The sequence below is a fragment of the Mesoplodon mirus genome (genome assembly GCF_964341445.2).
Source record: "Mesoplodon mirus genome assembly, chromosome: 12".
In the NCBI taxonomy this organism is placed as follows: domain Eukaryota; kingdom Metazoa; phylum Chordata; class Mammalia; order Artiodactyla; family Ziphiidae; genus Mesoplodon; species Mesoplodon mirus.
In genome coordinates this window covers 77,356,202-77,477,356 of record NC_138988.1, presented here as the reverse complement: position 1 = coordinate 77,477,356, position 121,155 = coordinate 77,356,202, and the positions used below count along the sequence as shown (strand labels likewise).

The following is a 121,155-nucleotide window of genomic DNA, read 5'->3' as shown; positions in this document are numbered from 1 at the left end:
ATCGGTGGAGTACGGAGGATGTTTAGGGCAGTGAGACGACTCTGTAAGATACTGCAATGGTGGATGCATGTCATCATACACTGGTAAAACCAATGGAATATATAACCCCAGGAGTGCACCCTAGTGTCAGCGTGGGCTTTGAGTGATAACGACGGTCAGCGTAGCATCTCTGATTGTAACAAATGCACCGATCTGGTGCAGGAGGCTGATCGTGGGGAAGCTGTGCAAGGGTGGGGACAGGGGGTTCACGGAAACTCTGTACTTACTGCTCAATTTTTTAGTAAACCTAGAGACAGACAGAGAGAGAGAGAATGGATGCTGTATGCCTTTCAGGCCCCTACAGCTTACTAGAGGAGAGAGGAACATAAACAGATCTTCAGACATCGATAAACGGGAGTAAGTCCTGCACGCATACAGTGCAAGCAAGCGCCTTCCTTTTTTGTTGTTCTGATATTTTGTCTTCATTTGTGACAGGTGCATGCAGAGGGTCAGTACTATTTATCATTCAGAGAGGACCCCCTTCAGCCTTATTTACTGCAGGACGAGCAGCTTCAAAATGCCTGTGGCCTTCCAAGACAGGGGTGAGGGGTGCTGAGTGGAGAACGTCCACTAGGCTGGGTGCACAGCAGCCCTACAGCCAGAGGGAAGGAACAGAAGAGTTGGCCTTGACTGATGAACTCAGCCAGACCACTTTGGCGTGGCTGTTTTGCATCCCTCTGCCCTTTAATTTGATGACTTCCCGTGGGGAGCCGGGTGTGGAGAGGAAGGCAGAGCTTAGGTCAGCGTTTGTCTCTTTGGGCCTTAAACATTGGGAGGCTCCATTAAGGGCATTAAGTCTGGTGTCTAGTGATGCAATTACCCTGTGCTATGTGGACGGAAGATCAGTGACTGAGTCCATATTCAGCTCTATTCATTTGGGGGCTTAACTTTATGACTGAGGAAAAGTGACAACGGTTGGGTTTACAAGATTCCAAAAGAGCAAGGTAAAAAAGAATTAGTTCCACTGTAATTGAATGAGTTTCAATCCATTTTTAAAACATAAAGTCACTTAGATAAAATATCAGCCTTTGGAAGTGGGTTTACCATCCCACCAACCCCCTCCCCCGTCGATATCCTAGCCTGGTCTAGATGCAGCCAGTGAACCAAACCAAGTGAGAGAGATCTTGAGGTGAAAAACAGATATTGCAAAGGAGTCTTAGACTAATGTCTACCTTTTGTATGGGGGTGCATTGCAAACTTTTCCAAAGTGTATTTAACTGAGGAAATTACGCATCATTACAGAGCAATACAGAAAGTGTATTGGCTGCAAACTCAATATACATTCAGTGGAGCTGTCATTATTTCTTCAGGCTGGAACTTTTTCATTGAATGAAAACCTCCAGGCAGATTTTCTCCAACAATTCCAATAATGTATTGAAATTACAAAGGTGGTATAACGTAACGAAATAAGAAAAGGTGAAAATGTGACCCTGCAAAGTCACATAGGGATATCATGGAAGATTTCAAGCTAGACTTTCAGTTCTTCAACGTAAAATGCTTTGTTCTATCTACCTCAGGGGCCCTCACTCATGCTGTTCCTTTCTCTCTTCCCTTCAGTCTTCAAGTGACCGGCCCCTTTTTATCATTCAGATCTGGGCTTCAATGTCACCTCCCCTGAGAGGTCTTCCTCAGGAACACCCTATGAAGGAGGTTCCCTCATTCCTCACTGTGACTCTTTAGCATTGTAACCCAGATTCCCAGATAATATTGAGCAATTTTATAACTATACATCTATTTATTTGTTTACATGTTTGTTCTATCTCCTACAATGAATTGCAAGACCCACCAGGCAAGGGCCATGCACAATGGGTTTTTTTCCCCAAGGTACATCCAGTGTTTCCAAGAGTATTTGGTATATAATAGGTACTCAGTAGATAAAGGAATGTGAAAGTAACACTGGCCATGGAAGTCTCAGTGGAAGAGGACTCATTCATGAGGCAGCTGGTATAGTTTCAAGTGCTATCTGGTTACAAAAATGTAGGTAATGAGCATCTTTTCTCAATACTATCAGATCTATTTTGATTCTGTGTTCCTAAAAACACATTGTATCTACTCAACTAGAAGGGCTGAGGAATGGGAGCACCCCCCCTACCACACACACACACACACACACACACATACACACACTTGTTTCAGGCACTGTGAGTTCCTTGGGACAGTGGCTGGATCTTATTCATAAATTTATCCCTAGCATTGAGCATAGTGCCTGGCACAGAACAGCTGACCATGTTTGCTGAATTTAACCAAAGTGAGATATTTGAAGTGCTTTCTGCCTTCTCCCTGGAAGAAGAAAACTGAAGCAATTCAAGGTAATATTCTCTGATTTTTCTGTCCAAGCTTTGTGGGAGTAGGGTTAATCTTCCTGGCAGCTTGTAAAAGATTGCACAGTTGGTGAAAATATATGACAAAAATAGAATCAAATCTTCCTCCCTGAATATAGATTAAAGAGAACCACTTATTACTGTGCTGAAGAAATAAATTTCTTCTGTATCTGCCTGGCTATGACCAGGTAATAATGCACAGAAATGTAATGTTCTATTTCTCTGGGTTCCTAAAGTAGAGAGAGAGAGAGATACAAGGAAATATATGGAAAGGAAGAAAGACTCAAATACAGATATGTTCCTAGAATTCTAAGAGAGGAACAGACTTATACTGCTGCTCCCACTTTTAGGATAGATTATTTAAAAAATAATAATAACAATTCAGTTAGATCAATTCTGCCCATTTCCAAGAAGGAACTTGTAATTTTCTAAATAATATACTATGCCTGTCAGGAAATAATTCCTTATGTAGCTTAAAGAGCTGATACGATGGCAGGCAGACAGTCAGATAAAGATAAAGGATGAAGGCCATCAAGCATGGTCAGGGTAATTACAGGGTACAAATTCCACTCTTCACCTGGGAGCATTGCTTTTTGAATGTTCCAGTAGCTGATCTTCAGCTTTCACTTCCAAACTGGGTGTTTACTTCCTTTATCTCTCTCTGTCTCTCTCTTTCTCTCACTTTTCTACGAATTTAAATATAATAATAAAATAATATTAAATAGTGCTTATTTATTGAGGTCATTAAAAGTAGACACTAGGGAGTCAAACAGACCCGATTCAAACCCCAGCTCTAGAGCTCTGTGGTTAGCTATGCTTACTGACTAATTTGTGTGTGTCAGTTTCCTCATCTGCGAAATAGAGTATTGTTAGTAGCTACCTTGTGTGTAGGGTTGAAGTGAGGGATTAAGTGAGAAACTGCCTGTGAAATGCAATGCTGCCTTATATACATTTTGGGGAAAAGAGCTCTTTTGTCTTTTGTTTACGGGTCAGTGAGTATGTTGGCTGCTTTATGTATATTCATAAATAGAATTATTTAAACTTTACATAAACTTGAGGCAAGGTACAGTTATCCCCATTTTACAGATAAAGAAACTGAGACTTAGAGGGGTTGGATGACCAGGTTACAGGGCTAGAAAACGGCAGGAGCCAAGTCTTCAATTTGGAGCTTCAGGATCTAAGCCCGGTGTTCTTTTCACTGTATTGTAAGACATTCAAAAAAAATCAATTCCTGGAGACATTGTTTTATGAATTTGTTATTTTATTCTGTAGCTATCTATGATCACCTTCAATCTACACATAGGACTTTTCTCTGTAACTTTGTCAATTTCTGAACATATTTTTATTTTCATTTTATATCTTAGCTTATGAGCCTGAGAAGACTACATAGTGTTTTTATGAGGACTAGACCTTTAAAAATAATACTTTTTATTCATCTCAGGATGTGGCCTCTTTTTTAAAGTGCATCATTCTGTTGCTGAGATCTTATTTCTGTCATATGGACCATCTCTTGCCCATGACCCTCTTTAGTCTATGCAGGTTCTAACTGCTATGGATATAAATCTCTAGTTGTAAACATCAGAAAACCCAACTGAAGATGGTCTGAGCCAAAAAGAGATTTTACTGACCATCAGGACAGGAAATTCTAGGCACAAAGAGGTCCAGTCCCTCACAGAACATGGTCTTCCTCTCTCCAACTCTTGGCCCTTGTTTTCTCTCTGTTGGCTTTACTCTCAGTGAGACTCCATCTTAGCTGTGACAAGATAGTGCAAGCAGCCAGGATCATATCCTAGTTTCTCCGTAAGTCCAGCAGAAGGAAAAATTGTCTCAAAAAATTATCTCTTTTCTGACAAAATTCCCAGAATTGGATCTCATTGGATCCAAGTTGATCATGTGCCCATTTTGAACCAATCACTGTGCTCAGAGGGATTCAGAGGCTCCCACTGGCCAACACGAGTCACCTACCCTCCCCTGAAACTCCACTTGAAGCTAACAGGCTGTGAATGGAGGAGGTGTAGAATCTTAAGGAAAATTAGGGGCCCCTTTAATGAAAAGAATGGATTCTAGTTGTCAATCATTATAACAACACTTAACTTTTCCTTTCAGAACTGTAATCTGTTTGGTAATGGACATTTGCCCACTTCCCTCAAAACATTCTATATTCTGCTCCCACTTGTATAGATGCTGACTTTCCATCCCCAATGTCCCCCACCTTGCTTCTTCTCCAACCCTCACTCTCTTTATCAGCACACCCTTTTTTGAGTTATTAAAGGCTGTCTCTGGTCAATTGGCAAAATGAACCTGTTGGCCAAAATAAAATCAGATGTGTGGGTAAGAGTAATATGGGTCAACAGTTGTTTTGGAATTTTGTTACATGTATTTACCTTGGACCAAGGTTTTTAAAGTGCATTTGTGTAATAGTTGTGTTTTTATGTGATCTTGCTGTGACTGAGGTATGAGCTTTGCCATTAAGTGAGGACAATCACCAGAGTAGTAAACCCTGTCAAAAATGCATGGTGATGCATTAGAACATGACCTGAGATCACTTTTCTCTTGCCTTTTGACTCCTGGGGTTTTCCTTTCTCTAGGGGCTGGGTATTTTTTATTTTTTATTTTTTTAAATTTTATTTATTTATTTATTTATTTATTGCGGTACGTGGGCCTCTCACTGTTGTGGCCTCTCCCGTTGCGGAGCACAGGCTCCGGACGCGCAGGCTCAGCGGCCGTGGCTCACGGGCCCAGCCCCTCTGCGGCATGTGGGATCTTCCCGGACCGGGGCACGAACCCGTGTCCCCTGCATAGGCAGGTGGACTCTCAACCACTGCGCCACCAGGGAAGCCCATTTTTTATTTTTGATGTGCTACTTCTTGGTCCCGATTTCTTTTTTCAGCTTATCTCTGGGTGTCTCTTAGGGTTCCAGAGTCCCCAAATCCTGTCACTCCTTATCTAAGACCAGCCATTCACTGATCCTACCAATTCAATAAGCAATTTCTAAATCTCTATCAGCATCTCAACCTCGTCCAGCCACATCCTACTTCACATACACAGTAAATCTTGGTGGTTATGAAAATAGGCTTTAATGATGGAGAGACTTGGGTCAGAATACCAGCTGTGTTATTTATACTTATCTATGTGACCTTGGGCAAGTTACTTAACCTCTTTAAGTCTTAGCTTCCTCATTTGCAAAATGAGACTAATGGCACCTGCCTTGGGTTATTATGAAGATGAAGCAAGCTAATAAGAGATTCAGAGTTCCCACACATGGTGGCCTCTTAGTAAATATTAACTATTATTTTTGTTACAGAATGCTTTCCTATGTTTCAGTTCAAAGCTAGAATACTTATAAAGACTTCACACTGTAATGTCCATTTCACTAATATCAGCCTTTGAGAGATATGAGTACAGAAGTCCAAGAGGAAGAAGAGGCTGTGAATAAAATAGGTGCCAGTTATCTATTTATTAACTGATTCCATCAACCATTATTTAATGAGCATGTACACTGTACTGGGAATATTATCAGTTTGTTTGCAAGTTTATAGCCAGGGGCCATTACATTCTGTGGGTTGTGCCAAAGAGACATAAAACTAGATTCCTCTCCTCAAGGAGCTTTCACTCTTGTGAGAAAGACATGACTCAATCCATGAAGGAATTCCATGAAGAAATAATGCAGGAGCTAAATCTGCTCATTGTCAGGAAGTGATATGCACACTGCATATTCTCAGAGGGTTCTAGAAAGAGCATGGCATGCCCAAAACTCTAGTGGAGTAATGAGTGAATCAGTGGGATGAGTGACATTTGTTGACAAGGACTCTTGGCTTCAGTCCAGGCTACTCCCTGGCCTCTCCCTTTGCTGAGCACAAGTAGGCAGATTGCTGCGAGGACAAAGATCACTGGCGATGTTGAGGACGTCCAAGAGCACATTAGTTTATGAAGGAATAGAATTAGCAACCCACCCCATGCTCCTCAGGGCCCGACCTGTGACCTCGTGCAGGTGGAAGCACTCATCTCTCTGTGTCTACCCTCACTTGATCCTCCTACAGAGACACAATATGACTGCTGCTTCTGCAGCTGTCATCAAAATCTGCCAGTCTCCTCAGCTTGAACCTGAAACCCTTGAGCTTCTCCAAGAGATCCTCTGCAGAGAATGTAAGGGTTGAACAACCTGATTCCTATATAAATAGCTCCCTTGGGCAGAATGAGCGGATTCAACTAAATGCCATTAGGTACATAAAAGTTAGAGCCTATAACTAAATGATATACTCTGGTACTGTGTAAGGGGAACATTTTTGGAAAATTTCCTTATAAGGATCATCATTGTTTCATGATAATATATTCTTTTTCTCTTGTAAATATAGCTAGAAGTTTATTAACTTTATTGATGCTTTACAAGAACCAGTTTCTGCTTTCATTGATTTTCTCCATTGTTTTATCTTTCTTTCAATTTCATTAATTTCTGTGCTTATATTTATTATTTTACTCCTTCTTCTTGCTTTGTGTTTAGCTGGCTATTCTTTCTCTAATTTTTTTAAGGTGGAAGCTCAGATTATTGATTTGAGACGTTTATTCTTTTCTAAAAAGAACACTTTACGTATAAACTTCTTCCTAGGTGCTGCATTAGCTGCATCTCACAAATTTCGGTATGTTCTATGTTCATTTGTATTTAGTTCAAAATACTTTCTAATTATCGTTGAGGCCTCTTTGTTAGCAAGTGAATTTCTTAAACTGTATTGCTTAATTGCCAAACATTTAGGGGTTTTCCATATATCTTTATTATTGGTCTAATTGATTCTGTTATGGTCAGAGAATATATGTTATATGATTTCATTCTTTTAAAATAATAAGGTTTATTGTGTAACCCAGAATATGGTCTATTTTGGTCTATTTTGGTGAATGTTCCGTGTGTCTATTTTGGTGAATGTTCTGTGTGTACTTGCAAATAGTGTGTATTCTGTTGTTTGGGTGGGATAGTGTATAAATGTTTATTAGATCACATTGTTTGATAGTATTACTTATGTCTTCTATACTCTTGCTGATTTGTCTACTTGTGCTATTAATTTCTAACAAAGGAGTACTGTAGTCTCCAAATGTAATTGCATATTTGTCTTTTTCTTCTTTCAGTTCTATCACTTTTGCTTCATGTATGTTGTAGCTCTGTTATTAGGTACATACACATTTAGGGTTGTTATAGCTTCTTGATGAGTTGACTCTTTTATCATTATGTAATACCCGTCCCTTTATTCATGATGATTTCCTTTTTCTGGAGTCTATTTTGTTTGGTGTTAATATGGTGACTAGCTTTCTTTTGATTAGCATTTGCATGGCATTTCCCCCCATCTTTTTACTTTATCTATATCATTATGTTTGAAGTGAGATTCTGTAATGTGCCATTTTATTATTAGTTTTCTGTTTGCTCTCTTTTTCCCCCTTTTAGATTATTTGAATATTTCTTGTCATTACATTTTAATTTACATATTGGGTTTTTTAAACTATATCTCTTTGTGTAACTTTTATAGCTGTTGTTTAGGAGTGGTTACCATATACATACCTAACTTTTCTCAATCTGCTTAGAGTTCATAGGTCACCACTTCAAGTAAAGTATAGAAACATTACAGCTATATAAATTCCCTTGCCTTCACCCTTTAAGTCATATCATTAAATCTGAATATATTGAAAATCCAATCACATATGTTATAATTTCTTATTTCAACGATCATACAAAAATATGGGTGTTGCACAGATGTACATGTCATCCTTTCATTGGGGCAATTCTAATCTTTGCCGTATTGTTCTAATTTTAGTATATGTGCTGCTAAAGTGAGCATTGAATATGTTTTTGAAGTGCTTTCCTAATAAGGATTTATCCAAAACTTGCAACAAGTTTGTGAAACTATGATTATTAGAAGTACAGTCTATATGATCAGGGAAGTGTTTTTCTCTGAAGAAAGCTAGAATTGCTTAACGAATTATGCTTTGACATGAAAGGGTACAAAATGAGGTCTTTTTAATCATGAACTAAAATAGAATGTGGAATTAAAAACTAGAAATATACACAGAAATATTTTATAACCAAAGAAGAAATTTTTTTTTTGCAAAATGAAAGTTTATAAGATCAAAACTATCAGTTATCTGCAGAGATGTCCAAACGGGAGGTATTATCTAGAAATTAAAAGGGAACTGTTCTTTTTTTCAGTAAGTGGTAGATCTTTGGAGAAGATGAAATAAAAGCTAACTCTGCTAGGTTTGGGATTAGGGAAAGTAGAGGTCATACCACACATTGTTTAGCTCATAGCCAAGAAAATAATCACATGTGTAAAGCATCTTTCATTCAAAAAAAAAAAAAAACCCCTCAAAGGCACTTTAGCATATAATTTTATTTACCTCTTTCACATTGCTATTGTGAATATTGTCCACTGTCCCGAGCAGGAAAGTGATGAGTCTGTGTGGCATGCAGGGAACGTAGCAGTCTCTCTCTGTAACCTTGTCCTTCCCAGAGCATGCGGTCATTGGCTTGGAATGTACAGCTATGAAGGTGACTGCTTCTCTAAAGGCTTTGGTGATGTAAGCCCGAAACCAAGGAGGAGGCGAGCAATTAAGCCTCACCTTGATGAAGCTATAGTGTACCATGAGGGCTGCACGTTAGGCTTGGTGACTGTTTTCTTCAGTGAATAGGAGACATTTGCACTTGGAGTTTATGGGGAAACAGCCTGCCATAAAGGGCGGTCAGGATACCTTGCCATTTTCTCTGCCTATCAGATGCCTGACTATTCAGGAAGGTTCAGCTGTAGTGCCTTCTGCTCTATGAGGTCTTTCTTTCTGGCCACTCCAACTGTGATGAATAACCTCTCTACATGCTGACTTACGTAGCCCCTCCATCTGCCATGTGTGGCAGCCTTAGTCTTCTTCTCATGGGACAATTCTCCTGAAATAGATTTTAATCTACATTAAGACCAGGGCAGTGCCTTTGTTTCCCCAAAGTGCCTTACCCAGTGTGCCTGAAGTTTGAGAGAGGCAGTTAGTAGAGTGGTTAAAAGCATGGGCTTAGGGCTTCCCTGATGGCGCAGTGGTTGAGAGTCTGCCTGCTGATGCAGGGGACACGGGTTCGTGCCCCGGTCCGGGAAGATCCCACATGTGGCGGAGCGGCTGGGCCTGTGAGCCATGGCTGCTGAGCCTGCGCGTCTGGAGCCTGTGCTCTGCAACGGGAGAGGCCACAACAGTGAGAGGCCCGCGTACCGCAAAAAAAAAAAAAAAAAAAAAAGCATGGGCTTAGTCTGTCTGAGTTCAAATCCTGATTCCACCATTTCCTAGCTGAATGACTAGGGGCAAGTTACTTAAATAACTCTATGCCTCACTTTCCCCACTTGTAAAATTGGGATACTAACACTATCTGTAAAGATTAAATAAGTTAAGACATGTAGAGTGCTTAGCATTTTTTTGCCTGGTACCTAATAAGTACTGTTACTTATTCTTATTAAGTGATTAATTCTTTTTCTTAGAAAGCTGTGGAACAAATATATATTTGTAAGGCAAGAAAGACCACAGACAAGAGCAGCTAAAGAGAAGGCAAAGAACACAAATTGAAGTTGACCAGATTCCAGATGCAAAAGACTTAGCACCTGTTTTTAAAAGAAATGGAGGGTGGGAATGTAAATTGGTACAGCCACTTTGGAAAACTATCTGGCAATGTTTTTTTTTCTTTGTGATACGCGGGCCTCTCACTGTTTTGACCCCTCCCATTGCGGAGCACAAGCTCCGGACGCGGACGCGCAGGCCCAGCGGCCATGGCTCACGGGCCTAGCTGCTCCGTGGCATGTGGGATCTTCCCGGACTGGGGCACGAACCCGTGTCCCCTGCATCGGCAGGCGGACTCTCAACCACTGAGCCACCAGGGAAGCCCCATGGCAATGTTTATTCAAGAACATTCTAATACTCTAGAACCAAGCAATTCCATTCCTGAGTATATAGCCAACAGAGAAGTGTCCACGTATCGTGAAAGGATTTTTATAGAATATTCATAGCAGCCCCATGGTAGTCGTTAACTGGAAACTATGCAAATGTCCATCAACAAAAGAATGGATAAATAAATTACGGCAATAAAAATGGGTGGTTTGCAACTACACACAGCAGAATGGATGAATCTCACCAACGTACTGGTGAGCAAAGGAAGCCAGACACGGAGGAGTATATACTACGTTTATTATAAGATTCCAGGCAAAACTACCCTGTGCTGTTACAAGTCTCACCCCAGGTGGGTGAGAGCCATGGAGAGGGAGGAGAGCTAGAGAGATCAGAATGAGCTTCTGGGCAGCTAGCTAACATTTTACATCGTCATCTGGTGCTGGTTTCATGGATGGGTTCAGCTTGTGAAAACTTATCTAACTGTCCACTTACAATATATGCATTTTTCCCCATGCGTGTATTATCCTTTACTAAACAAACAAACAAACAAACAAAAAACAAACCAAAAAAAAAAGAGGGAGAGAGAAAAGAAGTAAAATAAGAATAGAAAAGAAAGAAAAAAGAAGGGAATGCAAAAGACAAAATGAAAGAAAGAGGAAGAAAACAAGCCCAGAAGGTTAAAGGACAGGATCTTGGATCTGGCTGCACCTGACTGGTCTAGCACACCTCTCTCTCTACCTTACACATCACCCCCTGCCCATCCCTGCCTCCCCCTGCCCCCAACCCTACTCTATTGATCCAGCACGAGGATGGTGAATGCATGGTTTTCAGGGTCCTTCCGTTCTCTTCCGCGCTACCCGCAGCCCCTCCCCACTCTGAGCATCCCTAAGGCAAGAAGGGGCTTTCCTCGTGGGTATCGCTGCTAGGAGAGTAACTTGGAGGAGCTGATGCTTCGTTAATGAACGTAAAGCTTAAAGCCATCTTCCCTTTCTCTCTCTTCTCTTCTCTTCTCTCATCCTCTCCACCCCCCCCCCACTCCCATCCCCTTTTACCTTTCCCAGGGCATCCTCCTACCTGGGTGGCGGTGCCGCCCGGCCGGTCTGCGCGCGCCCCGCAAGGCCTGGGGTGCGGGCGGGGGCCGCGCTCGCGGGGAGCCCCTCCCGCCCGCCCGGGCTGACCCCGCCCCGCGGCGCCGGCTATTTTGGGCGCGGGCGGCGACCGCGGGATCGCTGCCGGGCGCGGATCCGGTGACACCTCTCAGCGCGCGGCACTTGTTGCTCTCAGGACCTGCCGGCCATCCCTGAGTCCACCTTTCTCCCTCGCCGCCCCCTGTCCCCTCCTGGCTTCTCTCCTTTCCGTGCGATCGCCCGGGACACCGATCTCTCAGGCACCGCTGTCACCGGCTGGAGAAATAGATTAAAGGAAATAAACTCTCTCCGCAGGGGGCCCAGCCGGGCAGCAGCAGCGGCAGGGGCTGGAGCGCTGGCCCGGGCGCCGCAGAGGTGGCGCCTCCCCGGCCCGGGACGCTGGCCCCGGGCGCCGACGGCATGACGGACGCGGCGACAGCTAACGGGGACGACAGGGACCCCGAGATCGAACTCTTCGTGAAGGTAGGTCGGCGTCCCGCCGCCGCAGCACCTGCCGCGCCTCCAGCCAGGCTCGCGGCTCACGTGCCCGGGCGCCGAGCGCTCTGGGACGCGGACCTTCCCCAGGGAGCACAGCCCAGCCCTGACGGTCCCTTGGGTGGCCTTTCTGTTGCTTCGGGGCTCCCGGGAGGGATGGAGTCAGGTGCAGTCTGGCAGGTGGCTGTCTTCTCGGAGAGTCTGCCAGGCAGTTTGTCAAACCCGCCGCAGGACCAGCCGTCACCCTACCCAGGCGCGATTTTGGCCTGTCCTGAAGGGCATCTCCAGGTGCAGGGAGATGGCAGGAACCTGGCTGGACCCCTGAAGCTTTCTTCTAAAATTGGGGGGTGAGGGGAAGGAAGAGGGAGAAAAGAAAGCATTACTAGTAATATGACCTTTGGCAAAGCAAAAATAACATTTCTTAAAATCCCCCTTTTCTCTTTTACTCAGAGCTATTAAAAGAACAGCAAAAGGAAACAAAGACGTTTTCTTGCTCTGTGACCCGCAAAGCAGAAACCAAACACTCCACTCGCCCACATTATTGTAATTGTCATAATTATGCTTCTGCGGGGTTGTAGCAGAAAAGGCTAAGGGTAACCTGGGGCGGACTGGGAGGAAGGGGCATAGGGGAAAAAATTAAATTAAGTTGCCTTGCTCCCTGGGCAGAAACGGGCTAACATCCAAACCTGCTGCACTTCCTTTGCAACCTGGAGGGGGGAAGGATGGAGGCCGAGGCAGCGTCTCCTGGTCCTCGAGCGTAATAAGAAAGAAACATTTGATAGGTCTTCGTGCAGCAGAAGCCGGGAAACCTGAGGCGCAGGGAAGTTGCCTCCGGGGCGGTGCAGAGTCGCCAGAACTTGGGGGAGGGGGCGTCGGCTGGCTGCCTGAGCGCTGAGACCTTTCACAAAAGGGAAAAAACCCTCAGAATGCAGTTTCCCTAGGCATATACATGTAACTGAGAAGGGAAGAGAACTTGGTGCCTGTCAGGGGCCTCCTGGCTGAATTTAAAAGGCATATATATTCCCCAAGGATGGGGCATATACACGTCTTTTAAATTTGTTTTGGCCAAAGGATCTTTATCTAATACAAACTAATTAAACAAATAGAGTTTCACAGAAAGTATAAGATCTATATGACCTTTTGGTTTTTGGTACCTTTTGACACCTAAAAAATAATAAACCAGTTGTGGAATTTACACTTGGAAATTGCTCAGCCTCAGTTGGCCCAGCCTACCACGAAGCTTTGTTGGATTTTTTCATTTTGGAGAGTTATTTTTCAAAATTATCCATAGATATTACATTTGTTTTTTAGTGAGACTTACTTTCCTCAACCTGTTTCTCTCCCCCAAAATGAGGCTTCTGTCTCCCTCATTTGGTTTCTGGGACCCCTCTGGGAGGATTTCCAGGCTCTCTGGCAGACCAGGTAATGAAAGAGGTCATGTCCTCCCAGGCTGGGCAGTGTTGGACCCAGGGCCCGGCAGGTCTGCCCTGACCCCCAGCGTCCAAGGCTGCGGTCTAGGGAGTGAATACGGAGAGCTTTTACAGAGCAAGGAGTCTTGCTGTTCTTCTTGAGGAAAGCTATTCTAGGACTTTCTCAGATTCCTTGGGAGCAGGTAGTTTCACGGTGTCAAGTTCCTGAAAGATATTTGAAACACAAATTGACTCTTTTAGAGCCAAAGGAGCCCTTTGCCCCCTCCTAGGTGAGAAGACCATTCTACCTGCGCCTTCTGAATTTCATGTTGGCAGCTTGGAGGGTTTCTCCATTTGTATAGAAAGCTCACTTCGCTGCCCCCAGTGCCTGCAAGAATTCTAAAGTACCTGTGTTGTCATTTGCTTTTTTTTCCCTAAAGGAAAGGAACCCATGAGAGCCAGGCAGACCTTCTTGGTCAGCGCAGAAACCAGATTGATGAGGGAACAAAAAAATCAGATAGGAAAGCTCTTTTGATTCCCCCACCCCCCTTTTGAGCTTCTGGTTAGTAGTTATCATTTACAGGGACAAGTAAAGGCTGAAAAAAATTGTGAAAATAAAGACACTGCCCAGGCTTTGAACGGTTTTGTGTTAGAGAAGCAATGTCCTGATTTATAGAATCAGGCATTTCCACAGTTTGCCGTGTCTCTTAGCTGTATGATTCCCATCAGAAGAAAGTCCTTCTCGTTGACGGGGTCAGGTATCTGAGGTAATTTCTGCAGGCCCAGCGGGTTGGTTTCTAGGAAGCCTCCCAGGCAGGCTTGCCTCACCCAGTAAGACTTGTGATGTCATCTTCAACCCTTCCATGAAGGGACCCTTGCCCCCAAACCTGGCCTGTCTCCTGGGTGTGTCATTCACAACCTCCATAATCCAGAGTTTCAAGGACATACGATTCTGTGCCACATCAATTGATAATCATCTGTTACTACTGCTGCTGCTAATAATAATACTAAATGGTAGCGTTTTAGGACTTAGGGAGCGCATTCAAATACCTTATCTCATCAGATCCCCAGCTTCCTTGTTCGGGAGCCTTGGTTCACTCAGGAAAAGTGATGTAAACAAATAAATGTGGCTCCCAGGGACCTCTTGAGACACGATGCTGTCAGAGCACTTGGCAAGTGGCCGTTTGCTCTCCCTGTAACAACCTCAGGAACTGAGGAGGATGATTTGTCCCGTTTTATGGTTGAATAACTCAGGTGCTCAGGGAGCGTATGAGAAATGCCCAGAAGTAGATGGCAGTAAATAGCATTCAGACCCAGTCCTCAGCTAGCAGTTGAGACTCTACACATTTCTTACTCTTTTCCAAACACCCATATGTCAGGTCTTGCACCTTCTTTTGCCAAGTCAGGCTTTCAAGTGTTTCCAAGATGATCCTTCCTGGCAACTTACTAGTCCATTCTAACGTGGGCATAAAACGCTGTCAAAGCTCCTGCCCAGCCCTGCTCTGTACTCCAAGTCTCTCCCGTCCAGGGAACATTCTAACGGGGATGTTTAAGAGATCACAGAGGTTTGAGGAGGTCAGCTCTGATTCTCATTTCCCAACTGATGTGGATCGAGAAGAGGAGCCAGAGACCTGGATTCAGATCTTGTCTCTGCCTCTCGTTTGTCGAGTGACTCTGAGCAAGTTCAGAGTGTATGAACAAGTGTATGAGTCTCAATACACCTCTCTTAAAACAAGAGGGTGGTTACAAATAAGGTGCCCGTATCTTGAATTGTCCAAACCAAGACACTTCTGAGAGAGAAAGGAGGTGCTACCAATGGTTAGGCTGGGACAACAGGTGTCACCGATGTTGTGCAGGACGTGTGGCCACCCTGGTTATGAAAATACCTCCCCCACAGACGGGCTGTGAGGATGCCACAGGCACAAATAGAGGAAAGCATTTTGTAAATTGGAAATTGCCATGAACACATTGACTTCGATAAGGATATGAGTTCCGTGGCAGATAGAACCTTTCTTGATCTGCAGGTCCCTGATTTGCCTTAGAGAACAATGGCCTGGCTGATTCCTCACTCGCAGGGCTATTTTGAGAATAAATGAGATCATACACAGCTGGGACTTTGATCACAAAGGGAGGACAACAGGTTAGAGTTGATAGTGGCAGTGAGTGTGGTTTATTGAAAGAAAAAGGAGCTCGGAAATAAAAGCAAAACAGAAAGTGATTTGGGAAGACAAACGCAGGATGTGCTGCATAGTTAGATCTCCATCTGTATCGACTCCCTCACCCCCAGTCCCTAGACCCCCGAGGTAGAAAGCCACCCAAGTGAAGTGATGATGGTGCACCAGTTGGCAACAAGTGTCTCTTGGGGCCAAGGCTGTGAGTTTCAACAGAAACCAGTGGTTCTCAACTTTGGCTACATATTCAAATCATTTGGGGGAGATTTTAAAACTCCTGATGCCAGGCTGCTCCCCAGGTCAATTACAGAAGAGTTTCTGTGGGTGGGACCCAGAAGTGGTATTTTTACCACACCCCCAGGTGACTTCGGCGTGCAGCTCTGGTGGAGAGCCACTGAGTCCTCATCAGAGGCGGGTCCCGAGGCAGTCAGCTTTGCCACAGTTGAACTAGGCGGCCTTGCTAGTGCAGATGAATGTCTAGAACTTCTAACAGCCTCTGGGCATCGTGATCATCCCGATCAGGAGCATTGTTGATAGAGAGCTTGCAGCCAACCGGTGCTCCGGGAACAGATGCTGACGGACTATAAAGCCCTATCTGCAGGACTCCAGAACAATCCGTGCATGGGGTCGGTCTAGTAAATAATCATCAATTCAGCCTGGGGGAAACAGAACGGAGTCCTGCTGTTTGTCTGATGGAAATGACTAGTCTTTTCATTTACTGAGTGATCCGAACGTCTCTGACAGTGGTGCAGGGCACAAGTCAAGACGTGGTGACCCATGGTGTGGTCATCTGACTTCCAGAACAGACAAGATCAAATCTTTTTGTGTTGCCTCTCAGACCCCAGCTGCCCACTGGCTGCCTGGTCACCTGCCCAAGCATGGGTTTATCAGGTTTTGAAGTTCCTTTGATCACATTATGCCACTGTGTTTCTTTCCCACTACCTCCTGGTTTTGATCTTTGGTCAATAATCCAATACACCAATTCATCTGCCCTGCTGTGTCAGCGAGTGCATCCTTACCTGGTAACACATTCATGGCAGTGCTAATGTCAAAGGGTGACTCATATACGTCCCAGGTTCCCTGGCAGGTGGTGGGAGTGAGGACTGAGGGTCTCAAGATGCTAAAGCCCACAGCCAGTGGTGTCAGGTCCTGCCTCCCTGCCGACTTGCGCTGTTTCTCTGGGTGTTTGGTGGCTCTGTCCACCCAGGGCAAAGAGCCCATCAATTTAGACGGTCAGGTCAAAAGCTTTCCATTCTTGGTTCCTTTTGAGATTCCAGATGCTGGGCCCATGTGAGTGGTGACAGGAGGTGTAGTAGAAAAGTGCAGTTTTTGGTATCAGACTGAGGGTCATCTGCTGTGTGAGCTAGGACAGGCTGCTTGACCTCTCTGGGCCACAGTTTTCTTACCAGTGCAGTACTGATAATGGCAATACCTATTTCCTGGGGTGGGTGTGAGCACTGAGTGAGCTGTGCAGAATCTGGGGTCTAAGTAAAGCCTCCTCTGCAGGCCCAGTATAGCCCAAAAAGTGAGAAGCCAAGCCTTTGCCTGTCCCTTCCTTGATGTGTCCCAGAAGTCAGACATTCAGTCCTATGTTCTGCTGCCTTGTTGCTGGAGCCGGGACAAAGGCCGCTGGGAGTCCGAGCACAGGGCAGCTGTCTCTGGATCTGATCGCCTCCCACAGGGCTGCTGCTTCAGAAGCTGGAATCCCCCACAGGCCACTGTTTGAAGTAATGTAACCACAGGGACAGTGTAGATCTCTGACCAATGGGTGGATTCTTCCAACTCAAGGGATGTTGATTCCTCCTGTAGTTGCTCCCACATAGCTCGAGGGGCTGGACCAGGATGCATCAAACCACTGGGGGTGCCCCTCCCCTTTCAGCTCCATGGGGATGATACTTCCGGGGTTTTATCCCCTTCTTGTCACTGGATTCCAGGTGGGGCCTCCCAGGCTCATCTGTAGGTGCTACAACTTTGACCCTTCAATAAGGAGAAGGCTCTGGAGTCCACGTCCTTTAGTTCCAAGAGGACCCCTGGGATCTCTATGCAGATTTTCTCACTTGCTTGCAAACTTCAAGCTCTGCCTAGCCATGGTTACTCTCCTAGAAAACACACACACACACATTTACATGTATTATCTATCTGGACTATAGGAAAAACATAATAGACTCTCAATCTCTGGTACCTTTAAAAACTGTTACCCGGGAGACATTCTCAGTTGTCTTTTTCATCGAAGCTGGAAGATCAGAAATAGTGAAGATGCGAAGTGTTTAAAGCATGGGCTTCCTGAAAGTGTGTCTCCACCCCGGGGCATCTTAGATCTGATGCTGCTTGTGAGGGGTGAGCTCCAACTACCAAGGAAGTGTCTCTGCCAGCTCCCTGAGTGAGAATCTACTTTGCACACTCATATATTTATTCAAGGAGTATCTTAGTTCTGAGATGTGAAGGGCTTTAAGGATAAATAAGATAGATAATCTGCTGTCAGAACTAAAATGAATTCTTTCTGGTAAAGAGAAATGGAGTTTTTAACCTCTAAAACAAAGTCCCCTCTAGCTCTGTTAGCACGGGAAGTTTCTTTGAGTTATGTTTATTGCAGCACTCATGGTGAACAATGGCTAGGCCACTGGCGCACAACCTTTGGGGCATGAAAAAGTCACTGCAAAGCTTTTTCATATGGACTTGCCCAGCCCTGTCCCCAGAGATTCGCATTCAGGAGGTGAGGGTGAGTTCCAGGTATCTACCCCTGGGTGATCCTGGGATTCATCAAACATTGAGAACCACTGGCCTAGATCATGGGTAAATAGGGTTGAACCTACCCAGTGGAGGATCCAAAGGGCAAGAGAAAGTCGACTCCCCACTGGAAGCGTGCATTTCTTGGGATGGAGGAGGCTGAGGCAAATATGCTTATTAGCATGAATCACCCCAGATTGACCCTAAATAAACCAGAAAAGGGAGGAAAGGAATGCTTTTGACCTTTCTTTTACACTTGCTTTTCTTCCTTTGTAATTTTTTTATGATATAGGAATGACAAGTAATTTAAAAAGCTGGGCATGAAGGAAATAGTAGTCAGATAAGAAATGTAGGGCGTTAAGAGATTAAAAACAATCCATCAATCAGTTAACCAATTAACAAACATGTTTATGGAGCCACCTACTCTTGTGCCAGGCTCAGTGAAAGCTGAAATCAGGGAGGGGAGATCAAAGAAGATGGGGTCTCAGCAGCCCATGAACTTGCAGCTGAGGAGTAAAAATGCCAACATCATGCCCCGTGAGTGGTAGGAAGTGAAATGAGGGGAGCCGATGAAGGGACCCATGTGGCTCAGATGAGGTCTCCAGGTCTAGTCTGCGGGGAGGTGGGGCCTGATTTGTGCTCTGAAGAGTGATGAGAGTCACTAGGAGTGGGCAACCATGTCAGGTCCAGAAACAGTATGGAGACGAGGATGTGTGGGGCCCAGTGGGTCTACAAGGTTGGCTGAAGGGAGTGGTATATGGAGGGCCACAGTTGGAAATAAGATAGAAACACAGCAGTGGGAAGGGGTTTTGAATGGCAGGTAAGTGGGTTTTGCCCCCTGGTAAGTAATAGGGAGTTACCAGAGGGTTCTACCCAGGGTGGGAGCTTGATCTGGTCCCTGCTTCATTAGAATGGTTCCTATGCTATTTTGCACGATGTGGTGGGAAGATTAATGAATGACAAGTAAGAAAACCTGGATTCCAGGTCTGGCTCTGCTACATATTGGTGGTGGGGCTTTCTTTAAGGCCAAGCTTCCTCTTCTGTAAGATGGGCTCCACAATCATAAAATCATAGAATTTCTGATTGGGAAAAGCCTCTTAGAAGTCATCTGGTCTGACCCCCTCTTGTCAGATAAATTCACAGTCTAACATTTCCGGTTACCTGCTCTATGGGTTTGAGGAAGAGAAGCGAGATGACATGTGAGCTGCTGCTGTTTTTGTCTTTCCTCTTATGGCTGTGTTCACGGGGATTATGAAGAAGGAGAGCCTTGCAGCAGAGGCCGGGGAGGAGGCTCCTCCAGTGTTTGCTGCGGGGAGGCCACCGTGAGCCCAAGCTGGGGCTGAAAGGAGGGGCCTGCTGGGGAGGAGTGATGTGGGTACAGAACGAGCACAGGCCTTGGAAGAAGCCTCTGCAAACACAGGAAGGAGGCCCAAGTCTAGATTCATGGTCAGTTCACCTCTGGAGAGACTGGTTTCCAGGTCTGGAATGGTGATGCTATTGATGGGCTTGACCACTATTGTCCAAGCTGTTGTAAACGGATTGAGTCTAGATGAATGAATTGAGCTTCAGCTTTATGCTTCCTTTTTAACCTGGAAACCCTACGGATCTAGGATAGAAATAGAGCCGCGAGGAAGGGAGTTGTTGGTCATGAGACTAATCTTCTGGTTTTAGAACTGTTCTGTTTGAGGTGATGGCAGACCAGTTGAGGGCAGATGGCCATTGGAGTGCTGGAAAACCAGAGCTAACAATGAGATAAAAGTCAGGCTAGGGGTGTGGATTTGAACTCGTGTTTCCTTCCTACCACCGTTGAAGACATGGGTTCGGACGAGGGAGCTTGGAGAAGGGGTAAAGAGGTAAGGACTGTGCTTTAGGAAATGTCCATTTCCTAAATGAGGAATGAGGCCCAGGAGGATTTAGCAAAGGTGATGAAGAAGCAGAGCGGTAGGAAACAAACATGATGTCCCAGACAGAGGAAACCATTGTATGGACGATGGCTTGTAGAGGCAAGAAGTGTCCGGAAGCGTCTAGAAGAACTAAGCATTCTACTGTTCTTTGGCAAAGCGTGTGAAGGGATGTGGGGAAGGCAGACAGATATATAAGTTTGGGTCAGATCGTGAGGCAAACTGAGCAATTTGGGCTTTTATTTAAAATGCAGAAGATCCCATGTGTTACCTCCTGCTTGTGGGGCAATTATATTTTAAAAGCGAGGAAGGTACTTAATAATCTGAACGTGGTGTGCCTGGCCCCTTTGTATCTAAGGAGAGGTATTCTGAAGTGGAGTTCATCACACTGTGTCTTGGGTGACCCCCAGGCTGTGGTGTGTAGAAGTTTGGTGCTGGTTACCCTATACCCTATACCAACCTCTACGGAGCTCAGGGTGATGTTTTCCACTTCAGTTTATCATTATTCTAGGGTAAGCAGGGAAGACTCAAGTATCAGACTGGAGATAACACAAAAGGTGAAGGAGGGGAGGGTTTGTAGTGAATGGACGCCAACTGCAAACCCATTACCTAGAACGCAGAGGAAGTGAAAACTACGTCCCAGTTACTGTTGCTTATAAACTCAGTTTGGGAGGTTGGCATGACAGCAGATAAAGACTTCTTGACTCAGCCCAAGGCTCTTCTCCCCTCACTGCCCACCTGTGTTTGACAGGGAGCAGAGACCCAGGAAACACAGCAGGTAGGTGGTTGCAGGGAGGGGCAATCTCACCTGCCTTTTATTCATTTTCACATTTGGCTTCTGTAGCGTTTTGTAGTTATATCGTAAAATCTAGCATCCACTCTGTCTTTGTTTTCATGCCTTGGAAACCAAAGGAGCCATATGTCTGTGGTCCTTTATCACAAATGCCTCAGATTTTTCCTGTGGAGATAAAGGGTTCTGAGCAGGGCTGGACCACAGGGCTTTCGGGAGAGAAGGATGCCACGTGGGGAAGGTTACATGACCTGTTCTCCTTGGAGTACTTTAGGAGCACGTCAGAGGTGTTATCTGTCTGGTGGGATTATTATAAGGGTCAAATAAAATCAGAAACATAAACTCCTTTCATAAATTAGAGTTTTCATTGTTTAAGTGTAGGGCATTGTATTGGTCAGTATGCACCCATCACCTTGTTCCCACAATAGCTCAGCGGAGGGTTTGGTGAACGATCTTCCTTCTTCTGGCTTCTTCTGCTCTGTGGTCCTGCCACTCCCTAAGGCTGCCAACTCCTCTGCTGGACTGTGCATTCGACCAGCACAGGGGGAAGGATGGAGCATCATGGGGAAGAGGTGAAGGACCACATGGAAAGTGTGCATGGTCCCTGCCTGGAGGCGGCCAAGTCACTTCCAGCCTCTTTCCATAGTCCAGAACTCAAGTGTCATTGAGCTGTGTTTTCAGGAATAGCGGAAGCAGGTTTGACAAACAACAAACCAGTCTCTACCGTAGAAATGATTTATTTCCTTGTTTCCTACCGCTGTGTCATCTCATCACTCCCTAGGACGGCATCCTGCCGACAGCCTCTCTCTTCTTCTGTCTGCCATGTTTGATACCATGAGCTTAATCTTCCTGGAATACTCGCTTTGTCGTAGCCACTCCTCTACCTGCTAGATCAAGTTCCCCTGCTTCTACCTGACATTGAGGACACTCTAACCAGGCCTGCATTCCCTTTCCCAGCCGGATTTCCTATACTCCCTTAAAACGGTTCCTTATGTGTCCGTACAGTTTCGGAAGCATTTTCGAGTCTCATCTGATTTTATCCTCACACAGTCCCTTGGAGGAAGGAAGAGGTTTAATCCTCAGGACAGACAAGATGACTTTCTGGGGCCTGTTCTCTGGTTTCTTCTGCACAAGCTGAGGGAGAAACCTGGAGATCCTGACCCCAGACCTGAGTGATCTCAACCAGCACAGGGTGTCCCAGCCTCGCATGATCACACGATCTACCTGGGATGCTTTACAAATGCCGGCACACACTTATGAGTCAGAGTCTTGTGGTGAGGAGGTCCCAGGCATCTGTAATTAACTAGTGCCCCAGGGATTCTGATGCACAGTCCATTATGGGAACACTGCCCATGACTTAACAAGGGCCCATGTGGATACCCTGAACCCAGAGAAGTGAGTCTAACAGTGGGAATGTGAAGGACCGTGACATGCACTGGAGAGAAATCTGAGGGGCAGCGGGTCTTCCAGCTGCTCCCAGGTCACCTCAATGTACATTATATTCCAATCCTCTTAAATATTGACCCTTGACTTTAGAACCTGCTCCATGGCCTTTGGAGTTAAAAAACAGTCATGGGCTTGTGTTTTCTGCACAGCTATTCACCCCTATCCCCAGAATATAATGTGCTTGAAGTGGAAAATGTCGGGAATTGATGGGTGGGGGGGATGTCAGGGGAAATAAGGTGAGATAAACAGAGGGCAGCTGACTTGACTTATGAAGTAGAAAAATCAACCCTCATTCCCCAGTCCTCTTTGGTCCCATGAGTGTCTCTGCACTTTCAGAAGTCAGAGAATACGTTTGGAAACTGAATAATAATAACCATGGCTCTGTGCTGTTCTGAATGCCTTGCTTATTTAGCTCCTTGAATTCTATGGGTGGGTCCTATTATTACTCCCAAGTTACAGATGAGGAAAGTGAAGCTCAGAGAGACCAAGTCTACTGTCCAAGGCCACAGAGCTAGGACACGGTAGAGCTAGGCTTTGGCCCCCATCCCCAGGCAATGGGATCTGTGCTCTCTGCTTTCTCATTGCACCCAGACCCTCCCAGCTGCGTGAAGAGAAAGTTGTCGTGCTGAGTCAAGAGACATTTTTTTTAATGGCCAGCTAGAGGGGGGTGCCCAAGGCTTCGCCTTTCCTTAGTTCTCCATAGGTGACAACAAATAGTCCAAGGCCAAGTCAGATCGCTACACTTAGGCAGACCAGGCGATGACCAGACATGGAAGGTAGAGCCACCTAGAGACCCACCTGTTCTCAAGTCTTCTTCCTATTTCTCTACGACTGTCAATCAATTCCCACACTTTGATGTCAATCAGTTCCCACCCTTTGCTCAACCTCTTTGCTTTAAGGCCTGTCCCCCAGAGGTCCTTTTTAAAACGTGAGTGTTACCCAGGATGGGCTATACCTGGACACTGCAGCCCCTGCTGCCACGTTCGTTGGCTGGGATTGCTTTATCAGGTCAGGATGCAGGAGGAAGAGGATCCGAAGGAGGGGCAGAGAGAGACGAGGAGAACAGCTTGTGTACTGAGCTTGCCATCTTTCAGGCCAGGAGTAGAGGTCATGTTTGCTGTGCGATCTGGGGGTAGTAGCTACCCAGAGCAGACCCCATCCCCTTGCCAAGAGATGGCCATTGGCCAAGGTGCCTCAGGATTCTAGGGTAAGCTTTGAAACTCATCTTTGCAAGGATGGAACCCTTGGCTTGAAGGAAACCTGTGTGTATTCCAGTTACACTGCCCCTCTCCATTACTAAGAACTAGACTCATTTAAAGAGGTACGGTAGAGTCCTACAATAAAAATAATTACAGACAATTTGCCAGGGCCCTCTAAAGGTGAAAAATAATACATCAAAATAAATTTAAGTGTTACTTCTGGAATTCAGTGGATTCCATTGAGTCCTCACGGGATTCCAGCAGCTTCTGAGGAGCCTGATGGTGCTTTTGTTAAGAGGACGTTGAGGCCCAGAGAAGGTAGGCTATTATATTGCCACACAGCAGACTGAAGTCAGCAGGGAGAATAGAGCTATTGGCTGTGGTTCACTCTATGGGGGCCCAGCCTCACAGATGCTAGGCCCTTTCTGAATCATTCTGAGACACATGACATAGTCAAAGGTAGCAAAGCGGTGGGAGGCTTTTATAATAAATTCAATTTTTTGAGCATCTCCTATGCCCTAGGCGTTGTGCTCGCCACTCCATTTCATTCAGTACCCCTGAGGCAGACATGCCATGGGGTGGGTACCTTGTGACTGATTTACAGATGGGAAATCTAGGGCTTGGAAAAGTTAGAGCTTAACTTGGGGTCCCATGGAAAGTAGTAGAGTTAGGATTCAAACCTAGGTCTGACTGACTACAAAACCACATCTTGTAACATATGTTAGTGATGAAAAATAACAAAATTAAAGTCAAACGTGCTTGCAATGCACTCTTCCACGTGGCAGCTGTTGCCTGAGGTCGACCAGGTGTCCAGCCCCTGGTCTGGAAGGGAATAAGGTACACAAGGCAGACACAGTCGGGCCCAGGCAGAATTTGCAGTCTGAGGTGGAGGGGTGGGCAGGGCAGCCACTGGATATGCAGGAGGGTTGGGACCCAAGGGCACATACAAGGCTGTGGGAGCTGGAAGCAAGGGGACCTGGTATTAGGAAGGCACTGAGCTGAGTTTTGTGGCATGGGCAGATAAGGGTTTGGGGTTCAGTTCAGGGGCAGGGAGTGAGGGGATACTCCCAGCTAAGCTGGGGCAAAGAAGGGGGATGAGGCCATCCACCTCTCCCTGCAACAGACCTGATGCCAGGGCAGGACATGGAGGAGCAGGTGGTGAAGGGCCTCCTGTTCTCCACCCCATCAGGACCCCGGGCGCTGCTCTTGACCAGGAGATCAAGGGCACCCCTGGAGGAAGCCCAAGGCCTATCCCTCTGGCCCCGCTCCCAGTTTAGGTCATCGTAAAGGGCAATTGGAGCCTATCTCGGCCTGATGCTCTTCAGAAAACATTTTTTGACTTGTGTGCCAAGAACTACATTATCAAGGGTGTTTCATTCCAGAGTGGAGATAAAGGGTCCTTGGAGGGAAGGTCTGGTGGGTTAACACTTTGGGGTGAAGGCGTACCTCCTGATGTGTGATCAGACATCAGCCAAGGAGGGCAAAGGAGCGGTTATCAGATGCCCCTCGATGATGAAGGACTTGTAATGTGGGGGGAGGATGGTCTACAAGGATCTGGGAAAAGAGGCCAGGGATGGAAGACAGCTGTCACTCGGGCCATGGTTGTGCCCCCTGGGCTCGTGCTGATTTCCTTTTGTTGGGTTCAAACAAGGAGGACAGTATCCAACTGACATGGTTACTTTGAAGTCACAGATCAGATGGAGCCTTTCCTCATGGCTGGCTGTTTCCTACAAGGGAACATGTGCACCATCATTTTATTATTGCTTTATACACACACACACATGCATACATATATGATCATATTTATATTATACATCATATATAATACACATATAAACTTTTTATGTGTACACTCTTCTCCCAAGGTTTGAGGTGCAAGACTAAAATGCCTATATTCATATGGTGTTTGGTATATACCATATGCTCAACTAATGATATTGCTATATACATCCATATGTATCTTTGCATTTATTCCTGATTTAATGAATATTTACTGGGGAACATAGCAATACAATGGAATTCAGGAAAGTTGCTGTTTGCTATTGCTTCCTGCCACTCTAGGATTTTGGACTGGTCGTTTGAGTTTCTTCATCTCTAAAATAAGAGGGTTGGATGAAATGATATCTGAGGTCCCTTTCAGCTCACAAGTTGATTCTTGGATGGGTTCGACTGTGTACTGAGCATTGTGGGAGGCCTGGTGGGAGAGTCCAAAAGGACCTTCTCAAGCAGTTTACCATCTACTTGGTGAGGAGTCTTCGTGCTCCCATAACCTAGATTGAGGTCAGCAAACTTTTTCTATAAAGGGTCACATAATAAATATTTTCGGCCTTGAAGTCCACACAGTCTCTGTCACAGCTACCAAACTCTGTTGCTGTAGCAAGAAAGCAGCCATAGACAATACATAGATGATGGGCATGCTTGTGTTCTAATAAAACTTTATTTACAAAAACAGGTGTTGGGCTGACCCCTGACCAAGGGGCCCAGCTGACACGGAAATGAACTGACCGTGGTGTGTTACCCAGAGCAAAGGTCTTAGCCTTTGCTGTCATGTGCTGAGGTTGGAGGGGCTGCCTTCTGTGGAGGTGCCTGTACTCACCTGTCACTGTCCTTGCCACTAAGCACTGAGGTCTGGCCACCCCAGAGTGGAGCTGTAAGATGAAGCATTCTGAATTTCTTAGAGAATGTTCCTGGGTGAATCCAAATTAGTAATATTCCTATTCTGCATGGGATGAAATATTCACGGAAACTGAGGCTCTAGACTTTGTTACCAGACCCAGGAAAAGGTTTCTGTGGCTGTGGACTCAGGTCCTTGTGTGGGAGAGCAGTGTGTGAACAGAACTCATTCCCCGCTCCTGCCAGCATGATTTTTCTCTCATGCCCTGCACTTGGGGTGTTGTTCTGTCAAATGATCCCCTTGACGTTTTCTGCTTGGCCTGCCTTCCACGAAGCCCAGTGCTGCTGACACATGCTGCTTCTCTGGGCAGTGCCCTGACACCTGTGTGCTGGGACACAGCCACCTGGCGATGGAGAGTCGCCTCGGGGTCTGTCCAAGAACATCACTGGGTAAAAATACAATAATGACTGCATTTCTCAACCAGTTTTGCACCCACATGAGATAGGTAAGCGATTCAAACAGGCAAGCCAATCTGTGAGGCCTCATACATCTGCTGCAAGAGGTAGATTTTCTGAGAAAGGAGAATGTTGTCTTACAAGGCAAACATTCCTAACAGTAAGCACTTGGAGTGGTTTATGTCCTTGACTCCCCTGGGCCCTTGACCAAGACACTTGGCCTCTCTGGGGAATTCTTCAACTATGAAATAGATGGAACTACATTCCTGGGTCTGTTAGATCCTGGCCTCAATTCAAATTATATAAATTCATGGAATCCACTTATGGTCTCTGGCTACTGTTGACTTATTTTGATTAACTTTTGCATTGGCCAGTTTCATTATGTGTGTTTGTGTGTGTGTGTCTGTGTATGTCTCTGTGTGTATCTGTATGTGTCTGAATGTGTGTCTGCATGTGTCTGTGTGTGTGTGTCTGTGCATCTGTGTGTGTCTGTGTGTATGTCTGTGTATGCCTTTTTTTCCTCAAATTCAAGGTCTTTTCTTTTCAGCAGTCTCAGATACAATGATCTGGCAGGAAATTGGTTCTTTTGAATGCCAACAAAGTAATAATAAAGGGTACTTTTGCTCACTATTCATATGTTTATATTTTGGAGAGTATTTTCAACTGATTTCAATAGTGACACGTATAGGGGACATTTGTCCAACTTTGTTGTGACCCAGCACCATTTGAACATTCTTCTTTTAGGCCCTGCTTCTTCAAGGCAGAAGCCAGAAATTGACTTTCTAGCCCATTTCCTTTTCTGCTTAAATGAGCTAGAGTGAATCCTGTGGTTTGCTACCTTATCAGTATTTCCTTAGAAAAAATTGTACAACAGAATCTTCTTTTAAGTCTTACTGATCCTACGATATTAATTATACCTAGTTTGAGTGCTTAGACTGTCCTATTAGGATATTTAACACCAAATATTTCTTTTATAACTTCAGTAAATTCTTTGGGGTGATTTTATTGGAGACTGACAGAAATGTAGACCCAGGATCCCATGTAGTTCTTGCTATGAATGTGGAGCGTCTGACTCACTGGGGGAAAGACTGCGGTCCAGCAAATCACACTGTGAGTTTTTTCTCCTCCCTCCTCACCCCCTTTAGTACCACCAAAGTAAAGCCTTTTCACTGGGTGGGAACAGGTTACAATAATTCCCGAGAGCCTCCTTACCCCTCAGATATTATACCTGGCTTAAGTTACAACAAAATTGGGCTGTAAGACATTTGAAGACATTGACCTTTACTTCCACACCGCCTGCAAGTCTTTGCACAGAACTAAACATTTGACAGATAATGAGTTTTTCAGAGATTGACTGGTTGACTGTGCAATAAAATCTTGCCTACCCTGATGACCAGATCTATAAAATGATAAATATGCTGATGGTTCTTTTTGTCCAAAATGTGTTTTGTTTGCTTACTTTAAAATAGGCATTTGAACGTAGCGGTTTGCAAGGGCAATGCAAAAATTAGAACTTTGGTATTTTCTTTTTATAAACAATTAAATGTCTTCTGCTTGTGTGGCCTATAAAATCTCTCCCAACTCTGAAGATCCGGAAACCAGGTCATGCCCAGTGAGCTTCAGAACTGGCTAGAGTTCCCCGGTTTTCTAATTGCTGGTGTCTGTTTCCTACAAGAACCACTGGACCAGGGCTGCTCTCTGGTTTGGCTGTGATAAGTGGGGAGCCTCCCCTCTAAGAGCTCAACATGCTTTGCAGGTCTCTCTCCCAGGAGCCCGCTAGCTAGCTGGCTAGTGGTGTGCATGTGTGTGTGTGTGTTTGCACGTGTGCACAGATGAACGTATAGGCCACACATTCTCAACGGGGGCAGTATCTCCCCAAGGGGGATAAAATTGGTTCTTGAGGGGTGAACCATCTTACTCTGCTTTTATATAAGGCACAAATACACACACAGCACATAAACAGATAGACAGTATATCTGTGGTATTAAATTTTCATGGGGAGTTAATGAGGGAAAAAATGTCTAAAAAGTCTCCTTAGAAGAGGTGATAATGAAAAAAAGAGTTGAGAAACACTGATATAGAGCAGATGGACTGACACATAAATACGCATGGATGTGGGCATCCATATGTATACCATGCATACATGTGTGCCTATCAGGGATAACACATGCTATAACAGATTCACCTAGAAATTTGAATTGGTGGCAGGGGCAGGACTGAATTCTGTGTTCTTTCTGACACTTTCTGCAACTAAGGATTTGCATTCACTTTCATGATTTTTCATGAACTGCCATTCTCCTTTTAAATTGCAAACACTTCAGTTAACACGGCATACAGTCTCCAAACGCAGATAATCCATATTCCTGTCATTCTCTGGGAAGGTTGCCTGTTAAAAATGAGCTGGGTCAACAATTCATTTCACCAGTCACCTGCCAAGCACCTCCTCAGTGGGTGGAGTTGCAGTGTCTCCCATGGGACGTGAAAAGATGGAGGACAAGGGCCCTGGGTCCGGGACCCAAGGCAGGGTGAGGGTGAGGGATGGAACTTACAGGTGTGAGCACCCCAGATGCTGCTGAAGGATGGCTGATGACTTGAATAGCCCGAGACAGGGGAAGGGGCTTACCTCACATCCTCTGGAGCTCTGGATGCAATTTTCTCTTCCATCACTACCCTTTATCCACCTTATTCTGAGGCCTCTTGTTAAGTATTTTTTGCTATGATCATACCTTTTTGGAAATAGGTGGTATATGCAAAATCCATAAAAGTCAAAATTTTAAAGATCTTATTAAAAACAGCTTCAATTAATACTCGTATTTGACCAGGCTGTCAAGTGTCCATGCTGAATTCCTCACACTCTATCTCATTAAGCTCCTTTGCCATTATCCTGACCCTCTGTTCATACTCATCCCTGCCTGTTACCTTGATGCTGTATTCCCAACCCTCCTTAGAAAGCACCTGGGAGGCCTCAACAAATGCCAGTGCCTGGCCCCACTCTGGACCAATTAAATCAGAATCTCTGCGGCTGGGGCTCAAGCTTCAGCATTTCTTACAAGCTCTCCGGAGGGTTCCAAATGCAACCAGAGTTGGGCATCCCTGGTTTATTCCGTTAACTCCTCAAATGACTGCACATCGGAACCTTTTCAGGGAGCTTCTGAAAAATACAAGCCCCTGTGCTCCACCCAGGAACTCCGGTATGGGAACAAATCTGTATTTACTGTTGCCTTAATGCCAGACTTTCGCATGACAGCCTCGGCCCCCGATGCACCCTGTTCTTTGCTTAAAATGCTCTTCTCCTTCTTCTCTCCCCTTTACCTTCTTAGAAACCGGCTCAGGATTGGGTTGCTTTAAAGAAACCCCCTTCTGATTCACACAGACTCTCCTGCATCCCTCTGGCTCCTGCACCCTCTTTCTTGGTTCATAGAATATGGATTTGCGGTACTAGCTTTACGTATGATTAAAATAAGTGTGATTTCAGGGACACAAAGAAAAACTCCTGCATTTTCCCAAATGGTGCCACCTCCCCCTGGAGACTTCAAAGGCTATCGTACTTTAGTGTGAGTGAAGCATCCGAAGTCAGATGTGGGGTACGGGTGGGGGAGGTGCATCACGACACAGGACCCTGAAGCGGGGGTGGGAAGGGAGGCACCCAGGATGGTGGAAGGGAACATGCCTGCCTTTGGCTGGTGAGCCGCCGCTCTGTGTCGAGACAGGGCAGGAGATGAAGGGCACGGTCCCTGCCCACAGTGAGCTCGCTGCCTGTGAGGTGTGCAGCAGATGGTCCACAATTTCAGGACCTCCTTCACAGGGCTGTTGGGAGGATTACGTGAGTTCAAGTATGCCAAGTGCTTCGGACAGTGCCTGGCCCTTAGTAAGTGCTCAGTAGAGCTGAACTGTCCTTAGTCTTTGGCTTTGTCCACGACCCTGTGCTGCTCTCCTGTCTACAAAGCTCCATGGCATTTCTTATTGAAAGCTTTCTGGCCTTTACTCCTTCAATAGACACTTATCTCGGCATTTCATCTTATGTCAACAAAGTTTCACTGAGTGCTTTCAGCATCCCAGGGGGTCACCACGCTGGGCTTAGCAATGACAAAATGAATCAGGGTGTCTGTTCTTGATCAGACTGGAGGGGGAGACCACTTCCACACCTGCCTGACGCTGGGAGATGGAAGGAGCCAGAGCCAGGTGGAAGGCCAATGGAGACGGTTGTAGAGTTCAGAGCAGGGAGCTGCCACTTCAGGCTGAGGGGCTGGAGGAAGGCTGCATGGATGCCTGCATTAGAGGAGAAGCCTTGGGAAGAGTAGGGCTGGTGATACGAACAGGCCAGGCTCTACCTCTTTGCACCTAGAACTGTGCTCAGGCATCACCTGCACTGTAGGTCCTCTTAGAAGTCCCACTTTATGGATGGGGACACTGAGGCTTAGAGAGGTGGCTGCCAGCACTCGGTATCTCAGAGCCATACTCCTATATATATTCCTATATATATGCAGAGAGCAGTGGCGTGTGGAGAAGACTTGATTCCAGGCAGAGAGCAGTGGGGAGTAGAGAAGACATTCCACGCAGAGGTAGCAGCTGAAATATGACAGAGCATGAGAGTGTAGGGCACGGGGTGGGTGTGGGAGCCTCCAGTGAGAAACCCATTTGGTTATGCCCAGGGGATGAGTAAGAGCTACACTTAGACAGCTTGGTTGTCTAGATAATAGATGCTCTAACGTTTAACATCAGTTACAGCGCTAGGGCAAGGTCTGGGTTGCCCCATGCCATGTCTGCCATTAATCCATTTGTGCTGGATGCTGGGGAATCAGGGGGTTCCTGAATGGGGTGGGGGGGGGGTGGGGAGGTGCTGTACAACAGTGGCTGACCAACCAGTGCAGATACTTCACTTCTTGAACAACTGGCCTGAATATCTGCTCTGTTTGTGACCAAGTCATGATGGTTCCTGAATATAAGGAAGAGGAGTTTGGAATTATTATTTTTGTTAATTATTTTTGTTATGATCATAGCTTGTTTTGATTTTGAGTGCCCTCAAAACTTTTGGGGGGAGTTGGTGGAATATATAAAATCAATAACATGAAATTAAAGACTAATTTTTAAAAATTTCCTGAACAATTTACAGCTACTATCTATCTCTACTTAGCTTTGAGTTACTGAGACCTCAGAGCTATTGACCCTGACTCTCCCCTGTGGGTGAGAGCAGTGACTGTTTCCAGGTTCCATTAGAAGCCCGCCCTTTAAGGGGCCAGAGATTGCCCGCCCCCCCTCTTCAGAAGAATGATTGCTGCCACTCTTTTTTATTTTAATTTTACAAAATCTATTTCCACAGTGATTACTTTATGTTATCCTTACAACATCCTTCTGAACTGAGCAAAATTCATATAATTATACCCATTTTGCAGATGTGGAAACTAAGACACCCCCCCACACACACAGCTGAGAATAAGAGACTAACCCAACTTTATAGGGCAGGTCAGCAAACCAGAGCCAGGTGGCCACTGGGCAGCCTCATGGAGACCTGGGCATGACTGGGGTGGCAAGGCCCTGGTGAGGTTCCAGAGTGCTGAAGTCTTCCCAGTGGTCACACCAGGCACAGTCCTTGAAAAAGGGACCGATGTGTCTGGGGAAGCTTCCTTTCCTTTCCTTCATCCCTATACCCAACAATTCTGTAGATGGATAAAAGTAAAACCCTGTGCTCCTTCCATCCAAGCCTGTCTCTACAAGTGATTTCCAGAAGCAATGGTGTATTCGTTTTCTATTGCCGGGTAACAAGTTACCACAAACGTAGTGATTTAAACCAATACATTTCTTTTTTTTTTGAATTTTATTTTATTTTTTTATACAGCAGGTTCTTATTAGTTACCTATTTTATACATATTATGTATATATGTCAATCCCAATCTCCCAATTCATCCCACCCTCCTTCCCTGCTTTTCCCCCTTGGCATCCATACGTTTGTTCTCTACATCTGTGTCTCTATTTCTGCCATGCAGACTGGTTCATCTGTACCATTTTTCTAGATTCCACGTATATGCGATATTTGTTTTTCTCTTTCTGACTTACTTCACTCTGTATGACAGTCTCTAGGTCCATCCACGTCTCTACAGATTACTATCCTTTTTATGGCTGAATAATATTCCATTGAATATATGTACCACATCTTCTTTAAACCAATGCATTTCTTATATCAGAGTTCCTGTGGACCAGGAGTCTGACTGCTTTGCTGGGTCCTCTTCTCTGCATCTCACGTGGAGCTCAGAGTCCTTCCCAAGCCTTTATGGGGGTTGACAGAAATAGGACTGAAACCCCCAACCCCTTGAGGCTCCTCAGATTTCCCTACCACATGGCCTCCATGTGGGCGGTTCACATCACAGCAGCCTGCTTCTCCAAGGCCAGCAGGAGAGCCTCTCTTTCATGAGCTTTCTCCTGATTAAGTGAGGTCTGCTTAGGAGTCTCTTTTGATTAACTTATGTTTGACGAATTTGGAGCCTTGATTACACCTGCAAAATCCCTTCACCTTTAGTGTATTCTGTTGGCTAGAAACACGTCCTAGATCCCATCCACACTCAAGGGAGGGGATTATACAAGAGCATAGATGCCAGGAGGCAGGGGTCATGGGGCTGTCACCTTAGGGTCTGTCACAAGTAGGTTGAGCTTACTTTCCTCTACAAATAATAATATAGCCCAGCACTTCATATACACCATCTTCTCATATCGTCACAGCTGCATGAGGAAGGAATTGATATGGGCCCATTTCATAGGAAAGGAAACTGAGGTTTAGAGATCCAGTCCCTTTCCCAAAGTCATACAGCTCTAAGGGGCAGAACCTGTCTTGAATTTAGGTGTGTCATACATCAAGCCAACCACCCAAAAACTTATGGGCCTCTTAAGGGAGTTGACAGTCTCACATACTCAGAGGACACTATTGCATTGGAAACTCGGGTTTTACTTTGACCTTGCTAGATGCTCACCAACTTTATTTATATTTCTTCCCAAGCTTAGATGAGCTCACATCTAAGACCTTGGAGTTGGCATGAATCTGTTTTCTGAGAGAGGAAGGAAACCTTTACTATGTGACAGGATTTTTTTTTTTTGCATATATTCTCTTATAAACATTCTGCAGTGTAAATGTTGTTATCCAAATTTTCTCTACCAGGAAACCCCTCCGCAGGCTCAGGGAGGTTCTGTGACCTTCCACGTACAGTTGTTGGGAGTGAGATGTTAAACCCACCATCTGTCTATCACAGTTCATTCCATCGGACACTTATGGGTCAGCTCAAATGGAAACAAAAGTCAAGATGGAGGTTTCTTTTTGTCTGCTTTAGACAGTTATATTTTTAGCCAACTCTGTAACTCACTGACCCATTTGCTGGAATGGAAACTGGTAACTTAAGCATGAATGGAAACCACTTTAAAAAATAATGGTCCAACACTGGTCAACACTGGTCTCTATCACTGCCACCTGCAATGGCAGAAAAGGTGAGGTTTTTACAGGAGTGCAAAGAATCTACCTGGTCTCGCTTATCTTCATCATCCCTTTTGTTTGTAAAACAGACTGCAGCCTATAAAGAATACTTGCATAATTATATCATGGAATTGTCCTAACAGCTCTGTTTCCATGTTCCTAATTTCCAGATGGGGGAAGGTTTCAGGGAGAGGCTCTGTGTCTTGGCCAAGGTCACACAGTGCGTACGAGGAAGAGCTGGGTCTCCTGCCTAGGCATTTACTGCCAAGTTCCCCATCCACTCCCCTCTCATGAGCACAGATGGATATATGGGGGGAGATGTCATTGAAGAAAGCTTACGGATGTGAAATAAATCCCATCCTGGACCCACAGAAACACCCAAGAGTTGACCCCAGAATTCAGCCATCATCCTATTGGTGAAAATCCTCAAAACACTAGACCAGGTCTGGTACTTTGCTAATGGTTCCCATCCTGGAGGCCAGTGTGACTTGCCCTGGGGGATCCTTGGGGGATTTGGGTACCTTTAATGGGATGCCTAGCTTGCTCAAGCTATTTTTTTGTGTATTTTAATATCCCTCATTTACAAAACAGAGCCAAAGCTGAGAATCCTTGTAGAGAGAAAGATGGGCCTTTCTCATTTTCCCATTCAGGTTATACTATGTACCTGATTTACATGTTTATTGACTTTGTGAATGTGATGTTGTGAAGGCAGCACCCGAGATACTGGTCCAGCAGTGATGTTAGGCACAGAAAAGGGGTGACTCTAGAAAACTACTTCCATTGATCTACATCTTAATTGGGGTATTTTCCGTAATACTTTTTTCCAAAATTTCAAAGTAGCCCTGACTTTTGTCAGCCAAAATTATTCCTTCTTTACAGAGGTAGTATTGGGAATTAGGATATTTACAGAACAATACAGCTTTAGCAGGATGATGGGGGCTACGTGTAAGAGAACCTGGAAGGGGGTCTCTGAGGTCTTATGATGACAGGAGTGGGGACACAGTTCATGTAAAATGCCACCTGGAAAACATCCGTGGGGGCAGGGAGAGTATTCAGAGTTAAAGCCAATCATAATTATATACCCTCTTCCTCCCGACATTTTGACGGAATGAAACAAATTCAAATGGATGTCAAGTGCAGCCTAGGAAGGCAGACCAAGTCCCCCATGCGCATCAGCACCTCCAGACTGCAAAGCAGTTCTCCCCAGGTGGGTAGGAGGTTCATGCTGCTACCTCTGAACTCACAGCCAGGGCCCTATGGACTGAGACTGGCCTTTAAGGTTTCTCCCCAAGTCATCGCAGGTCAGACAGCCTCCAACCAGAGCTGCTGTGGTAAAATCGCCCTGCAGAGCCTTGGGAGGGAGGCTTCCCAGAGCCGTGGGGGCAAGACTGCGGCCCCAGTGGGTTTGAAAAGCAGGACATCAAGCTAAAGAGGTTTATTCTTGACATGAGATCTAGCTGAATTTGCTTTGCTAGATTTGAGACTTGCTTGGGACCCATCATCCTTTCTTCTTTTGTATTTCTCCCTTTTTGGAATGGGAATGTCTATCCTATGCCTGTCCCACGATTGTGTTTTGAAAGCACATAACTTGTTTGGTTTCACAGATTCACAGCTGAAGAGAAATTTTGCCTTAGGATGAATCATACCTGGAGTCTCGCCAATATCTGATTTAGATAATATTTAGATGAGACTTTGGACTTTAGACTTCAGAGTTGATGTTGCAAAGAGTTAAGACTTTTGGAGCCATTGGGGTGGAATGAATATATTTCGCATGTGAGAAGAACATGTATTTCGGGGGGCTAGGAGTGGAATGCTGTGAACTGAATTGTGCCCCCCCTCAATTCATATGTTGAAGCCCTAACCCCACAACATGACTGTATTTGGAGATAGGGCTGTTAGGAGGTAATTATGGTGAATGAGGTCATAAGGGTGGGTCCCAGGTCCCATAGGACTAGTGGCCTTACAAAATGAGAAAGAGAAAGGTCTCTCCACTGTGTAAGGACACAGTCAGAAGACGGCCATCTACAAGCCAGGAAAAGAGCCCTCACCAGGAACCATATGAGCTGGCATCTTAATCTTGGGCTTCTCAACCTCCAGAACTATGAGAAACAAGTTTCTATTGTTTAAGCCACTCAGTCTATGGTCTTTTGTATAGCAGCCCAAGAAGAATAAGAAACCCCTTTAAAACCTTAGTGTTGTGATTATCAAAAAACAAAAAAAATGCATTCCGTAAGTCCCTCTCTGACCAACTTTTACCATCAGCTAAAATCAATAAACAATAAACACTGCAGAGAATATAGAGATGTATACATCATGTTCCTTTCTCCAATGGAGACTGCAGTTCAGCAGAAGAGGTAAATGTGGATACGGACACCCACAGGTATCTAACTTCAAAGGGCAGCAGAAGATCGTGCTAAATGTTGAATTGAGAAGGATATGTGTGGCAGGGGCATTATCATGACAGGTTTTGTAGAGTGAGAAACGATGTTAGTAAATGTCTTTAGGAAGCAAACTTTTTGCAGAGCTTCCCACATACCAGCTAGGTTAATGGGGTCAAATGCTTGGGTGAAGTCCACAGTACCACTCATGTTGCTATTCTCAGCATCTTCCACTGGCTGCCAGTGGAAGAGTATCAGGTCTCCAGTTTCATGGCATCACTGGAGCTACACTGACTTTCAAGTAAGACACAACTGCCACTGATACGTATGAGTAGTTCATGGAAAATGACTCACGTTAATGCTGTTCTGAAATTGTGCACAAACAATATGGCTCCAGGTCGTCTGTCCCTGCACAAGCCTCCTTATGTTGGGCAAGGTCACAGTTACTGTCTCTTTGTAATCTAAGCAGTCAAGTGATGCCATCCATGCTTGAGCTACTGGCCACAATACCTGTGGATTGTAGAGGAGGCTGCATCCTTATGAGGTTCTCTACCCAATGAATGAGCAGAGGGGAAATCTCAGCTCTAAAAATCAGAAAGGACCTCACAGCTTCAAGTATTTTTCAAGTATTTCCTGGTGGCAAGGAATTCTTTTTTGGATTCCACTTTTTTGGAGTTCACTAAATCATAGATGGAACCTCATATATAAAAAAGATAAAAGGAGGGGAGCTCTGACTCCCCTCCCCCCCAACCCCAAGGGGCCCTGAGGCACCTCCACAGAACACTGGAACTCCAGAGACGACATGGTCCAAAACCTTCAATTCATGCCTACCCTTTCCAATTGCAGATACCACTGCCCTATAAGGCAACAAAGTCCTTTCATCAAAATTGATGCTGAGCAGGATTTGTACTTGCCTGAGGTCACACAGCTACTCATGGGCCAAGATGAGACTGGAAGCTGGGTTTCCTGACTCCCAGCCAGTGCTCTTCATCCTTTGGGTGGCTTTGTCCAATGGTACCAAAGACTGAATGTTCTGTCTGCCCTTGAGGCAGTCGTGGGGTCAAGGATGGTGATTATTAACCTTATTGCCCTTGTATTAGGACAGTGCCTGACCCAGAGCTGCTCAGTGAGTGTTTGCAGACGGAAAGGATTTCCTGCATCCTGGTCTTCTCACCCTTGAAAACAAAGTATCATGGGAAACTCAATGAATTCGTCATGAGTGGTTTTGAGCGATGGCTGTAAACAAAGGCACTCAGCTCCTCATGATTTTTTTCCCTTAAAAGTCCACGAGAACCCCATTTTGTGAGTAACCAGCGCTAGCAAAGGCCTCTGCCTGCAGTGAGTCCCAGGGGAAGGCATCTTGGTGACAGTCAAATTGTGATTGTCTACATGTGATGTCACAGTTTATGGAGCACAGGCACTACATTATCTAATGTGTCCTTCAAAACAAAACTGTTGGGGGCTTCCCTGGTGGTGCAGTGGTTGAGAGTCCACCTGCCGATGCAGGGGACGTGGGTCCGTGCCCCGGTCCGGGAAGATCCCACATGCCACGGAGAGGCTGGGCCCGTGAGCCATGGCCGCTGAGCCTGCGCATCCGGAGCCTGTGCTCTGCAACGGGAGAGGCCACAACAGTGAGAGGCCTGTGTACCGCAAAAAAACAAAAAACAAAAAAAAAACTGTTGGGGGGGGCACTTAGTCCAAATGTCATCATCCCCATTTTATTGATAGAGGCCTTCTGATTTCTGCCAGTGTCCTTTCCGCTCGAGCACAGTGGGTCTAAGGATGGCCTGGGCCACGTGAAGGAGTGCTGGCATCATCTAGATGAAGACAGTAGAATCACAGACCAGGAGGCCTAGAAAGTACTGCAGACTTAATTCTGCTCAACCCTTTCATCTCAAACACAAGGAACCTATGCATTGATGATTCCTCTGATGTTTTGTTTTTTGATGCCAAGTACCTTTTTAAATTTGGAGAGAGTGGTGGAATTCAGTTTCTGTGCTGGTTTTCCCTTTCGTTTTCTGCCTCACTACATGCTTTTCCACACTCTCTTAGAATCTCTTCTCGAAGGGCCAAGGTCTGTTCATCTCTGTGAGTCATTCCTTCAAAAAGCAGTTTTTTGAGGGCCTGCTATGTGCCTGGCACTGTTCTAGGTGCCAGAGTACAGCAGTGAGCAAAGTAGACAGGGTCCTGGCCTTCATGAGGCTTATATTCTAGTGGATGAGACAGGACATAAAGAAATAAAAAGTTATTTTCCATTTATAGTTATTGTAAAATATTTGCTATATTGCCCTTGTTGTACAAAATATCCTTGTAGCTTATTTTATACCTAATAGTTTGTACCTCTTAATCCCCCACCCTCATATTTCCCTCTCCCCTCGTCCTCCTGTAAATAGAGTACAACCTTTAAAATTGTGCATCACTATATTGTACACCTGTAATTTACATGATGTTATATACATCAGCTGTACTTCAATAAAAAATTTTTTTAAATATATATATAAGGCGCTATGAAGGGAATAAGTAGGGGCTAATTTAGAAGGGGGAGGAAGGTACAGAGCTATCTGGGAAAGACTATATTTTAGCCCCGAACTCAGGGCTTAGCCCTTATCAGGGGCTGAGGAAATGTTTGGTGAATGAATGCATGTATGCATAAATTAAAATGAATGAATGAGTGAATGAATGGTTATTTGTATTCTCTTTCAAATCAGACGTGCCCTCAACCCACCTTGACCTACTTGTTGCCTTTTTGTCCCAGCTGGTCCATACCTAACTCTTCCATGTGGCTCTTCACCCTCCCTCCGCCCTGTAATCCCATAATTCCCTGTGGAGAGCTGAGTAGGGGAGCAGTGTGACCCCAGCTGGGCTCTGGGGGATGCCACTGTCACCTGCCCAGCAGGCTGTGATGAAAGCAACAGGACCACGTGCTGTGCAAGAACGTTTCCTGTCTTGACTTCATGCACCAGCCCAACCCCCGCTCAGGAGGGTAGGAGGGACATTACTCTTTCAGTGACACTTTGGTGGCTCGGTGCATGACTGCACACACCCCTTCCCGAAGGTCTGGCTTTTTACAGCTTCCCAGTAAGAATGCCGGTAAAGCCTTACCCAGTGATTCCCTTTGATCCTCCCTTTCTGCGCTGCTGCAGGAACTTTCCATCAGGTGAGGTCAGGCTGTGAGAGAGACCCTGGGTAGAGGTCTGAGGATTTAGCAGATTTATTGAGAATTATGGGCTGTCACCGAATATATGCCATAAGGATGCTCAGCTCCTCTCTTTTATTGCTTTTCCATGCTCCTCCCTGTCCTAGGACGTGCAGGCTTTTCCCTGGACAGCCCATAAAATTAGGCAACCAGCCTCAGTTATTCACCTTATCCTCGAATTATTTCTCATCTTTTACCAAGGCTACTCCGTTTCTGGATATATCATTATTCTTTTCAGTTCTTCCCAACTCCAATGGCTTGTCATTTAGACTGAGATAAATGAGAGAGAAAAATGCCAGTCAGCACTGAAAGCTAATCATTACCTTCTTAAATGTCTCTTATTAAAACCACTCATCTACGCAGCCAGGCAATCTGAGACAAACAGAGTGGATCCAAGTCTGCATCTCCACGTGCGCAGTCTCTTGTGAGCTTATATGGATATAATGTCATAGACTCATCCACCAAAAGAACCGGAAAAGCCTTAGAGATGAACTAGTTCAACTCATAAGGAAGCTGAATCCCAGGCAGGGGCAGGAGGGACTTCTCCCAAGCCACCCAAATGGATAGGGTGGGGCTGGCACAAGAACAAGAGCCCCTACTGGGTTTGTGGTCTGGTGTTTGTTCATTGTTCCAAACTGCTTGTTGTGCAGCCACCTCATCTCCCATCTGAACTTTCCCCCAAAGCCAGGGTCCCTCATGTTGGCTTTGCCATCCCCCAGGTTCCTAGAGCAAAGTCTCAGGGTCACCCTTGACTGCCCTCTCTGTTCCATCAGACAGCAGGTCTTCCTTCAGAGTGGTCCTCTTGGCTGACGCCATCAAAACTGAACAGCCATAGCGAGGTGCAGCCCCGCAGAGACCATGGTCAGAGGAGCCCTCATTGTACCCCATCCGAGTATCACCCGCATACAGAAGATGGATGTTATACACTTTGTGGCCTCTGACAATCAAAAACATTGACTCAGATTTGCCCACTGCTTCAAATTCTCCCTGGTTGTAAACATAAGCCTTTAAGGAACAGGTGTTGAGAAGCTGCATTATTTAACTTGTTGAATTAAATGTTTCGCTTGATGTGGCTCCCTATGGCATTTTTTTCTACTCCAGAGTGTTTCGAAATTTCAGAAATTATATAGGACAAGAAGGTTCTACTTGTCTAATAAGTAAAAGCTTATAGTAGGAAATTGCAAGAAAATAGAAAATGAAAATAAGGACGCTAAGAACCTACGATCAAAGCGAGCATAGCTATTGAGAGTGTGTTTCAAATATGATTTTGAGCTTCTTGGAAGGCAAGGGGGGAAAGAAAGCAAAATCAGTTATAGAATTCTCTTTTTGAGAGTGGAAGAAGCCATCTAAATAAAATTCCCTACCACTGCATTACCTCGAAAAATAGTTTAATTTTTTTCTATTTATAAAAGTAATTCATGCTCTTTGAAGAAAATTGGGAACAGATAAATATATAGACCATCTCTCACAATCTACCACCCAAAGATAATTTCTAATAGCATTTTCGTTTCTTTCTTTCAATCTTTTTTTTTTAATATTGGGATCGTATAGCTTATACATTTAGCAGGATGCTTTATTCACAGCATTATATCACTTGCATTTCCCCTGAACATTAAGTGTCTTTTTATATGTGGCACTGGGTCTTAAGGTCATTTCTCAAATGGTGTTTTATGTGTTGTGTGTGGGGAAACACTGAAGAGTTTAATAATGTCATCAACTTTTTAAAAACAATAAATGCAGTAGAAAGCTTTGTATGATGATTTCTTCTAGTGACCGCTGGCGAAGGCTGAGGCCATGACATTAAAATGTAATTTAGTGAGAGTGATTTTCACAGGTGCTAATCTTGGTATAAGTGTTTAACTATTGGCAGTGCAAGGTGATTCCAGACGAGGCAGAAGGCGGGAGGGGTAGACGGATCGCTTGTAGCCCTGGGCGCACCTTCCCTAAATGTCCCTTTCCAGAGGGGCTCTTGATTCAAAGCTGCTTCAGGGTTTTGAGTCCCTGGGGAATCTATTCAGGGAGTTGGGTCTTTAAGATACTAAATAATACTTCAGTGAACTGGGAAAGAATGCAACCTGCTTAGAGGGTATCTCTTCCACTCAAGGGGTCATTTTGGACTGGGAAAGGGGGAAGATATGGCCCCTCAAAATATTGGCTATATTTCCCATGTTGTACAGTAAGTACATCCTTGTAGCCTATCTTATACCCAGTAGTTTGTACCTCCCACTGCCCCACCCCTACGTTGCCCCTCCCCCTTTCCCTCTCCACACTGGTAACCATTAGTTTGTCTTGTATATCTTTGAGTCTGCTTCTTTTTTGTTATGTTCACTAGTTTGTTGTATTTTTTAGATTCCACATATAAGGGATGTCATACAGTATTTGTCTTTCTCTCTCTGACCTATTTCACTTAGCATAATGCCCTCCAAGTCCATCCATGTTTTTGCAAATGGCAAAATTTCATTCTTTTTTATACCTGAGTAGTATTCCATTGTATATATATACCACATCTTCTTTAGCCATTCATCTTTTTTTTTTTAAATTTATTTATTTATTTAATTTTGGCTGTGTTGGGTCTTCGTTTTTGTGCGAGGGCTTTCTCCAGTTGTGGCAAGCGGGGGCCACTCTTCATCGCGGTGCGCGGACCTCTCACTGTCACGGCCTCTCGTTGTGGAGCACAAGCTCCAGACGCGCAGGCTCAGTAGTTGTGGCCATTCATCTTTTGACGGACACTTAGGTTGCTTCCTTATCTTGGTGATTGTAAGTAATGCTGCTATGAACATTGAGGTGCATATATCTTTTCGAATTAGTGTTTTTATTTTTTCCCAGGAATGGGGTTGCTGGATCACATGGTAATTCTATTTTTAGTTTTTTTTTTTTTTTTTTGTGGTACGCGGGCCTCTCACTGTTGCGGCCTCTCCTGTTGCGGAGCACAGGCTCCGGACGCGCAGGCCCAGCGGCCATGGCACACGGGCCCAGCCACTCTGCAGCATGTGGGATCTTCCCAGACCAGGGCACAAACCCATGTCCCCTGCATCGGCAGGCGGACTCTCAACCACTGCGCCACCAGGGAAGCCCAATTTTTAGTTTTTTGAGGAAACTCCATACTGTTTTCCACAATGGCTGCACCAATTTACATTCCCACCAACAGTGTACAAGGCTTCCCTTTTCTCCACATCCTCACCAACATGTGTTATTTGTGTTTCCTATGACTCTTAAGTTGATCTCCAGTCCGTATATATAATACTTTACATTTGTCCCGGGTCCTAATAGCACTGTGAGGTATAAAGGGAATATTCTTATCCTAACTCTACGAATAAGGAAACCAAGGCTCAAAGGAGGTAAATGACTCGTCCAAGGTCATATTCCAATGAAGGATGGAACCAGAGCTAGACTTTGGGTTGTCTGAGTCCAGGGTTCGTCCCAGTCTGCTGTGCGTTTTCCTCAGACCTTGGCTGGTGACTTTTTCAGAAGGCTGAATTGTTTTCTCTCTCTGGCACCAGCACAGAGGTTCTCAAAGTGTGAATCTTATACCAGGAAGCGTGCCCTGGGCATTTGTTAGAAATGCAAATTCTTGGGCTCCACCCCAAACCTATTGTGTTTTAACAAGCCTTCCAGATAACTCTGAGGTATGCTAAAGTTTGAGGACCACTGTTCTAAAAGTTTTCAATAAATACTGTTGAATAAATACTTTCTAGAATTCCTTTCATTAACATGTTTAAGTAATAGTCTTTCATTAACATGTTTAAAATATTTAAGAAATCCCATTTATATTTTTATTTGAAAACTTCCAATGACCCCTTATTAACCAATCCCCAGTGAGAGAGAGGAGTATTTTATCATACAGTAAAGACAAGGCCCAGCCCTGTTTCTCTGTGTGAAAGGTACAGAGAGAAAAGAAGGCATCACAGACACAGACGATATGGATGGGCGAATCAGACCAGCTAGAAGAACGTAATGTAAATAACGTTTATTGAGCTCTTAGTTTGTACCACAAACTATCCCTAAATGCTTACATGAACTATCTCATTGAATCCTCACCACAACTTTATGAGGTGTGTACCACATTGCATTCCCACTTTACAGATGAACAAACCAAGGCCAGGAAACTTGCCCAAGATTACAAAATTAGTAAGTGGCAAAGCCCAGTAAGATTCCAAAGCTCAGGAGCTTACATACTGTTGTATTTTGCCTTCTCATGTTCTGCATCTTCCAGAGAACATCAGTGCTGTAGCAAGTCATAGGGAGAGATGCTGAGTGGAGACTTACTGGGTATCCCTTGTCCCTAGAACAGTACACAGTACATTGTTGATGCCTAATATGTGTCTAGTGAATGAATGAAATGAACTGTTCACAAAATAATTCTATTAAGAGTGGGCATAAAAAGCTTTCCAGGGATGGTCGGATCGGGGTTGGTATTTGAAAATGGAAACGTAGGGAAAATGCAATCCAGAAGAGAGAAAGGGTACAGATAACAGTATAACTATAGCAAATCAAGTTCCAACAGAGGTGGTGGGCAAGCGGTTTGCCTGGAGGAGTGAGGAGGTAAGGGAAGGGGTCCTGAAAGGGGACTATTGCTAAAACTGGGAAGAGAGAGTGGGACCCCCTGAGAGGCAGCCTACAGAGCTGGACTTTATCCTGTTATCAGTGAAAGATCATCGGAGGGTTCTGAATATGGGCTCCAAAGGGCCAAGGAAACAACTTAGAACATTCTAGTATATATGTCTGTTATTTTTAATTTTACAGATGACAGGAAATTCAGCTGGACTACAGATCTGGGAGAGTTTGCTGGCATGACAGCAAAAAGATAATCTCTCCAAAAGAGTCACATAGTCATTTTGATTCATTATAGTTTGCATGGAGTGATAACAATTACAATATGCCTGTCTGTAAAGCTTGCAGTGGCATTTGATAAAAATGAGGTTTTTCTGAAGTCTGAAGGGCTGTCATAGAAAAGAGGGATGCAAAATCCAAAAGGCCACAGTGTGAAAAATGAAGAATGGAGACGTTGCTATAATCCCTGTTATTCAAGGGTAGAATAAAAGCAATTACCCAATCTATTTATTTAAAATAAATATTTATTACAAATATGTATTATCAATCATCACATAGCTTAAACACAGCCTCCTTGCAAAGCAGAAAGCTCTGAAAGGAAGTAACTTCCTCTTTTGATATGTGGGCAGATCTGTTTGAACTACACTGCCCATTCAGTCAAAAGTCAAGCGAATACGGCTATACAATATGCACCTCACATACACATGGCGCACTCAAAAAATCCACCTCTCGAGAGAATCAACAATACCCATCTGTTATTGCTGTTTTCCTGACTAGCTGTCTTTTATCTCTTCTAGTTATTTTAGGAAAACTCATAGGTCTGAGCCACTACAATGTCCATCACCCACTTAAACAAAGTTTGGAATGATTTTTTTTTAATCTTTTACTTTTTTATTTTTATTTTATATTGGAGTATAGTTGATTAACAATGTTGTGTTAGTTTCAGGTGTTCAGCAAAGTGATTCACTTATACATATACATGTATCTATTCTTTTTCAAGTTCTTTTTCCATTTAGCTTGCTAGAATATTGAGCAGAGTTCCCTATGCTATACAGTAGGTCCTTGTTGTTTATCTATTTTAAATATAGCAGTGTGTACGTGTCAATCCCAAACTCCCAATCTTAATACTGAGAATCACTAGATTCGATCCTATGAAGGATAAAATTGCAGGATGATGGGCCAAAAGTGCTAAGAAAGGATTATTTGAAATTTCTAAGCTGCTTTGAAGTGAATGAACTCTGTCTACACGTAGGCTTTGTATGAATGAGTTTCTTAAATTGAGCATCTATGTTTAAATGTCCCTTTAAATCCTATTTTGAAAGTAGAAATGTGCCTATATAGTGTTAGCAACTCATTCCAGTTTGCCAGGGACTTTCCCAGTTTTAAACCCTGAAGGCTCTGAAATCCCCTGTGTCTCAGGCAAGCTGGGATGGCTGGACATCCTACGCATTTAACAAGCAAGCAGACAAAAAAATAAATCCGTAGGAGATGGTGAAAATGAAAGGACACTTTCCTAATCTCCCACCCAGAAGTAAACACTGCTCCCCTGGATACGTAGAACACATTGGTGGGACTGTATTTACCATTTATTCCATTCTGCCTTATATATAACTTTATTATTATTACTATTATATTCATCTTTTTATAGGTATCTGGAAGCTGGAACCACTTCCAGTGATCAGAGCCCTTCCCATTTGCATGGTCTCATTTGACCTTTGTTGTCACTCTGAAAGATGGACAGGGCAGGTGTCAGAGATCCAGGTATGAAAGCAGCTCCCGGTTTTAGGGGAGCATCTCGGCCACACCTAGGATCTCTGATTCCTGGTCCAGTGATTTCACCACCACTGATCATTTATATTCCCTTTGGGACATTCTGGCCCTGATCCTTCACCTCCATAATGTAGAGAAATAGGTCATTTATAACTTACAACATGTATTAATCCAAAGGCTTTTAAACACCTTTCAATTTTACTGATTACCTTCCAGGTGAGCGTGGTGAATGGTACTAACCCCCATTTCACAGTAAGAGAAACAAAGGCTCCAACTGCCCTGGCTTAGGTTATCCAGGACTTACAGCTTGGAGACTGACAGTTAAAATACTGTCTTGGGGCTTCCCTGGTGGCGCAGTGGTTGAGAGTCCGCCTGCCGATGCAGGGGACACGGGTTTGTGCCCTGGTCCGGGAAGATCCCACATGCCGCGGAGCGGCTGGGCCCACGAGCCATGGCCGCTGAGCCTGCGTGTCCGGAGCCTGTGCTCTGCAACGGGAGAGGCCACAACAGTGAGAGGCCCGCGTACCGCAAAAAAAAAAAATACTGTCTTGTTCTTTGTGATTTGGCATAATTAGACACTTGGCACCTTTAAAGATATTTTAAAGATCAACAGCATAACTATTTATATTTTTAAAAGAAATGTCTAGATTGATGGAGACCCACAAAAAGCAAAAGCCTACCTGCCCCAGTGAGAATCTGAGACCATCACTGAACAAGTTGATGGTGCACCGGGGCTGCCATGGATACGTATGCTGGCTTCCCCCTGTTGACCTCACACAATGTGCATTTTAACTTTGACACAGATGCTTTGGTTTCAGTTGCACATTGAATAACAGGAACCACATCTTAGTAGCTGGTTACTCCCTAGCACCTAAGTTACTTTTTCTGTTTTGTTAAAACTATTTCTTTCATCTTCTTTTGTGTTCTCCTGTATCTGCTACACAGCAGTCCAGAGGGCTTGAATTTGCTAATGTCTCAAATGCACAAACCCACTCTCTGCATGTGTTTCACCAAACCTGCGTCCACGGGATCACTCTCAAGTTCTAAGTCAGAGCCCTTTGGAGGCACAAGTGCAAGTACCCAAGGGTACATCAAAGGGGGTTCCCCTTTATTTTTCCTTTCTCTTTTGTCCCTTACCTTTTATTTTATTCTATTGGTTTAAATTACAAATACACGATCAGTGTGGCAAATCAGACCCTAAAGAGATAGATGGATCCAGAATCCTGAAATTCAAAAAGCCCTGACACCTGAAAGTTCTTTTGTAAATTTGTGGCTAATTCATTTGAAGGCAAAACTGACCTAAATTTTTGGAGGCTATTTGTTGCCTCTATGTGTCCCACTTTGTGCTGCAGAAATGTGAATGGACTTGATTACAGGGTGGTGCCCAGAGCCTGCTGAGGATGGGATGAGGTTACATGCATCTTGTTACCTTTCTACATACCAAAATATTTAAAATTTTGAAACATATCCGGCTCAAGGGTTTCAGATATTTCCTTATCTGAAACCACATAAACCACATAAAGAAAATATGAAGACTTTCCCTTCCCCACCCCTCAAATGCCTCCTACTGGAGAAAAGCTGATGTTATTGGTGTTAAGTACTGCCCTCCACTCCCCTCCATCTATTGTCTCTCTCTCTCTCTCTCTCTCTCACACACACACACATACACACACACACACACACCACATACATACACACACGTTTTTAACTTAAAAATGAAGCCCTGTGTGTGTGTTCACGTGTAACACAGCATTTTGTTTTTAAATAAAAAGGGATCATACTACTCACATCACTTTGTGACTTGTGTTTTTCCCCCCACCATGATATCCCAGGATAAGACTTAAGACTCCAACTCATTCCTTTTACTAGCCATATGCTATTGCATTAAACACGGCTGGATCGTCCTGTAATCAACCATTCTGCTATCAACGGACATGTTGTTAACAGTATTTTGTTTTTGGGGATCGAATATTCGTGATTATAAAAGGACAAGTTATCGACAGAGGTTAATTTGTTTTATAAACATTGGCACGTTGGTTAGCCAAGAAACCTTTTCTCTCCATTGTATAAGTAGAAACCCTGAGGCAGAGAATGTTTCTCTGGTTTTGTTTTATTTTTTATTTTATTTTATTTTTTTAAGAGTATGTTGCAACGTACTGGCTTTCTTGTTTTTCTGCCTCTCTCTGTGTAAGCTTTCTATGCCCCAGGGGTTGCAGGCAGGCAGGAAGCCTGCACTGCACAAGCAATGGGCACTGATGTGACACCTTCAGAAAGCCCAGGTCACAAACCACGACTTGTCAGGTTTCCATAACTTAACCTCTCAGGAGAGGGTCCAACATCTGACTGGTCCCCACAGGCAAAGAGGCAGGGGGCTTCACAGGGATCAGGCCTGCACGGGATGGATAGGCTCAGTGACTCTAGGCTCTGTTGGCTTGTGATGGACAAGCCACATCATGGAATTTCAATAAATAATTTAGCCCTGGCTCCAGTTTCAGCTGCAGTGTTCGCTTTCAGCGCCAGGCTGCCATTGCTATTTGCATTCAGGCTCCCCTGCTCTGCACAAGGTATGGAAATTTGGCTGAGATTCACTCACATTTCTAGAACCCAGTAGGGCCAGATTCCTAGGTACAAGAGTAGAGATTTTTTTTGTTTTCCCCCTAAACAGGAGTGATGTCAAATCCAGATGTGCAAAAATGTACCTTTTAAGATCAAACAGAAAAGCTGGACATCACTGACCTAGTGCACAGATTGTGAACGTCTTTGCATTGTTGCTCTATGAGGCCTTTGTCATCCAAAGGTTCTGAAGACCAGGCTTCCCCAATGCTAACAGGCATAAATCACCTAGAGATCTTGTTGAAAATGCAGACTCGTGTTCAGTTGGTCTGGGGTAGGGCCTGAGAATCTACATACCTACCCAGCTCCTAGAGGAGGCTGTTGCTGCTGGTCCGTGGACCTAACTTTGAGTAGCACGGCTGTAGACAGCCTAGAATTCCCTCCTTTGAAGACAGTTGTTCCCTTCAGGGCCATTGCTGGGAATTCTGTGGGAGAGACCGGACATTCTTACTGGGACTCGGTGGAGGGCTGGGTGCATGTTCATTCCCCTACTGTTGAGCTGTTGGGCATCATAGTCTAGCTGTAATTGCTGATGAAGGACCAGATGTGGGGTCGTAGCGTTATTCTTGTGCCCCTGCCTTGCAGGGCACTTGCATGTACATCATCTCATTTGAACTTCACAGAGAACTTGAAGCAGGCGGGCAGCTGTTTTTTTCCCCAGTGACAGATGAGGGAGAGAGCTCTGAGGCCAGTTCAAGCCATCTTTTATGCCCCTTTGGGAGAAACAATTGAGAGAAGAAATGCCATGCTCAAAGCTAGTTCCAGAACTGCAAATATGACAGAGCAAAAGTCCTATACTCTACTCACGTTCTATTGTTCCTAAGGTCTCTTCAGCCCTACCGTATGTCTCCAAGACTGTGGTCTTTGCATGTAAGCTCTATGTTGAACAGCTAGAGTGTTATATCTGGCCCTTAACTCTATCACGGGACTGAAAAGAGAAAAATAAAACAGGGTCTGTTTTATGACTTAGCAGAAAGAAATTCCGTTCAAGCAAGATGTGATAAGAGCCAAATGGGAGAACACAGAGGAAAATGCTGCTGCTTCTTTTGGCTTTGCCCTGTTTCTTCTCCCTCTTCAAATGTACATGTGGAAGTGTCTGCAGAATTCCATCTAACGTTAGCATGATCAATAAAGCACGTGATCACCAAATGATACTGACATTCTTGCCCACTGATCCTAGCTGAGACCTCAGAATTTTCTTCATCATGCTTCCAGCAACCTCTTCCAATAGTTGGGAGATGAAGCAAAGTTGAAAAGTCTTTGTCGTTTCTGAGCTTCCATCAAAAGATCATTGGGAGGGGTTGATCCTAAACATTAGGTAAAAGATCTAGAAGACTATTTGCTATTAATCCCTGCAGGCCATTGCTTAGCATCTTCTAGACTAAACATAGCCCAACAATAGCAGGCTTCCTTCCTTAGATAGGTTTTGCGAGTAAAGGGAAGCTGTTGTGACTTTGGTTTGTCCTGGCTTATAAGGGTGGATTCTGTTTGATGGGGGTTGGGGTGTGGAGGACATGGCATTAGTACAATTGTTAACACACAGGTGCAACAATTCTTCTCAGTACCTTCATACTAAATGGAAATACAAATGATATGCTTTGATGACTATCTACAGTGACATACACTTCCATGGGTGATCTCTGTTAGAGGTGGAAACGTGTCTTCACATCTACCAAATGGCTGATCGGAGGGATTCTCTCTGTGAATCCCAGTATTAGGGTACAGAAGCCAAAACAAGGGGTTTTGTGGTACTTGTGAACTTGAGGTACCCAGAAGCAGCACACCAAATTCTGAGATGTACAGAAAAGATCCAGTAGAGGAGAAGAAAACTTCTGCAAAAAAGGAAAGGAAAGGAAAGGAAAGGAATGGAATGGAAAAGAAAGGAAAGAAGAGAAAACTTCTGTACCTCACTTACTCTGGAGTTATTTGGGGCAGTTTTCTATCTTTATGATGGCCACTTTCAGTGTTTTCTCCTAGGCATGAAGTGGGGAATTTGCATTATAGTTCTTCACAAGCAAGGGTTATTTCTAACTTCTTGGTGCCCAATTAATAATGCTGAACAAGTGAGCATGGAGAGAAGCAGAGAATTCAGAGCTAGACATTGTCCAGTCATCCTTTCATCTTATAGGCGAGGATGCACAAGCCCACACTGAGGCAGTGACTTTCTCAAAGGTATATTTACCTTGCAGAACATGTGGGACCAGCCCGAAAATTCTTCTGACTCCCACTGGCCAGGCAGAAAGCAGAGTGGGCAATCTGTCTCTTGTAACTGTAGAACTTGTGAAACATAAATAAATATGGTAGGTCTTGGAATGATTCCCTTTTTGGAGAGAAACGCAGACTCCATCTCAGGTTGTGGCTTCCTGGGTGATGACCTGGACTATTGTGTGTGTGGCATAATTACTAGGGTCGGTTTTTTTTTTTTTTTTTAATGGGAGTACAATAAATAGAACATTTCCTGCCTTAGACTGCCATTTGGGAAAGCTTTTCATTTTCCCTTTGGGCCTAGGGAATTACAAAAGACAGACTTCTTTTCAATTATAGCTTGGCTTGAGCTTGAATATATAACTCAGCCAGGAGCGAGCTCAGACTGAAGTTTTTAAAGGCAGAGAAAATGAAAGGAGGTCTCCTTGATGCAAAACCTGGCTCAGTTTCTGCGTCTGTAGCTGGGATGCTGTTTGTAAAAAGCCCCCCTCTGAAGCAGGAAATAGAATCATCCAGAATGACACTTTACAGTAAGCTCTGCAGGAGCTTGAAAGAAATGAGTAGGGTGGGCTCATGGGACAGAAGGCACTTGGTTAGTAGAATATTTCTGTCTTGCATGGTGGCAGAGAAGACCCTCCAGGCCCATGACCTTTAGTGACCTGGGGGTGTGAGAAGGAGGAAGGAGAGGTGGTCCAGAAAGCAGAGTGACGATGATGACAGCTGATGTATTGAGTGCTTGCTCTCTTGCAGCCCCTGCCCTCGCGTTTTACTTGTGTTATCTCCTTAACCTCCCCCATCACCTCTGGGGAGGAAGGACTCTGGAGAGGAGGGATTTAGCTACCCAGCTGTTCTCCTATCTGCCCCCTGGGGGATCAGGAACTTCAGTGTGAGACTGGCTTCTGGTCTTTACCCTGAGGGAATCCTCCACATTAAAGCAGAATAAACCTTGATGAGAATCTGTGGCCTACAGTAATCAGAACTTCTCTTTTCATGTCTTCAACATTTTGCTCTTAAGAGAATCAAAGGGCAGGTAAGCGAGGACTGGCAGGAACGTCTGTAAGATGACGTTTGAAAGGATTCAGTTCTCACGGCTTTGGTGGTTAAGGCTGAATTACTTACATTAATGACTTCGACTGAGATTTCAACCATCTCCATTCTACTGCAAACTCCACCCCCACTGATTGTCGGTGTCTTGGACGGTCATCTAAAGTCTTTGGACCTCCAGCTGGCTGGGTCCGAAACATAAGAGGGCTGGATGAAGCTTGAGGGATCAGGGTGGGTGTGGGGAGCCTTCCCAGAGGGATGCTTCTTTAATTGCTGTTGAAGGTGATGTACTGAGGATACGATGGAGAGATGTTAGAGGCAAGCTGTGAGAAGGCAGAGCCTTGAAGGAGCCTCTGAAGGTGGTCACAGAGGCTTCTTGCTTTATGTCTTCATTTGCCCTCCAACCTACAGTGCTGGGCGCTACCCCGCAGGTCCATTGTAGTTGATTTACAATGTTGTGTTAATTTCACATGTATACCACCAGAATTCTTAAATGCAAATAAACGATTCAGTGATATTCACCTTCTCCCAGTCACACTTTAGAAATATTTCAGAGTATCTTTCAACATCATCTCTTCTAATTCATCCACTTTGTAAATAACAAAACTAAGGCCCAAGGAGGGGGAAATTACTTGCCCAAGATCACACAGTTCTTTGTGCCAAAACTAGGTCTAGAACACAGGACTCTGGATCCTCTGCTTTTCATTATACGCTCTTTTGCTTAAAGGGCTACCTAAGGCATTCAGTTCACCCAACCATCCTGCTTCTCCAAAAATTCTGACTAAGGCCTTATTGCACAGCCTATAGGAAAACAAACTATCCCAAATTCACAGTGCTCATATTAAAGGCAACACTTAATATGCCTATAGTTTCCCACTTCCAAATTAATTAGAAAGGAATGTGTTATTTTTAAGTCTTACCCTTCCAACCAGCCCTGAAGTGATTTTAAATAGAGAATTCTGAATGGAAATGAAAGCAGCTTTGCAATAAGAAGTGCTGCCCTTTGGCCTGGGCACCCATTATAGACGCTTGTCCTTGTACGTTGCAGAGGTAAGAACTGACTGGATCTCACATAAGATGTGATAAGGGGCTTCCCTGGTGGCGCAGTGGTTGAGAGTCCACCTGCCAATGCAGGGGACACGGGTTCATGCCCCGGTCCGGGAAGATCCCACATGCCACGGAGTGGCTGGGCCCATGAGCCATGGCCACTGAGCCTGCGCGTCCGGAGCCTGTGCTGCGCAATAGGAGAGGCCACAGCAGTGAGAGGCCCGCGTACCGCAAAAAAAAAAAAGAAAAAAAAAAAAGATGTGATAGGTGAGAGCCCATGTGTCTTGTTTCAAGACTCCAGGAAGCTCCTGCAGTCCTTCTTCGTCCTTTCCCGGTTCCTCACTCCCCTGCCAGAGGCCTGAAAACCTACCACTGGAGCTTTATCCCCTCTGCTTACATCTGGTCCATGATCAACGTTGAGATGTTGTCCAGAATTCACACTTCAGTGGGAATACTTTCAGAGTTGACTTTGAGAAAGGAAAGCGGGAAAGATGCCATGTCGGCCAAGGGTGGCTGGCGGGGTTAGAGATTAGTGAGGGTAGGAATAGCAGACCCACGGTACAGGTGGTTCCCAGAAGATAGGCTTTTGACTGCTTTGTGGCTTGGCATGTGGTTGAGCTGGCATCCTCAAGCTGGAGGAAGAAAGGGACCTGGAGAATTCCTGTGTGGGCTTTCCTGATACAGCACGAAGAACAGGAGCACCTGCTCATGGTTCCCAACACACCTCACATCATGTAATCAAGCCTCCAGACCCATTCTTACTTGGTCGCTTTTGCTCTGATGTCCTTCCCCACCACTTTGCTTGAACAAATCCTCTTACCCTTCAAGTCTCCTATCAAGGCAAGCTGTGAGAAGGTAGAGCCTTGAAGGAGCCTCTGCTGCCCCAAAACCTTCCCTGAGGTCTCAGGGGGTCTCCTTCCTGCTCCCACCCCACCCAGGCTCTATCACTCCACTTATGACCAGGTCTCATTCAGCACCACCCTCCTGGGCTCTGCACCAAGGAGGCCGTTAGTGAAGATGTTTGTCCCCCTCACTGCGAGGACCCACCTTGCCCACACGGCTGGGTGATTACACATCATTGAGGGTGGAGCTAAAGACTCCTAAGTGCCCCCCACAGCCAGGAAAGCCGAACATAGGACTTGATGGAATCCTGCGTTGCAGAAGCAGCGAAGTTTCCTGCCACCGTTGGCTAGAGGATAGTAGAGGATAGTGCCTGGAGAGAGGAAAGTGGTTGAGCACATCTGACCATGTGAGAAGTTTGCCCAAGTGGGTAGGATTTCTGGACCTGGTCACAGTGCTGTCACCTTTAGGGATGACCCACCTGCAGAGCTCTGTGTGGATGGGCAACTAGGAAGTCATCAGTTTGTGAGTAAAGCTCCTGACATGGTGGCTGTGTTGACTTGAGATTCTACCAATGTTCTCATCCAAAATGTGTCCTGAATGACTCAAAATGGTGCACTTCGTCCAGGGCAAGGACTGATGGTGGGGAGGAACAGCAGTAGAAGTGGGGTCAGGGGGAGAAGGGGGCTGTGATCCAAAGGAGTTTCCAGGTTAGATAGGGAAATAGGGAACAGAGTGGAGGGCACCTCACGTGTCTCCTGAGACTCTGACCTCCCTGTGTCTGGAGTGGGCTCTGGGAGCTCTGTTGTCACTTTTCTTTTTTATCATGCTCCTTAGGGGATTCTATTGTCCATCCCCAATTTTGAGCACCACTGGGTCAGAGATGGCCAGGCGTTGTTGAACATTAGAATCACTTTGAGAGTTAAAAAAAAACAACTCACTTGAGTCCTACCCCAGATTAAATAAATCAGAATATCTGACCATGGGACCCGGACATGGCATTATTAAATGAATATTAGAATAGACTTTTCAAGCTCTATAAGCCCTACTGCACTGACATATTATAAAGTACTAATTTTGCAAAGAATGTTCCATAGGGTCCTGGATTTACATCACCCTATTTAGTAAATCTCATGATTCAGATTTGATTTTAGTGCCACAAGGCATTTAATCTCTCATATTTGAGAGGTTTGGATAGATGAGAGCTTAGTGAACCCAACTGAGAGGCCCAGTGACAGATTTTGTGATTTCTCTAAAGTCTTTTCAGACCAGTTTGTGATATTAAGATGCCCGAGTAAAAAACGCAGACAAGGGCTTCCCTGGTGGCGCAGTGGTTGAGAGTCTGCCTGCCGATGCAGGGGACACGGGTTTGTGCCCCGGTCTGGGAAGATCCCACATGCCGCAGAGCAGCTGGGCCCGTGAGCCATGGCCGCTGAGCCTGCGTGTCCGGAGGCTGTTCTCCGCAACGGGAGAGGCAACAACAGTGAGAGGCCCACGTACCGCAAAAAAACAAAAAACAAAAAACAAAAAACAACGCAGACAACCAGAGCAGAGGGCAGGATGAAGAACAATTGCAGAATCTCCATTATCATAGGATCCCAAACACCATTCTCTTTGTCAGAGAATCAGTATCAAGATACCCTCATTTGGTATGAAGATTATAGGAATTGCAGGCTCATTCCATGAATGTAGGGGGAATGGATTCATGATCAAAAGCTGGAACTAATTTCTGTAGCATCTTGAATAATAAAAAGTATGTCAAGGGAGGAAAGCAAAACTTTTGACAGCGGTTTAATTAAGTGGAAGGCATGTTTCCTCCATTAGGGACTGGTATTCTCCAGGAGAGGCTTAAGTAAGAAGATGTCTTCTTCAAATTAAACCCATGTGGGAAGGAGTTCTGTTTATATGAGGCTGTAGATTAGTGTCGTTCTTTGGTTTCCTGTGCTTTGGTGCATTTCTGAGGTGGAAGAATTCCAGCTTTCAGTTCTCCTGATCTGAGCATAGAGAGCCATTATCAGGCCTAAAGAATAGCATGACGGTCCCATAAATATTTGTGGCAAAGGTTCCTGGATATTCAGAGGACACAAAAGCTTCCACTAGGCTTCAATATAAAACTGCCAGGAATCTGTCACAGACCTGATCCCTTAGCTTTACCCATCCATCTTCCTTGAATTCCAGACCTTTGAGTCTGGTTCCTGAACTACTTGAAAACCTTGTTTGGTTGCAGAACATTGCTCTGCATAGAAACTCAATGGCCTTGTGGAGAGCAGATGTGCATGTGCCCATCATTGTAACAACAGCTCACCAAATATGAATCACTTTCCCTTTTCCCCTTCATGGTCAATGGGATTCTGCCCTAGCTTAGGATCACCCATCTCCGGCCAATGGACAGTGGCCATAGTTCTTCCTGTGTTTACTTTCTCCATTGAATGTATTGCTCCACACACAAAACCCTGAACATGGAGGTATTGCTCAATTTTTGTGCCATCAAAGTGAATCAGTTATACATTTATGGGATATTATATGTATATGTATAACTGATTCACTTTGTTATAAAGCAGAAACTAACACACCATTGTAAAGCAATTATACTCCAATAAAGATGTTAAAAAAAAAAAAGAGAGAGAGAGAGATCTACTGACTCTTTACTAAGGCATAACATTTCACAATCAGGGATGTTTAATTAGCTCTTCCTAAATGTTTGTCTTCTGTGCTCATGATGACAATAGCTCTAAATTTATAAAGCGAAAACTATGTGTTTTGTACATATTATCATCTAGTTGTGCAACAACCCTGCAAGGTAGATGTTTCTTGCCCCCAATTTGTAGATAAGGAACCTGAGTCTAAGTGTGTATGTGAGTTATATGCTGGATAATAAACCACTCCAAACTTAGTGGCTTTAAGCAATAACAACATTTATTTTGCTCGTGAACCTGCAGTTTGGCCAGGGCTTAGTGGGGATGACTCATTTTACTTCACTAGGTATCATTTGGGACAGCTCAAAGGCTGGGGGCTAGAATCATCTGAAATCTCACTCATTCATGTGTGGTGGTTGAGGGCACCTGTCAACTGAGAACTTAGCTGGGGATCAGCCAGAACACTACACAGTGCCTCTTCATGGGCTCTGGGCTTCCTCACAACATGGTGGCTGGGTTCCAAGGGTAAGCATCCCAAATGAGAGAAAAGGCCAGGCAGAATCTGCATCACCTTTAATGATCTGGTCTCAGATCTCACACTGTGACATTCTTCTATTCATCTATGCTGCCACAAAGGTCCACCCAATTTCAAGAAAGAAAATATAGGCTTTTCCAGTGGAGAGTATATGGGACTGAAAATAGTACTGTAGCCACTTTGGGAAAATAAAATCCAGCCACATCCAGCTGGTTGATATCAGGGCTGGAGTTTGAACCCAGGTCTGCATGGCTCTACACCAGGCCCTTTACACTGTACTACTGAACTCTGTGAAGTCAAGGACACAAGCCTGCCTCTAGTGCAATGGAATTTAGTTTTTAAATGTTACACGTGGGGCCAGTGCAGCAAAAGAGTCAAACTTAAGGGCAGAGGATTTGGACCTTGGGACCGTCTAAGCCTTGGTGCAGGTTTTTGGTATGAATGAGAGCCATTCTGCCTTGCTAAGCATGATGGAGTCATTTGGAAGACATATCAGGGCAATCAAATTTACATTTCTTGAGCCCTTACTGGGTTCCTAGGGTTTCATAAAATAAAGAACCAAAATAAAACAAGTCACCAAGTCACATCCATGCTAATGGAAGGCTTACCAACTAGATGGTTGGAAGGACAGATCATTTGGTATCAAAAAAAATAATACGGAGTAGTGTCTGACTTACTAATAAGAAAACCTCACGTATCTAGTAACTGCAAAACTATCTAATAGAAATGAAGCAAATTCTAGAACAATACATAACACTAGAGTGAAAACACTAGGAAAGGAGAAGGAACTAACAAGGAAGACTTAAAGCAAGCAAGCCCTGCAGCATTTCAACATTTTTCTTTTTCTTTGTTCCCTTTCTTTCCTTTTCCTTTTTTTAAAGCTCCGGGTAAATAGCATGTTTATAGGTCTAAAAGCCAGAGTTCTTGCTGTCTTGGGGAGGATAATCCTGTTCTTAGGAGTAGGTGAGTTCTCAAAAGGGCACGAAGTATGGCGGGGGAAGGGCAATTAGCTGAGAGGGCAAAGGTCAGGAAGAGGAGGATGTCAGTACATGGACAGGAGAGTCACATGCAGGACCGGCTGCAACTGGTGGGGCGCACTGCAAAATGAAAACGAGGGATCCTTTGTTCAAAAATGATTAAGAATTTCGAGACAGCAACAACAGAGCCTTAAGCCAAGTGTGAGGCCCTTCTGTGCTCAGGGTCTCGTGCATCCGCACAGATGGCACGTGTGTGAAGCCAGTCTGGGACACAGGAGAGGCACCAGGTGACAAGGCAGGCAGCAGAGGGCTGAGTTTTAAGAGGAAGAGATAATCAGAAGTTCTAGCTACCAGAGTCAAATAAGGGTAAGTCAGTGAAGAAGGAAGGGAAGGAGGGAGGGAAGAAGGAAGGAAGGAAGGAAGGAAGGAAGGAGGGAAGGAAGGGAAATTGCTTAGTCCCAGAAAGTGACTGAAAGAGAATCGCTTTAGAAGAGAGTATTAAGGTAGAAGCAAGACTGGCAAGAATTTTAAGAGAGACACAGTAACCTATTAAATTGTTTGGACATGAAAGAATAGGGAGGAGAACATGTAGGAGTGGAAGGAAGGGGCATGGCGCTAGGGTGTGGTGTTGGGCTGGAGAGGGCAGTTCTTTCTCGGAGGGTCTGTGAACAAACAGGAGGGTGAGTACCAACTCAGTGCAGAAAGCCATAAAGCTCAGCGTAGGTTGAAGGTCACTCCCAAGAGGCCTCAAGCACAGTACTATTACGCAACACATTGAGTTGTAGGCAGCCTTGGCCCAAAAGCCACTATCGGACCAGGCTGGTAACTCAGGGTCCAAGGTACCACTGGACCCTGCTCTCTTAGACACTTGAGCTGAGTAGCCTGCTGGGCATGGAGCCTACGAGGTCCTTTGGGAGGGGATATTTACATAACTATGTTCAGTTGTTTATAAAACCATCTGACAAGCTGAGGTGTTGATGACGCATACTAAATTGATGGGTTACCTGTCTCAGGTAATATTTTTAAATTCATCTGGTGTGATGTTTAATTTTTATGTGTCAACCTGGCTAGGCTGTGGTGCCCAGATATTTGGTCAAATACTATGCTGACTGTTTCTAGGCAGGTGTTTATTTGGCTGAGATTCACATTTAAATTAGTAGCCTTTGAGGAAAGCAAAGTGACCTTCTGTTCTGTGTGTGAGCCTCATCCAGTCAGTTGAAGGCCTTAATAGAGAAACAACTGACAACGTCGGAGGAAGAGGGAATTCTGCCAGCAGGTTGCCTTTGGACTTCAACTGTGACTCTTCCCTGAGTCTCCAACTTGATGATATAGCCCACGAGATTTTAGATTCACCAAACCTCCACAATTGGGTGGAGACAATTCTCTCTCTCTCTCTCTCTCTCTCTCTCTCTCTCTCTATATATATATATATATATATATATATATATACATATATATATCTTTCTTTCTCTCTCTTTCTCTCTATCTATCTCTATCTCTATCTATCTCTGTCTCTATCCACACACAAATCCTATTGGTTCTATTTCTCTGGAGAACCCTGACGAATACACCTGAAATTCCTCATATGACATTATACAGGCAGCCTTCTGCATAGAGCTGATTCAGCCTTTATAATCAGCTTCACATAAAATGCTAAGAATCTCTGAAGCCTCAAATGTATACTTATTACCTGACTGCTTATTGAATGAAAAATAAGAAAATAAGGCCTGAGTGACCCCAGTGAATTAAGCCGTATGTGACTACTGAGAAAAAGAATGTTGTTTCTTCAAGGGTAGAACTCGCCATCTTCAAGCGGACCACAACTGGCCCCAAATCCCATCTCTGTTCATGGGAGGCTGACCAACCAAATTATTGGAACAGCAGATAATTTGGTATTAAAAAACAGTCATAGTAAGGAATATTATCTGACTTACATGAATAAGAGAAAGTGGGCAAATCCAAATATCGCTACTATGAGGAAAAATTTTCTCTTCCACGTGATATGAATCAGTTTAGTGCTATAAAGATGAGTCACTTTATATCCAAAGAAAGTCCTTTTCCTGTGGTCTCTGTCACTTCAACACTCTTTCTGTTAGAGAAAAATCAGCCTGGCATAGAGAAAAGCTAGGAATTAGGAATCAAGAATTGTATCCCTGGGAGTTCCCTGGTGGCCTAGTGGTTAGGATTCCGGGCTTTCACTGCCATGGCCCAGGTTCAATCCCTGGTCGGGGAACTGAGATCCTATAAGCCACGGCACAGCATTAAAAACAAAAATTATATCCCAGATTCTGCCATGGGACCAGGCTGTGCCACCATGGGCAAAACGTCTAAACTTTCTGGGCCTGTTTCCTTCCCAGTAAAAAGAAAGAGCTGGACCATATCATCCTTGAGGTCAGTTCTAGTCCAACTGTTGTAGAATTTTTATCTGTAACTTGAAAAAAATTTTTAATCACTTGAGTCTTCAGGGATAGTTTTCACAGACTAAAGTAACAAAAAGTTGAAATGTGACATAAATGGTGACTTAATTAATTTTCTGGAGAAAATTCAGGTTTCTTTCTTCTAGTACCTCATTTAGGACTTAACCGTGTGAGATTTTTAAAGGAATCAGACAAATAGCCTAAAAATCTTGCATTTTGAAATATCTGACATCCAAGCATCTGTCGTAGTCTGGGTCCAATCAGGAGAGAGAAACCACACAGTGATTTTAGCAGAAGTTTAACATAAAGCAATAGTTAACTAGGATAAAAGAGTAACCATTACATATAAGGCCACTACATGGTACCCTAGAGTTGAAGGAGAATAGCCAAGGGATGACAAACTTAGAAGGGTTTCAACTCTCACAGGGGAAGTGTGGTCAGCCCAGCAGAAAGCGTAGACGTTCACCAGACTGGCAAGGCCAGAGCTGGTTTGGAGTCGCTGGGCAAGCAATAGCCACCCTCCAGCGCTCAGGACGGGAGCAGACGGTCAGCAATGGGGGCATAGGTGTGCACTGGGGTCCAGGTGCCGGTGGGAACGGGGGGCTTCAGGCCACACGGGGCTTGCAGAGTAAGTGGCAGATCTGTGTGGACACCCTGGCCACAGGCAGACTTACTCAGGCTACATGGAGGCGTTGCCTCCTGTGTCCAGAGGGCTAGCAGCAGGCTGAGGCTACAGGGAACCGGAGAGGTCACAGTCTGGGCTGGGGCGGGGCCAGGCTCACTGCTGACCCCCAGCCCATGCCAGAGGCAGCAGAAGAGCCCCTTCTTCCTGCAGGGTCCCTCCAGTCCTCTCTTCTGGGAAATCCTACCTTCGCGCTCACTTTAGAAATGCCGAGAGGAATTGCCACTGTTTCTCACCCAGCATTTATCAAAGGGTGCCTTCAGAGCTGGGAAACAATAAATTGATAAGGGACCCGACACCTGTCAAGCTTCAGTGTCATCTCTCCCCATTCTGCTATTCCTTTTTGGATCCTTTCTGAATAATGCTTCCCTCTTCTGGACCTTGGTGCCCTCAAATGACTTGGGGGCAATTATCAACTTCACTCTATTGTCTGGAGAGGAAGCTCTATGTACCTGGTCTGTTCATGGGGTATCTTATCCCAACAGATCTCCAATGTTGTTCATGGACTCCTGGGTCCATGAGATCCTTTGGGGGGTTGCTGAGAGGTCACAACTATTTTCAAAGTCATCATTTTTCCCTGGGGTTGCTATTTTGTGGGTAAAATTTGCTGGCATTTTAGGGCAAATAGAGGCAGTGGTATAACGGAGGAGTCATGCATGGACAGGAAAAAAAAAAGCCAGTCTCGTTTGTGAATGATCTTGATGAAGCAGTAAAAATGATCTAATGTAATTAAATCTCAACTCACAAGTACATGTCTTTTAAACATTCTGGCAGATGAAATGGGAAATGCACATCCAGCTCTTTGGCCTCATTACCAAGCACAATAGTTGTCTCAGGAGAAGCACTTGCGCCATTGAGCTGTGACCAGAAGTTTCTCTCGCAGACCAGTTTTTACCTGAAAGACAACCAGCAGAAAAACTATGGTTTTTACTACTTGGTATTTATTTGCCAGACATTTCCTGGGAAGTCAAGGAAATGAGCTTGTCATTTCAAGACTAACAGCTGACAGTATTCATTGTCAATGATAAAAGACAAGCTTTCAAGAGAAAATGAGAATACTGGAAAACAGGTATTTGCCACCAGGATCTTGACAGCCTCCTTTTGCTTAGACTTTTCTGATGAGCTTGGTGGTGATATTACAGAAGGAGATATTTTGCTACTGTATAAAGAGAAGTATCACCATTTGGAAGATCTGTTTAACTCTGTGAAATGCTATTTTCCAAAAGATGAATTTGTGAAGTGACAAAATCATTCATGGGTACAAGACCCATTCAAAGTGTGAGACAGATGAATGGGTTTTAGTGGAACAGAAGAATTTCATTGATAGGGTTTCAAATTCCACCTATCAACTAACCTTTAAGAAACTACCACTTGTTGAGTTTAAGTGTGGTATAAAAGAAAAATACCCACAATTATCTGAATAGGCTATTAAATTACTCCTCCCTTTTCCAACTACATATCTGGGTAAGGCCAGATTTTCTTCATATACTTCAACCAAGTAGCAAAAGACTGAATGCAGAAGCCAACTTCTGTTAAGTCATACTTTAAAGATTTTGTAAAAATATAATGATTCCACTCTTCTTACTAAATTTCTTTTTTTAAATATATGGTTTCTTTAATTAAAACATTATTTATGTTAACATGTAATGTGTTTATTATTAGTATTATATTTTAATGAATGAGTAAACAAATATTTGAAATATTTTTTAGCTTTAATTATAATACAGTAAATATCGATAGCTATAACCCACATGAACAAAAGCTCTTTGGGATTCTCACCAATCATGAAAGGCATAAAAGGATTCTGAGACCAAAGAGTTTGAGAACTGCTGTCTTAAACTGCTTAATTTCATTAGGCACTTGAATTCACAACACTGAGGGAAGTTATAAGTGCAAAGACTGAGACTCAGGGTCACATGGTGAATTACAGGCAGAGGTGGGTCTAGAACCGTGATCTCCTGCTATAATGTCTTCTACAACCCAAGCTTTTTTCTCAGGATGCTCTTCAGAGGGCCAATATCAAAATTTTGGGATACTCAAGCCACAAAAGTGGAGCAATATCACCCTCCCCTCAACATGTATCCATTCTAACAGGCACTGAATATCAACTCAGTTTCAGGTACCTGTGCTTGTTGCTGCTGAAGGTAACATGAATAAAACATAGTCGTGTTTTGGGGGTAGCCAAACTCACCATATGGGGGAGAGACTATGTGGAAGGCAATATTTCAGAACATATAATATGACTTAGCTGGCATACAATGTATAAAGTATAATCATACAACCTATATAATTACATCATGCTATCACTATTATAGTATGTAATATTATACAGTGTATAATATTTTATGTTTTATTACAACTTAAATAATATAGTATATAATACCGTATAGTATAACAAGGTATAGTATAATATATACGCTTAATAGTAAATAAATTTACTATGTCTAGGGAACAGACAGTACCTTGGAGTCATAGCTGGCTGGCGGTTGTGTGCACACGAGGCCCATGGCAAAGCAGAACCGTGAACTTGGGAAGTTTGCCAGTAGCTGTACACCATTCTCCTTTGACCCCACTGTTTGCTTTCATTTCCCAGTGCTGCCAAAATAAATGACCATAAACTGGGTGGCTTATAACAACAAAAATGTATTCTCACAGTGCTGGAGGCTGGAAGTTGGAAATCAAGTTATCATGAGGGCCATGCTCTCTCTGAAATCTCTAGAGAAGACCCTTTCTTTGTCTCCTCTAGCCTCTGGGGTCTGCCAGCCATCCTTAGTGTTCCCTGGTCTGCAGACAGATCACTCCAATCTCTCTTCCTATGACCTTCTCCTTTATATCTGTGTCCAAATTTCCTTCTTCTTATAAGGACACCAGTTGTGTTTAGGGCCCACCCAAATCCAGCGTGACCTCATGTTTACTTGTTTTCATCTGTGAAGATTCTGTTTCCAGATAAGGTCACGCACACAGGTTCTGTGTGGACATGAATTTGGGGGGAACATTATTCAACCCAGTACACCATGTTTTTGCCTGTCCCCAGCCCACATTGCTCAGAGCCTCTTTGGACCACAGCCCATCTGGATTTTCCCTCATACTTTTCAGGACCTGGGGTCCCATTGAGCCCCACCAAGTTCTTGGTTAATGTTTTAAGTGGTTGCCACAAGCTCACCACATTTAACCCATGAGTTTAGCAAATGGTTTCCATGGGCAACTGGTGAGTTGTGAAGGAAGAAAAGAGGAGACTAAACAACTCAGTGGTTAAAAAAAAAGAAACCCTAATAACCCAATTGAAAAACGGCTAAGGACTTGAATAGATGTTTCTCCAAAGAAGACATACAAATGGCCCACAGGGATATGAAAAAATTCTCAATGTCACTAATCATGAGAGAAATGCAAGTCAAAACCATGATGAGATCTCACCTCCCCCCCGTCAAGGTAGCCATTCTGGAAAGAACAAATGACAACAAGTCTTGGTGAGGATGCGGAGAAATTAGAACCCTTGCACACTGTTGGTGAAAATACAAAGTGGTGCATCCACTATGGAAAACAGTATGGAGGGTCCTCAAAAAATAAAAAATAGAACTACCATATGATCCAGCAATCCAACTTCTGGGTAGTTAGCTAAAATAATTGAAATTGGAATCTGGAAGAGATCTTAGCACCCCTGTGTTCATTGTAGCACCATTTAAATAGCCAAGATATGAAAAGAGCCTGAATGTCCATTGACAGATGAATGGATAAAGAAACTGTGGTATACACACACAGTGGAATATTATGCAGCCTTAAAAAAAGAAGGAAATTCTAAAATATGCAACAACATGGGTAAATCTCGAGGACATTATGGTGAATGAATTAAGTCAATCACAGAAAGGCAAATACTGCATGATTCCAGTTATATGAAGTAACTAACATAGCCAAAGTCATAGAATCAAAGAGTGGAAAGGTGGTTGCCAGGGGCAAGGGGAGGGGGGAGGGGGGAGTTACTAATAACGGGAATACAGTTTCATTTGAGCAAAGTGAGTAAACTCTAGAGAGCTGCTTACAGCGCTGGACCTACGGCCAACAATACTGCATTGTGCACCAAAACATTTTTTAAGAGGGTAGATCTCATGTTAAATGTTCCTAGCACAAGAAAAGGGAAGGAGAGGGAAGGGAATGGGGAGCTTCAGGAGAGATGCAAAGAAGTAAGGGTAAATCATAAAATCCTCGCATATTATTTCTCTTGGTCTTGCAGCAATTTTTGTCTACTAGGTCTAGAATCATAATATAAGACAATAGTGGAAATGTGGGGAGCTGTGACAACCACCAGCCTGTACCCCCCCGCAGAGCTGTGGCACATGGACTGAAGGCTGGGATGCATCACGCACATCCAGCACCCGCGCCTCCTGCTCTGTGACCTTGGGTGAACATGCCATCTGGGCTGGGCCCTCAGGGTGGAGTCTGTACATGGCAGTTAAGAGCTCAGGATCTGGAGCCAGGTGGCCTGGGTTCATTCCAGGGATCCTCAGACCAGTGATTTCCCCTCTCTGTAATTTCCCCTCAGCTTCCACATCTGTAAAATGGTGACACTATCTCACTACACAGGTTTCGCATGAGGAATAAATGCGTTAATAATATACGTAAAGCACTTCGAACAGTGCCTGGCTATATAGACATTCGTTGACATTATTAACATTATTATATGAATTTTTGGTCCAGCTAATAAGAATTCCAATAATTCAGTAGTATCTCCTTCAATCCCCTTATAACCACCTCCACCCCCGGAGGTAAAACAGATGAGAGTGTGTGGACCGTGGCTTTTTATTTTATTTTTTTTACATCTTTATTGGAGTATAATTGCTTTACAATGGTGTGTTAGTTTCTGCTTTATAACAAAGTGAATCAGTTATACATATACATATGTTCCCATATCTCTTCCCTCTTTCATCTCCCTCCCTCCCACCCTCCCTATCCCACCCCTCCAGGCGGTCACAAAGCACCGAGCTGATCCCCCTGTGCTATGCGGCTGGCTTTTGTTTTTTGTTTTTGTTTTTTAATTCTCCACTTGTCTCTTACACCATAACCGGCCCTGGGGAAAAGTTCCTTTGTCAGGATATCTTAAAGGACCAGGAAGCTGTCAGATGAGTGCTTCTTGGGAAAGAAAGTCTTAGGCAACTGATGTCATCAACTCAAGTTTTGCAATGAGCTATTATTAAATTCATAGTCACCTGTCTGAGTGTGGCTTTATCAGTAACTTTAGCCCTGTGGGCAGGGGTGGCGCCCGCCCTGTTGCCCTCCACCTTTCTGATTTTCTATAACCTAGCCGTGGTGTCTGAAACACTCAGGGTGGGTCTGTCTCCAGCACTAAGGAAAGTGAGAACTGAATCAGGATGGGGCTCTGGGTGGAGTTAAGAGAGAGGTAAAATAACTGTAATTTCATAGCAATTACCTACAAGCAATACCGTCGAAGGCGCCAGTTTTCCATTATAAACCTGAGCCTCTGCTGGGAGCGATGGGCCAGGTAGAAATAAGGACACAAACCTGCCTTCCCACCCGAACCCCACAGCAAACAAACCTCGAGGGGAAAAATAATGTGCTGAGCTTGGAGGGTAGTTTTTTTCTCCTTCTCTTTCAGAAAAAGAAAATCTTAGTAAGCCCCCATTCCAGGATGTTGGTTGGATTGCTGGCAGCTTTGCAAGCAAGGCTGGGGGGCCTTCCCTCTTTGAACCCTCCCTGTTAGTGGAGCCTGGTCCTGATGCCACCATGGTTTCCAGGGGAGCCAACAGCAAACTAGAATGAATGGGTGATTTCTCCCTCCAAGTACCATTTTGGGGCCAATAAACCACTCACTGGAAAAAAAATTACACAGAGATCAGTTTTCCAAACTTTTTGTATGTTTCTGAAAGTGTATTCTTTATCAAATTCACATCTCTGCAGCCTACTCAGAGGTAAAGATAGACCTGCCTTTCAGACAAAAAAAAAAAAAAAAAAAATCTGCTGTTTTGAGGAGGGTACTGAGAAGGGGGAAATGTGGAGAGCAGAAGTGTACAGGTCTTCAATAATGCTATCTGTCATGGTTTCCTATGTGTTCCCATCTCATCCCCCAGCCCAGCCCACAGGAGGCCATAAGCTCCTGAGTAAATGCAGTTTTGAATCCCCTGTGTAATTTCTTCCAGTGCCTTGCACATGGTCAATATGTATTCGTTGAGCAAAAGGATAATTTAATAAATGAATGGTTTATTGACACTAGGTCAAGCAGTAGTCAGAACTAAGTGGGACATTGATTAAAGTCTTGAGCCTGCTGACAAGATAGAAAGAGATAGGGTCAAAATCTGAGGGTCTATACTCATGATGTCTTCAGGGAGTAAGGACCAAAGGGTAGAAGATAAACTACAGAGGAACATACTTTGGCGAGGTATAACCAAAGAAAAGCATTTCTTTGGTTAGAACTGGTTAGAAATAGAACTGTCCTCAGAATGGACTGATTTGAGAGATATATATTGCCGGTGAGTGGAGATATTCAAGCATAGACAGGATGATTACCCAGGAGTATAAAGTTGGTCCGACATCATTTGTGTTAGACTATGTGATGCTGAAGGTCTCTCTTTTTTTTTTTTTTGCGGTACACGGGCATCTCACTGTTGTGGCCTCTCCTGTTGCGGAGCACAGGCTCCGGATACACAGGCTCAGTGGCCATGGCTCATGGGCCCAGCCACTCTGCGGCATGTGGGATCTTCCCGGACCGAGGCACGAACCCGCGTCCCCTGCATCGGCAGGCGGACTCTCAACCACTGCGCCACCAGGGAAGCCCTGAAGGTCTCTTTTTTACCCTGAGATGCAAAAGGGTTCGATGGTTTCAGAAAGTTATGACTCTCCCTAATCACCATGCTGGAAACTCACATTCAGTTCTGCACGTGTTTCTCGAGCCCTTACCCTGTGCCAGGTGTCACCTTGCATAAACATTAGGAAGACAAGGATAAATCTTAGAGGGCAACTTTAAAGTAAGGCTGGGGCATGGACTTTCGGTTCTGCTCAGACTGGTGTCTGGCTGTTATAATCCTACATTTCTTCTTGCTAATGTGCACAAGCTAACTCAGGACTCTGGCGCTCTTCTTTCTAGGCTGGAATCGATGGGGAAAGCATCGGCAACTGTCCCTTCTCTCAGCGCCTCTTTATGATCCTCTGGCTGAAAGGAGTTGTGTTCAATGTCACCACTGTGGATCTGAAAAGGTAAAGGATGCTGCATTCATGAGCAATATGTTTCTCTGCAGGGAGAGAGAATCTCCCATGGTGGGGGGGGGGGCGAAAACCTCGAGGCTCCCAGCAGCCTCCTGCTCACACCTTGTTGGCCAGAGCCCTAGTCACAAGGGAGGCTGCAAAAGCAAGCAACACCCTTGGAACAGAGCAAGTCCTGATTAGCAAGGAAGAAGGAGGGAATGGACAATGGGTATCTCGACTGAGAGTGTCTAGCACAGAGGTGGACGCAGCATCTAAAAATCTGGGAGTGAGCCATTCTGGTCCTACTAGTGCCCCCAACCTAGGGGACCCCAGCCAGACTTCAGAGGGAGAGGTTGAGTTTCCAAGGAGCTGGGATCCAGACCATTTCTCCCACTATGTTCCCATCTTTAGAACTCCTTAGTGTGAGAACTCTGGATTAGAGACTGGGATGGAGAGTTACTAGTGTTCTGCTTTTAAAGTGCAGTTTTAATGGCTGTTAAAAATACGGGCATTGTTCACCATCACAAGCCACACTGTTTCCATCTTTCTTCTCTTTCCTCTCCTCCACCTGTCCTTTAAATGTGGACTGGCTCAGGCTTACTCCCTGGGTCTTTATCACCTGCCACAGCTTTCCCCCAGTGAGCTTAGCATACTCTCCCTGTCACCTTTATGTCAATTATTCCATACCCAGAGCCCTGCTCTCGTCTAGAGAGCTTGCATTTTCTGTTATCGCTTTAAAATCTGTGCGTCAAAAATTGTACCTTCATTTTCCCTTTGAATTGGGGTCCCCTCCTGAATTCCTTTGTTCTTCCATTTTTCTAGGCACTGAAACGTTTCCAGCTGCCTTCTCTTGCCACTCCCATTGCCCGTCAGTTGCCAAGCCCAGGGCATTCTCTCACCGTGCTGTCTCTTACTTCCAGGCTCTCTTGTCCATTCCCAAAGCCCACACATGGTGTGGGTCCCACCACTGGCAGCTGGACTGTTTCTCTGTTCTTCAAACTGGTCTTCATCCTTCTGGTTTCTCTCTGTCTCTCTCTGATCCATCCTTTATATTATCATAAGGATATTCTTCCTAAAATAATCCTATAATCATGTGGCTCTCCCTACTCAGAAAACCTCCTGACAGTTCCCATTGCCCGCAGCATAAATGCATCTGCAGCCCTCCTTTGTCTTTGCCAACATTGTCTCCCAGGACCTACCTGCCTCTGGCAGGCTGGACCACCTTCTGCTGTCCTTGTCCCTCTGGCCTCCAGCCGTTGCCTGTGATGCTTCCTCTGTCTCACAGAGGCTCTCTGTTTTTCCTGAATGGAGAGATGGTGCCTAGCCCCCAGAAGCAAACCCCTCCCCTGGGAAACTTCCCCCTCCCCCCCACCACCACTCTCAGGCAAATCTATCCCTCAGCCTCCCTCCAGACTCACCCAGCATCTATGGTCCATTTTGCATCTCACCAGTTTACGATATCTACAATCCCGATGCTTTACAACTAGTGCATGCTTCCCCATAAAAAATCACATCAAGTGTAACCCTGTGAAGGAGATCTTATTTCTTCATTCTATATGAGGAAACGAAGACAGACACATTTAAATGACTTGTCCAAGGTGCCCACCTGGAATTGGAGGGGCTGCCACTAAAACCCCAATCTTTTTGGTTCAAATGCCGCGTTCTTCAGGACACATCAGTTATGAAGTTTATTTGGTCATTCGCGTCAGACCTTCAACTCCTCAAGGGCAAGTCGAGATCATGTTTTAAGTTTCTTTGTATCTGCCCTAGAAGCCAATTCATTCATTCGGGGCCCTGACTAATTTCTGTCAAATGAATGAAAACACACACGAAATGCAGATATTGTCTGTGACAACTACAGAGGGCAGACTTTTTTTCCTACAGTTGGAAAGATTGGCTTCCTTCAGCGGAGAATAGGAGGTCTTTGGAGTATCATCTGTGAAAGTAGACTTGTATTTGGCTGGGGATCAGCATGGGAGAGGGAACCATCCCAGCATTCCTTAGATCCTTACAAGGCTCTTTCCCAGCTGTTATCATATCCGATCCTGCCAACACCCTTTGAAGTGGGCCAGACAAGTATCACGACTCCAGTTTTATAGATAAGGAGAATTTCTTACTGAAAAAAAATTAATATATATATATATATATGTATATGAATTAAGGAATTTTTAAAATGTATGATACAGTGAAGTTTAGCAATTCCTAATAAAACTAATTTCTTATCCTGGCACCACCATGTATTGGTGGAGTGACCTGGAATCTTCTCTTTTCTGAGCCCATTGCCTTACCTGTACAATGGGGATAAAAGTTATGCCTGGTTTCTAGAGTTATTGTGAGGATCTGATGGGGCAGGCCATGGACCACTTGCATTGTGTTGTACTGGCTTCTAACAAGAACAACCGCACATGTCGGCTCCTTTTAGCATCGTCCTGCCCTCATGGAGCTGGCAATCCAGGCAGGGAAGGAGAACTGATATACATTAAATAATCTGTAAGTTAGACTTGGCAATATGTAATTAAGTTCTAATTACATAATTTCATAACTGCTGAAGAGGGTCAACAAAGGGAGGGGGCCACCCCTGACCAGCGTCCGTTGGCAACGTCAGCTGAGCGACAGCGGTCAGGGCAGTACTTCCCAAGGATGCCAGACTCCAGAGCCCATTGTTCTCTTGAGTCCTAGAAAAAAAAAAAAATCATCCTTAATCATTTCTGGATCTTTAAGCCCCAGAGAAATCATTGCTGAAAAATAAAATCAGTATAGATTTTCCCTCGCTGCTGAGAGCCCAAGCATTGCTGCCTTGGGTGAGCTTTCAAAAACAGGAGGAGAAGGTAAAGAATGTCTGAAGGGAAGAACACTGACAAAGTAAACACAGGGACGAAGGAAATGAGATTTTAGAAATGCTTTCAGTGTCAATTGTCTGAGGAGCTCCAAGGGCCACAGAAGGCAGCTGGAGAGTCTGCATGTTGTGCAAGGATGTGGGAGGAGCCCCTTAATTGAAATTCTTCTCTTCCCCTCCCAAGCTGATCACGCCAGGAATGTGTTTCATTACAGACTCCTCTTCGCCGTTGTTTACTCCTTTTCGGGTCCTCCATCTAATGTTTTCCATGCTTGCCTCCCACAGGGAGTGTGGCATTCTCAGAGAGAGCACTTGGGGTGACTGAAGGTCCAGCCCTGCCCGGGGAAGCTTCCATCATTATTTCTCCTCTTCCTCCCTCTGTCTTCTGTGCAGCCTTCTCCCTGCCCACTTCCCTCCATCCGTCCGCCAGCCCGTCTTCCCCTCGCTTTGCTCCATCTCTGCAACTCCATTCTGACCGGCTGTGGGGAGCCCAGAAGCTCAGCCTTGGACGTGAATAGGGACCCACGTGAAACACAAGGTCACTTCCTTCCCATTGCTCAAACCGTAAAGAACAGGGAAGCTCGTTCTTAGTGTAAAAGCCTGACTGAATTCATGAATATTTAAAGTTTGGGATTCTGCCTCGTGCATTTTTGTAAAGCTAATGGGTGAAGGACCTTTGGAAAGCAAAGCCCGACTTCCTCCCTGGGTATCAGAAGCTTGGTTGTAGCTTAGATAGTCACCTGTGATCACACTGCTTTTTCGAAGTCCATCCCGACTTGCTCCTCTCTCACTGAACTCCACCGGTTGGATATCTTGTGTCACACCACATCCTTCCAGAATCTCTCCAACCTCCTCTGCCCTACGCCTCACACTGGGTCTGTTTTTGCCCACGGGCGTCTAATGGACGGTGCACCCTGGGCTTCCCTGTCCGTGAAGCACCCTGGTGTAAGCCACCCCTGCACCTTGCTCTCTCCACAGAAAGCCAGCCGACCTGCACAACCTCGCCCCTGGCACCCATCCGCCCTTCCTGACCTTCAACGGGGACGTGAAGACGGACGTCAATAAGATCGAGGAATTCCTGGAGGAGACTTTGACCCCCGAAAAGTAATGAGCTGCTTGTTTCTGGAGCTAATGACAGGGAGGGGCGTCCTTGTGCTTTTCTAGATCCTGGGGGAGATTTCCAAAGGAGCCTCATCAATCCAGAGCCCAGGACCCTCTTTGCAAAGAGAGAGTCCCGCGTGGCCCTCCCCACCCCCAAAGGGATGCCAGTCTCAAACCTGCTCCATGAAGTCCAACCCCAAGAGTTGATGCCCCTTAACACCAGGTCCCTCGGCCTGAGTGAAGGCCAAGGCTCCCTCATTGCAAAGCAAGAACTGAAAGGCCGACGAAGTGAAAAATCAGCCAGGAGAGAGGTAATCCCATGACTTAAAACCACACCAAGGTATGAATAAGAGTCATAAATCTGACCCTGTCAGGTCGGAGCCCATAAGTAAACATGAAAAACACTGACTGAAAGCAGTTCCTCTTCTGAAAACAAGCTCAGGGAGAGGAGAGACCAGAGGGCTGTGGGTTCTTGTCCGGTAGATAGGCTGCTCCTGATGGGAAAGAGGAGTGGAGAGAACAGAGGTGAATTCTAAAAGCTTCTGGAAGCTAGACTAGTTCATTGTACTCTACTGAAATCAGGGATTCAAACAATCACCTTTTTAAAAAAAACTGGAACAATAATACTACATATAGAGTTAAGGTGTGCACAGACTTTATCCTGTAGGATAGTCACTGAAAAGCTTTAAGCAAAAGTGTTGGAGAATCCGTTTTCAGGCTTACTTTGGGGGATGGGGGAAGATGGGGAGGGCAGAGGAGGAAAAGCTCCTAGAAATCAGCTAGGAGGGAGCCAACTGGTGACATTCCGGGTAAGGTAGACTGGAGGGCTGGGCTAAGGCAGTGACACTGAAATGGGGGGAGAGGGGTAGGAAGGATTTTAGGACATACTTAGTAGGCAAAATAAGTGGGATTGACTATAAAAATGACCATCTTGCATTTATTTTAAAGTTTTATTATTTTTTTAATCAAATTGTATACTTTATTTTTTATTTATTTATTTTTTACAACTTTATTGGAGTATAATTGCTTCACAATGGTGTGTTAGTTTCTGCTTTATAACAAGGTGAATCAGTTATACATATACATCTGTTCCCATATCCCTTCCTAAAGTTTTATTTTTTAATTGATATTTATATAGCCCTCACTTAGTGGGCCCTTAAAGGTAGGTGCTATCGTTATCCTAATTTGATAGCTGGGGAAACTGAGGATTGGAGAGGTTAAGTAACTTGCCCAAGGTCACACATCTAGCAAATCACTGTTAAATCAGAACTCCCAGTCGTGATCTAATTAAGCCTCAACCTTTTATACATTCTTCCTAATAATGTATTCCCAGTCATCCACATTAGGACAGTTTACCTCCATACTGAGTGTGGAAAATTGCCTCAAGTCCAATAGACTTTAAAATAAATGCATTGATTAAATCAGCTGGGCAGCCCCTCCCGTAACACCAGGCCAGCCACTTGCTGAAAAGACCCCCAAGGGGCTCAGGCTCCTTCTTCCTCCCTTGGGACTCAACCTCATTGCGGGCTCTGGTTTGGAATCCAACAGCTGAAAATGAATGCTGTTTTCAATAACTAAATAGGGTTTGGACTTTGCCTGGGAGATCCAGAGGGGAAAGTGAACGATGAACATTTTCTCTTCTAGAAGTAATACCTGCACGCAGGAGTCCTTGCTTCCATCAAGGCCAGTAGGGAATGGGAAACTGAAACAATGCGGAGGCTGGATAGCCAGCCTGGTGGGTGGAGGCGTGCAGGGTTGGGCTGGGCTGGACCTGGAGGCCTGGGGTCCACTCCTGGATCTGCCAGTGATGCAATGTGACCCCTCGAACCGGTCCCTTTCTTGCTCTCGGCCTGCATTCCCTCCCCTGTGAAAGAATGACCCTTCACGCCCATCTTAATCAGGCTCCCTCAATCCCCGTCCAGCGGTGCCTTTGGGGGGCTGTTTCTCTAACTCAGGGCTCTCTAATCTACATCCCCAACAGGACCAAGGGGGCCCATGAGACCCCCCCCCCGAGAATCGTATGCCCATGTGTTCAGGTAGATTCTGCCAGAGGAGGGCCATGATCAGATCCATCACCATATCATCAGACTCTGGAAAATTTCCATGATCCGAATCAGGCTAAGCTGTGCAGGACATAGACGCTGCCTCTTCACTTCTCTCTCCACCTGTCCTGAGCTCTGCTTCATCTGGTCCAGGTCCCTCTGGATTGCAGTGTGTGTAGGAGGTTTTACTAAGTCCATTCCTGATGTGTCAGTGACCCTACGGTCCGCCACGCCACGGTAGCAGAACCTCAACACTCTTAAAATGCACAACTCCATAAGGGCACCAAGGTGGGACCCTAGTAATGAGACCATCAACCATTTCAGAGCCCCCAGGAGTGTCCTTTAGATGCCTTTGTATGGATCAGACTGGGGCAGGTGCCATAATTACCTCCCAGGAAATGTCAGCAGACCTGTGCTTCAGCCCTGCAAAGGGAGACCGGCTGTTCTGCCCACAGCAAAGCCACCCACCTCGGCTGGCTTCCCACCAACTCTAGCTGGGAGGTCGGTCAGGTGGCCCATGTCCAGAGGCCCCAGGAGGAGGGCAGCCTGGCCTTCTGGTTCTCTAGGGGGCAGCAAAACCCCCGTTTCTATTCCACAAACGCTGGTCGGCATGTGTTTCTCATCACACTGCTGTTTGTAAAAGCTGCCAGAGAGCCAAGAAATTGTGGGAGCCTGTTTCCCCTTAGCTTTATTTTTTAAAGGAAAAAACCCACATACAAACACTCCAGCAATCTTTTTAAAAGATCACATTTGGTTCCACAAAGCATTTGGTGTCAAAGTGAGGAATCTAGGAAGTCTCAAGAAGTTTCCAAGTGAGACGAACTTCCATCCTTCTCCTTAGACTGACCCAGTTAATGCTCCACAGGGAAGCGTCGGGATTATTGTTGACATGCTGCCTTTACCTTTCATCCTCATCCTCGTGGAATGGCCCGAGTTAATGGGATCCAGAAGTGAGAGTCAGGAGACCAAAGTCCGGCCACCTTTCTACACAGCGCTTGTTGTATGAACTTGGCCAAGCCTCGTGCCCTCTCAGACCCTCCCCATTCCATCATCTCTGAAACTACATAGTCTCTAAGATGCCTTTCAGCAGAAGTTCTATGATTCCACGAATTTTTCAAAGTGCTTTCCCAGAGCTGGCTGCGGTTTGAAATAAACAGTGGTAAAAATTCAGGGGAGTGAACGGATAAGGTCTAGTTACATGTCTTGTCATTTAGTCAGTCAACTATCACGCGAGTATTAACAGTGCTCAGAGCCATACCAGAATTGGAAGACACTTTGAATTCATTATTTTAAGAAATGTTTATGGATATTTCATGATAGTAAAAATCACGAAGTTTCTTCTGATGGTCTGGGAGGTGGAGAAGCAGCCTCAGTACCAAGGACAGGATGGCATAGTGGCTGAAAGTACAGTAAGTCCCCTACATACGGATGAGTTCTGTTCTGAGAGCGTGTTCCTAAGCCCAATTTGTTCATAAGTCCAACAAAGTTAGCCTAGGTACCCAGCTAACACAATCGGCTATATAGTACTGTTCTGTAATAGGTTTATAACACTTTTCACACAAATAATACATAAAAAACAAACACAAAAAATAAAGAAAACATTTTTAATCTTACAGTACAGTACCTTGGAAAGTACAGCAGTACAGTACAACAGCTGGTGCTTCTTAACAGTACCAGCTAGATCACTGCTGCTTTTACGCCTGCTTCCGGACATCTGGGGCTTGCAATAAAAATACTGTACTACTGTACTCTATACAATACTATACAGTAAAGTACACAAAAGCACAACGACTTGTGGAGGATGCATGCACATGACAGTGTATGCCAGACATGTGAACTAACTTACATGATTGGACATGCGAACGCATGTTTGCATCTTTGAAAGTTTGCAGCTTGAAGGTTCGTATGTAGGGAACTTACTGTATGGGCTTTGGAGTCAGAATACCTTGGGTTCTAACCTGAACCACCAGGTTGTGCTACACCGAAGTAACAAATTGTCCACAAAATCTCAGTAGCTTAACAGAATACAGGTTTATTTCTCACTCATGCAGAGTCTGAGTGGGTAGTGTGACCCTCTTCCATTCTGTAGCCTTTGAAATACATTTCTTCCAAGACTCCTTCAGCAGGGAAAGAGGGAGGAGAAGGGTGATGCAAAATATTTTTAAAGCCCAGGGTTATGAGTGGTTACATCACTTCTCCTCCCATACTATTAGTCAGAATCCAGTCACATGACCCCAACGTATCTGAGAGGGAGGGGCAGGGAAATGCAGAGAGGCACATGGGTATTTAATGAGCATGTGTGGTCTCTGCTGCAGATAAATTACTCATTCCCTCTCTGATCTTTAATTCTCACATCTATAAGCTGATGACGTCATGTTGATCTTGAACGACTATTATTGAAGATGATACTGCTTAACCTAGCACCTGACGTAGAGTCAGAGCTCATTATATGGCAGCTTGAAGAGCTAGAGAGGTCAGTGCCTCTTTTGTGACCGTCTCCCAGGTGTAATCATAAAAACAACTGGTGAGCTTAGGTCTTAAATCCACAGATCCCAGTGGTTGTCTTTTTATGAATAAGCCAGACCTCATCCACCTCCAAGGATCATTTGTTTAAGTAGCAGGGACAAGACAAGGCAAGCTCACAGTTCAGGAGCAGAAAAGTCAGAAGTATTAATCTGCTTCTCCAGTGAGGGTTTGGTGAGGTGAGGAAGCAGGAATAACAGAGAAGGGAGAGAGGGGACATCCTTCCACTTTTCAGCTTATTTGAAAATGGAGGGTCAACACTCAGGCTGCCAGAAGAGCCCCTGGAATCAGCAGAGGTCACCCCATGAGGACAAGATGACTGTTTCTCTTTTTCTCCAGTGTATCCCCAATGCCAGGGACAGGGCTTGGCCCCTGGTAGGTGCTTACTGCATGTTGGTTTAGTTGCATGGAGTCCTTCTGTTCAGGGGCATGGTGGCCTATGGTTAGTCAGTGAGACGTCTTTTGGGACTCTAAGCCAATCAGAGCATTTCCATCTGCAATCATATCTTTTTTTTTTTTTTGCTACTATTTACCAAAAAAAATTGTTTTGATGAGTGGCCAACTGTTTTACTTCCCAGAATGAAGCTTAAGTGCATATCTAAAATGAATGCATTTGAAATAAGATATCTTAAAAACAGAGTGGGGAGAAATTTTCATTATTGAGAGCAGGGGTTGGCCAACTTTCCTGGAAAGAGCCAGGGAGCATTTTTGACTTTGTGGCCATAGAGTCTTAGTAGAGTAAAAGCAGCCATAGACAATATGTAAGTAAATGGATGTGGCTGTGTTCTATTTGTGAATGCTGAAACTTGAATTTCATATTATTTTCACATGTCACAAAATAATATACTTCTTTTGATTTTTTTTTCAATTATTTAAAAGTACACAAAGTATTCTTAGGTCATGGGAGGTACATAAACAAATGTTGAGCTGGATGTGGCCCATAGGCCATCATTTACTCACCCTTGAGTTAGAGAAATTGCCCATCTCTTTGATTGTCACCAGATGACATCACAATCTTATTTCAAAGATGTTTCTATAAATGAAGTACTATTTGTTAGCCTTTTAGAGAAACAAAATGTACCTTGGAACCCACTTATTTGCATATTTAAAATGCAGTGTAAATATGGAGCTAAAATAAAAGCACTTAACATCCTGCACAGTAGCTGCCCCAAATCTAGTTACCAAACTCCGTAAGATTAATATTTGAAGACACACTTCCCACAAGGACAGTCTTCAAGTGGGACATTATGCTATAAAGTCACATCTCAATGAGTCATAGTGCTTAGAAAACAGGACGGCACTCACATGGTCTCCCTGAGCACGTGGCCCTTTTTTCGCCTGTCTTGGATTTGCTACCACCCAATCATGTTTGGCCCACACTGGCCATGAAGAAATGGTCAGATTAGTGGAAGTCTGATCAAATGATGGCATAAATTAAACAAACCCCAACAAACCCAAAGGAAAAAATGCATTATCTAGGCCCTTCTCTCTTTACATGATTACCTTATCAAGCAAAAACAAGGAGCACTTAGTATATATTAAAATAATTTAAGACATTCCATTTTAAGAGCATGCCTAATTCTATGTGAGAAAGCCAAAATAGGGATGGATGATCCTAAATTCCCTTGTCTTGGAAGATTAACCTAGCATCCTGCAGGAACAATTGCTTTGTACCCCAAGTCAGAGCAGATGAATGGATGATTCCCAGGGTATTCAGGAAAATATGTGTGCAGAACCTGTGCAGAGCGCCCCCTCCTGGTGGTTGAGGGGAGTTCCTCCATGGTGCTCAGCCCAGCTCCAGAGGGTGTTTGGGAGCTTGGAGGGTAAACAGCAGAGTCGGTGGGAGGCCACAAGACACGGAACTTAAGATCTGGGCTTCCAGAGTGAAACTGCCTGGGTTGGGCTCCTGGGTCTGCCACCTGGCCACGTGAACTTAGTTGAATTGCTTAGCTTCTCTGTGTCTCATTTGTCTTCTGTGGGAAATGAGGCTAATGACAATACCAATGAAATTGTGAGGAGTAAATGATGAAACTGCGAAGGGGTTAGAACAGTGTCTGGCACGTAGTGGACACAGTACAAGTTAGCTTTTGCTGATATTGGAGAAGGGTCACTGCTTCAGCGCCCAAAAACTGGGTTCTCAGGGTCCCTCTACTATTTATTTCCCATGAGCCCTCAAATAGCCATTTAACCTCTCTGGTCTCCAGTTGCTTCTCCATAAAATGAGGACGATAATGCCTCTGTATCTGACTCTTGGCAGAGGACTGGACCCAGTGACATTCCGTGGACTCGTCCAATGGCAGTATCTGAAATTTAACAGCCACCTAATATGGCCCAAGAGTGGGTGGTCCTAGCTAATGGTCAGTGGAGAAGCCAAAAAATGAAAGAACACAAATACTTGTTACAGGCATTTTGGTTCAAGTTATTTAAAACATTAAACCAAAAAAAAAAAAAAAAAAAAAACCCAACGATTTTGCATTTTAAACATATAAAGTAGCCAAATAGTTCGCAGTTCACACTATTCACCCAGAGATCACAAAGGTCCACATACTTGGTGATAATGATGACCAAGCAATTGTCCCCCATCTCCTTCCACCCTTGCCTGGCCATCCATGTAAAATGTTTGTGAAATAATATTTTTTGAAAATTAGAATGGCTTGTTTTGATGGTGCCAGTGGGGTCAAAGCAAGTTTGCCTCATTTGGCCTCAAGGCCAGTAGGAAAGAGCCCTAACCCCAGTTTGCCACTTATACCCTTCTGGCTTCAAAATGGAAGAATGCGTGAGGGAGAGACACTGGGTCATTGCAAATATATCTCCACGCCTGGAAATAAAACGATTGTAAATGCTTGTCCCACTGACGTAGCCTGGTAGTTTCTGCATCTTATTCCTGCACACAAATAAGAAGAATATTTCAGAAGGGGACCATGGGTAGCATTCCTTTCAAGAGATGATTTCGAGGCCTCAGTGCCAAGGTGCCTAGCACCTCCTTGCCCCCAGAATTAGCTCCATGCAGCTAGGATTGTAGTCGCAGGCCTGGCAGTGGATAGTTATTTTAACATAGGTTGGGAAAAGTCTGGGACCCCACCTGATGCAGAGAAGAACTCATTGAGAATTTTGACTAAGGCCTGGGCATTGCTGCATTATTGTTGGTGGTCCCAGGAAGAGAACACACCCTGGACCCTCTGAGTGGCGCTCTGCTTCTCTGCCCACAGACTGCGTTCCTGGGCAGTTCTCCACACCTCACTGGACTCTAGTTTCCTCTATCATTGAACCAGAGATGCAAGTGCCCACGCTCCCTAGAGGATGGGATGGAACAACCCCAAAAGATTTGTAGATCCTGCTAGAAACAAGAGTGTTTCCTGCTAGAAACTCATCGTGAGGTGATGGGAAGGGGCTCTCCCTTAAAGGACCTCCGAGTTCTCACTGACCCTAGAACACTGGTCTTGCACTCCAGGTACCCCAAACTGGCTGCGAAGCACCGGGAATCCAATACAGCGGGCATCGACATCTTCTCCAAGTTCTCCGCCTACATCAAAAACACAAAGCAGCAGAACAACGCTGGTAAGTGGTTGCCTTCTACCCAGAGCCCCTGGTGGCACTGTCCCCTGCCCAGGGCATCTTCAGACACTCAGACCAGAGAAGCACCTGGAATCAGTGCTTTTATTCACTCACCCTGAGGCCCCCTTGATGCAGGAGAGTGGGTGGTAGATCTTGCTTTCTGGCCAGTGCAGGAGAAACGGCCAGTGAGCCTTATTGTGGAATTGGAGGAGAGATGCAGTTTGTGTTCTGAGCCTGCCTTAGTCCACATCATGATACACTGCACACAGGGTCCTGCCTCGGCCATACTACTGTCTGTTTGTCCCCAGTTCATGACCCTGCTGTGCTCACAGGAAGTCCTGTTTGGAACGACACATTGCAGCTTCCTTCTGGTCCCTGAAAGACTTCTCAGGGGGTTGACCAGAGCCCATGGTAGGACAGGGCAGTCACCATGGTGGTAAATGCTCAAGGCAGAGCCCGGCCCTCTGCATTCCCCCCAACGGCAAGCGCAGAAGGTGCTGGGAAGCCTCTTCTCCAAGCCCGGCTCATCCTCCACCCGGCCCTTAATTTCTAGCATTGGCCATAGAACTCGGACTTGGTTCTCTTGTGGTGCCTTCTCAGAGGGGTTTGAGCTCCTCATTTAAGTGGATAGCACTTTTAGTCCCTCACTTGACTTGGTCCTTTAAGCATGAGCTGAAGCAATTTGAATAGAACTGTCACAATGAGCATGTGTAACTTTAGAACCGTGTTAGTTCCTGTGAGGAGAAGGAAGAAGGAAGAGGAAGTTTGCTTGCCCTCCGAATAGGAGGATGGAGCCCAGTGCAGAGCAAGGGCAACACGAAAACTTCATGAATGAGTGAGTGAATGAATGGTGATTGGCTGAACAGCCAATCTTGAGTCTTCATGAATGAACCAGGAACTGAATGTATATCAGATGAACACACAATGGATCCTGAAACAAGGTGGTCCATTTGTTTGGACCCCCTTGGAGGAAACTGCTGCAGGAGCTCAGAAGAGAAAGGCATCCCTTTGGACCAAAGTGACCAGGCAAGGCAGCCAGGATGAACTTTTGGCAAGAACAGTGGTGTGGTGGGAAGTAAATGATTCAGGAACAGCTGCTGTGGACCTGGATCCTATTATTTGGAAATAGAGTCTTTGCAGATGGAATTAGGTAACGGTCTCGAGATGAGGTGATACTGATTTCGTGTGGTCCCTAAATCCAATGACTGGTGTCCTTAGAAGAAGAAAAGAGGACACACAGAGATGGGGGTGGGGGCACGTGAAGACAGAGCAGGGATTACAGTGCTGCAGCCACAAGCCAAGGACTGCTTGGGGCCACCAGAAGCTGAAAGAGGCAAGGAAGCATTCCCCCAGAGCCTTGGGAGGGTACATAGCCCTGTGACACCTTGACTTGGATTTCTGGTCTCCAGAACTGGGAGAGGAGAGATTTCTGTTGTTTTAAGCCACCCAGTTTGTGGTCCTTCGTGGTGGCAGCCCTAGGTGGCTATGCAGCCCTCACAGCCATCGATCGGGTGAAAGGCAACCCCTGCCCTTGCCCTGCTGCAGACACAGAAGCAATGGGATGACAGTGGCTTGTCCTCGCCCCCAGGGGCTAAGCTGGCTCTCAACTCCAGTTTTCAGGTTCCACATCCAGCGTCCTTTCAGCCGCAAATATCTTCCTTCATAGTCGTTGAAGCGCCAGCAGACAGATTGTCTTAGCCGAGTCTTCCAGACTTCTCAGGTTCTGAGTGGTATTTACATATGAGCCATATTTACAGTTCTCCTGCCCCAAAGCCAAAGCAACCACTGAACATCATGTATCAATCTCATAAACTGAGCACTCTCCAATTTTCATTGTTTCCGCTTCTTCTGTTTCACCCTGTTTTTCTCTGTGATGGGTCTTGCGCTTGTGACTCCTTCTCCCCTAAAACTCATTTGCACATTTCAAGACGCCAGTGTTTCTCTTGTCCCCAGTTGCCTGTCCCCCAGATCACAGTCCTCTGTGCTGTTCTCTCCTGCCTTTTAACAAGACACCAAGTTCTTCCTTCAGTGTGACTATAGCTTCCCCTGCCGCCCCCTTCACTTTTCTTCCCCAAGCCCACACCCTTAGTCCTGGTCAGCTGGTCAGCTGGCTCCGCAAGTTCTTAGGCTCAGCCAGCCAGCACCCGGAGCTCCGGTGGGCCCGTCCTTGAGCAGAGAGCAGCATCCCTCTCGCGCTGGGCTTCGAGAGCTGGCACCATGGCCCCACCCCACCCAGCCGCTGGCCTGTGAGACCATCCACACCCTGTCTCTGCTTTGTCCGAGCTCTGTACTCACAGGTCTCTGCAAGGGCATCAACCTCAGCCCCCAGGCTTCCCCTGACAGCCTTCTGCATCTTCAGCTCTGCGTTTGTTTTTCCAACGTCCTTTTTTCAGACTGTCCCTTTTGTGTTTTCAATTTTTTTTTTTATCTTGAGCAGAGCCCTCTCTCCACCTAATACCCCAGCACCCTCCACCCAGCCCCCCAACACACTGACTGTCTTCTTGGACCTCTTCTGCCCTTTCAACAACAAAGCGTGAAAACACCCCACACTGTGACCTGGTTCTACATGATGGATCAGTTCTCCACTCCCGTGGTGGATACAGAAACCACCATTCAACATTTCCCTGTTGTTCACAAATCCTCAAAAAAGACCCCAACTACTGGAACTCAAGACCCCATCCTGGAGGAGCCATCCACAGCTAGCCCCCAAGGGAGTTGTCCGTTAGTTAGGACGTTCAGTCATTCATTTATTCATTCAACAAATACAGATTACACGAAGTGGATCCAAGTCTGAGCTAATGTATAAAGGGTGGTTCTTGTGTGCCAGGCACCGGGCTGTGTTCTGGACTTGCCAAGACAAATGAGACAACATCATTGTCCTCTATAAACTAACCATCCACAGGGGCCTGTGAAACATACAAACATGCAGTTACTGACCTGGGTTTGAGTCCCAGATCTGCCACTTACAGCTGTACCACTTTGCCTGAGAGGCTTCTCTCTGAGCCTCCGTTTCTGCATCTGTAAAACATACTTCATAATGCTTTCAATTTCATCAATCTGACAAATAAGGCCATTAATAGCATAGCCAAGGTCTGTCATGCAGAGTCATTTATTTATAAGTTAATGCATGTAAATCCTTTAGCACACTGCCTGACACATCATAAATGCTTTTCAAATGTTAACTTTGATTATTACTAGAGCAAACATGAGACAAACACGAATACTGGCATCAGAAACTGCTGCTGCAGCTCTTACTTTTTGACCCCTAATCAGCACTTCCAAATCTCCCACTCATTTATTCTCTTTTCTACTTGTTTAATTTTGTTTCCCATTTTCTTGGTGCATTTTCCTCCTCTCCAAAGTATACAGTTGCTCCCTTGGTCCATGGATGCAGAATCTGCAGATTCAGAGGGCTGACTGTCCTGTGCCACTTTATAAAACGGACTTGAGTATCTGTGGATTTTTGATACCCGAGGGCATTCGTGAGTTAGAAGAGCTCTAGGGATGACACCCAAGGATCACCCACAGCTGTGGGGTCAGAAGGGTCTGAGGAAGCGGAGCCAGGGAGGAAGATTAAGAAGCAGTAGCAAGTGAGGAAGGGGGCGGGGGGTCAGGGGATCGTGAAGATGAGGAAGAAAAACTTTATGGAAAAGACTGATCTATGATATAAAACACTGCCCAGGTCATGGGACGCTTTGTCTTTTTTTTTTTTTTTTTGAGGGTGCGGGGTACACAGGCCTCTCACTGCTGTGGCCTCTCCCGTTGCGGAGCACAGGCTCCGGACGCGCAGGCTCAGCGGCCATGGCTCACGGGCCCAGCTGCTCCGCGGCATGTGGGATCTTCCCGGACCAGGGCACGAACCCGCGTCCCCTGCATCAGCAGGCGGACTCTCAACCACTGCGCCACCAGGGAAGCCCGGCTTTGCCTTCTGTGTTCAGCTTTCTGGACCTGTCCTCAGGCATCCTTCTCCGACTGCTTCTCTCATCTGCATCAGCCCATAACTCAGACCCTACTCAACGGGAGAGCCAGGCTGACCCAGGAGCACAGGCCCTTCTCCCTTGGAACTCGGAGGTGCAGTGAGAGACCAAGAAACCACATGGCCCGAGGAAGGGCGTCTTGGAGACGGGAGAGAGCAACCCTGCATTTAGATTTGGCTGCAGGAATCCCTGCCCTGGGCCCCGCACATTTGTGTTTCAATCTTGCAAGGAAAGGTTTTGTCATTTGTTGAGTCTCGAAGGTTTATAGAATTCTGAAGCAGAAGGATGGTGGGGAGGGCGCGAGCATCATCCATCCCACCTTTGGCATGTCCGGTGACAAGCTTGGAGTTAGCCGTGCTCAGCTCTGCCCTGCATCCTGCATCCTGCCTCTGCCTGGCAGAGGCCACTTTCAGCCATGCTGGTGGCCCCATCTCTAATGTCCTCCCTCTCTCTCTGCGAGTACCCATCCTGGCACTTCTCCGTTCACCTTCCTCAGAGATGCCACCATGGCACACAGACCCCAGGCAACCCAAGGCCGGGCAGCAGCCCCCAGACTCAGCAGTTCTGGCTCCCCTCGCTTCCCAGCCCCACAACTTGCTCAGCGCTCTGCCCGCTGGGATGTCAGTTTGGTGTATCCCTTCCCTCGAGGGGTTTCTTTGACACGCTACTTTACCTTGTCACTCCCACTCTTCTCTGTCGTCTTGTAAGAGGACCTGGGCTTTTCTCTCTGAATATCCATCTTGTATTTTGCATTCTTTACCCTCAAGCTGCTGTTTGAACAGACTCTTAAAAACCTCTGCCAAACCCCTCGGCTTTCAAGAAACTCATTTTAGCTATTTATTCTAATCTGGGCATAAATGACTATATTTTACTTTCTTTTCCCCCACCTCTCTTTTTCCTTCTGCTTCAATCCTATCCATTCTACTGGTTTATTTCACTTTTTGTACATACTGCAGGGTCCAGGCAGTTAACAAATGGATCTCATGTGTGTTTTTAGTTCTCTATTTTTTTTTTTTTTTTGTGGTATGCGGGCCTCTCACTGTTGTGGCCTCTCCCGTTGCGAAGCACAAGCTCCGGACGCACAGGCTCAGTGGCCATGGCTCACGGGCCCAGCCGCTCCGTGGCATGTGGGATCTTCCCAGACCGGGGCACGAACCCATGTCCCTTGCATCGGCAGGCGGACTCTCAACCACTGTGCCACCAGGGAAGCCCCTAGTTCTCTATTCTTATTCGCTATTTTAAAAGTCCTTTTTTAATTCCTCCAGCCCTATCACGTGTCCCTAGATATAGTTAATATCCCTGCCCACGTGACCATCTCATTTTTGGCTTGTGTCTCATTCTCATGTACTTTCCCCCATTTTCCATCACCGTTCCTTTATCCTTTGCACAAGCCCATGTCCACGGGGCTCTCTTCCCCTGCTAAGAGGTCTAAAAAGTCCCAAACCCCTCTGTTTGTATCTAATCCATAGATCATATGCAGCCTCGCGGCTTTTCCTTCCTACATTTGCATATTCCTTTTTCACACAGCTGATACAGGCTGCCTGTACCACCTATTTCTGTGCTAAGTGGTGTTTTTCCCAATTCGGATGATTTTGGTCTTTCAACGCTCCCTCGAAATTCCCTCATCTCATCCCCCCTCAAGTCTGGCTTTCTCTCTTATTTCCGCCTCTGTATGCGTCCGTCTTGGGGGCTTTCTTTCTAATTTTAAAATGTATACTCCACTTGTCCCAGAATGGCTTTATAGCCACCCACAGGGACACGTAAAGCTCTGCAAAGCAACATACCTTAGAAGGAGGTGAGAAAGAAAAACAAGGCGGGTCATAAAATGAGCTCAGGGCGAGCAAGACAGGAAAGGCAGCTCCCAGAGCCCCTGTGCTGAATGCAGACGGCAGACCACGAGACCCTGGCCAAGATGAAAGCAAACCAGCCTCCCAGGAGAATGACGAGTATTCCTGAACTGGGGCTTGAGTCGTAGTCATAGAGGAGCTGTTATTGTCATCTTCTTTGTCCATTTCCTCCTGTGACTCCCCTTCCTGTTCTCTTGGAGCCCAGGCCCGCTGACTTCATGCCAGTATGACTTCTCCGTCTTCACCCCGCCCTGTGGCTGCACCCCTCCCCATCTGTCTCCTCTTCAGTCCTCACTACACCTGACATCCATGTTCTTCTTTTTCCTGCCTAGGCCTGTTTCTCTCTCTTTTTTAATCTCCTTCATAGACAGAGTCTTTTTTTTTTAAGTTTCTTTTTAAGTTTTTTTTTTTTTTTTTTGATGTGGACGAATTTTAAAGTGTTTATTGAATTTGTCACAATATTCCTTCTGTTTTCTGTTTTGGTTTTTTGGCCACGAGGCATGTGGATCTTAGCTCTCCGAACAGGGATCAAACCCTCACCCCCTGCACTGGATGGTGAAGTCTTAACCATTGGACCACCAGGGAAGTTCCCCATAGACAGATTCTTAAATCCACGCTCCGTATCTCCATTTATTCAGTTTCCATGCGACCCAATCAGGGGTGACCCAGACCCACCTTCATAAGCGTCATCAGTGCACGTGGGGCTAAATCCAACGGGCATTTAATTAATTAATTAACTAATCGATGAGTGTATTTATTAATTTATTTTTAGTAGAGTTGATTTACAATATTGTGTTAGTGTCTGGTGTACAGCAAAGTGATTCATATATATATATATGTATATATATATATATCTATTCTTTTTCAGATTCTTTTCCATTGTAGGTTATTACAAGATGTTGAATATAGTTCCCTGTAGGTCCTGGTTATCTATTTTATATATAGTAGTGTGTACTTGTTAATCCTGAACTCCCAATTTAGCCCTCCCCCTCCCCCCCACCTTTTTTTTTGCAGTACGCGAGCCTCTCACTGTTGTGGCCTCTCCCGTTGCGGAGCACAGGCTCTGGACGCGCAGGCTCAGCGGCCATGGCTCACGGGCCCTGCCGCTCCGCGGCATGTGGAATCTTCCCGGACCGGGGCACGAACCCGTGTCCCCTGCATCGGCAGGCGGACTCCCAACCACTGCCCCACCAGGGAAGCCCCCCTCCCTTTTTTTTAATTGACACATAACCTTGTATTAGTTTCAGGTAGACAACATAATCATTCAATATTTGTATTCATTGCAAAATGGTCACCACAATTTAAGTCTAGTTAACATCCATCACTACACACAGTTACAAAATTTTTTTCTTGTGATGAGAACTTTTAAGATCTACTCTTTTAGCAACTTTCAAATATGCAATATGGTGTATTATTAACTATAGTCGCCATGTTGTACATTACATTCCCAGGGCTTATTTATTTTATAACTGGAAGTTTATAGCTTTTGACCCCCTTCACCCATTTTGCTTGCTCCCCAACCCCTGCCTTAGGCAACCACCAATCTGTTCTCTGTTATCTATGAGCTCTGTTTTTTGTTTGTTTTGTTTTTAGATTCCACATATAAGTGAGATCATACAGTATTTGTCTTTCTCTGACTCATTTCACTTAGCATAATGCCCTCTAGGTCCATCCATGTTGTTGCACATGACAGGATTTCCTCCTTTTATGGCTGAATAATATTCCAGAGTGTGTGTGTGTGTGTGTGTGTGTGTGTGTGTGTGTATACACATATATATCACATTTTCTTTATCCATTCACCCACTGATGGACACCTAGGTTGTGTCCGTGTCTTGGCTATTGTAAATCACGCTGCAGTATACGTGGGAGTGCAGATATCTTTTTAAGTTAGTGTTTTTGTTTCTTTGGATAAATACCCAGAAGTGGAATTTTTAGTGTTTTTGTTTCTTTGGATAAATACCCAGAAGTGGAATTGCTGGATCATGCCTGTCTCTTTTTATTATGACTGATGGCCCCCTGTGCTGTGTTTGCAAAGATATCCCCCTTTCTAGCTATGGAAGACACTGGGATATCCTAACATACTCCTGCTAAAATATTTGCCCTAGTAAGATGCTTCTAACTTCCTAAATAAAGTCCTAAAGCCCCTTCCTTGGACACCCATGATGTGCTGGCCCCAGTGCTATGTATTTAGTGTCCCATGCTTGCACTGAATTGTCTCTCTAGCTGTTGACCTTTATTAGTTGTAAGTGCAGTGGCCATATTTTCCAAACTGAAAAATCTCATGTCTAACAAATTGCCTTCATTGAAAATAATCAAATTATAAGAAATCAGGACTGTCCCAGAAAATCCAGGACATATGTCTCCAAATGAAAAGCACCTGGCTTTTTGGTCCCCAGTCCAAATCCACACCTGGCTGCCACTGTGGGGGGGAAGGCAAGTGCATCGCATTTCCTGCCACCTCCTGGCCCCACATCCTGGACCAGACAAATGAGTGTCCATTAGCCATGAGCTTCTCTGAGCAGTCTTGGTTCTGTTTCCAAATAAGGATCAAGGTTTCCTCCCTTCCTGAGGCTTGTGTCAGCAGCTTCACTTCCTGGGACCTGGAAGCAGGTAGCAGGCGCCCTGGGTTTATTCTGAGAAAATTGATAGTCACAGCCACGTATCCTGAAGAAGACCCTCAGGGTATCTAGAAACCTCGGTGAGCTCATCTCATCATTGGGCTGGTCATTCTCTCCAGATGGACATGTGATTGAAGGCCTACATCATGGTGATCAACACAATATCAATTACTCTCATCCTGCCTCTCTCGCCCCCAGCATCTCCCGGAGTCCTCAGGAAAGGCAGCTTGAGCAAACCAGCCACAGCTGAATTCCTTACTCCTTCCTTGTCTCCCTCCTCCATTCAGGCCCGAATCTTCAAATCACTCCTGTCTTCTCTTCTAAGAGGTGCCCCCCGAAGTGGGCCATGCTCCAGGAGGATGCTAGTAGAAAAAGAATCTGCCTGTAGCACTGGCAATCTTTCTTTCCCTGCCATGTTCTCCAAGGCTCATGTCTGCATGAGCTCACCCCTGACCGCAGCCTGCCTGGCTCCATCAGACCAACACACAGATTCCTCCTGCATCCAGCTCTGCACATGCTTGCCCCTGCGTCAAAGTGCCTCTTCCCTAGCACAGCCCCTCACTCCCTTTTAATAAGATCTGTAAGACCCCTTAAGTACATATATTAAACAAGACAATCCCCATTGGATGTATAGAAAATTGAGGATCACAAGACTTCAGCTCAATATTAAGAAGTTTACAATTAAATCTGCAGAATGGGCCACTAACTAAAGAAGAGAGGGTCCCGTCAATGGAAGGATACAAAAAGAGACTGGACCTTCAGAGGTTGGACCTTTGCCTAACCTAAGTGGTCGACTATTATAAGACACGTATTTTAAGTACCACTAAGAAACAAAAAGTGCCTTCAAGTAAACAAAAATGCTTTCACTTAAACTCTAAGATTTTCATGGTAAGACGCAGTCTGATTTCGAAGATGTCAAATGTGAAAAAATGTGCATCTTAGTCTCAATGAAATATGGAAGGCAATTCCCATAGCCCTTTTTAAGTCTAACATTCCGTTACTTCCTAGAGGCTAAGCATGAAATGTCAAACCCTCCCTTCTGCTTGACCTTGAGCTACCCTGTTGGAAGGAAAGCGAATTGAGGTCAATACTGCTTCCAGATCCCTCTGGGATGGCTGTCCTAACCCCATATCCCTTTGTCTCTCCTGCCTGGAAACAAGTAGTGCTTATCTCTTAGCTCAGGGTTTGGCAAACTTTTAGACTTTTCAGGCTCTGCAGGATGTCGCCACTGCTCAGCTCTGCTGCTGGAAGAATAAAGTGGCCACGGACAATATGTAAACCAATGGGTGTGGCTGTGCTCCGATACAACTTCATTTATGGCACTGAAATTTGAATTTCACAACATTTTCAGGGATCACAAAGTATTATTCTCTTTTGACTTTTTTTCAACCATCCAAGAATGTAAAAACCATTCGTAGCTTCAGGGCAGTGCAAAAATAGGCAGTAGGCTGGATTTGGCCCTTGGACTATAATTTGCTGAGCTCTGCCTTAGGCAGTCCAGGGCTACAATAGCAGATTCTCTTAATTTCTATGCCTCTCATCCTCCTCATCTCTAGTATAGAGACTATAATAGTGTCCTTTTTTGCATTGTCATGTTAATTAAACGAATGAATACATTAAAGCACTTCAGCCAGTAGGCACCAATAGGTGATGGCTATTACTGCTTCTGCTATTCATTTCATGAATCCTGCCCCAGATTCCATGGTACCCACCCTTTGGACTGGGCAGTCCAGCTTTCCCGGTAATGTAGAAGTATGTGCTGCCCTCTTCTGGCAGGTGGAGGAATCAGCGTGAGGGACAGCTCATCATGTTTTAGTGTAAGGAAACCTATGGACTTTTAAGCATCTTCTGCGTTCAGGGACTCGGTTATCCTGAGCTTTTGTTGGGAGTTCCAGAAGAGGCCAGGTCTCCTTCGGGGGGCTCGAAGCCATCTTGCTTTCTCTGTCCCCTGCACCCAGGGTGAGGCATGTGTCCCAGGCCTGATGGATCCTCCAGAGGTCGCTGGCTGCCTGGTGATAAGCTGTCCTCCATCAACTACTTCTTTCTCCCTTGCCTCTCCCCACTCCATCACCTCCAGTCTTTGCTTTTATGAACTTCCTTGACCTAAACTAGGACAGTATTTGAAAGGAGTCGGAGCGGCCTGGGAGGGCCGTTAGCCCAGAACTAACGAGCCCTTTACTATCAAAGCCCCCTGTGCTTCTTCCTGCGGCCTCCTGAAAGCCAGCTTCTGTGGGGGGCAGTGGTGGAGCGTTTCTCCAGATTCCCCAGGATGTGGCAAGCCGCGTTCAGAAGCCAGTGTGTGCATTTATTATTCCAAGCCAACCATTTCCATCCCAGGAACTTCCTTCCTTCACCTCTTCCTCGCTCCTGCCCTCAGCCCCAGGTCACGGTGGGCCCAGGCTGGAGGCCAGGCCTTCCCAAGGGGATGGGCACGACCCTCCCTTATTCAGCCTGATGCTCAGAGATGAAAGCTAAGGCAAGATGTCAAAAGGAGAAGGAACGTGCGTTGTAATCGCGCTGCTCAGAGACAGAGGTCCTGAGGTGGCGTGGGCTTCCAGATCTATTCTATAAGAAACCCCAACGTCTTCTTTTGGAGGAAGATAGCTGTGTCCAACTCGGGACAATGGGTTCCCTGGAAGGAGGCCCGAGCCCAGGCTGTTATCACGAGGGCATCTCCGGGGTGGTCCCTGGACTACCACAGTGCGGAGGGTAACGAGGGGGACTGCCTTCCCACTTCCTCACAAAGCAGCCATTGCTGTCTCATTTCAAAAACGCCTCTAGTCATAAAGGAGCCCTTCAGGCTGCCTTCCTTGGCCACCCTTGCGTGCCCAGGGCCAACTTGGGGTATTTTGTTTGTTTGTTTGTTGGGTTACCGTTTTGCTTTGATTAACAGTCTTACGAGGAAAAATAACCTAGGCTCGGGGGGACCCACCTCCGAGGTGTGGAGCGCCCTGCAGAGATGCTCGGCTGTCTTCACACCCACGGAGGGTCCTTGAGGCTAAGAGCCGGAAGGAGGGGAAGGGTCGAACAATTCCTTTTGGCACCTACCAGCGGTTGCCCAGAGCATCCCTCCAGAGGGTCTTTGATTTGGCTTATGATCAAGGCCGTTGCTGGCCATGTCTAATTTCACAGATGTTGCTCCTGAAATGAAGTCTTCAGGAAGGCGGTTGGTGGCATGGGGCTGTTGAAGGCGGCGGGCCTGGGGAGGGAGGAGGGGGGAAGGGGGATGGCAAGCAGGGTCCTGTGTGGGTGGGCGCATTCATTAGTGGAGAGAGCCGCCGTTAGCTGTGTGGGCTCCCGGCAGCAGAGCTGAGACCACCAACACCATTCCATGTGCTGGAATTTCCCGCCGTCTGACCAGAACGAGCTCGCCTCGCCTGGCCTGGCCTCGGATCAAGGCCTGGGGAATAAAGAACATTAAATGACTAATTCGAACACGAGTTCAGTGCTCTTGCACCTCGGGCTACCGTTACTTTGTCCTGTGCAACAGATACAGACTCTTATACAGTCTGTACGTGGGAACTCAATCTCTACCTTTCTCTCTCTCTCCCCCTCCATGCAGACATACACACACAGAAACAGCTAGTGTGTGTTCTGATGTTTCTATGTGCCAGCTGAGGCCATTACATAGCTCTTTAAATAAACAGGGTCATCGATCAATTAATTTGAAAAAAAAAAAAAAGTGCTTGCGTGTAAAGTTGTATTAGTGCCAGGACATGATGGAGTAGCTTTGCCGTTAAGCCCCATGGTGTTCAGACCACAGAAGCATGGGATGCGTGTGGGTGCAGGTGTCTACATGTCGTTGTGCGCGTACCGGTCTGGAGGGCTGTAGTTGGTTTATACGGTGACTGCACTCATAGTCCCTCATCTGTGATTAGAACGTAGCTTTGAGGGAAAAGTCCCCCTCTTCTCTGTTGACTCTCGGTGGAGAATGGCTCTGGGGAAATGAGCACGTAGAATGGGTTCCCCATTTGTGGTGGAGCTGGGGCTGAAAATGACAAGATGTGAAATCCAGGTAGTGGGTTGAACCTTCTAACCAAAACTTCAGATTCACCCCAATTATGAATCCTCCTTGTCAAATCTGTCACGATCTTATCCAGGCAGGATGGGCAACATTCTCGCCATTTCACACGAGGAAAGCTGAAGCATGGATAAACTGTTCAGAAGACATGATGGAGCCAGAGATGGACACAGGGCAAACCAGGCATTTCTCAGCTTTTAAACTCTTTTGCTAACTAGTAATACTAAAACATAAGAATTGAAACCAGGGGTTAAATCCAGTCTGGTATTTATCAGCAACTTAGAGAGGATTATTTATTTATTCACTTAATTAAAATATTTTATTTTCTTCCTTCTTTTTTTATTATTTATTTTCTTTATCTTTTTGGCTGCATCGGGTCTTAGTTGCGGCACGCAGGATCTTTGTTGAGGCATGAGGGATCTTTCGTTGTGGCGTGCAGGCTTGTCTCTAGTTGTAGTACGCAAGCTCCAGAGCGTCTGGGCTCTGTAGTTGTGTTGTGTGGGTTCCAGAGAGCGTGGGCTCTGTAGTTTTGCAGCATGCGGGCTCTCTCATTGAGGCGCCCGAGCTCAGTAGTTGTGGCATGCAAGCTTAGTTGCCCTGCGGCATGTGGGATCTTAGTTCCCTACCAGGGATGGAACCCGCTTCCCCTGCATTGGAAGGCAGATTCTTTACCACTGGCTGGACCACCAGGAAAGTCCTGAAGATAATTTATTGAAAAACAAAGTTGCTACACAGAATATTGACTTTAAAACCTCTAGCTTTCTTTAAAACCCTGCTCTAGAACTGTCTTTCTGGAAGGCATCCCAACCCACCTCCGGCCTATTGGTGAGTTCAGCCTGAGAAGCCTCATGAACTAAAGAGACACATAAGTTCAGGACTTAAGGCTCAAGTGGCACTTCACTCTGCCTTGTGATCCAGACCATTATCCAACTTGAACGTACATTTGAATCCCCGAGGGGTCTTGTGACAATGCAGATATTGATGGGTCTAGGGTGGGGCCTGAGGGCCCCCAGGTGGTCCTGATGCTGCTGGTCCAGGACAGAGCTTTGGGAAGTAGGGTCTCATTCATCATCCTCATCCCCAGAGCGCAGCTCATCATCTAGCCCAGAACAGGTGCTCAATAAACATTTGCTAAATGAATGAACGAACCATATCCCAAACACCTCGAGATGCCCCAACCCTCTCTGCTCATTTACTGAGAGAGGATGGAAGGGCTGACCCTGCTTCACCCATGTCAGGAGCATTTCCTCCAGGATGCTTCCTGTTCCAGCCTGTCCTGCACTCACCTTTAAGCCTGTCCCACTGTACAGCCCCTTCCATTCTCTTGGTTACCCCTGACACTTCCCAGTCTCCTTTTAAATTTTATGATACTCTATTGCTAGAACTGTCTCTCAGCTGAGAACATGTCATGCTTATATAACCTCTGTTATATTAAATCCAGTATCATGGTAGGAAAAAAAAAAGAAAAACCTCATTTAAAACCAATCAGTAGGGCTTCCCTGGTGGCGCAGTGGTTGAGAATCCACCTGACGATGCAGGGGACACGGGTTCGTGCCCCAGTCCGGGAGGATCCCACATGCCGCGGAGCGGCTGGGCCCATGAGCCATGGCCGCTGAGCCTGTGCTCCACAATGGGAGAGGCCACAGCAGTGAGAGGCCCGCGTACCACAAAAAAAAAAAAAAAAAAAAAAAAAAAAAAAAATCAATAAAAGTGTAAAAATCTGAACAGTTCCCCCCATGAAGACTGTCAGTGTGGGTGGTGGTGTTGGCTTAAATGGTATTTTTCTTGTCACCCTCATTTTTATAACTACATTCGAGGAACGTTATATTCGGTGTTAAAGGTGAAACATCACCAAGAGCGGGGAAAGTAAGCACCCAAGACTAAATTCTAGTGTTCTTCCAGCCAGAAGCCAGCGGTCAAATTATTTTTCTAGGAACTCCTAGTTGAAGAAGCATTTAATGACCTGGATCATAGTAAGAAATGCGTTTCTCTGTGCGCATGTCCAGAACGCCTTCCATTCCTGAATATTCCAGGGAAGAGGGTCCCACCCAGTGATTTCTCAGCACCCCCCCCGCCCCCCCGCCCAGCTCTAACTCTGATGGTCACATGCCTGCTGGCGTTTGCACTGACAGTTACCCATGTTTTGTTTCCATGGTGGAGACCTCAAAGCAAGCTTCCTCAACGCTCTGCCCAGGTCTGGCCCTGGCCTCCATACTGCTTGCATCACTTGGCAGGGGGCTGCAGATTGGTGATGGCCTTTGCATCTCATTTGACTCTGATGACCCTGCAAGAGGGCATGCCAGGCCAAACAAATGGAATCCCTGCATCCATCCCCCAGAAACCAAGGGCTCTCAGCACACAAAGAAAGGAGCCATCCTAGGTCCTCTAAGGACAGGAAGCCTGATGCATAAACATAGGGAGACATGGAGTTACATTTTAGGGCCTCTCATCTTTCCTCAAACCCCACTGAATAGCTCAGTCTTTCAACAAATACGTAGTCAGTACCAGACACTGCCCAAGGTACTAGAATTATAATGTAATAATGAAATATTGGCAATATCTATGGGTACTGGCAAAGGCTGTGTTTGGCTGCATATGATACAAACCTGATCACAGAACCTAAAGCACATATTTATTTTATTTTACTTAGCAAACCTATGTAGCATTTTATCAGTACTATGTTCCATGCCCTGCTCTAAGCACTCTTTATAAATGTTTACTTCTTTTTTAAAATTTATTATTATTATTTTTTATACAGCAGGTTCTTATTAGTCATCAATTTTCTACACATCAGTGTATACATGTCAATCCCAATCGCCCAATTCAGCACACCACCATCCCCAGGCCCCCGCCGTTTTCCCCCCTTGGTGTCTATACGTTTGTTCTCTACATCTGTGTCTCAACTTCTGCCCTGCAAACCGGTTCATCTGTACCATTTTTCTAGGTTCCACATACATGCATTAATATACGATATTTGTTTTTCTCTTTCTAACTTACTTCACTCTGTATGACAGTCTCTAGATCCATCCACGTCTCAACAAATGACTCAATTTCATTCCTTTTTATGGCTGAGTAATATTCCATTGTATATATGTACCACATCTTCTTTATCCATTCATCTGTTGATGGGCATTTAGGTTGCTTCCATGACCTGGCTATTGTAAATAGTGCTGCAATGAACATTGGGGTGCATGTGTCTTTTTGAATTATGGTTTTCTCTGGGTATATGCCCAATAGTGGGATTGCTGGATCATATGGTAATTCTATTTTTAGTTTTTCATAGAACCGCCATACTTTTCTCCATAGTGGCTGTATCAGTTTACATTCCCACCAATAGTGCAAGAGGGTTCCCTTTTCTCCACACCCTCTCCAGCATTTGTTGTTTGTAGATTTTCTGATGATGCCCATTCTAACTGTTTTGAGGTGATACCTCATTGTAGTTTTGATTTGCATTTCTCTAATAATTAGTGATGTTGAGCAGCTTTTCATGTGCTTCTTGGCCATCTGTATGTCTTCTTTGGAGAAATATCTATTTAGGTCTTCTGCCCATTTTTTGATTGGGTTGTTTGTTTCTTTAATATTGAGCTGCATGAGCTGTTTATATATTTTGGAGATTAATCCTTTGTCTGTTGATTCATTTGCAAATATTTTCTCCCATTCTGAGGGCTGTCGTTTTGTCTTGTTTATGGTTTCCTTTGCTGTGCAAAAGCTTTGAAATTAGGTCCCATTTGTTTATTTTTGTTTTGATTTCCAGTACTCTAGGAGGTGGATCAAAAAAGATCTTGCTGTGATTTATGTCAAAGAGTGTTCTTCCTATGTTTTCCTCTAAGAGTTTTATAATGTCCAGTCCTACATTTAGGTCTTGAATCCATTTTGAGTTTATTTTTGTGTATGGTGTTAGGGAGTGTTCTAATATCATTCTTTTACATGTAGCTGTCCAGTTTTCCCAGCACCACTTACTGAAGAGACTGTCTTTTCTCCATTTTATATCTTTGCCTCCTTTGTCATAGATTAGTTGACCATAGGTGCGTGGGTTTATCTCTGGGCTTTCTATCTTGTTCCATTGATCTATGTTTCTATTTTTGTGCCAGTACCATATTGTCTTGATTACTGTAGCTTTGTAGTATAGTCTGAAGTCAGGGAGTCTGATTCCTCCAGCTCCGTTTTTTTCCCTCAAGACTGCTTTGGCTATTCGGGGTCTTTTGTGTCTGCATACAAATTTTAAGACTATTTGTTCCAGTTCCGTAAAAAATGCCATTGGTAATTTGACAGGGATTGCATTGAATGTGTAGATTGCTTTGGGTAGTATAGTCATTTTCACAATATTGATTCTTCCAATCCAAGAACATGGTATATCTCTCCATCTGTTGGTATCATCTTTAATTTCTTTAGTGTCTTATAGTTTTCTGCATACAGGTCTTTTGTCTCCCTAGGTAGGTTTATTCCTAGGTATTTTATTCTTTATCTTTATAAACGTTTACTTCTTAATAGGAGTTTGCTTTTCTCACATCACAAGAAGTCCAGAGAAGAGAGAATTCCATGCAGTTGTAGTTCTTCAAGAAGTCATGGATCCAGCTCCTTAGAGCACCTGATTCTCCATCTTGAGTGTGTGACTCCCATTCTCATGTCACAAGATAGTTGCTCCACTTCCAGACATTACATCTGAGTTCAGGCACTGCCAGCTATATCTTGTCTTTTCTTTCCCAGAAGCGTATCCATCAATTTCCACTTAACATTTCATTGGCAAGAACTTGATCATTTGGCCTCCTCTAGTCTGGGAGTCTGGGAAAATAAGTATTTGTGACCCAGCATGTTGCTACTCTGAAAAAATCTGGGTTCTCTTGGTAACAAAGAAGGTAAGAGTGAATTCTTGCATATAATTCACTTTCAATTTAGTATGATTTTTTTAAAAAACTGCAGTGAAAGTATCTCAGCTAGCCATGCCAAAAAAAGGCATACTATTTCAAATTCTCCCTTGGGGTTGACCAATTCTGAATCATTACCCCACCTAGATTTTAGGCAACAGAAATATAAAATTGCACACTTAATCTGCAGTACTCTTACTTCAAACTTTAGAAGATACAAGACTCACGTAGCAAAAGCTGTTTAGTAAAAGTTATAATACACAGTGGAGAGTTACCCCCCCCAGACTGTAATCCATGGGGGGGCAAGAGCGGGCACCCAGAGATCTGCTCTGAGCAAGGGAGGGGGCGGGTGTAATTGTGGCCTATCTGGGAAATTCTGCAAAAGTGTCGGTCACCCCCAACCCCCGCTCATCTTAGCCTCTAAGTTTGCCTCATTGCATGACTGTTAGGACAAAGGCCCACTCTGGTGGGACTGTGGTCACGGCAGCAGAGTCAGAGTGAAAGGACCAGCTGAACACACGAAAAAAAGACTCTGCCTAATTCATCCGGGGTGACTTCCTCGAGGCAGACGACCAGTCAAGCACAATATTTATCAAGCAGTCCTTTTCCCCGCAACTCTAAGAATTTATTAGCTGTTTTGTAGCTTTGGTCCTTATACACCAGCATCATCCCACACTACACATAGCGACCAGGTGCTGTCCCAAGCCCTCTGCAGGCGTTATTCACGGCCCTCCTATAAGGTGTGCTGTGCCATGATGTCTATTTTGCACATGAGGAAACTGAGACACCAGAGGTTAAGGTAGTATGTGGCAGAGCTGGGATCTCAACCCAAGCAGCTGGTCCCATGGTCTGTGCACTCGATCTGGGCACAGTCTACATTTAATACAGTTCATTATTGAAAATGCATGTGGTACGGAGTTGTTGAACAAGAGTAGGTAGGTCATTTCGGAAACTGGGATCAAATCAACTCATAAAACAACAAATACTGATTGAACAACTACCACATATGTTTCGCTATATGTACCCAACCCTCCCAGTTTCACCTCTAGAGTCCTAACTCAGCAATCCGTGGGGAACTAGGAGTCCCAAACCTGGCCCATAGAGGGCGCTCCATAGATACCCGTTTAACAAATGAAAGAACGGGCCAACTGGAAAGGAATTTATAATCACAAAACGACTAGATCCAGTAATCATTTCAATACAGAGCTGTGACAGCAGGGTGGCCGTTTCTAAAGCTGTTAATAGCTCTTACATAAAAGATGTGGCCATTTGAGGATGAAGCAAGGCAGAATGTGGTTAAATCATTTCAGCCTGTTTGGAAGGGTTGAGAGTTGAGAATGAAAGTCTCTAGGTCTAAACGCTGGAACAGATGACTGAGGAAGTCAGAATCTCCCTTGACCAGCTCCTTCCAAATGTTTGAACATCAGCACTCCAGCTAATCTATGGCCTGATACTTAAAAATAACCTGTTGGAAAATCACTGTAAAAAAACTCCCAGTTTTCAGCCTGATTCAGTCCGCTGCATAAACTACAACCAGCATTAATAGCTTTAGTCAGCATTTATGTCGCTCTTCCTATTAGCACAATGGGTTTTACAACCATTTATGAGTTTCTGGAAAGCCTAATAGAAAACACACATACGCGTTTGCTGCGGAAGCTGCAGAAGAGGTTTTTTTTTTTTGAATCTCATTCAGCCAGTAGGGGGCGCCACCTCCCCGTCACAAAAAGTCGGGGCCAGGCTCCCTAATGGGGACCACATTCCCTCCTGGCGGCTCCAGCTAGTTTTTACCCTCCCTGGTGAGTTTCTGCATTTTCCTCTTCAGCTGGCTGCATTCAGTGTCTCTCTGTCTCTTTCTCCTCCTGTTCATAAATAAACATTTGGGGCGTTTACATGGTACAGACTGTGTCCACAAAAGGAAACCTACATGTGAAGAGCTACGTGATAATCTTTCTCTTCAAATTTACTGTGGCTTTTAGGAGATTTAGCAAATTATCTGAATCTGGAATTGTCTATGTGATCCATACCTCCCCTCATACTTTAAAATCATAGCTTATGAAAGGCATGTTGGATTGTCCTAAATTCTTTACCACGCTGGTGTTTTAAACACAGCCAGATAATTGCCAAAGACTCATCTTTCTTAAAGAAAAATCTTTGTTCTCGTTGTTTGTTGTTTTGGGGAATAATACTTCTGAACAAAGGGCAAATATGAAGTTGATTTGTGGAGCTGTATAAGTAAGATGATTATTCACAATGATGCCCTACAGGGCTTGAGGAGGAAGCTATGCAGAGGATCTGTCTCTTCCTCAAGGAAAATCCTTTGGAATTCTTTGGAAATCTGTCAGAGAGTGCCCCATTCACTCGATGATTCTCTCCACGAAAGGGGGATGAGGAGGCATCCAACGATGTACTAGATCCCAATCCACCATAGTTGCCAGAGTTGAATCCTGCCTTGGGAGTAGAGAATTATCTACTGGCCTCTTATTGGAAGAACCACAAGAATTTGCCATTTAACATCCTTCTCATTCAAGGCCAAAATCCCTTCTAGAATGGAGGGAATAATACTCATGGCAGCATGAGCTGCAGACTCTTCTCAAGGCCAGGTGACGCCACACAAGGGAACCCTAGGGGGTCTGCTGAAATTGTCATTGCTTTTTGCTTTCTCATAAACCACTGTTTTTCTGCCTTTCCTGTTTTCACCAGTGCCTAGAAATGGGGACCCGGGAACTGCTTCCCACATATGAGCCCGTCACAGACAGAGTCCATTTGACAGCATCCTCCATTCCTGGTCTGATGCCAAAGTGGACGTGAATTCTCCAAACCATCAAACCAAGAATATTTGACACACCCAAATAGCCCAGAGAGAAAAACGTTCAACCCAAAGAGATGATTCCAGGAGACTTGGGGTCCCGAGTGTGTCGGGGAATGCAGGAGTGGGCTTCACCCTCTGAGCTCCCTCGATTCTCCTTGGACCTGCGAAGTTCTGGGGTGATGGGATAAGCCTCACTTCAGACAGCCAGCTTCTGCCTTGAGTTTATCTCCTGCTCTCATCTTTTACCCACTCTGTCCTTGCTCCATCCTCAAACTTACATTCTACAGCCATAATAATGATAATAATTAGTATAATAACAATGATGTTTCATTAAGTCCCACCGGACTCTGTAGGGCCAGTGGCAGGATTCAAACCCAGGTCTCCTGAACACCGGAGCTCTGGACCACCTTGCCTGGTATCATGGCTGTTATCACAGGCCCTCTCTGGCAGCCTGGTCCAGGGCTGTGTGACACCCCCGACCCAGGCTCTCTCCGTCCCTTCCCTGATGATACCAGTGATATGCCAACATAGCCAGAGGACCCAGGCACAGCAGAGAAGGGCCCACCAAACCAGAAGGAAAGCCATTCCCATCTCCTACAACCCTGCTACCATTTCTGCCTCACTGGGGTCTAAGGACCCGGCAGAGACACTGCTTTAAGAGTGAAGGGACCGTGGGGATCAGCTACCCCTTACCTGCTTTGTGTTCTAGAAGGGTCACTGTGAATCAGAGTGGGTGTGGCCCCCAGTTTCTACCTGCTTTATAAGTTTCCCTCTATGTGGTCATTCATACTCATGTAACCCACATATAACTGGGCCACCTTCCTCTCTTTAAGGACTCTTGCAACAGAGAAAAGCTACATGACTCTAATTCCAAAACCTGGAAGAGGAATTCAGATCTTTACAGAGGATGTTTAGTGAGAGGAAATTACACTGCCCGTCACAAAGCTGAAAGTCCTAGATATGCCCTTAGAACATCTTTTTCTCTCCTCAAAACTGTATTCTTTATGATAGCATCTACGTTTCTGCTCACCTGGCCCACCGCTTCTCTTCCCCCGCCTCCCATAACTCTCCTGGGCCTTTCTGCTGCCCCCGCCCCCCTCCTGTCTCCTGGATCTTTGGCCCTGGGCATCTCACAGAAGAACAATTTGACCTCTCTTGGTTTCTAAAGAAAGCCTTCTTTCTCCAAAAGGTGAGGAAGAAGTGATAGTAAATTCTGACTCTTTGATTTTTTTTTGTTTTTCCCATCACATTTTCATTCATGCTTAAAGCTATCGAATATCAACAAGGTGAGGCCATCTTTGTATTTTCCCTCCAAGGATATGTGATGGCCAGAAACATCTCTGTTGTGGTCTCCCTCAGACCACAGCAGCATTTTTTTTTTTGCATCCTTTATATTGACATGGTCTCAAATGAGAAGATGAAAATAAAAACTTTATTCAGTCAGCCAGGTATTTCTCAATATGTAGATATTTCTTCCTTCATAGGCAAAACCCAAATGGATTTCTTTCTTCACCCAGATGTTTTGCTATCACCTGAGGCAATGGGACAGCACTGGCCCCGAGTACACGCAGAGTTGCTATTTGTTACTGAGGAATGATGTAAAGGGCCCTGGTAAGCTCTCTCTTCAGAGATTATTCCTTCTAGAGCCAATCATGGTTACTGAGAGCACCACGGATTATAGCTAAAATCAACCCATTAATAGCAGAGTACAAATATGTTATCAAATAGCTGGAAGCTAGGACATGAGGAATGGTATCCTGACAGCCACACTCTTGTCAGAGGAAAGGGGTACGTGAGAAAGGTCTGCAGTATGGAAGGAAGATGGCAGGCTGGGTGGACCCCCAAGGAACAGTGGGCCAGTCCTCAGCATCCAGACATGGCCTTGCAGAGTAGAAGAAGTTTAAGTTTTAGAATCCAGCAGCCCTGGTTTTAACTCCTCGTTTGGCTTTTAACTCGTAGGATAGGATTACTATCTTGAAAATATTTTCCTGAGTACCTAACTCTAATCTGTCCTACGCCTCCATCAACTCAATGAGAGATGAGGGTTTCTATAGAAGGAATTCTAAGAAAGAGCAAAGACTTTAATATTTAGCCTCTGATATTCAAAATAGCATTTTCAACAAGACAGTAGCCTTGCAAGCCAAGCTATTGTCTTAAAATGTCCTAGATGCCTTTTTCTCTCAATTTTAGCACATCAGGAACCAGGCCTGGAGGACTCAGATCACAGGGAGGATAGCTGCTCTGTGGTTGAAGGAATCTTTGACATAGGAAACTGAAACAGGGGTTTTGGGGATGAAGGAGGAGAGAGAGGCAGGGAGAAAGGGAACTAGAGACGTGTCTGGGGAGCCCCATGGGATGCTTTGCTCAGGTATTCTTCCCAATCAAAGTTTTGGACAAAGGCAAGCAGCATTCCACCTCTGACCACCACCCAAGGGTCAACATCCCCACGGTTACTCTGGAAGGATGTGGAGGGTCAGCATCGCTGAGAAGAGACAGAACCCCTGTGGTAGCCTCCCCAAGCCGCCCACCCGACAGACATCAGGATTCCCGTCTCCCCAGTGCCAGGAGGTCCCAGGGTCCTCCTCACCTACCCACTCCCCATTTATTCAGGAGGAAACGCAGGGAGAGCAGGTTCTCTGAGTAACTGAGCATTTTTATGAAAGAGACTGAGAATTCCCTAGAGGGACTATGTAGATTATTACATCAACTAGATTCTAATCCAGAATGGACTAAATTAAAGTTGTTGTTTTCCCATGACCCACGCGTTGGGAGCTTGTCAGGAAGAGCAAAGCGGTTAAAAACAAAACAAGGGGGGGGCTTCCCTGGTGGCGCAGTGGTTGAGAGTCCGCCTGCCGACGCGGGGGACACGGGTTCGTGCCCCGGTCCGGGAAGATCCCACATGCCGCGGAGCGGCTGGGCCCGTGAGCCATGGCCGCTGAGCCTGCGCGTCCGGAGCCTGTGCCCCGCAACGGGAGAGGCCACAACAGTGAGAGGCCCGCGTACTGCAAAAAAAAAAAACCAAAAAAAACACAAAAAACAAGGTACGTTTTTCATGGTACGTCCCAGGAGTCGTTTGAACAGCCTGCTGGCACAGGCCTGTGTGCCTTGGATGGGACTAAGACTCAATGTCTTTATCTGTTCAATGGGGATGAATAATAACTCTCATCTCAATAGCTTCGTTGTGTATTTAAATGATCAGTGGCGTAAACACCCCTGGTCCACTTCAGAACATCAGTAAGTGTATTTCGTGCCGGTGCCGAGGAACAGGATTCAAGCAGGGAAAGGAACACAGCAGGGGACAGGGTGCCCGCTCTGGGGTAGGCTCCCTTCCCCACCATCTCCTTCTCCACGGGAGAGGTGAACAGACCCCCATCCAGGCCACGGACCCTGATCAGAGGTGGACCCCTGGTTCTTATCTGTCTGCAAGTTCACGTGCCAGAGAAAAATAACATACGAGAAACTGAGAACATAGCAACCTGGGCCCCCAGGGCTGCTCCTGTCCTTTCAAAGGCCACCTGTGACATCGCTCAGCTCCAAGTGAATTTTGAGCCCCCCAGGGGTCTGCATGGCTCTTTGCTGCTTGATATCCCCGCTGCACAAAGCATGCCAGCAAACCAGGGCTGAGCCCTGCTTGCAAGAGCTTGTTGGAGGCTGGGTCTTGGCTCCCTGGTCCCCATTCAGCCTCCATGCCCGGGTAAGAGTATATTATTTTCTTAGCTCAAATTGCCGTTTCCAAGTCATTATTTCTCTACGAAGAGAAAACAATATTGGGTCTTATGTAATATCAACCTCAGTGAATCTGGAAGTGATCATGGAATGGGTGGATTTTTTTTTCCCTCCTTAAAAAAGAGAAAAATAAATTTGAGATTGTTTGCATATGGCTGAGAATATTTATGAACTATTCCCCTTGTTTCCTCATCACATATTTTACCCAGTGTGTTTGTGTGTGGTACGGAATAAATCTTTACGGGAAGGGTGGGGTGGAGAGGGGAAGAAAGCAGTTCAAGGACTGGGGATCCATCAAGTGCCTGGGACGTTAGTGGTCCCGGGTCTCGGGGTCCCCTGGCCTCAGGCTTGCTTGCTGCTCTCTGAGGTTTCCCCCACCCCACCCCCCACCCAACGCCGTCCTGCTACTCAGAGGAAGTCTTTAGGAGGGAGGGTTTCAAATGCCAACACAGAAGGAATTAACATCTTCTTGTCGTTCTGGTTTCTTTCACATCCCCTTCACTCTCAGCAGAGCAGAAAGTTTAACAGCAACGGTTTCATGACCTGGGTACCATTAGCCAAAAGAGATCATTAAATTCTATGGATGCCAGATTGAGCCGGGGGGTCAGAAGAATGAATGAGTTGGCAGGTAGGGGGGAAAGAACCAGCAGAGAATGTATTGGTGCTGGTCTTTGTCATTCAACAACACAGCAGTGTGTTAGCACACAGGTACGTCTATCTCCCTCTGGCCCTGCCTCTCAACACAGCTTGTCACCGAGAAGGATCCCGAGGGAGGGTAAGGGACAGGGCTGTGGCTGGACATTCAGTCAGTAAGAGAAGCCAAGCTGCAGGCCATTGAATTTCCTCCTCTAGGGACTGGGCTTCAGAATCGGAGCTTAGAATCTCTCGTGCTCTGCCGTACCTTGGATTTTTTGAGGAATATACTGACCAAGAGTGTGGGGTGAGGGACAGAGAGCAGGATGACTGCCACGTTTGGTAACACAATGGCAGTAAGTGTCATTAACTGATGTCCTAATAGGAGCCAGGCACTGCGTGACGCGCTTTCCCTGCATTGGCTGAGTTAATCCTCCCAGTGGCCTTATGAGAGTTAGGGATTTTTTTTTTTTTTTTTTTTTTTTTTTGGTACGCGGGCCTCTCACTGCTGTGGTCTCTCCCATTGCTGAGCACAGGCTCCAGACGCGCAGGCTCAGCAGCCATGGCTCACGGGCCCAGCCGCTCCGTGGCATGTGGGATCTTCGCGGACCAGGGCACGAACCCGTGTCCCCTGCATCGGCAGGCGGACTCTCAACCACTGCGCCACCAGGGAAGCCCGAGAGTTAGGGATGTTTAATCCTGCAGTTGAAATGAGAAAAGCGATGCTCAGAGAGATTGAGGAACGTGCCCACGGTCACACTTCATAAGTGCCAGGATCAGGGTCATTTCCAGGATTTGTGGAATCGGAAGCCAATACAATAAATAGGGAATTTGAAAAGTCAAGTTCAAGGCCTTGGAGTGTGAGCCTCAGCAGCATCACGGTACATTCACCCTGGGAGGAGTCAAAAGTTAAACACGGGGTCAGCTCTGTCACACGGGCCCTCCCCTGCTGCCCCGTCTCCTCTTGTCTCTACCGTGATTATCGCCAGCTCCGGCCTTCACGTTCCTGATCAAAAATGCACAAACACGAGTGATGCCACTGACACTCGGAAGATGTCCTCAGAACATCCTGACTTGGCATATTACATGGCATGTCGTAGTTGTGACCTAAGGCAATGACCCTGCCGATTGCCAAACTTTACCCTTCCACCTTAAGAGACGGCTGGAGCGATAGTTGAAATTTCTCCAGAGCTATCCTCCCCAAGAGCTTCAGTTGCTGTTCTAGGCCTCTCTTACCAAATTTCACGTTTCCAAGACTGGGCACTCGGGCAGGGACCTGCTCAGGTGTCTGGGGGGCACTTGGAGTTAGAACCTGCAATGTCTCGTATCCCATCAATGTCTCTTTCCCTAGGATGATATCAGCTCATCAAATTTCAGCAGGCATTCTATCTGAGTTTTCCTTTCTCCATTAGAATCAAGATTTTGTCATCATCTCCATCACTGAAAGGGTAGCGGGATTTGTGGAAGCAAACAGACCCAATATAAATCACAGCTGCTTCAGTGGGGCTGAGCTGGGGTGCTAAGAAGTATTGTTGGCGCCCTCTGCTGGTGCTCTTGAATAGGCTTGCAGTCCCATCCCAGTCTAGACAATTACTAAGGGGAATACAAGCATTTTTCCCAGCCCCGCTCACTCTATTCTCCCAAACTGGAAACACAAAGCAGATGATGAAGTCCAAGTTCAAATGCCAGGGAGGAGGAAGTGTTGAGAAACCACATCCAACCTCCAGCCTGTTTTCACATGTTCCAGTAAGCATTCAGTTGATGTATCGTGGGCTGGTGTCGTTTCATTGTCTCAGACAAAGTCTTTCTATGAAAAGACAAACACGGGTTATGTGAGGAGGCGGAGCTAACAGAAGGCACATTTGGGGAAAATCTGAGCAAGAGCACAGTCCTCTGGGCTCTTCCTCCAGAGGCAGCTCCCTCCTTTTAGCTGCTGAAATTAACATCCAGACTGATTCCCATCATCTCGGTGTCAATCTCTAAACCACAGTCTGGAAAAAACAGTCATTGTGGGGTGGGCTGATGACAGGTGCATTGGCCAATGACCTGGCCAGCCATCTCCTCCAGCGGTCAGGTGGACAGTTTCTAGATTAGGGTTCTCTGACTGGAATGGTCGGTGAGATTTCGGGTGGAATGACTCTGAGTGATAGTGATTTTCTATAGCTGCTCTTTTGAGTATTTTGTTCTGTTCTTATACGTACATGAATTCTTTGATAGATAATCACTGGGGCAAGACTGGAAAAATCTTCTGCCACCTTGTCTTCCCTCGGATTTTCACTCTTTGAGCTGTATCCATGACAGGTTTCCACGAAGGCAGGTTGCACGTTTCTGGTGGAGCCTGCTGCCCGGTGCGTTGGGCGTTCCATTTTGGACCGCTCTGATTTTTAGAACAACCCCTCTAGATTAAAGTCAGGGATGCCTCCTTGATACCCACTGGTTCCCTGGGGGCAGCCCCGGACACGGGTGCTCACTGTCCTATGTCACGTCTTCCTGGAAGCCTTCACACCTCTCCTTCTGAGGTTGGGTTAGCCATAGCTAAGGCTGCCCTCAAATCTAGTGACTATCTCTTTCCTAGGACCTCTATGCAGTTGTTATTTACTTATTTAATAATTCTTTCTTTCTACAAAATTAGTATGCGGGTTAATTGCAGATTATCAGCAAAATTTAGATGAGCAAAAGAAGAAAATGAAAACTGACAATTATTATTGCATCTGTTGGAGAGGAGTACTGTACAAGCTTTGATAGATATCCTGATGGTTGTACTTCTGTATTTATATGATCTTTTCCAAAAAAAAAGGATTAGCAAATGTTTATTGTTTGGTTAAGATTTGCTTTTTCAGGCTGTTTAATACTCTTCTATGGCAGCGTGTACCTGGCTGTCAGGTACTCTGTAGTGTGGGGGAAGCCACTATGATGAGGGGGACAGGATTCTGGATAAGCTCCTTTGCTCTGAAGACCCCGTGGCTGTATCCAGTGGCAGGAAGGTTGACTAAAGACACTTCTTTTGCTGTTCCATGCCAGCCCTTGAGCGAGGCCTGACCAAGGCACTGAAGAAACTGGATGACTACCTGAACACCCCTCTGCCGGAGGAGATCGACTCCAACACTCGCGGGGACGAAGACAAGGGCTCCCGGCGCAAGTTCCTGGATGGCGACGAGCTGACCCTGGCCGACTGCAACCTGCTGCCCAAGCTCCATGTGGTCAAGGTAAAAACGCTCTATCTATCCGCAGGTGCTCCCCAGATCCAGCTCCGTCAAAGGGCCCGGGTCACCTGTGGAGGTGAGGCGAGGACAGTGCCGCCTGCTGATGGAGAGTCAGAGCTCGGAAGTCACGCGAACCGGGACCCCAAGTCAGCCTCCGCTGCGTGCTGGCTGTATAGCCTCTCTGAGCTCCAGGTTACACCTGTCACATAGGCATATATTATTTAGGGCTGTTGGGAGACTAAGTGTGGCCTGAAAGTGCCTGCCATATTGTAAGGGCTCAATAGATAATAGTTGCTATTATGGTCCTGTTATATATAGTTATATATAGTCCTCTCACTCCACAGGCCTCTTCCTTACCTATTCCTCATGGGTTTTCACGGGCCACACCTCCACCCCGACATCTCTATTAAGCGTGGCCTCATATGCATATTTTTCTTTGTGGGCAGATGCACCTTCTGATTCCCTGTAGCCACTCTCTGGGGCAGGCAGGCATCTTCCTCATCTACCAGTTGAAGAACTGGAGGCTGCAAGACGTGACAGCATTTTCTTGCTACTGCTGCACTTACTGATCACGGTTAACCTGCAGGGTAATCCCTTCCTATCCAGCCTTAGGACCTGAGAATTGGAAAGAAAGGGGAGATTCTGAGGTCACCCTAATCTCCCACCCCAAAGCGGACCCCTTCCTGTGTGTCTGTGACAGGCTTCTGAGCAGCTGTGACTGCACGTTTCTGATGACCAAGAGCCCTCTGCCTACCGAGCCAGCACTACCATTTTGGACGGTTCCAGTTATTAAACCATCCTTCTTTATATGGAGCCCAGACATGCCTCCCTGCTCCCTTTGGTTCTCTGGAGCAGCACGAAACAGGGCTACTTTCTTCATCTCATTTGAAGACAGCAGTTGTGTCTCCCACATTTCTCTACACTAATACTTCTTCTCACATCCTTTTTTTCATTTTTATTTTTTTAACCATTTTATTTGTTTGTTTTAACATCATCTTTCTTGGAGTCTAGTTGATTTACAATGTTGTATTAGTTTCAGGTGTTCAGCAAAGTGATTCAGTTATATATAGATTCTTTTCTGGATTCTTTTCCTTTATAGGTTATGACGAGATATTGAGTATAGTTCCCTGTGCTATACCGTTGTGGTCTATCTATGTTATATATAGTAGTGTGTACATGTTGATCCCAAACTCCTAATTTATCTCCACCCCTCGCCCCTCAACTATACCCATTGGTAACCATAAGTTTGTTTTCTATCCCATCCTTTTCTGACGCTCACCAGACCAGAGAAAATTACAGTGTGATCGTAGAGCTAGACTGCTCTCTACTTTTACATGTGTTAATATCTTATTGTCTCAGACAAAAAGCTCTGTGAGGACAGGTCTTCTCCAAGCACGATGGTGGGTACATGGTGGCCCTTTAATAAATACTCATTGATGGACCATTTGATCACCTAGCGTGTGATCCCCAGTTTCTTTCCACCTGTCACTAAGGAGAACCAGATTCAATCATTTATCAGCTGGATATCTGCCTACTGGTTTTCAGCTGATGTCCTGAGCTGGAAATCAGAGCCCTCCAATCAGAGCACATGCCAGCTTGAGTTGAAATGTTAGCTGTGCACCCACCGGTGCTCCTGTGGGACACGTCAGGGCTGGAGGCTGGGAGAGCATCCTGCTTGCTGGGGCTGATGGGCAGAGCAAATTCAGTCTATTAGTAGGAAGACACTTTGGGTTTGGGCCAAGCCAGTGGTCACTGGTAGGTCCAGCCAAGCTATGCCTTTGAAGTTATTAATTACTGCACGCCCACCCCACCTCCAAAACATCTTTTATTCTCATTTCCTGAGGAACAAGTGGCACCATTAGGGGTGATCTGATTCTATCAGTCACACTGTCAGAGTGAGGTAATGGAAAGAAACCCGTTCTAGAAGTCCGGAGACCCAAGTTCTGGTCCCGTGGGGGCCACCAACTGGCAGCAGGAGTTGGGCCAGGCCTTTTACTCTTCTGGGGAATCCTTTCTCTCATGCCCAAAAGAAGAGATGTGGATTACATTCCTTCTCGCCTCTCCCCCTCACTTCCGTCCCTCCTCCTCTCACTCACACGTGGGTTGACCACCCACTCAAGAAGCATGTGTCTGATCAGGTGAACAAATGGATCTTCCAGGCCCCATGCTTCATCCTCTAGTTTCTCCAGTTCCTTCCAGCCCTGGATGACTAAGTTACACTCCTGTCCTGGGATGAAGTGCAGTGTGTCATTTACTTGGAGGAGCTGGGGATCAGAGGGAGGATGGCCTGCGAGGGGGCAAAGGCTGGGCCTCACCTCCCGTCTTCTTGGATTTCTGCTGATCCAGCTTATCAGATCCCAGAGCCCTGGCAAACCTCTGAAGTGTGGAAAGCGCGAAGGGGAAGGCAAGTCAGACCTCCATTTTGGCTTCAGACGCTGAGACTTAATCCGGGCTGGGGGAGCTAACTGTTCTCATATGAAAGCAAATTCAGAACATGAGCATGGACGTTCCTGCGGACGTCAGAGCTTCTGCCGTGCGCATCCTCTCCCTCTCTGTTTCATTGGCTCTCCTTCAGTGTGTCTGCATCCTTGGGGGCTGAGTTGCTCTGGCCCCGCTGCTCACGGACAGCCTGGTTTGAACTTTCGTTGCCTGGCTGCCTTCTATTCTCATCTCCCCACACAAGTCAACGTGTGAGGAAAGAACCAGCTCTGGCCAAGGTCATGGTGCATGGATCTGGGCAGGGAGGGACACACGGGACTCCTGTGGCTGCCCCTGGGACCCTTAGCCCCTGGACCCTCATGTGGCACAGGGACCTGTTCAGCTGCTGAAGCAAACAGGAAGGGAGCTATATATATAAATACAAATATATATTCATAAGTTGCATCTCTGCCGTTTTCAAGCTCATATTATATATATCCTTTAAAAACTTGAAAATGCATTCCAGCATGTAGAGACTTGAGGCTGCCCCATGGATCAGTTTATAATTTTGAAAAATATTTTTTGGTCGATGCCTTGACCTTATTGTGGGACTTTTTCTTTCTGTTTTTTTTTTTCCATTCTTTAAATTGAAGTATAGTTCATGTACAATATAAGTTACCGGTGCACAACATAGTGATTCATGATTTTTAAAGGTTATACTCCACTTATAGTTAACTATAAAATACTGGCTATATTCCCCGTATTGTACATCTTTGTAGCTTATTTTATACATAGTAGTTTGTGCCTCTTGATCTCCTACCCCTTATTTTGCTCCTTCCCTCTGGTAACCACTAGTCTGTTCTCTGTATCTATGAATCAGTTTCTGTTAGATTCACTAGTTTGTTTTCTTTTTTAGATTCCACATATAAATGATAACATGCATTATTTGTCTCTCTCTGTGTGACTTCTTCCATTTAGCATAATGCCCTCCAAGGCCATCCATGTTGCTGCAAATAGAATTATTTCATTCTTTTTTAAAGCTGAGTAGTATTCCATTGTATATAGACCACATCTTCTTTTTTTTTTTTTTTTTTTTTCCAATACATGGGCCTCTCACTGCTGTGACCTCTCCTGTCGCGGAGCACAGGCTCCGGACACGCAGGCTCAGCAGCCATGGCTCATGGGCCCAGCCGCTCCGCGGCATGTGGGATCTTCCCAGACCGGGGCACGAACCCGTGTCCCCTGCGTCGGCCCGCGGACTCTCAACCACTGCACCACCAGGGAAGCCCGACCCCATCTTCTTTATCCATTCATCTGTTGATGGGCACTTGGGTTGCTTCCATATCTTGGCTATTGTAAATAGTGCTGCTATGAACACTGGGGTGCATGTATCTTTTTGAAATACAGTTCTCATTATTTTAGGGTATAAACAGGAGTGGAATTACTGGATCATATGGTAGTTCTATTTCTAGTTTTTTTGCGAAAACTTCATACTGTTTTCCACAGGGGCTGCATCACTTTACATTGTGTGGTCCTTTTTCGTTCACTCTGGCAATTTCCAGCTGCTTCCCTTGGTGGAGCCTCCACCCCTGCATGGATTTTCTTGTTACCCAAGGCAACCTTTTCTAAAGGTTCGGGAGCAAACCCAAGGAGCCGCCGTCTTGCAGTGAGCAGAGGGCTCTGTCGAAGGACCCTGATTCCATCACCTGTGTTATCAGCCACACCTACGCTAGACACACAGTGCCAGGTGGCTTCTGTAGTGACCACCCCAAACCAGTTATTTTAACCGAGATAATTTCATATGAAGAAGTACTAAGTACTGAGAACTAGGAAGCCAAAATGTTCCTTGAGGTCCCTCCTTCAGGGCAGCAGGGCAGAGGGAAGAGGGTGGAATGATCCAAACTTGAACTATACAATAGCCAACACATGGAAACAACCTAAATGTCCATTGACAGATGAATGGATAAGAAGATGTAATATATATATATATATGCATGTATACATATATGTACATCTATATATGCAGTGGAATACTACTCAGCCATAAAAAAGAATGAAACAATGCCATTTGCAGCAATATGGATGGATCTAGAGATGATCATACTAAGTGAAGCAAGTCAGAAAGAGAAAGACAAATACCATATGATATCCCTTATATGTGGAATCTAAAATATGACCCAAATGAACTTATCTACGAAACAGAGTCACAGACAGAGAGAACTGACGTGTGGTTGCCAAGGGCAGGGGTGGGGGAGGGACGGACTGGGAGTTTGGGATGAGCAAATGCAAACTAGTGTACATAGACTGCATAAGCAACAAGGTCCTACTGTACAGCACAGGGAACTCTATTCAATATCCTGGGATAAACCATAATGGAAAAGAATATGAAAAAGAATGTGTAATATATATGTATAACTGAGTCACTTTGCTGTAATATATATGTATAACTGAGTCACAGCAGAAATCAACACAACATTGTAAATCAACTACACTTAAACAAAATAAATTTAAAAAAAAAACAAAAAACCTTGAACTCCATGAGGGATCCCACAGAGCTACACCTTGGACCTCCGGGGTGGGGTGCTGCTTAGCTGGGGCTGAGGGCTGAGTTCAGAGAGGCCCGTGGGGCTGGGACGCAAGCTCAGTGGGGGGCTCACTGCTGTGTGCCGGCCTCTCTGAGCTGGTGTGAGGACACGGGTCCTGTGAGCGTTTGCAGAATGGCAAACTGGATTCAGCTGCTGCTACTGGAGAAAAGGAGACTCTCATAGGAACAGGAAACCCACAGGAAGGGGCCAGTCCCTGCTCCCTCCTCCAGTCTCGAAGCCTCTGTCTAGCACCCCCTGTTAGAGCCTCAGGGGAGTTGCCGGCAAAGCAGAGGTAAGGTTTGCAGTCCCAGTCCCAGCATCACCAAGAAGCCGGTACAGCTACACCGGTAGGTCTGGAGATAAAGCAACAGTAGCTGAATCATTGGCACAGGAGAGATTCTGAGTAGAGCTCTTCCTTTATCATTTACATAAGGCTGAGTGGCAAAGTGGAAAGAATTGGATTAGACAGCAGAGACTGTAATAAATATTAGTGATTAATAGAAAATTATAGATAACAGATCCTGGTTGAATTATTTTCCTGTGTAACATTGTATCAACCACTAAATCTCTTGTGACTCCAGTTTGCTCATGGCAAAGGATCTGCGAGCTTTAAAGTTAAGTGATCATATACGTTTGACACTAGAGGCACTCTGTCTGATGTTCGGATAACAAGATGGTAAAGATTAAATACAACTTTTTATTGAATCCCTCCCTGCTTGTTTAACCTCCCTCTGCCTTATTTTTCTCATCTGTAAAATGGGAATATAACACACTCTTCCTTGTAGAGTTATTTAGAGATTTCAGTAGCTCGCCAAGTGCTTAAGGCAGTGCCCGGTGCAGAATGCGGAGGGAATAGATGTTTGCTATTGCTGTTACTCTTATCAGCAGCATTATTGAGGTTGTCAAGCGGGACAGAAATGAAGAAGCTGCGGTTCCTGTCCTCATACTGCTCACGAGCTAGGGAAGAGAGGGAGGTTATGAACTGACTGTGATTCGGAGTAGAATAGAGCTTAGGGCCATAATGGAAGTTCAAAACACATGTAGGAGATCGGAGCGGCGAAATGCATCCTCCCTGGAACGTGGTCGTGTCTATGCGACTGAGCTGTTCATACAATAGGTCATCGGTGTTCCTCACTCAGAACTGCTTTCTGGGGAATCCTGCACAGCACTGGCGCCCAGATGAAGATGAAAGCCCGGAGTGGCTGGTCTGGGGGGTCCCCTGAGTGGGAGGATCCCTGGGCCAGTGATCTGGTGACCTGTTTAAAAAGAAAGCAAGGAAAGGAGTCAGAAGTCAGTGCTGCAGGAGAGAGGCTACTCTTTGCTCTCTCCTCTCCAGTTCCCGAGGGGGTAGAGGCAAGACTAGCCAATGTGCAGGTCCCAGTGCCCAGCAAAACTAAAAGGGTGCCTGTTAAAAAAGTCTTCAGTTTCCAGATGTTGACAGCAGAGTGTTAAACCAAGAGCAGGGCCCTTCTGAGTGTGAGACCCCCTGTGACTCACGGGTCTCACGTCTTTGAAGCCCCCCCTGGCTAGAGAGACCTTATTAAAGAGACCGCGCAGCCCCTACCTAGGGAGGAATGCATGCAATGGGCAAAATGTGGGTCTCAGTGAATTCTGACAACAGGTAATCTTTCTTGAGCACTTAGTATGAGCCAGCCCCCCCACACCCCCAATCATTTTATGTGTATTAACTGATTTATTACTCCAAGGTAGCTCGTCTTATTACCTCCATTTTAGAGGAAAAGAATTTGGGGCTCAGAGAAGTTAAGTAACTAGTCCAAGGTCACACAGCTGTCAAGTAGTGGGGTCAGGATTGCAGATCCAGTCAGCTGGGATCCAGAGCCCACGCTTTAACCACTATGCTACTGTGTCTCTCAACACAAACACCACTTCCCCAGAAGGCCCAAGTCCACAGCCCCGAGTGTGGTAAACTAAGGAGAGAACGGAAATCACTGTCTGTTCACTCCCACATACCCTGAACCTACAGATACATTCCTATACCTAACTTACGTTTTATGCTTTGCATTCTCTTCTGTAAATAAGGATGCTTAGTAAAACAAAGTGGATAGGGAAAAAAGAAAAAAAAAGATTGTCTATAATTCTGTCAAGCAGACATAACCACGGGTAATAGATTGGTGTATATACTTCTAGTCATACTACATATTTCTCCAAATGCCTTATACTACACTTGAAACTTCACGGCCTCTCTTGAAGCGTTTTCCAAGTCACTGGGATTTCCTCTGCAGCATCATTTTTCATGGCTCTCCAGATATGTATGATAACGTATTTATCCATTCACGTGTTGTTGGACATTTGTGTTGGATACCATTTTTTGCTCTTCCAAATAGTCCTACGGCCCTATGTGTGTAGCTAAATCTTCTTGTACACCCATGGTATTTCCTAAGGAAAAAAATCCCTGGAAGCAGAATTACTAAGTCAAAGGGCAAATTATATTTGCTTGAGAAAATACAATAAAATAAAAATAAATAAAATATAAAATAAAATAAACAAAATTGCATTAAAAAGGCAGCACTGCCACCTTGCATGACAAGCATCTTGCTGCTGGCCCCTTAGGATGCATGGAGGGTCTTCCCGCTGTGCACACACTCGGTCACACCACTAACACCTTCCCAGTGGTTTGTTTCATGCTTTAACACCATCTCCATCCTGCCATCTCTGTTGTAGACTGTGGCCAAGAAATACCGCAACTACGATTTCCCGGCTGAGATGACGGGCTTGTGGCGGTACCTTAAGAATGCCTACGCCCGGGACGAGTTCACCAACACCTGCGCGGCCGACAGTGAGATTGAGTTGGCCTATGCGGATGTGGCCAAGCGCCTCAGCCGATCCTGAACTTGGCCGTCTTGCCCCATCACTGCTGCAGAAAGACTCACCATCTCCCCAAGGACTCCAGCTTCACGGACTCCTTTTCCATGTCACCTCCAGAAACTTCTGTTTTTATCAGGCCACATCTTGCTGGCATCATTGGAACCCCAGCCTACTGTCTTTGATGAAGGTCGGCACCATCCCCATCTGATCAGGCAGGAATCTGCAAGCAGAAATGAGAGAAACGGTCAAGCTCTCAGCCTTTCAGGCCTGGGCTGGGTTCAGTGTATTTGGGGTCGGTGCAGGAGAACGAACCCGTCTGTGGGATTGTCACTGGCCCCTTTTGCCAATATCAAAATATCTCCTAGGCTGCGTTAGACACGTGCAACACCCGGTCCTCATCCACTCACCTCTTTGTCAGTAACTCCAAGGCCAAGGCCAAACGCCATCTTAGTTCTCATTAGAAAGAGATGCAGTGCTTTGTTAGGGGGAGACAGAGAGTGAATGGAAAGAATGGAGCAGGTGTGGATTTGGGCATCCGGCAGACACACCTCCAGTCACTCAGCACTTTCTGGCACTCCTGTCACTTCGGGCACTGAAGGCCAGATTGGAAAACTATTTCAGACACAATCTCAGTTCGCTGCAGTGCCAGGCACAGTCTGATGCTATCAAGTACCTGGCTTGATGCTGATCTCCATTTTTATCTGTTCAGGCCTTGCCAGGAAGGGAAATTGGCATGTAATTCCAAGCTGGGGTGACTGGGAAGGGGAGGGGAGGGGAACAGTGTTAATGCCAAAAGGCCCAAGGGGTCTACCAGCCATGGGGTTTGCTTGCTTACGGGAGTGGTTTCATTGGAGATTACGTGCCTGGGTTTGACTGTGTTTATCCACGAGTGAATTTCGGTCTCTGAGAAAGCAGATGGGAGTCGGGGGTGGAGGGATGGGTGAAGATCAGAAAAGTTCTTTAGGAGGCTCAATGTTTCCCGGGAATCTTTTAGATAGGTCTTCTCTCTTATGATCTAACTAAGTCTTGAACTGGTGATGTCATGTAACTACATACCTTATAACAAAAATCCAAGAATTGGCCAAAAATGACTGTCCGGTCTCTTCAAATTGTTCCTGGATGTGAGTCTGCTAAGCCGGGTGCTCTCTGAATCAACTGTAGCCTCCGATGGGTGAGAATACATTTAGGAGGTGGCTTGATCACGGAGCCTTAGGAATAAAGTTCATGGGCCTTTCTGATTGGGAAACCATGTGGTTTAAACTCGAACAGAAAGTACATACACATCTGGGTAAATTTTCCTACCATCTGACTCAACTGCCAGATGAAAAAGAAGAAATTTTTTAGCTAATATTTCGCTCTGTAGTCATTCTCCTTGAATTTCACCTCCTTAAAATCTCACCCTGCTTGAGCACGGGGACCTGTGCAGAGGAACCAAAGAAAAATGAGCTAGTCATCAGCTCCCTCTTCCCGTGAACACCCTGGGAGAAAGTCCACCCGCCACCGACCCTCACCTCCAACAGTCCTTCCTTCTGTGCTGCCTGTTGGTGGAGAGAGAGGCTCCCAAGTGCCCGAAAGCCCCAGGACTTGGCTCACTGCTCAGTGAGGGCAGGACGGCACAGGGCCTTCCTGTAGAAACATCACCAGATTCTAACCCAAGCAATCCCCGGACCTACCTGCCTCCAGGGATCTCTGGAGATAAAAGGGGCCCCCTGATCAGAGCCAAGGAGAAGCAGCAGGAGGGTCTCCTTTAGCCCAGGGAGGAAGACGACGTTTCTCAGCAAGACATCCTATAAGCCTGAGACCTTTCAAAAAGCAGAAGGAATTGATGCATTTTCACCTCTAAGGGAACCTTTCCACAGACTCCCTGGTAATTTTGTCCCTGGAGATGTTTGAAAAGAACTGGTAAGGAAACAGTCCTTTTGACTGTAGGGAAAAACCCCAAACTGGCCTCCTGGGAGGTGAAAGCTTGAATGATCCCAAAGGCCTTTTAAGTAGTGTGAAATCCTGTTGTCCCAGAAATCCTTCCCTCAACGTCACAGCACAGGCTTGATGATCTAAGAGGCAATTTACTTTCCTGAGACCCAGGGAGGCGCTCTTCTTAAAGCACATCTGAGAAGCATAGCCAGCCGGCCGACAGAGAAAACAGGAGGAGCTCAAGTGGAGTAGCTCCCCCCAGGGGAGTTTTTGCACACCAAGACTCTGCTTTGATATTCAGAATTCAGCAACTGGTGAGTCTTTAAACACAGCCTTTAAAAACAAACAAGCCAAACCAAATCAGCATTGTTGGTTCTAGATGTTCTTTCTGTGGTTGACTTAGTTTTACATAAATAACAATATTAAGGCACAGGGGTGAGGTTGGGACAGTTATATGATCCATCGTAACCACTTAGAAGAGGGAGAGGAGTTACAGATGGACGGCACTTCCTGGTACTCAATCCAGGACTATCTTTTTATTGCAACAGGAGATTATCATGTGATGCAACTGACTATTGGTTTAAAGCTTTAATGTCTATGACCAGATTTATCAGAATATTTTTAAAGCATAATAATACTGCCTTATGATTATTTTTTTCCAAAGAGATTTTTCTCCAGATCTTTCAGCCTCCCCGGGTTTTGGCCATGACCTTGTCACGTACACAGCTTATCATCTCCCAGCAACAGTGTGGAGAGGTCCTTAGGTGTCCCCAGAACCAACTCAGGGAGTATTGATGGTCTGCACTTTGACCCTGAACTCCAGAGTGTTAAGATGGGAGGTGGCCTTTGTCACTGTTCTGGAATGCATATTGATGCCTCGGAAAGCATTTCAGTGACGCTGAAAGGGGATTTATTTGGGTTAAGATCCTGTTTTACTCTGGATTTAATTCTCTCCTTCGACTTTCACATCACTGTGGCTTTTTTGGTGCAGTAGCATAGTGGGGGAGAAATAAGAATCATACTCAGAATGACTGTGTTGAATTTACCCATCTTCTCAGTCCTGCCTGCCTCTCAGGTGGCCCCAAGAGGGTATGTGATAAGATTTTAATAGCTATAAAAGATGAGCTGGGTCAGTAAAATCTGGATTGGTCCAGAGCAGAGTTCCTTCTATTGCACGCCCTCATCACCTGACAATTCAGAATCACAGGCGTGAGTATGGCTGTCTTGTTTTGAACAAGGATACAACTACCTGGCACCAAGCTCATGAGTTGAAAAGTGAAACCCACACTCCACTGGGTTATTGGACCACAGGATCTCAAACCAGTTTCAGCTTCCTAGGAAATGGCACTATCTTCAGCGTTCACTTCTCGTTCTGGTGGGGCCATTGAGGAGTTTGATCTTTTCATTAGAAAGGGGCCATGGCAAGAGTGAGGTTTCCTGGGCTGAATTTTCTAGTACTGAATGAAATAAGTGAAGCTCACAACACCTGTGCCCAGTGGCCACTCTGCAGAAAGACAAGACCAAGCATCTTAGAATTGTTGCAAAATGCATCACGCCCAGAAGGGACCCTGAGGATCTAAGAGTCTTAGAAATCAGCAAGGTCTGGACAAATAGAATGAAAACGGAGGCAGAGTCAGGAAAGTGCAGGTCTACCGAGCAAGTTTTCCATCCGGAGGAAACAGGGAGAGTCTGTCTGAAATTAAGTTGGTCTAGGGACAGCCGACATCCAGTAGGTACGTCTGTGGCTCCAATTTCCACTGACCCAGGAGCCAGTTCAACAGCAGAGGGAATCAAGATGCTGGTGTCTTCCTCCTTGGAAAGATGAAGCATTAACTCATGGTTAAAACTAAGCTCGATGATTCACATGGGATCACTTTCTTGTTTTTTATGTAACATTAAAAAGAACCTAAAGCATTAGAGAAAGGAGTGTGCCTGTGAAGCATCCTGGTTCTGATGTTAGGACAGAAGTGATCACATCATTGGCTTTGGGGCCCTTCTAGCACACAAGGCCCATTATCTTCTATCTGCTGCTCTTGGCATTTAATCCAAACGACACGTGCCCTCCTATGAATGCATCTTCCTCTCCCTTTGTCAATATTCTCCTCCCAGTTTAGTTTCAGGATACTTTCATTTCATAATTAGATATGATCCAAAGTGTGCGTAATCTTACTTAATGTTACTCAAGGAAATGGATCCAATGCTACCCTCTGCAACCAAAAATAAAATTAAAAATTGCCTCATTGTAGGGTTTGGGCTAATCTGTGTTTCTATAAAAGCAATCTGTTTTTTGGCAAAATACAATTTAAAGGATACAGTTGTCTAAGGTATTTATGTATAATTAGAGATTTTGCAATATTGACTATGCATATATTTAAAATATAAAATATCCAGCTGATGTTTGAATTTGTCTATCTTTCCTGACCACCTGCCTATCCCATTTTATAAGCTGGAGAGCTAACTAATTTAGCAAAAGAAGCCTAGCTTTTATAAAAGATCAAACATATCATTTTATAAAGACACTCCCAATGATGGTAACTTGATTTTCTCAAGACCTTTAACTGTGGTGATAAAATAATAGGTCTTGCTTTCAAGCCTTAATAATGTAAAATGCCTTTTAATGAAGATATTACTGAGTGTCTTCCTCATGAATCTGAACCAGTTATAAATTTGTTTTCCAGTCTTGATTGATATTGACTGATTCAAATAAAGTTGGTTTATTTTCAAATAATACAAAGGCGATCATCAGACTTCTTACTGGAGGTGGGGATTTCCTATGCTGTTTGAAATGTGTACGAAATACCTCTTTTTTCCCAAACGTTATTTTATTTTCCCATTATAAAAGAAAATATGTTCATTCTTCTTAAAAATCAAAAGCGAATAAAAATTACACAGCAATAAAAAAGAATGAAATAGGGAATTCCCTGGTGGTACAGTGGTTAGGATTTGGCGCTTTCACTGCCGAGGCCCTGGGTTCAGTCCCCGGTTGGAGAACTAAGATCCCGCAAGCCCCACGGTGCAGCCAAAAAAAAAAAAAAAAAGTAATAAAAGGAATGAAATAATGCCATTTGCAGCAACATGGATGGACCGAAAGATTATCATACTGAGTGAAGTAAGCTAGACAAAGACAAATATTATACGATATCGCTTCTATGTGGAATCTGAAAAATAAAAGATACAAATGAACTTATTTACAAAACAGAAATAGACCCAGAGACATAGAAAACAAATTTATGATTACCAAAGGGGTAGGGGGGGAGGGATAAATTAGGAGGATGGGATTAACAGATACACACTACTGTTTATAAAATAGATAACCAACAAGGACCTACTCTATAGCACAGAGAACTATACTCAGTATTTTGTAATAACCTATAAGGGAAAAGAATCTGGAAAAGAATGAATATATATATATATATATATATATATATATATATATATATATAACTGAAGCACTGTGCTGTACACCTGAAACTAACATGACATTGTAAATCAACTATACTTCAATTTAAAAAAGAAAAGAAAAAAAAC

At 45.3% G+C, this 121,155-nt stretch overlaps 1 protein-coding gene across 1 annotated transcript; it reads left to right on the top strand.

Annotated features, from left to right (window-relative positions):
- Positions 1 to 11,500: 11,500 nt before the first annotated feature.
- On the top strand, positions 11,501 to 120,361 carry CLIC5 (chloride intracellular channel 5). Its single transcript, XM_082639038.1, has 6 exons — positions 11,501 to 11,866; positions 68,031 to 68,140; positions 71,943 to 72,068; positions 80,082 to 80,188; positions 107,703 to 107,887; positions 115,570 to 120,361. The coding sequence occupies exons 1-6, from the start codon at positions 11,804 to 11,806 to the stop codon at positions 115,735 to 115,737; spliced, it is 759 nt and encodes a 252-aa protein (XP_082495164.1). The 5' UTR covers positions 11,501 to 11,803; the 3' UTR covers positions 115,738 to 120,361.
- The last annotated feature ends 794 nt before the right edge of the window (positions 120,362 to 121,155 follow it).

What these genes read in the sequence shown, in the direction of transcription:
- CLIC5 (XM_082639038.1), top strand. Translation starts at nt 11,804, where the DNA reads ATGACGGACGCGGCGACAGCTAACGGGGACGACAGGGACCCCGAGATC. An exon ending in GAGACTTTGACCCCCGAAAA is followed by an intron (nt 72,069 to 80,081) that starts GTAATGAGCTGC and finishes CTTGCACTCCAG; the next exon opens with GTACCCCAAACTGGCTGCGA. An exon ending in AAAGCAGCAGAACAACGCTG is followed by an intron (nt 80,189 to 107,702) that starts GTAAGTGGTTGC and finishes GTTCCATGCCAG; the next exon opens with CCCTTGAGCGAGGCCTGACC.